This window comes from Eumetopias jubatus, unplaced genomic scaffold, assembly GCF_037043125.1.
Source record: "Eumetopias jubatus isolate StellerSeaLion01/CBP00866 unplaced genomic scaffold, mEumJub1_p1.0 scaffold_6, whole genome shotgun sequence".
NCBI lineage: Eukaryota > Metazoa > Chordata > Mammalia > Carnivora > Otariidae > Eumetopias > Eumetopias jubatus.
This window is the reverse complement of record NW_028274812.1, coordinates 138129981-138271974: the sequence shown is the minus strand read 5'-3', so window position 1 is coordinate 138271974 and position 141994 is coordinate 138129981. Positions and strand designations below refer to the sequence as shown.

At 41.4% G+C, this 141994-nt stretch overlaps 1 protein-coding gene and 2 pseudogenes across 1 annotated transcript; 1 reads left to right on the top strand and 2 right to left on the bottom strand.

The window, feature by feature from the left end:
- The first annotated feature begins 3443 nt into the window (after positions 1-3443).
- On the top strand, positions 3444-4296 carry LOC114212511 (small ribosomal subunit protein uS2B pseudogene; annotated as a pseudogene).
- A 19257-nt stretch (positions 4297-23553) lies between these two features.
- Positions 23554-131366, bottom strand: CAP2 (cyclase associated actin cytoskeleton regulatory protein 2). The gene is made up of 12 exons (XM_028107335.2): positions 131246-131366; positions 127215-127315; positions 102816-102893; positions 59624-59767; positions 59203-59288; positions 56532-56637; positions 35595-35784; positions 34445-34620; positions 33224-33347; positions 33041-33123; positions 26614-26754; positions 23554-23637 (listed from the first exon to the last, which is right to left on the bottom strand). The coding sequence occupies exons 1-12, from the start codon at positions 131364-131366 to the stop codon at positions 23554-23556; spliced, it is 1434 nt and encodes a 477-aa protein (XP_027963136.1).
- A 5917-nt stretch (positions 131367-137283) lies between these two features.
- LOC114212550 (AN1-type zinc finger protein 6 pseudogene) lies at positions 137284-138063 on the bottom strand (annotated as a pseudogene).
- Between the last annotated feature and the right edge of the window lie 3931 nt (positions 138064-141994).

The following is a 141994-nucleotide window of genomic DNA, read 5'->3' as shown; positions in this document are numbered from 1 at the left end:
ATAGTGTCCAAAGAGAACTAGAATTTGAAAATGAGATTTTTTAAGTCCAAAAGAAATTTAGAGAAAGAAATGATTTTACAGAAATGACGGACACTGAAGATTGGCAAAGAAGATCCGATGTATGGGTAAAGAAGCCCTGATAAAGAACACCAAAGCCAGTTAACAGAACAAATACAACACATGCTAATTTAAGAGAACTTTTCCTGAAATACAAATATATTTTTGTATTTGTATATTCACATATGTACCATAATATATATTCCTATGTATATTCACATATATTTTTAAAACCCAACATTGAAAGAGCATACCGTGAAAACAGTGAATAACAAAGGTGTATCCTAGTAAAAATTACTAAGACTTTACATTTTGGTCATTTAGGCCAATGGTTTTTTTTTTTTTTTTTTTAAAGATTTTATTTATTTGACAGAACAAGCAGGGGGAGCGGCAGGCAGAGGGAGAGGGAGACACAGGCTCCCCACTGAGCAGGGAACCTGACTTGGGGCTTGATCCCACAATCCTGGGATCAGGACCTGAGCCGAAGGCAGGCACTGAACCAACTGAGCCACCCAGGCGCCCCTAGGCCATCACTTAAGAGAGAAAGAAAACTGGATTATCATAGGACTTCAACATCAACACTTCACACAAGAAGACAATGGTGAAGCATTTAAAACACTCAAAGAAAGAAAATGAGAACCAAGGACTTTGTATCCAACAAAACTGACTTTCAAGTATAAAAACAGTCAATAAAAACAGACAATGACAGAGGATGGTGATGAGCATTCAATCTTTAATTACATGTAGCACTAAGACTGAATGAGGGCGTGTTTCAGTCAGGGTGCAGTCAAGCGACAGAAACCACAGAGTAATTTGAACGGAGAACATTTGCTCTAAAGCATTGTTAATGGGATTGGAGTGAAATGAAGTTGGCGAGTAAGAGGCAAAGAGAACCACCACGTAGGAGCAGTAGATCTGGGGAGCAACCACCACTCCCAGCACTGAAACTGAGTGGCCAAGGAAGAGCTCCTCACCCCCACGCCCACCCTGGGGCTGAGGTCTGGACCTTGTTGGAGAGGACATGACTGTGGCTCACTGCTGGACCCAAGTTCACTGAAGTGTGGCCTCAGTGGGACTTGTTAGAAATCCTCTCTGTCTCGAGTGTGTGAGGAAGCTGTCCACAGGGTTACTTATCTCAGGTGCCCTATCTCAGAATTCACTGCAAAGTATCCAGAGAAACTGCTCACAGGCAGGTGCTTGCCTGCAGCTCGCCACTCTGAAGCCATCCAAGAAAGGGTGGGGTGGGGGAAGTGGCCTGGGCCGTTGCTGCGTGTTTGCTGGCCACCGGGCAGTACTATGAGGAGCCGTGCCCTCCGCAGGAGTCCAAGGGAGTAAGCACACGAAAACCAAGAAAGGAAGCCTCTTCCTCCCCACCATGGCCCTCCAGTGCCCTCTACTAACCAGACCTAACATCTGATCAACTGGCATGGAAGAAGTATTTACAGAGTTCAGCTCCGTTATTGCAGAGTAAGCGAAGATTTGGGAGCCAAGAGTCCATAAACAGACATCTAATATGGGGCTAAAAGAGAGTATCATCTGAGATGGATTTATATTCTGAAATACTGATATAAAATTACTGTAAAACTGGAGGGGAGTATGGAGAGAACATAGGCAAAAAAATTTAAACTTTTCAGTATGATGGTGGTAATTTTTGTATTTTGAGGATGTGTGTAATGTTGCATAAAATGGGTAATTATCATTAGTATAAACTTACCTGTCTGGTTTTCTGTTTTTCTTTTCTTTTTTTTTTTTTTCAGTAACAGTCATTGTCCTTATCACCTGGACTATGGTCTTGAAATACCATGTCCCACTAAAAGAAACAAGGGCTTCTTGGATGGATGATTCTAGATCTGGGACAGGAAATGCATAGAATGAACATGATGTATCTTGTCATACTAGAGAGCAGAGGAGCTATTAAAGTCTTCTAGGGTCATGTCCAGGGGACCTAGAAGCCAACTTCAAGTGGCTCCCTTTGGCCAAAGATGAGGTAATTTGAATTTCAGTAAGGGTAATGATTAGAATGAACTGTAACACATTAAATATATTTAAATACATAAATTCATAATAATATATAGTCATACCAAAGGGATTAAACTGGAATCTGATCAAGTGTTTGGATCTCCCAATTTGTAGGAAACAAAAGACAAAAAAGCACGTTGAAACACACGGTTGGTATCCAATCTGCAGAATCCAGGCAGAGGAACCTTACAAGTCAAACCGCTGAGTTCGTCAATAGATACATTGTAGGAAAAAGAAAGGAATGGGGAGAACCATTAGATTAAAGGAGACTTAAAAGGTACCCAATTAAAGAAAAGAGCAAGACTAAATTATAATGTCTAGGGGGATACACGTAAAGAAATACCAAAAAAGTGATCAAAGTCAAGGTAGTGATTACTTTTGGGAGAGGGAGGGGCTCATGATTGGGAGACAGCCTTCTGGTGTGGCTAACAAAATTCTGTTTCTTGATTTGGGAAGTGATTACAAGGATGCTCCCCTTCTAATAAACCATCGCACGGTTAAAGAAATTGACAGAAATGGAATTTTTTTCATTCACACCTAAAGGGTATATATAGGGATATACTTCAGCAAGAAGGAAATGTAGCTCAGAAACAAGGAGGGCAATGTGAAAAAGAAATGGCTTTAAGAAAATTCGATCCTTGCATGGGTCTAATTGCTCAGTTAAATGAGATTGAGAAAAATCCTCTTAAGCACAGAGAACTGACTCCATGTACTCATCTCTTTTCCAGAACACCTATTGAAATGAAACAAAGGAATACATTTATAAACCTACAAGGTGGATGTAGTTTTGCAAGATAGAAGGTCACTGACTTAAGGAGGAGAGGCTTGGAACTGGAGGTGTAAGGTACTCTGCATAGTGGAAATGAAGCACAGTGCTGACAGGAAGATTAAATAAAAGTCTTTATCAGTGACTCCTCATTCCCAATTTTCCCCTCAGCCCAGTTTTTTGAAATTCCCATCAGCTAAACCTATGTCTCCCAAGATATTGGAGTATTCTTTTGAGAAATTAGATGGTCCCAGAGAAAGCCTCTATGTTGCCATTCACGGGTCCAAGAACAAAAAGTTTGGTTTGCCAACTTCTTATCACTTTACCCCGAAACCTACCGGTAGATAGAAATAAGAGTAGAAGTTTAGGGAAAGAGCTTTCCGAAACAAAAGTAAAATCTATTAATATGTTAGAGTTGTGGAGAATAAAATTGATGAACATTTGACAATTAAAAAAATCCAGTTGGATAGGTATAAAACCAAACATTTTAAAAAAGAAAGGCCATCTTTAATACCAGGAAAAGCAAGCCTTTCCTTGCTACCCAGAACGAGGTCCATGTGGTGTTGTTCTGAGTTCCTGTCATAGCTTAAAAACTTTTACAATGTTTGGAGCCCTTGCTGTCCTACAAAAGAAGGAGATGTCCTCAAATTCCTTGTGGCAGTACAACTTGGGTGGCACCAACCTTGACTTCCAAGTGGAACAGTACATCTACAGAAGGAAAAGTGATAGCTACATCATAAATCTGAAGAGAACAAGACTGAAGCTTCTGCTGGCAGCTCCGGCCATGGTTTCCATTGACAACCCGGCTGATGTCATGTCCATCCTCTAGGAATCCTGGCCAGCGAGCTGGGTTGAAGTGTGCTGCTATCACGGGAGCCACTCCTGTCGCTGGCCGCTTCACTCCTGGGACCCTCACCAGCTAGATCTGGGTCACTTTCTGGGAGTCACTCCTTCTGGCGGATACTGATCCCAGGGCTGACCACCAGCCTCTCAGAGAAACGTCTTCCGATAACCTGTCTACATTGCTCCATGAAACAGACTCTTTTCTGCGCTGTGTGTACATTGTCATCCCTTGCACCAACAAGGAGCTCCCTCAGCGGGTCTGATGTGGTTGCTGGCTCTGGAAGTTCCGTGCATACACGGAACATATCCTGTGAACTCTCATGGGAGATCATGCCTCATCTCTACTTCTACAGAGATCCTGAAGAGATTGAGAAGAGCTTGAAAATCACACTGCGGCCAGGGAGGAATTCCAGCATAAGTGGACTGCTGCAGGTCCCAAGTTTACTGCCACTCCACTGGAGGTCAGAGGCCGGTCTGCAGGTGAGCAGGGGCCCTCTGTGCCTACCCAACTGTTCCCTCTGGAACCCTTGAGCACTCAGCCTGCCGGGCAAGACTGGTCTGCGGCTCCCACTGTCCACACTACCAAAGGGGTAGGAATGGCCACTGAGTAGTCTAAGGCTGTTCTACGGACTTTTAAGCAGGAAATGGAAATAAGGGTGATGGAAATGAACAGTTAAAAAAAATACCAGGAAAAAAAAGGCTCCCCCCCCCCCCGCAAACCAAAGCTTCAAGAAAGGAAAGGAAACATAGTCATAATTGCAACTTGGCTCATCATTGAATAATATTTACAAGAGTCATAGTAATATCAATACTATTGTTTTAGCCAAAATTGTGACGTATTGCTTTGAGAGGATGGGAAATAGAGGAGGTAGGGGAAGGCATAAGATAGCTGAATGCTGATCTCCTATATGAAGGAGTCAACAGACACCTAAATGACATGACCTCTAAAGCTGAGATAAAAAGAAATTGAAGTAAACATATTATTTAGAAATACGGAAGCAAATATCAGATGACACAGCTGAAAGAATTGAAAGTGCTCAGGGTCACCTTCATGGAAATTAAATGAAGGCTCCCCTTTTTCAAGACACATAAACCTGTTAGGAAGTTAATGTAATATTCTGATTTTGTAAAAGCAAAAACAAAAAACACTGCTACCAGCAAGAAAAGAAACAATATCTGTGTTGTGAATACACCTGCTAGGTGATGCAGTGCACACCCTACACTCCATTGAGCTTGCTTCCAGGGAGCAGGGTGGGGTGCCCAGAGTGGGGAAAGGTGGGGCAGAGTGTTGCCATTTTTCTTCTACTGTTTGATTTAAAATAACAAAAAAACAAAAAACTATTACTCTGATGGCAAGGAAGGAAAGAAGGAAGGATGGAAGAGAAAAGCAAAAAGAAAGAGGGTGGGGGACTGACTTCATGGCTGAATAGAGGAGGTTCAGATAATGTCCCCAGGATCTGGCTCTGTGTCAGCAATGCAAGCTCTGCTGTTAGAATAAAAAAGAAAAAAAAAAAAAAAAAAGGCTCCAGCCTTCACATGCCATATTTCTAGTCTTGAGCAGGTGCACACTTTCTATGGGTGAAAAGTTGTGTGCTAATAAAAGATGTGTGCGCATCAGTTAAGGGCCAGGAGAGTCAGTGAAAGAAGACAACAAGAGTGGGAAAGAACTTTTATAGAATCAAATAGGAGTAGAAGGTTAAAAAGAAAATGTTTAAAATATAGCAGAAAAGTCAAGGAAAACAGAGATGGAGAAAAGAGCAGAGAATTGAAGAGGACATCGCTGACTTTGAAAGAACCGTACCATGGAACAGTGGAAGCCGAAGCAATCTATTGCAATAATTTACAAAGTCTGGTTCCTGGACCAGAAATAGCAGCATTACCTGGGAACATGCTAGAAATGCAAATTCTTGGGTCACACATTAGACCTTCGGCGTCAGAGACTCTGGACCTGAGGGTCTACCAATCTGTATTTTAATAAGACTTCCAAATGATTCTGAAGGATGCTAAAGTTTGTTGGCAGTGTATAATCGCTAGGTGATTGATACTGGAAAAGACTATCTCCTTTCCCCGTACAGAACATGTATTTGGAAAGCTCAGCAAAATCTGCAATAGCTGGAGGCATAGACTTGTGTACATTGAGTGTTCCGGGGGCCATTTTATTTCTTCTGTAGTTGGTATGAAATGTTTTGGATTTCAGAATCAGACTAGAAAATTTTACTTTAAACACATTTGATATTTTTAGTTGATGTAAGTAATAAGATTGCAGAAAGCTGGCTTTATCTTTATCTGATCCTTCCTCTGGCCTCTGAAGTTTGGGAGGAGAGCTGGTGTTTGGGTGTGTGTGTGGCAAGAACACTTGACATGAGATCTATTCTCTTACCAGAATTTTTTAAAATAATTTTATTTATTTATTTGACACAGAGAGACGGTGAGAGAGGGAACACAAGCAGGGAGAGCGGGAGAGGGAGAGGGAGAAGCAGGCTCCCTGCAGAGTGGGGAGCCCGACGTGGGGCTCGATCCCAGGACCCCGGGATCATGACCTGAGCCAAAGGCAGATGCTTAACAACTGAGCCACCCAGGCGCCCCTCTCTTAACAGATTTTTAAGTGTACAGTACACTATTGTTACCCGTGGATACTATATTGTACAGCAGATCTCTCGAACTATGCATCTTGTACAACAAACTTTATATCCATGAGTTTTTGGTTTTTACTACCAAGGATCCTTTTCCCCTTTGAGCAACAGCGTCCTACTTATGTTGGAAAACTGCCCCACCCCCATTCTTTCGATTCTTGTGGGAATGGGACTCTCGAGCATCATTCTCCCAACCTGCCCCCTCCTCCTCACAGTTGGGCCAGTTGGGTTTTTGTCTCAGTAGAACTTGAATCTTGAATGGTGACTGCAAGTGGTTGGGTACCCATCAGTCGAAACAGACTGTCTGTGACCTGGTTCCTAATCACTTTAGAGTCCTGCTCACCTTTCCTTTTGATTCTGTGAGTCACCCATTATTCTTCTAATACTTTTTTTTTTCCTTGTTAGCCAGAGTCAGATTCTTTGGATTATAACCCCAAAATAATAACCATCACAGGATAATATTCACAAAACTCTGTATCAATTGAGCCACACAAAATAGACCCATTTTTCAGTATTCAGCATTTCACTGGAGAACTATACCTCCTCCCATTCTTAATTTGTGGTTCTGATGAGACTGACTATGGCCCTCTGGCCCTACACATGAGAGTATCCCCTAGCCACAGGATCAGGGATAGAGTCGTCTCTGGGATTTTGCCGTCTGAAAGGAGGTGCCAGTGGTTCACTAGACTGCCAGCGCATGCAATGATGGTGTGACCCTGAAGCTTTTGGTGGCCATTTTTGATACCATGTGAATGACTTTGCCCGAAATTGAAACCAATGTAGAGAAAAGTGGAACTGAGAGATGGAGAAACAAAGACAATACTCTTCTGACCTGTTTCTCTCTTGGATTTAGTGATGTCTGAAACCATCTCCTTGAATTTTAGAGTTGCTTGAGCTAGTAAGTCCTTTCCTTTGTTTCTGTTACAACCAAAAGAATCCTAAAACAGGGTAGGATTCCAACGTTCTTCACATTTCCTTTTTTGTCCTGGTCAGTGAACTAAATAGCTTATAAGTTCTTTCCTGCAGCATTTTCCATGAGGAGAAGGAAGGTTGATCACTGTTTATAGTTTTTTACAAGTATTCACTTTCAACAAACTTCCTTAGACCTGGGTCATAAAATATTTAAGTGGTACCATCTGATGTTGCTCTTGAAAGCATTTCTCCTCATTGATTACAAACCGGTGCCCAGGTCAGAGACCAATGATGTTGATGCTCTTTCTTGGTGGGTGACGCTTAGTCACCTGGGCATTCTACTCCTCTTTATCTTGTGGTCTGGGTATGGTCATTTCAGGAGTACTGTGCACCAGTGGGTCTCAATTCTGGCTGCACGCTATAATCTCTGAGGAGCCTTTAAAAACCACCATGTCAGGTCCCACCCCTAAAGATTCTAATATAATGGGTCTTGATTAGGGTCTAGCCATCCATGTTTTCTAAAAACTCCCAAGGCATTTCTGCTGTGCAACTAGATTTGAAAGAGTCACTGACACATACACTGCATCCCTAGTTTGGCCTAGCTGGTTCTAATTTAAAAGGTGTTGGTGATTCTGTTCTCCCTGGGTTCCTCAAGTGAGTATGTAGATTTTCTCCACCTCCTCTAGCCAGAAGTTCATTTCTATACCCATTGTCCTCAACAACGGGATTGGGTCCCAAGAAACCCAGCATAAGTGGGGAAAAAACATTTAATACATATAATCTACAGAACATCATACTCAGCCTAGCCTACCTTAAACGTGCTCAGGATTACCCTGCAGTTGGGCAAAATCATTTAGCACAAAGCCTGTTTGATAATAAAGTGTTGAAGATCTCATGTAATTGAACACTGTACTGAAAATGAAAACAGAATGGCTATCTGGGATAGAGTGGTTGGTTGTCAGTCTGTTGGTGGTTCATCCTTGGGATCTTGGGGCTGGCCAGGAGCTGCCGCTGCACTGCATCATGGGAGAGGATCACACCACACATTGCTAGCCCCAGAAAGATCCAAATTCAAAATTCAAAGTATGGTTTCTAATGAATGCCTATCACTTTTGCACCATCATAAAGTCAAAAATTGTTAAGGCACACCATTGTAAGTCAGGGATTGTTTATAGTCCTTTCCTGAGCATTTTAAGTTTGGATACTATGCCAGGTACTAGGAATACAAAGGTGAATTAAGTCCAGTCATTGTAGTTGAGGAGCTACAGTGTAGATGGGAGAAATTGGTAGGTAAATAAGTACTAGGCAAAAAAAAAAAAAAAAAAAAAAGCCTAAGGAAGGAGTGGCCAGTTCTACTTGCCAGGAGACCGAGGTGTGACTCAGAAAGGGTTATATATAGAAGGTGACTTTGAGCCGAGCTAAGTCTTGAAAATATTTATTATAAGAACCACTAAGGAAGGCTATTCCAGGGAGAGGGTGCAACATGAACAAAGTTCATGGAAATAGCTAAGCTGGTATTTATGGTCAGGGATGGACTGAGTAGAGATAAATCTGGAAAAGTAGGGAGGGGCCAGATTAGGAAGGGCTTTTGTCCCTTACAAGAGAGTTTGGGACCTTATCTGGTGGACAGCAAAAGCTATTGAAGGAGATAAACTCAGTCATATTTGTTTTTTTAGAAACATCTCTCCAGTAGCCATGTGGGAGGTGGGTTGGGATGGTGTGAGATTGAAGGCAGGGACTCCAGGTGGGAGACTGTCTTTTAGATAAGATGGAGAGAGCCTCAGCCAGGACAGCAGCAGGGGGATGTAAAGGAGAGAAGGCATTTGAGTGACATTAAGGAAGGCCAGCTTGTGGAATTTGGTGACTGCATGGGTTTGGGGAGAGTGAGAGAAGCAGCACAGTCTCTGGCTTGGATGCCTGAGTGAGTGGAAATGAAACAAGGCAGAAGGAAGCACAAGATGGTGAAAGGCGGGACCCATAAGATGCCCGTGGGATGTCCAAGGGGTACTGGCTGTTGATTATAGTTTGTCTGTAAAGACACAGATTGTGGAGTCCTAAGCATGCAGGTGGTCCTTCAAGTGATGAGTAGATAGAAAACTCTGAAATGACAAGAAAAGAAAGCCAAGAACAGAGGCCAGGATAATAAGAAGGAAAAAAAAAAAAGACAGAAAAAATAGGGGTGGGAAGGAAAGTAGCGTTGAGCAGGAGAGACTTCCCATGAGAAGGGAGCTATACCTGGAGTTGAAGCCATAAAGAAACCAAGGAGAATGAAAATGGTGGTGGACTACCCTGCCTCTTTCACCCTCCTTTGGTAATAGCACCCCAATCTCCTCTTCCTGAGGACCCCTCTCCCAACGTGTGCAGCTGAGGCGGGGCTGTCTGGGCCTTCTGCTGGTGGGGTAGGCCTGTCACCCAAGCTCAGCCAATTGGGTGCTCCCACCTGGGACTTGGAAACAGAAACCAAGTGACCAGGGATAGTATACATTTCATATCAGCGTCAATCCCTGATAAGACCATATATTATATAGAAGTGCTATATACACTTCTTCCTTTAATTTTAGAGGCTGTGATAGCCTTCCAATAAATTTTTTTGGAAAGATTTTGACGTAATCTCTACACCCAACATGGGGCTCAAACCTACAACCCCGAGATCAAGAGTCGCACACTCTACCGACTGAGCCAGCCAGGTGACCTCCCACTAAATTCTTCTTAAGTGTAGGTTAGCAAGTGCCGGTTTATGATCTTTCTAACTAAAGAGCCTTAACTGGATTTGGCCAGTAGGAGGTCACTGAGGGTTTGCTGGAATAGTTTTGTGGGGTGAAAGGTGAAAGGTTGATTGAAGAGAGAAGGTAAGGAAATAGAGATCAGTGCATTCTTCAAGGGGTTTTAGAAGAGACCGTAGTATTAGGACAGTAGCTAATTACTTTTGCTATGTCTGAATCCATGTTTTGCTAGGACAACAGAAAAGAGAGTTCTTGCAAACTGAGCAGCCACGAATCTTATTTTAGTAGTGATTTCTTTCATTTTTAGTGAGATTTAGTTTATCAACATATTTCACCTGTGCATACTCATTGTACATGACAGAGTCACCCCATGATGGGCAAATTGTTCTTTGAAATGTCTACTTCAGAATAAAGGTTTGTCTGATTTGATAGAGGGGTCGAAAACAATTTGAAAACAATAAAGAACTACCACCAAAGTTTTCTTCCAGGAAGATGTGCAGTGCACCAAGTAAAAGATTACATTTAAAAATAATTTGATTTTGGGGGCACGTAGGTGGCTCAGTCGGTAAAGTGTCTGACTCTTGATTTTTGGCTCAGGTCATGATTGAGATAGTGAGATCGAGCCCCGGGTCTGGTTCTGTGCTGGGCCTGGTTGTGGGGCCTGCTTAGGATTCTCGTTCTCCATCTCCCTCTGCCCCTCCCTCCTTAAAATAATAATAATAATAGTAATAATTTTATTTTGGTACTAAATTTTAGAAATACACAAAATAAGGCATCTTTTTTCTCTAGCCAGACTTGGAGTGAATATGATGCTTTTCTGCCCTCCAGTGGTTGTTAAAAGCATTGAGAAATGTATCATCTGCTTTTAAATATTTTATAAGGATATATTTTCTTTATAACAGAATTTTTGATTTTAGGAATTCAAAGCGATTTATAAATGCATCAGCATTCACAAGAGGTACATGTTCTTAAAAACAGGCAGAACTCATAAAGCAACCCAAGCCTCATATAATGTAAACTGACTTTAGGCAACCAGTAGGTGGAGGAATTTCCAAAGCTAAAAACTCTACCACGCTATCCAAACCGAACTCCAGAACCTGAGGATCTTAAAAATAATCGATCCAGTCTTCATTTGATCCCAACGGAAACAAGGACTGTCGACTAGCTCCAGGTTATATGTACATATACACACAGTGCCCCCGAAATGCCTGAAAGGAAGGACTGTTTTAGGGTTAGAATTATATTTCACTTGGAAATATGAGAATTGGGGGTGAAATAAAAGCTTTTAAGGTATGGATAGCATGAGATAAAAAGCTGAAAATAAGTAGCTGTGTGAAGAAAGTGACATCGGGAGGAAAGAAGCCAACAAAAAAGTGCCCCAGCCACATGTCAGAGCAGTGTGGTGCCCAGAAAGGTCAAGGTGGGAGGCTGAGTGTGGCTCCCACCCCATCAGCATTGCAACGCTCTTATGAACGACAGAGGACAAATATTTATGAAGTGTTGGTACAAAGGGATGTGAAAACATCCATTTGCCTCTGCTTGCTGCGCTTCTATTTATTAGCAGTGGAAGCAAACGATCCAGGGAAAATCCACAGAGGCTCTTGGGCAGCCAGCTCTATTTAGTTGCCCTTTTATGCTCAACTCACAGTCTTCCCTTAGAGTTTCTTCCTTGGTCATGTCACCACTCCTTCCAGATTTCTCCCTAAACTCGCTCCAGGACTTGAGCCAACTAGCCTAGAGCCCCTTTCTCCCTCCTCATTATCATTTACTTTACATGATTTTCCCCCATTGTGCTATCCTTATCATTAAGTAGGGCTCCGCTGCCAGACTGTGAACTGAAACTTCACCCCAACTTCATCCAGGTCCCACTCTGTTCTTGGCCTACTCACTCTTGGAGTCAAAAGAATGAAAAATTCCACAATTCTGGTTGCTTCCCCATTTTCTCTTTTGTGTATAGAGTATTGTTGACTTGTACAGTCTTTTCTGAATTTAATATCCTGGCTCACTTTATTCTCACCAGGATAACTTATCCTTTATTTATTTATTTAAGATTTTGTTTATGGGGGAGGGGCAGAGAGAGAGGGATAAGCAGACTGCCTGCTGAGCAGGGAACCTGACTCGAGACTCGATCCCAGGACCCTGAAATCATGACCTGAGCCGAAGTCACAAGTCAGATGCTTAACCAACTGAGTCACCCAGGCACCCCACTTATCCTCTTTTTATACAATAAGCTTCCCCCTCCACCTCCAATCAATTTTGTGTACTTAAATAGGCCATGTCATGTTTTTGCCTATCAGACTGGGAAAAATTACAAAGATTGATGGTACCCAGGGCTGATGAGGTATGGAGAAATAGGTTCACTCGTGCATGGTTGGAGGGAGTGTGAGTTTGCACAACTTTTTTGAAGGATGTTTTGGGAGGATCCACCAACATTCAGAATGTCTGAGTTTTGGACTCATTAATTCCCCTTTTAGGAATCTGCTTTTCAGAAATAGGAGCACTAGATATAAAGTTACAAGGCAAGCATATTCCCTGTAAGATTATTTGTAAAAGTAAAACAATGAAAATAAATGAGATAGCCATCAAAAATTAAAAGCTAGAAATCAGAATGGTAGTGTAATTTGTCAATAAATTCAATAACTGATTTTTTGAAGAAAATACAGTAAAATTCTGGCAATGTTAATTAAGAAAAAAAGAAACTATAGCTTTAGAACATTAAGGAAGAACAACATATAATTGAAAACACTGAAACAATAAAAAAACCTCAATATGACGTTTAGTTTCATTCCAAATAATCCAAATGGATTTTTTAAAAGATTTTATTTATTTGAGAGAAAGGGAACAGGGAGAGAGCATAGCAGAAGGGGCAGAGGGAGAGGGAGAAGCAGACTCCCTGCTCAGCAGGGAGCTGACCCCAGGACCCTGGGATCATGACCTGAGCCCAAGGCAGACGCTTAGCTGACTGAGCCACCCAGGCACCCCTCCAATAGATTATTTTTTAGAAAAAAAAAGTTGCTAAAATTGACAACACAAAAACCTAAAGATATTTATAACTGAAGAAATTAAAAAATCAAAGAACTAACAGCTAATCTTTCAATCATTTTTAAATTCTAGTTTTCTAGCCTCATGGTTTTGAGCTCAGAAGCAATGCCTGTGTATTTTTTGCATTTTGGAGTTTGACACTAATTTTGAATTACTGAATGATCAATTTTTAAAAAAATTTTATTATGTTAATCAATTTTTCAATATTTCGTTAGGTACTGGAAAAATAATATAATTGGCACTTTCTAGCTAATCTGCAAAAGTCAGAATATTCCTTCTTTGCCTACCTCTCATCTATTTTTAATTGCAAAAGTGAAATATGCTTGTTATAATGAATCAAACCACAAAGAAATATATATTTTTTAAAAGATTTTATTTATTTATTTGACAGAGAGAGACACAGCGAGAGAGGGAACACAGCAGGGGGAGAGGCAGAGGGAGAAGCAGGCTTCCCGCCGAGCAGGGAGCCTGACGTGAGGCTCAATCCCAGGACCCTGGGATCATGACCTAAGCCGAAGGCAGACGCTTAACGACTGAGCCACCTTTGCACCCCAAAGGATTGTCACACTGTCTATATAGATCTTTCTACATTGTCTTCTACTTTTTCAAATGTAAAAAATATTTTCATTGTTATAGTTCTTTAATATTTGCTTTATTAATTTATTTCTCCACTATTCCTTTAATATTCTTTGTTTCCTTTTCCTAACTTTTTGCCAGAATGCTAATCACTCTATAATCTTTCATAAGCAGTGCTTCTGTTGTCACTAATTTGTTACTGCAGTATTGCTTTCTTCTTTGATTCAAGAATTATTTAGATTAAACGTTTTCAGTGATTAGACTACCTTGCTAAATCTTTTCTTTGGCATTTCAGCTTTACTACCTTGCCTTCAAATACTATGGCCCATATAATATTTACTTTTTAGGCTCTTAAATTTTCGTTTTACCCTAATAAAGGCTTAAGTCCGCAAGACTGGAAAAACAAGTATTTCCTCTATTTTTAGAGTTCTAAAGATCTTTTAAATCAATCTCATTAATAATATAGTTTAGATTTTTTTTATATCTGAGTCATAGTTATTTTGCCTTTTCAATCTGTCCAAGACAGAAATACATATTAGAGCCCACTGCTTTTATATTTTTAAAAAACTCATCTTTTTGCATTTTTAACAGTTATTGCTGAACACATTTTCATGAAAAACAGTTCCACACTGTGGCAGGCAGAACTCCTAAGAATGTTTCCAAAACCCCCACCCCTTGGTGTACATACTGGGTGTAATTTCTCCCCTTGAGTTGAGAGAGATCTGTGAATATGATCTATTACTCCCATGATTAGGTGAAGGGATTTTGCAGATATTATTAACGTACCTAATCAGTCAACTTTAAATTAATCAAAAGGTCGATTATCCTGAGTGGGCCTGACCAAATCAGGTGAGCCCTTTAAAAGAGAGTTTAAAGGTCAGATATGGAAGCTGTTGAGAGAATTGGAGAGGGATCCTCACCCTGGCCTTGAAGAGGGAAACAGCCCTGTTGGAACCACCTATGGAAGGGGCCCTGGGGCAAGGACTTGAGGGCGGTTTCTGGAAGCTAAGAGGGATCCCCAGCCAATGTCCAGCAAGGGAACAGAGACTTCAGTCCTACAGCTTCAAGGAATGGAATCCTGCTAAGAATCTGAATGAGCTTAGAAGAGGTCCTCAAGCCTTGGATGAGCTGTAGATGAGAATACAGCTCTATGGCATCTTGATGTGATTTCAGTTTTGTTAGACCCTGACCAGAGCCCTTACCACGACATGGTCAGACTTCTGACTGCAGAATCTGTGGGACAGTGGTTCAGTCTGAGGTAATGTGCTATGCAGCAATAGAAAATGAATACAACCACAGAAAGACTACCGAGAATTGTATTTTCTTTTTTTTTTTTTTTAATTTATTTTTAGGGGGTTGGGGGGAGGGGCAGAGGAAGAGGGAGAGAGAGAATCCACAAGCAGACTCCCCGCTGAGTGGGGAGCCCTGCGTTGGGGCTCGATCTCACTACCCTGAGATCACGACCTGAGCTGAAATCAAGAGTCAAGTGTCAGGCGCTTAATTAACTGACAAGCACTTAGGTGCCCCTGAGAGTTGTATTTTCAGTGTCAATTCTGTCCATCATTATAAAGTAACCTTTAATTTTTGCTTAATATATTTACTTTGAATTTTCTTATAAAGGGTTAGTATTGTGGCTCCTGCTTTCTTGTTTGCATTCATTTAATTTCCCTTTACCCATCCTTTTAGTTCTCACATTTTGAGATGCTTTTTTAAATTAAAAAAAATTTTTTTAAAAGATTTTATTTATTTGAGAGGCCATGAGAGAGAGAACATGAGCAGGGGAAGGGACAGAGGGAGACAGACTCCCCGCCGAGCAGGGAGCCCGATGTGGGGCTAGATCCCAGGACCCTGGGGCCACGACCTGAGCTGAAGGCAGATACTTAACCGACTGAGCCACCCAGGTGCCCCGAGATGCTTTGTTTTAGATGTGGCTTTTAAAAACTGTGTGTATATTTGTTGAATCAAGTTTCTGTATTCTCGTGCTGTAATGTATCACATTTATGCCTATTTCTGTGATATCTTTGGTTTTAGGTTTCATCTTGCTCTGTTCTATTTCATTCTTTTATTTTCTGTACTTCGGCATATGATTTTTTTTTCTCCTGTTTTAGAAAGCATGCATTTATTTTTTAATAATTTTTTTAGCAATTAAAAAGTAAATTTAAACTTTTCTTAAAGAATCTATATTTTTCCTCAAGGTAGGGACTGTGACGTTTGCCCCTTGTATCCTCAGTATCAATCACATAGAAGTGTTTAAAAAAATGTTTAATTTGCTGAATTGAAATCACTAGATTCTAAGCAATTGTGCTGGCTAAATAGCTTTTACCCCTTTTTTCAAATAAGCACTTAAAACTATTTGATTTTTCCCTTTGGATTATATTTTTTCATGTTGATTATGAAACATTTTCTTCTTTCGTGTGCTCTTTTGAAACAGAAACCTGTAATCCGTAGCAGACAAAAAGAAATTGATAAAGCAAATGTGTTTTAAAATTGTGTTTTAAAAATTATTTGGTGGTCAGGGGCTCCTGGCTGGTTCAGTCAGTGGACCATGTATGTGACTCTTCATCTCAGGGTCGTGAGTTCAAGCCCCATGTTAGGTGCAGAGATTACTTAAAAATAAAATCTTAAAAAAAATTATTGAGTCTTTAATAACAGAATTATGGGAATTTAAATAATCAAATGCATATAATGCTTATTATGAAAAATTCAAACAATAAAGAAGAATAGAAGGAGAAAAGGTCCTTCCCTCCAACCCCATACTCCAGAGATAGCCACTGTTGCCATTTTGGTATCTTTCCCTATTTTTCTTGATGCTATAATGATGATAATATTAACTAATACTTATATAACCTTTATTATGGCTACATAAATATTAATTTAATCCTCATAACAGTCTCGTGAGTAAATACTGTTATCATCATCTCTATATTAAGGATGAACAAACTGAAGTACAGAGAAGTTAAGTGATTTTTTTTCCCAAATCATGCAGCCTGTGGTAAAATTATGATCCGTGTTTTAACCACTATACTAAATGATTTCCTGTCAAATATGTATTTATATACCTCTCTATAGAAACAAAACATAGTTCTTTTAATGAACGTACATTTTATTTTATTTTTAAAAAATTTAAAAGTGATTTTTCATTGTTTTAGCTGGGCTGTCAAAAGATTTTTTGGGGGACGCCTGGGTGGCTCAGTTGGTTAAGCGACTGCCTTCGGCTCAGGTCATGATCCTGGAGTCCCGGGATCGAGTCCCGCATCGGACTCCCTGCTCGGCGGGGAGTCTGCTTCTCCCTCTGGCCCTCTTCCCTCTCGTGCTCTCTGTCTCTCATTCTCTCTCTCTCTCAAATAAATAAATAAAATCTTTAAAAAAAAAAAAGTCAAAAGATTTTTTGGGTAACCTTTGTTTTGTTATTTAATTTTTTTTACCTGAAGTATAATTAACATACAGTGTTATATTAGTTTCAGGTGTACAACATAATGATTCAGCACTTCTGTACATTGCTCAGTGCTTGCTGTAATGGATGTAGTCACTATTTGTCACCAAACAACCTTATTACAATACTATTGACTGTATTCTCTAGGCTGTGCTTTTCATCTCTGTGACTTATTTTATAACATTTAATAAAAATGTTCTTATAATCTGTTTTTCTGAGATATGCTCACTGTACTTAATGTGCACATCTTTCCAAATTATTTGAAGGTATTTCTGGTGATTGAACCAGTAAATCAAAGGGTTCATTAGGTGGCATATTAGTTTTGGTAGGCAAACTTTTGTGACAAATAAAAATCATAGTTAAGCACAATATAAACATTTCTTTTTTTAAATGATTGGCAAGAATTATTTTATTCCTTAATTCACCATATATATTTGTATATACACTTAAAATTTTAATTCCGGTATAGTTTACATAGTGTTATATTAGTTTCAGGTGAACAGTATTAGTGATTCAACACTTCTATGCATTACTCAGTGCTCATCATGGTTAAGTGCACTCCTTAATCCCCATCACCTGTTTCACCCGTCCCCCCCCACCCCCACCTACCTCCCCTCGGGTAACATCAGTTTGTTCTCTATAGTTAAGAGTCTGTTTTTTGGTTTGTCTCTGTTTGCTTGTTTGTTTTGTTTCTTAAATTCCACATGTGAATGAAATCATATGGTATTTATTTTTCTCTGACTGATTTCGTTTAGCATTATACACTCTAGATCCATCCATGTTGTTGCAAATGGCAAGAGTTCATTCTTTTTTATGGCTGATTAAATATTCCATTGTGTATATATACCACATCTTCTTTATCCATTCATCTTTCAGTGGATACTTGGGCTGAAATTTATTTCTCATTTAAGTACCTGAAACAGGTTTGGGTAGGTGAGTGGCTGAATTCCATGTTGTGACTCAGGGACACAACTTTCTAACTTGTTATTTTTGCATATTCAGGGTATATTATCATCTGCATTATTGAGGCTGGTTGCTGTGCCCAGGATCTGACTGGTGGAAAGGAAAGGGAACATGGAGAAAACATGCTGTCTTAAAAAACAGAGTTCTGAAGTGGGATTTACATTACTCAAACCATTCCTTCAAGGAGAACCTAATCACATGACCATTGGACTGCAAAGGAGGCTGGGAAATGTAGTCTACTAATGAAAGAATAGATTTTGGTGGGCAGCTAGGGACTCTGTCACAGGCAGTTTTGTTGTATATTTAATCATGTCTGAAAAAAATGTTAACACTTGATCTCAGTTTAAAAGAATGACATGTCATTAAAGGTGTCACCAGTGTTTGTCAAATGGGCATGCCTCAGTTTAGTAGCCGATCCCAAACGGAAGCCAGATCTGACTCCCATGCCAAAGTTTCTTCTAATTAGTGTAAGACTTACTTTACTATCTTGAAAAGTTAATGAAATATGAGCTTTTTCTTCCTTGGAAGATAAGCCCTATTGGAAATATGCCTATCTGGTGAGATGTTGAAGAGAGACTTATTTCTGAAAAGTCTAGAATATGGAATTAATTTAATTTGATAAAATAGTTGTATAGCCATTTGGTGGAAGCAGCATGCAGAATGTAGACCATATTGCTGGTGTAGTTATTTTAGATGCTAACAAATGAGAGAACATTTTGATGACTCTCTAGAGAACTAGGTTTTCGTTGCTAATGATGGGACATCACTCCCTCAATTCCCCATCCACTGAATGGGCTTACATTAAAATATTCCTGTTTCTTCTTCAGATACTGGCATATCAGCACTGATTGAATATATATAGGGAAGTTTTGACCACTTATTTAGTGAATGTGGACAGATAATTTGGATAACAGGTTTTTAAATACAGTTTTTTTCAATAGACTTATACAATTAATTGTGCTTTGCTTCAATTTGATAAATATAAAATTTCTGTTTCAATTTATCATTGCAGTCAGAGCTAAAGAAGTAAGATCCGTAATAGTGGAGGAAAATTCCTGGTTATTCCATCCAACTTTTCTCTATCCTAGGATATGGAGAATACATGTAACTTACAACTCCTATAAATACCATATTGCCATAAATTTAGGTCCTTTTCCTGAAAATACATATACATGGCTCTTATAAAATATTTCTGTAGATCTCTGTACGTCTTTCAGTAATGCTACAGGACTGTGTCTCTAAATGTCCATAAAGGATCATAGATTTTATCGTACTTGATTGCAGAAGGCAGTCACTTCCCCGGAACTAGCAGGCTGCACCTGCGTAACTGGGATTTTTCCTCCATGGCTTTTAAACTGAAGAAGAATGCCTGAAGCAGGGGGTGTCATAATATTGGCTCCCTGCAGGGCAGGCTGCTGGGGGACATGTGTCATTGGCTCAACCCTGCTGGGAGGTGTGTACCATTCATTATGTATAAACATGACTATCTATACCCCACAGGGACAATGAGCACGGGGGAAAAAAAAAGTTCCTAAACAAATCTCACTTTCCCAAATAAATCTGCAAAACTGTTACATTCATGGGAAGGCTTTCCGTGATAAGTTTATTGACTTAGGAGTTGAAGAAATGAGGCCACACAGTTATTGTTAAAAAATAACAAAAAATACCTTTTAAATGCACACCTTCTGATGCGTTTCCAAGTTGAATTATTGATAGCATGGGAAATTAACTGAATTTGAATGGAAAAAATCTTTGCGATATTGGCAAATGGGGAGCGAGAGGGAGAGAGCATCCAAAGCCGACTCCAGCACTGAACGCAGAGCCCAACGTGGGGCTCAGTCCCACCACCGCGTGATCATGACCTGAGCTGAAACCAAGAGTAGGATGCTCAACCGACTGAGCTTCCCAGACGCCCCTGGGCAAAAATCATTTTTTAAATATAAAGTGATAGATTGTACTAGAGGGAAACATGAAAGTAATTCTCCACTGATAGGCAAATGCTACCCGTTGTTAGTTGCATATTCTCTGCCAAGGCACTAAACAAACAGTAGAAGAACTGAAACCATTTGGAGAAATCTGGATGGATTATCACTGGTTAATTTGAGCTGCCTTACTTTTCACTTGAAGCACAGATATAAGCTGCATCATATACAGAAACATTGCAGTGGCTAAACTAGCCAAAGAAGTCTGTGAATGCTATGAAATCAACATGTCTCAGTTGAAACAATTAAAGTCCTTAAGTTGTATCTGTATCTGAAATGGTACAGAAAGTGCCAATGGTTTAAAAATAATTGTTTTGAAATGAACATGTTTAATGAAAGTCATTCTTGGAATATGAAACTTAGAAATGCTTCCTAAAGATTTCATGTCAGAGGCAATGGAAAAGACCCATATCCAACTGCGTACTCTTCATTTCCAACTAAATGTCACAAAGATATCCTGAATTAAACATGTTTAAGACTAAACCATGGTTCCTTCCAGATCTGGTTCTCTTTCAGCAGTTCCCATCAAGGGAAATGTCTGGTTGTAGCTCTATGATGACAATTGACTGCAGCTAGAAAGGCAGATGAGGAAAATACGGATATGTATGGCAAATGTGTATTCATTTTTGATATGTGGAATGCAATTGGGACAGGCAGGTAGAAATACTCTCTGGGCAAGTGGGAGTTAAGACTCCGGGGAGATGGATTCAGGCTGGGGATGTGGATCTGGCAGTCATCTACATAAGAGTGATAGATGAAGTTAAGGGAGACGAATGAGCATTTGACAGGGGGAGAAAAAGAAGGGAGAGGAGCCAGAGGAGTTTACTGTGCATCACAAGATCAAATGGAGTTTAACAGGGAAACGGCAGTGTCCACAATCTCAGTGGATGAGGAATGACAGAAAGCCACTGGATTTATGTCCTTTGAGCGTTTCAGAAACATTATACTACAATTATAGTAGTTATAAAAAGGGGTGGTGTGTGTGTGTGTGTGTGTGTTCTAGTCCTTGCTTTACCTCTAATTGGTTGCTTTATGCAAGTTGCTAAATCACTAGACTTCAGCTGTCTTTAAAATGAAGGGATTCTTTAGATAAACTCATGTAGACTTTAAGAAGTTGAAGTAAACATTTTCAATGAACGAAAAAATAAATGAATAAAACTGTATATATTTCCTATCAGTTCTAGAAAGAATTTCTGTAGAAAAGTGGTTAGTACACATCCTTCACTTTAAGACATCTTGTTGTCAAAGGAAAACTATCAGTAACAGATTATTTAGTGGAAGCTGTATTATCAAGGAAAGGGTTTTCAAAACAACAAATTCTGGATTATTTTATCATTTGATCCTACAAAGTGATACTTTGTAAGACTGCAAAGCAGAGAGATACAGGAGACCCTTGGCACTCAGTGTTCTGACACTTAGTTTTGTTTTGATTTTTAGTGAATGTATATGACATGCAATTCTGCTCATATGGATTTCTTACCCCTTTGACAATATTTTTTAGGTCATAGCATTGGTAACTTTGGAATTTCATAATGTGCAAGAAGGACAGCATATTGCAAATGCAGCATTGTCTGGGTACTCATTTCCCTATACATTGCCAAAGTTGGGTTTTTCCCCCACTTTTTCAACAAATTCATAAAACCAGTAGGTGACTTAAGGCCCCAGGGCTGATAAAATAATTGAACAAGTCCAGATTTTCAATATCTGCGGTGAAGCATTTTGAAAATCTGGTGCAAGCCCAAGGCCAGTCGACAGAGTCTAAGAATTTTGAGTGAACTTTTTCAATATAAAATTATTACTATTTAATGGGTATGTAGTATGTCCTTTTTAGAGTCTTTTCTTCCCACTTACAATTTTTTCTTCCAGAAGTTTATTTACAAATTTATTATAAAAGTTATTTTTATTTATATTATACATGTAAATACATAGTGTATGTATTATTGTATCCTATTAACAACTAAATTTATTTTCTGGGATATTTACATTAATGAAGATCTATGAGGGGCTTTTCTCAGTGAAGAGGACTTGAATTATGCAACTGAATTCTAGAATTTTCTGACTGACAGTCATACCAACTGCAAATGGCTTTATCTGATATCTGTCTTGAAGAAGCTATTCTTCGGGGAAGCTGATGGCATGCTGGATACATTCTCCAAACTAACCAGGAGGACTCAGCTGTCTTTCCTGAATGTAACATATCTGATATATGATCAAGGGGCAAATCAAAGCAGAAAAAAAATAATTTTAACAACCAGTATTTAAACAATTAAAATTCTAATTGAAATAATTCTTTATTTCAGAATAAGTTTACAGTTGAAAAAAAAGATATTACTAAAGCCACATTATTCATATGAACAAAACTTTTATAGCAAAACCTTGGTACATAAGCATTAGTAATTTGAATACTATATGGATATAGAAGGTATTTAAAAAACGGAAATGACGTATTCCAAAGGCTATAGTAGGCACAATATATATGCTTGTATTGGGTCTGCAAGCATTATACTAGAATTCATTATATGTGATCCAAGAAGCTGCAGATTTTTCAGCACTATGTACTGAAAAGATACAAAGGAATATCATAGTTTCTCTTACGTTGAAAAAGCATGTACTCTTCAATACTACAAAATAGGAGCAGCAAGTCAAACCAACAAACAATTCTTCAGGTTTTGGAAGAAGTATTACAGCTATGGCTTTTTAACGTTCATTTTTTTTGGGAAACTGGTTAGAAGTCTGGCAAGTGAGAAAGAAAAGTCTATAATACAACATTAATGACAATTTACAAGGCGTCTGATATTCAGCAGGTTCAAAATTGGGAAACAAAAAATTGAGCTTGATCTTTGAGCAAAATTGCGAGGTACTACATACATCTGCTTCCTCCCACCAATCTTTTGGCATAAAAATCTTTCTGTAGAGAAGTAAAAGTTTTCCATGTGACATGGCAGAAGAATGTTTTAAGATAAATCATTAGAATCTACTTGTAGTTTTTAGTAACTGTAAAGAATACAAGTCTTCTAAGGACCAAGTAACTGGATATCGTCCTTAGGATGGAATTTTCTTATGTTTTGTAAAAAATGGGTTGAAATATGTATTCATGCTGACAATGTATCCGTGCTGATAAATGTGAACATTTGGTAAAAATGAGAAAAAAAAATGTTAGATTTTTCAGAGCATAACTACTACTACATCACATAGAAATTGCCTAAAGGTAAAAATGTACATCTGAGATTCTCAGAGGTTTTATTTTCCAACTAGCAATTAAACATAAGTGTCAAATTGAATCATGCAGTATTTTTACCTATCAGCTACCGTGTTAATGATATTAGGGGGACAGAATACTATTTTTACCCCCCTTTAAATGTGTAATGCTCACAAGTCATCATGTGGAACTCAAATCACACACAAAGGCAAATCATGAAGACACGTTAAATACTTCAAAATGCCCACGAAGGCATGCCAGAAATGATGCTGTTTCTAGAACACAGAATTGTTGGAGGTCAAAACTAAAGCTGTACGTGTTACTGCCACTTCTAGGTGTTTAATGCTGCTTTTTTTTTTTTTTTTTTTGATGGATTCAGGTCAGGGGGTTTGGTCTCTCTGGAGGTTAGCCCATAATTTCTGCAGGTTCAGTGACCAACTTGGATCCATCCCAGGCTGTCTTGAACTGTTCTGGAACAGGAAATTCTCTCTGGAAAAATGCAGAAGAAGAGTTACTTAAACAGACGGAAGGCTGATCAGTGTCATGGTAGAGAAAGACATTTTATGGAACCCAAACCTGTGTTGTGGAGAGGTCTTCTGGGTCCTGTGGGGACTTGCATGATTGTGCGTAGGTTCTGTAACTATCTGCTAGCATCATCAATAAAACTAGAACCTGCTAAGAACCAGGCAGTCTTCTAAGTACTAGATATATGTGGACTCCGTTAGTCTACAGCCCGAGGAGCTGGGTGTTCTTGAGATGCCATCTACAGGACGCAGGTCTGAGAGGTCGAACAGATGGCTGAAGATGGTACTGCTGTAAGCAGGGCAGCCAGACTTCAAGCCAGACAGCCTCTCTACCCACTCTCCGCCACATGCAAACCTGCACAGGATCACCCGGGGAGCCTTTTAAAATGCAGGTTCTGATTCCGTAGATCTGGGGAAGAGAATGACGATCTGCATTTCCAACAAGTTCCGAGGAGACACTGAGGTTGCGGATCCCTAGTCACACCGAGTAGAAAGGCTTTATCCCCGGCGTTCTCTGTATACTCTTCGATGAGCTACGAAGATGTGCTTTGGGTCATATATCAATGTGTTAACTTGCATCCTGTCACCTACTCCTCCCATTGTGAAATACACACGCGTGCACCATATAGGGAGAGAGAGGGAGGGGGTTGTCAGTGGGGGGGGGAGGGCAGGGGGACGGAGCCAAAATAAAAGTAGTTTGGAATCTCTCCTTTTCCCCAGAAAGTGATTCTGCAGTTATTTCAGAAAAGGCTCGACAAGGAAGGGGAGAGGCAGTCCGCTTTGGCCCTGGCTTCTGTGCCCTCCCGGGACGTTGTGTGCACACAGCACGGCTGGAACGCCACGTGTCTGATAAGCCGGTGCCTCCGCTCCTCCATCAATGAGATACCATCTTTCAGTGGACCCCACACACGAGTACATATCTTCTTAGATGTGGGATCCACCTGCCTCTTCTGGAAGTAAACAAGGCTTGGTGCTTGCTCTCAAGTACCAGGCCAGGTAGAGAATGCTCCAGAGTGAAGGTATGTCTTTGACAGTTAACCGTACTCTGCATAGCTGTTCCACATCCTTTTTGGGGGGAGTAAAGTGATAGTCATATGATGACATTCTTCTCTGGGTAACGGACTTCCTTCAGGATGAATCATCCCCACCATCCATTCCCAGATTACAGTGTCCTTGGTGGGACCTTTGCCTGCTCCCTACTACCTCTCACTAGAAAATGTACTAAGAGGACCATGGAATGAGGGCACAAGATAACCTGCCAATAGGGGGAAGGCTCCTTCTTCAGCACAAAAGCTCAGGTTCTGACCTATACTCACGCCTTCGGTCAGTGGATCTCAAGCTTGGCTCCACAGTGGAATCACCTGAGAAGCTTTGACAAGTACAGATGCCCGGGACCACGCCCAGGGAAGCTAGCTGAATTAGTCTGGAACGCTGATCCAGACCCACTGCTTTTCTTAGCTGATCCAGCTCCCCTGCAGCTGAGCCTTCTGCTGGACCAGTTGCAAAGGCCAGGGACCCCCCTCATTTTTGGCTCTCCGGCTGGAAGCTGTTCTGTATCAGCTTTAGCTCCTCATTTGCTTTAGGTAGAGAACGCGAGAGGGCTCTTCTCAAGCTCGGGGTTAGCTAGCCAAAAAGCTAGCAGTCCGGTGCTGGCAGACTTTTGTTTTTCAGCCTTACATGAAGGATTCTAGGCTACGTCCTGTAGCACGTGGCTGGGCGGTGCTGAAGAATTTACTGACAGGCGAGAGAACATTCGAGCACGGTTGCTGTCTGCCTGAGGACAGGGCTGGTGACTGGCCCACAGGCTGATGGGGCGCCTTCGAGGTTACTTCTCCCATCCTTCCCTGGTTCACTGCCCCCTTGCACAGTTAGAATCAGAGGGAATCATCTCTGGATTTATCTGTACTTCCAAGAAGCGACAACGAGTAGGAAGCAGCAAGTTGCTTCCAAAGAGCCACAGCTGCAAGTCCGCCACAGCGCGCGATGCAGAAAATGTATTCATTTGGACTTCCTTTGCAACATGTGAGGATACCTGCATGCTTCTCTTAGAAGCTGCTTTGTTGGGATGCCTGGGTGGCTCAGCCGTTACGCGTTTGCCTTTGGCTCAGGTCATGATCCCAGGGTCCTGGGATCAAGCCCCGCATCGGGCTCCCTGCTCAGCGGGAAGCCTGCTTCTCCCTCTGCCACTCCCCCTGCTTGTGTTCCCTCTCCTGCTGTCTCTGTCAAATAAATAAAATCTTAAAAAAAAAAAAAAGAAGCTGCTTTGTTAGGGGAGAGGAGGCATAGAAAACAAATGGTGGCCGAATCACTTTGGGTGTCTCGGAAGGGCTGGATGAGCTGACAGCATCGGCATCACCCGAGATGCCTATTAAAATACAGATTTCCCGGACCCCGCCCAAAGCCTCCCGAATCCAACCTCCAGGTGCAGACTCTGGGAGCTGGCATTTTCCTGGAGCTTCTGGGCGGATCCTCCTGCTGAGTTTGAGAACCCCTGACGGAAGTATACCTACAGAAACAGGTCCATTGAGAACCCCTGACGGAAGTATACCTACAGAAACAGGTCCACTTAGCATCACCCCCACTGCCTCCCACTTTTCCCCCCAAAGCATTTCTTCCTCCTGTTTGCCTCCACTACAGCAAAGGACAATATTTAGCCCTAAATACCATGAACTCAGATGCATGAGGCACTGTTTGATAAAAGCTAGCCCCTGAAGGTAAATTATTAGTAAACGGCCCAGAGAATCACCCTTCGAGGAATGCGCACAGCCAAGAAACCACTAGAGGAGGAGCAAGGTGCAAGGCAACTCTCTGATTTCCTCTCCTGCCTGTGAATTATTCCGCAAATGAAGCTCCTAGGTCGGGAGTTAATGAATCAGTCTCGTCGAATGTTACGAAGGCAGGCTCAAGAAAAATTCTTTACCAGCTTTTAAAAGGTACTTACATAATCACCATCCTGAGGAATAAGGACATTCATTTCAGATGATTTGGCACTCACAATCTCACAGTCCAGCGCATCTTCACTGAGGTATATGTGACAGCCTTCTGTCTTATTAATGGAAATTGTTGGCACTTTCCCCATTACCTGAAATAGACAAAAGAACAGCCTGGCACCCACATAAATAAAAATGACGATGTCCTCGAATAAAGCACCATCCATGGGCTTCCCCGAGCTTTAGGAAGAGCTGGGTCAGGCTGGTTAGCAGCAACGTCTGCAGGCTGAACCGGTGGGTGTCATTCGGGGACAGAATGAAAGGACCACACAAAGGGATTCTCAAGCCTCAGGGTCTCTTTTCCTGAGACCAAATAAAGGGATTAATGTGAAAACAGCAGCTAAGTGTTCAGAAAAAGTCTCACAACCCTCTAGTGGATTTGAAACATAGATTTGATTTCACGGATAAAAGTAACAAGACGCATTTGCTTTTATTTGCTTAAAACTTTAGTTCTGACAAGTCTGTGAATCTTGGGTTAAAACAAATGCTAATATTGTCATTTCAGAGTAAATACATTATTCTGTAATTGAGTAGATTTTTTTCTTGCACCTAAATAAGAAACACTACAATTCTTTTCACATATATCTTTTGCTAGATAACAATCTCACTGGCTGAATGGGAAGCTTGAGTAAGACAATGAGTGTCTAGGTATTTTGAAATGTATTAATTCCAGGAGCCAAGAGTGGGGACTTGGTTCAGGCTACTCACTGCATGAATAGGACCATACACAAGAGGAGGTGATTCTTTATATTGTTTACAAATATCTAAGTGCTATAAAAATTCTGCTCAGTTTCAAATTTCTCTTTTAACAGGTTTCAGACATTCCCCCTAGCCCCCAAATCTCTATAGGGGCAGACTGTTCCCCCAATGACCATATTACAACTCTATGATTTTCATTCTTGTGATGGTAATTGAAGTGATAAAGACATCTCCTCTTTCACCCTGAAGAAAAGGTTGGATTGCAAACCCAAGGGGCAACTCCCTTTGATGGTGCAGACGATGTAAAGAATTCCTTAGGGGGAGTCTAGCCAGGTCACCACACTTCTCTGTTTTCTCCTCTCTCCATAGAAACTGGACACTGAGTTAGAAATGAGCCCCAGTGCCAAAAAAAAAAAAAAAAAAAGCATAAGTAGTTCAAGGTCAGGTAAGCACAGGGCTTTGCCATAAATACCCTACAATAGTAATAATACATATATCTATATTTCAAGAATGTGTCAGCAGTAATGTTTTGGTAATTTCTAGATTTGTTTATCTTAGAGTGATGAAGAACATCTACGTGCTACCCAGCACGGTACAGGGAGTGAGGCAAGACAGGAGAAAGGGTAAACTGTCAGTGGATCCTTGGTGATTTGTTTGTGAGGCAGAATGGGCACACATGAGGCAAGTGCATGACGCTAATAGTTTACTTATATTTATATATTGCTGTTATATTAAAAACGCTTCAATACCCCACATATCTGAAAGTCTGAATAAACAACAGTAGACCTTAAAACATTACCCCGATGTGGTAAGAATGGGTCCTTTTCCACAGCGTTTTGGTCAACGCTACATTAGGCTCGATTGTCTACGCGCTCTTTTCCCCTGGTGGTCTGGGACTGCGTTGAGAACAGAGATGGTTTCTTATCAAGGGAACTGGGCCAAAGAGTACCTCCTCTACTGAGTGACAGGTGATGTGTGACCTTGCCCAAGCCAGTGCTCTAGCATTTAATACATTTCTGGATTAGTTAGGTTTTTCATAAATTTGTTTCTCTAAAAGTTTTTTTAGGGGCGCCTGGGTGGCTCAGTCAGTTAACTGTCTGCCTTCTTGGCTCAGGTCATGATCCCAGGGTCCTGGGCTCCCTGCTCAGTGGGGAGCTTGCTTCTCCCTCTCCCTCTGCAGCTCCCCCTGCTTGTGCTCTCTCTGTGTGTGTCAAATAAATAAATCTTTTAGAAAAAATTTTTTAAGAGATTTTATTTTTAAGTAATCTCTACACCCACAACCCCGAGATCAAGAGTCGCACACTCCACTGACAGCCAGACAGGCGCCCCTATTTCTCTATAACAATTTAAAAAATTTCCATGTTATATTTAGGTCTCTTCTCTCCCTCATAATGTGTATACTTTTTGAGGGTAGTTTGTCAAAAACAGAATTACTGGCCAAATAATATGAACTTTGGTGCATGCCCCTTTTTTCCTTTCAATCTTTTTTTTTTTAAGTAATTGAGGTAAAATCTGCAAACATAAAATTCACCTTTTTTTCCTTAAAGATTTTATTTATTTGAGAGAGCGAGCAAGCAAATAGGAGCAGGGGGCAGGGCGAGGGGGTAGGGGGAGAGGCAGAGGCGGAAGCAGACTCCCCGCTGAGCAGGGAGCCTGACCATGAGGAGGGGCTCCATCCCAGGCCCCTGGGATCATGACCTGAGCCGAAGGCAGACGCTTAACCAACTGAGCCACCCAGGCGCCCCTGAAATTCACTTGTTCTGAGTGCACAATTTAATGATATTTAGTAGCTTTACAGAACTGTGCAGCTATCACTTCAGTTCTAGAATATTTCCATCACTCCCCAGATGGCCCTTTTGAGACAATGTATTAAATATTTTAAATAGGTTATGACCTTCACTTGGTTTGAACATCCAAAAGCTTGAAAAGTATTCAGTAAAAGGTCTCATCTCTGAACCCTGCTGTCAAGTTTCTATCCCTCTTGGACAGATAACCACGGTATATCCTTCCAAATTATTTTTAGAACGCATGCCATATCCTTAAAAAAATTAGGATGTATTTCAAACATAGAAACACAGAAAATATAACAAATATGTAAACATATATATGTCACACAGCTTTATCAGAGTTTAACATTTTGGCTTAGTGGCCCGTTTTTTTTTAGGACTATAATTTTACAGCATAGTTGAAGTCCTCTCTGTACCATCCAGCAGCTTATTCACTCTCTTCTCCCTCCCTGGATGAAACCACTCTTCTGAATTTTGTGCTGACCATTCACACCAGGACTATCCCTGAGTCGGGTGACCTGGAGCCCTCATAAGTGTATTTCCTTCTTTTTAAGTTTTTATTTAAATCGCAGTTAGTTAACATAGAGTGCGGTATTAGTTTCAAGTCCTCACAAGTATACTTAACGTGTGTATTGTTTTGCATGTTTTCAATCTTTATATAAAGGGACACATTTTCTAATGCCTGCCATTCTGTCATTTGTCTTCATTGCTCAATGCTCCTTTTGAGATCTACCTATTTTTATTCATATAACTACAGTCATTTTTATACATAAAACTATTTTATTTATTTCTTTTTTAGAGAGAGAATGTGCAAGTGAGGGGTGGGAGGGGTGGAGGGAGAGGGAGAATCTTAAGCATGCTCCACACCCAGCGTGGAGCCTGACACCGATGCGGAGCTTAATCTCACGACCCAAAGATCGTGACCTGAGCCCAAACCAAGAGTTGGACGCTTAACCAACTGAGCCACCCAGGTGCCCCTCTTTCTAAATCACTTTTAAAAATGGTTACATGGTAACTATTTCTGTGTAGAATTCAGAAGTTTAAAATTTTTAAGTAGACATATCTTTTTGGATAATTTCTATTACTTCTCAATTTAGAATTATGTCTCCCTCCAGAAATTTGATGAATATTTAAAAGTTTTCTTCTACTTTTCTATAGCTTCATGTTTTATACTTAATTCAATTGGTTTTTAATTTTGAACATGATGTATTTTCACTGAAAAATGCTAACTCCTGGGGCACCTGGGGGGCTCAGTCGGTTAAGCATCCAGCTCTTGATTTCAGCTCAGGTCATGAACTCAGGGTCTTGAGATCAAGCCATTGGGCTCCGAGCTCAGCAGGGAGTCTGCTTGAGATTTTCTCCTTCCTTCTCTCTCTGCCCCTCCCCCTGCTCCTGCATGCACTCATTCTCTCCCTCACTCTTTCAAATAAATAAATAAATCTTTAAAAAAATGCAAACTCCTTATAGATGGTTTCATCACTGCTACCCAATCCCATTTCTGTAAGAATAAAAGGAAGCTTGGAATAAACTCTCTAACATTAAGAGGGGGTGTATTAGATTAGATTATTTCCAGGATATTTTTCACCTGGCTAAATATGTGTTCTCACCTCAGTCATAGTATATTATTTCTGTAACTTTGGGTGGGGGGGTTGGTTAAAAATAATGTGAAGAGGGAGAAAGCCTGGATCTTTAAGTAGGAACCTCCACTAACCAAAAGAGTTCTTCAGAAATTGTGGCCTCATTATTAGGTTTATATGAGCCATATTTCTCCTTGAGGAATTGGACTTCTGATGATGAGTGACTTCCTTAAAATTTTCACTCATAATACTCTGGGAGAGGCAACATTATTCAATAAATGGAGAAATGTGGCTGTCAGAAACACTAAATTGGGCAGTGGTATTACAGAATACAAGCTTCATGAGGGCAAGGGTTTTTGTCTCATTTGCTTACTGATATTTGCAGAGCTGGGAACAGTACCCGGCATATCAGATGTGTTCAGTAAACATCTGGCAAAGGAATGATCGAGTGCGTGCTCTATGCTATGACTCACATTTTAGAACCTAAAGTAAGATCCGAGGCTGGTCGTGTTTCCCGTTTACATGGTGAAGACAACAATATAGTAACTGCCTGGGAGGAGTTGCTTGGCTGCTCTCTCTTAATGTGGTTCTCTATCCAGGAATGGAATTTGTGAAGCGGTGGCAGAATGGTTCAGGGGAAAGGGATTTACACAGATGCACTGCAGAGAAAATACGAAACTGGAACGTGGAAGAGATACACGTACCCACAGAGCCTATGTGGCAAGAATATTTGGAATCTGGACTGTGGAGGACTTATAATCCCCCCAGCTAACCTTGGTTTCAGGGCAGGGACCTCAGAGTCAGAGGTGAAGCCAACCGCCCAAGTGTGTGCAGTGGTTGAGGACCGAGCCGGGGCTCGTGCCCAGGGCTTGGGTGCCCAGTGCAGGGCTCTTCATGTTAACCGGACACACACAAAACCAATGTCTTAAATAGCAGTGAGTGAAATGTAAAATGTCCATTTGGATGTACTCTAATTAAAAGTGACAGCAGGAAAAAGCCCAGTAAAACAGGAGAGAAAGATCTATAAAACCAGAATCCAGGGGTGCCTGGGTGACTCAGTCGGTTAAGCAGCTGCCTTCGGCTCAGGTCATGATTCCAGGGTCCTGGGATCGAGCCCCCACATCCGGCTCCCTGCTCCACGGGAAGCCTGATTCTCCCTCTCCCTCTGCCTGCCACTCTGCCTACTTGTGCTATCTCTCTGTCAAATAAATAAATAAAATCTTAAAAAAAAAAAAAACCCCACCAGAATCCAATGTTAAACATGATCAGGAAACATGGGATCATAAGGGGTTAATTAAAAATATGAAGAAAGGAGTGCCTGGCTGACTCAGTGGGTAGAGCATGTGACTCTGGATCTTGGGGTTGTGAGTTTGAGTCCCACATTGGGTATAGAGATTACTTAGAAGAAATCTTAAAACAACAACAACAACAACAAAACAACAATATGAAGAGAGTGTAATCAAAGGTGGAAGTTGTAACTGGCCAAGGCAGGAGGTCCTTTAGCTTTTGGCATATTGTAAAATCCAATTGGGTTAAATCAAAATTAACTAAAAGAGTGCATGTTTTTTCCTAGTTTGCAAATTCAATTCCAATCCTACTTTCCAGGTTGTTGGTCTGATTATCTCACTGACTTCAGAAACTCTACCTCCTCCTTACGCAGAACCAGTGCTCCCTGAACAAAGAAAATTTTCTTCAGGATGGTGCTGTTAGGTTGGGAGAATCTCTTAGTATCTGTGTTCATTCATTAGTTGATGCCTCCCAATCACCACCTCACCAAACATTTATTGGAGACCGACTGCGTGTAGGTGCTGTGCCAGTTTCTGGGGCTGTAAAGACTAATTATGTGCCCCTGAAACACGCATGGTAAACGGCGATTGCAGTGCCAGATAGGATGTGTTATAAGAGATTGAAAAGGAAGAATTAACACCATCCAAGAGAGGAGTGATGACAGAGCTGTGTCTGAAGGAAAGGGAAGAGCAGTTCTCCAGGTGAACATGGCCGGCCCCGTGCAGGCAGCTGGGTGGTCTGAGAAAAGCTGCAAAGTGGGCAGAGGGCATGACTGAAAAGGCCACTTATATGGGGGCACCTGGGTGGCTCAGTCGGTTGAGTGTCTGACTCTTGGTTTCGGCTCAGGTTGTGATCTCAGGGTCATGAGAAAGAGCCCCGCGTTGGGCTCATGCTTAGCAGAGAGTCTGCTTAAGATTCTCTCTCCCTGCCCCTCCCCCAACTCGCTTGCAAGTAAATAAATAAAATCTTTAGGAAGAAAGAAGGAAAGAGAGAAAGAAAGAAACAAAGAAAAAGAAAAGGCCCCTTACTTGCATTTGAATATCCTTGGAATTGATCACTTCCACAATGCCTACCACGTTGTCAAACACGAGGCCAAACTTCTTACAGTTGTCTAGGAAAAACAAAACAAAGCAAGGCTCCATTAAACACACATAGCATGTTTATGCAAAGCAACTGGTCATAGTAACCACAGGGCCCCGGTTCTGCCGTACCGATTGTAATGGAATTGATTTTTCCTTTCATCCGTAGAGTGGACTTGTTGCATTTGAAAATGTAAGCCACTTGTTTCAGTTCCGTCTCTGAAATCACCAGGTCATTCCTGTCCTCTTGGTACTCCTAAAATGAAAACACATGCAAATACTGAATCTCAGGATGTACAGGTGGGTGGAGTCCATCGCAGGCTGAAATTACGACGGGGTTCAACGTTCAATACAGCTTTTCAATATGTTCTTTCCAAACCACCTTTTTTTACAGACCAAACCCCAGGTCTTCCTCTATTATTGAAATGATGGAACTGGATGGAGCCACTGCCTGGAAGGGGGTCAGGGTCCATTTGCAAACAGTCAAATATCAGGCACCCAGGCTGGTGGGTGCATATGGGAGCTTTCCGTTAATTAAGTCTGTCTGCTGAATCTGGACTTAACGCTGCAGCATCAAATACGAGTTGGGCAAGTAGGCTGGTGACAGCGGTGGTGTAAGTCCACGTGTACTGTCAGCCCAAGACAACCTTTCCGGGGACTTTGGTCCGCCACCTTTGGGGAAGCTCTGGACTGGCAGGAGGCACCAGCTTTCATGCACATTTGAAGGGTGTTTGTTTTGTTCACACAAAGGCTGCAAGTGCTGGGTGGTGTGGCAGGTTACGTTAGTGCCTCTGTCAGTGTGAGAGAACATCCTACAACCAGAACGGGGCACAGATTAAAAGTTTATGGAGAGAGTGGTCAAGTAGAGACAGCAAGTAGAAAGGTAGATGCTGGAGCTGAGGTGGGGGGAAACGGGGAGAGGTTATCTGAGGGGCACAGGGTTCCAGTTTTACAAGATGGAAAAGTTCTCTGGATGGATGGGCTGATGGCCACACAGCAGTGTGAATGCACTTCATGTCCACAGGTCATTACATACACTTAGATGTGAAGGTGGCAAATGTTATTATGTGCTGTGATTTTACCACAATTTAAAAAAAATAATTTTAAAACGTTGAGGAAAATGATGCATGAGCAATAAGTGAAAAACAACAACAACAAAAAGTTGACGGAAGCATTCAGAAATGCCCTGGCTTCTACTCTAGCCAGTGGCTTGTGCCTTTGTCACTTCACTCAGAAACCCAGAAGACCTAGGTAAAAGGTTTAGCCTTCGTAACCCTTCGACCTTAGTCAACGGTTTAGCAACGGCCTTTCACTGGAGTGTGTCGGGAATAAAGGTTAAAGGGCTTCACTCACTATTCTCCATTTCTTTCCTTCCAACTCGAACACAGGAGCATGCTTCTGAGGAGGATGAGACTGGGGAGCCTTGGGGCCTGGAGTGTAGCTTTTGGTAGGAGATGGAGTTTGTCCTCCTTGAGCCCGGAGGCTGGGATTCTTGTATGTTTTCTGGTCATCTGTGACGTGCCGGAGCCCTGGGAAGGTAACACACAGCCACGTGTCTTTGTATTTTATGCAAAGGGAAATGTCCCTAACTTCTTAGATCAATGTGATGTAAACAGCACAAGAAATTTTGATAATTAATCTCTTAAGGTTAATAATAGGCAGAGCCTGAAACCTTATAAATTTAGTGTTAATTAGAAGCACTGTAAACATTTTTTAAGCTGGAGGAAACTCTTCTTTAAGGAGATAAGATGATGGATAAAAATTCTACAAAAAGCAAAGCACCTGGCCAAAAAGGATCACATGATTTACTTCTTTTCTCATGGCTAAATCATTCCCCAGGCATAGCTTACAAGGACATGGCATCCCAGCAAGTATATGTCAGAGTATGGAATCGACTTTAGGGTTATGAATCCATTCCCTTACTTTGCAGATAAGGGAACAGCCCAGCCAGTTGGAGCCAGAGAAAAATTTAGAATTTGGGGCTCTTAGCTCCTAACCCAGTGCACAAGGACAACTATACAATAACTCCTATTACCTGTCTAAAGCACAAATGCATTTTCATCAACCTTATTGTTTAGAACGCATGTACATCCTGATATATTTTAAATGTTGCATGATTTAAAGAAAAAAACTGTTCTTGGTGAGGACAAAAGTACTTCAGTGATATAATTATTTGGCAAGCCTGTATACTGCTTGAGGACAGAGGTACAATTGTTTGTCATTTTATTTCACTCAATCTGAATGCCTTGGTTGTAGATGGTGCTGGAGTGGTGATGCAATGCAGTGGTCCACTTAGAACCCAGAGTCTCTGAGTTCTTCTTGCTGGTCCACGCAACAGCCCACTGAGCCCATCCGCCTCGAGATGAATAACATTGTGGCTTCTACTTTCCCAACAGCAGCTCCCCGTGTGTTGGGGATGGGGATGGAATGACACACTGTGGACTCTGGGGTATCTGTGTGCCTGGAGCCAGAGGGAGACAGCATCAAGGTCCAGTTTTCTCACCTTTCGTAATTCCTTCTCCTTGGTTAAGTTGGGCAAATAGAGCAGAGCGTGAAGGGGAGGACTCCTCTCTTTTGCCTTCATTCTCAAAGAGTGGAGGTGGCCCGGGGGGAGGGGGAGGAGGAGGGGGTGGAAGAAGGCCAGGCCCCGGGGAGAGGACAGACAATGCTGATGCAGTTGATGCTACTGGACCCTGTGGGAGAGAGAAGATGGAAAGCATTGCCTTCAGACTGATGCCCTCACTGAGAGTTGGAATTTTGCTAATGTCACTCAGAACCTGTTACCAATGAGGAAGTGGGGTTCAACACTCATAGCAGGCACTGAGGGGGCACACCTGTGCCCCACGGGTCTGTTTGGGAGGACTGGGACCAAGGTGGGGATCCACGCTGGGAGTGGAGCAGGACTGAGCTGTACAGCCCTGTTGGTGGAAACTGGGTTCACTGCCGACTCAGAGGCAAACAAAGCCACATTCACAGGGTTGTGTCCAAAGCTCAGGACGTGAATCAAACTGGCCTTGGCCAGTTGAGAATCATAAGAAAAATGTAGTCCAACTGATAAGAGGATTCGACTTTTTGGGCCACTGGGAATTGCAACCACCAATGAGAGAGAGAGATTAGTGGAAGAATAATGGTTATTAGGTGTTTTTGAACCTTTTTGGAGCAGCTCAAGAAAGAGATACAGAAACTATTTCTCTGGAACTCATTTTTTAATGCCTCAAACTGACCTCCAAGCAAGGGCCTTGTATGACCTGGATGCCCATCAAATCTGAAGGTGATCAGGGTCCAGGACCCATCTGATGGCTTCGTTCATCTAATGCTGATAGTGACCTCACTAAAACCTGAATTCTTTCTTTTTTTTTTTAAAGATTTTTTTATTTATTCGTTCGAGACACAGAGATACAGAGAGAGAGAGAGAACATGAGCAAGGGGAGAAGCAGAGGGAGGGGGAAAAGTAGGCTCCCCGCTGAGCAGGGAGCCCGACGGTGGGGCTCGATCCCAGGACCCTGGGATCATGACCTGAACTGAAGGCAGACGCTTAACCATCTGAGCCACCCAGGCGCCCCGAACCTGAATTCTTCCTGATCAAGATCTATGCTTACTCTTATTTTTGCTGCTATGTGAAATTCAAATTTTTGTAAAAAAAGACTTTATTTTAGAGAGAGAGAGCATGAGCAGAGGGAGGAGCAGAAGGAGATAATCTCCAGCAGACTCCCTGATGAGCGTGGAGCCCAACGACACAGGGCTTGATCCCATGACCCTGAGATCACCACCTGAGCCAAAACCAAGAGTTGGATGCTTAACCAACTGAGCCTCCCAGGCGCCCCATGAAATTCAAATATTGTTTTCAGCATGAAGGTCTAACAAATTTACATGACAGTAAAAGGTGCTAGACAATAGAGGAAATTTGTTTTAAGGTTTTGAGAGTCCCCCCCCCCCAGAACTTAAAACTAGTAGGCTAGAAGCACACATATGCCACAAACTTGGGTTTACGCTATTTTACTTTAAAACCTGAAGCAGAACTGTATACCTATGATAAAGAATTATAAGTTAGATCAATTAAAAAATAGGAAAATTAGGGGCACCTGGATGGCTCAGTCAGTTAAGTGTCTGACTTAAAAAAATTTTTTTTTAAAGATTTATTTATTGGGGCACCTGGGTGGCTCAGTTGTTAAGCGTCTGCCTTCGGTTCAGGTCATGATCTCAGGGTCGTGAGATCAAGCCCCACGTCAGGCGCCACACTCAGCGGGGAGTCTGCTTGAAGATTCCCTCTCCCTCTCCCTCTGTCCCTCCTCCTGCTTGCACTCTCCCTCTCTCTCAAATAAATAAATCTTTAAAAAATAAGAAAATTTAAAAAATTGAGAGTGATGGAAATGTGGTTTAGGCTCATATATTTCCAATACCAAATACAAAATGTAAAACATATAAGTGCTAAATATTAATGAAGACAACATATTCTTAATTGTCATAAACAATTCAGTGTTCCAAAGTGTCAATATTGGGGAGTTTTAATCTGCAGTAGTTTCCAGTTGAAATAAAAAAAATGCTACTTTCAAAGTACTTATATAATCCTTATTAAGTGTAAAATTACTCTAAAAATAAGATTCTTGGGGTGCCTGGGTGGCTCAGTCATTAAGCATCTGCCTTCAGCTCAGGTCATGATCCCAGGGTCCTGGGATTGAGCCCCGCATCGAGCCTCCCTCTCCCGCTCCCCCTGCTTGTGTTCTCTCTCTCTCTCACTGTGTCTCAAATAAATAAAATTTTAAAAAGATAAAAAAATAAAAATAAGATTCTTCTCTTATTCAGAATGCATGTCTTAAAAATTAAGTAGGCTGGAGGTCTTGTCTCCTGAAGCTGTAATTTGTGATGTTTTCTTGTTCCTAAGGAAGACCAGCCTAACTCCATCAGGATCCTTGGGTCAAGCAGAGATTCACTGCCAATTCCTGAGACTGGCCAATTTTTTTTTTTTTTTTTTAAGTATCTTAAATGTTTACTGTTATGTTGCTGGGGTGAAATTTAAGAATTTGCTCTGACTCATAAATAGCATATAATCTAAGCTTTGCACATCAAACATTGTTCTGGTGCTCAGTTCCAGATGCTGAGAGCCCCCAAATATTACCTTTACCCATAAGCACATAACTTATACAGTGAGTAAAAGGCCAGACCCCCTCCTCACATCTGAAACACTGCAGCTCCCTAGTCCTCCTATTTTGTGGAAAGGAGAGGAGATATATCTCTGTCTTCTCTATCTTAGAATGATTTGGATGGTGCCTTGCTTTCAGAATTCAGAGTCTCTTTCCAAGAGCCATTAAGGGACACTGAAACCAATAAGCCCCACATTCAACTTTTTGGAACTTCGATACCTTCAGACGGCTGACCTGGGAACACCAAACAAAGGATTTACAACAACGGTTGAATATAAAAGACAAAAACGAAGAGAACTCAGGACCAGCTGAAACTCTCCACTGATTCTCTGTAGCTTCCTTCTCATTCCTGCAGCAGCCCCCTAGGCTCTGGTTTCCAAGGGGACTTAACAGTGAGCGTTGAGCGCTTTACTGCAGACAGCGTCTTCAAAAGCAAACGTGTTAGCCATTCCCTTGACAGGACTCTGGGGGCTGCCCCTTGTAGTGCAACCTGTCTTTGCCTCTTCCTCCTCCCGCCGGATATCACAGCACATGGTACCAGAACCTTCTGCATTCTCCCGAGGGCCAGCCACACCCACTGGAATCACAACCCAGCACTAATCTTCGGGCATCCCAGTAGAAAAAGAGAGGGAAGATGGTCAGGGAAGGGAAGGGAGCTAAGAATTCTGGAAAGTCTAGTGTGTGCCAAGTGCTGGTTGTTTCCATTCATTTAACAGATATTTAATGCTCAGGATAGGACAGGCTCTATGCCAGGTGCTCCTAAACCTGTGTGAACATTAGAATCATTCGGGGATCCGTTAGAAATTCGAAAGCCCAGCCCTCATCCCAGAAATGCGCTCTGGGGAGGTGAGACACGGGCATCTGTAGTGTTTGAAGCTCCCGAGGTGATTCCAACAGGCAGACAAGTTTGGGAAGAATCGTTCCAGGCTATGTGCTGAGGTTAATCTTAGTCCTCATAATAATGTTACTAGGACTGTCTTGAAATCTCTCTTTGACAGAAAACAAAGCAGGAAATGAGAAAGACTGACCCAATAGTAAATGGCCCATAAATGGCAGAGACAGAATTCAAGCACATATCTGCTTGATTCTAAAGCCTTCTTCAGCGAAATCCTGTATATTATATTCAGGATTAAAAAAAAAAAAGTCACTAGTGTAATTAAAGACCAGAGATATAGGCTACCTCAACACATGCAGTGTATTGCTCTTGGGCCTTTGGCTTGAATATACATGACAGAAGTATGGGGAGGGGTGTCATAACTGGCTTAATTTTTATCTCCACTATGCCCCAGTGGCTGATCGAGCTCCGGCAGCCAACTCTGGAACCAGGACTCCTATATCCTATGGAGACACAGGAAGTCTTGGGTGTTGAAACTCACATCTCAGCATCAAGTCATTCTTGGTGCAGGTTTGCTGTGACTCTATGCCCTTGGTTCTAGAAACTGGCTTCTTGACTTATTAATCTTTCCTGAGTACCTACTGGTTCCAGTAATAGGGAATTTGCACCCAAATCTTGGTTCCTTGCCTAGTGTCCAAGTTTTTCTGGGATGGGGACCTGAGATTCTTCTGGGAACTGGAGATTCAAGGACATTGCCTCTTGGTGTGATTTCCTTTTAGAGATAATGCACCAGTTTGTCTAGACTGAATGAGAAGTAATGGATCAGATCAGGGCCTGTGGCCATTGTCACCTGTTGACTGATGCTCTACATCCTCCTGTCACTGGGATGGAGGCCCTGTGGGAAGCTGAGCACAGAGGAGGAAGGAGCACAGGAAGGGGGTATAGTTCACACAGTGACCTGAGTCACTGCAGAGATAGAGCAGGATGGCTCCCTCATGGGCAAACTTGCCTGGAGGTGCCGAGAATGAGCGCTGCAAAGAGCCTCTGGACCAACAGTACCTGCTGCAGACCCTGAGAGGGTCCTGGGAGAGTCACAGGGGGCAGCATTGAATTAGCCTGCAGATGGCATTCATTTCTCAGAATAGAGGTATGGGGTCAGATGTGCACATGCAGATTGAGATAAAGACATTTAGGGGCACCTGGGTGGCTCAGTCGGCTAAGTGTCTGACTTTTTTTTTTTTTAAAGATTTTCTTTATTTATTTGAGAGAGAGAGAGAGAGAACAGAGGGAGAGGGAGAAATAGGCTCCCCGCTGAGCAGGGAGCCTGCCGTGGGACTCGATCCCAGGACCCCTGAGATCATGACTTGAGCAGAAGGCAGACGCTTAACAGACTGAGCCACCCAGGCATCCCAAGCATCTGATTCTTGATTTTGGCTCAGGTCATGACTTTGGGGTCATGAGATTGAGCCCCAGGTTGGGCTCTGTGCTCCGTGTTCATGGGGAGTTTGGTTGAGATTCTCTCTCTCCCTCTCTCTCTGCTCCTCCCCCAACTTGCTCACTCTCTCTCTAAAACAAATAAATAAAATCTTTTAAAAAAATACTACTTTGATATGTTGATGAAACAAGTCTCAAATATCTTAGAGCCCCAGACTGGAAACAGTTGAAAAACACCTTTTACTAAAGTCATTGTTAACAATGACTTGCAACTTAAAAAAAAAAAAGAAAAGCAGCATATTTATAATTTTAAATGGCCATATTCAAGGTGCAAAAGTTCGCCTATGTTGCAGCAAGAGCACAGTACAAAACCTAGAAATGCTGCTTTTGAGCGCTATTAAGATTAATTTTGAGAGCAGTTGTTTGATTATATACTTTTTTGGGGGGGTGGATAAAGACTTAAAAACATCTGCCAATCTCTTCCTCTAAATTAATTTCAACTGTCCTGGGGACAGCCGCCTCCTCTGATTTTAAATATACGAACTATAAAATAATGAAACCATTGTATGAGGCATGTGGAAAGCTTGTAATGTTTCAGTTATATATGCTACATATATAACATGTAATACAGTTATGTACTAATATGCTTTGGAAGTTTTTTCATTAAATGTTACTTACTAATCATTTTATTACTTTATTAATTACTAATTACTAATCATTTTATTACTTTGGAATTTAGATTTTATTCTGAAGAAGAAACTACTTCTGGTTCTTAAATGAAACCTCCTCATCGTTTTGCTGGTGGCAGTTGCAGATGTAATTAACAACCCACTTCTGTCCCCAACGGCAGATACCATTGTCATAGTTATCCAGTTAGTTAGGGTATAGTCTAGCTTTGGAGCTAAATAATTTACAAAAAAAGACTCCATTCCGATTATCCGTTTTGCTGAATTTGTAGAAAGTGGGTCTAATGGGGTACTTTTAGACAGAGGTTTTATATCTTTGTGAAAAATTAGGCAAAAAGTGAAACATAGCTGCTTAAGTAAAACAGAACAAAACAAAAACATCATCTCTGTCTCTCGGCTGTAAGTTTTCCATCTAAGATTTTTCTGCTTAATAATTAATTTGTTTGGGGATGCCTGGGTGGCTCAGTCAGTTAAGCGTCTGCCTTCGGCTCAGGTGATGATTCCGGGGTCCTGGGATCAGCCCCGCATCGGGCTCCCTGCCAGGTGGGCGTCTGCTTCTCCTTCTCCCTCTGCCCCTCCCCCTACTCATGTTTTCTCTCTCTCTCAAATAAATAAACAAAATCTTTAAAAATAAGTAAATTAAATAATCAGTTTGTTTGGAAATTTTCTACTTTTACGTTTTAAATTCTAAGATTTTTCCAAAGCCAACAATAAGGGTAGCAGATGATTTGGTCTCAATAGAACCTAACTCTTTAACAGAGATAGATTGGGAAAGTGAATTACGATGAGTAGGCTCATCTGTCAGTCCATTCAGCAAACCTTTAGCAAGTGCCTCCTTGCAAGGAACTGGGTATACGGTGAAGAAATCAGCATGCATCCTGTTTGTTAAGAAGCTCGTAATCTAGCAGGGGTGTCACATGCACAGATAAGTGATCACAGATGCAGCTTGATATGTGCCAACTGGGGCGTAGAAGGCACAAAGGAAGGCATGACCAGCTCTCCTCAGGAGAGTGGGGTTAGGGGAGCCAGAGAAGGGCTTTTGTGGTCTACGCCTGGGCTGCACCATCCAAAGGGTGTGGAGGACAGGGTCCTATAAAGAGAGACACTGAGGGAGAAATGTACATGCAGATAACATTAAGGTGGATAACATCTACCTCTAAGAATAGGTCAGCCAACCTATATCTTGGCCTGTGTTTTTACCAGTTTTTAAGAAAGCAGAGACCAGGGGCGCCTGGGTGGCTCAGTCGTTAGGCGTCTGCCTTCAGCTCAGGTCATAATCCCAGGGTCCTGGGATCGAGCCCCGCCTTGCACTCCCTGTTCCGCGGGAAGCCTGCTTCTCCCTCTCCCACTCCCCCTGCTTGTGTTCCCTCTCTTGCTGTGTCTCTCTCTGTCAAATAAAGAAATAAAATCTTTAAAAAAAAGAAAGAGAAAAGCAGAGACCAAGAAAATAAAAAATATCATGCAACAGACTCTTGGAACCAGTGGATTGTGTCCCATACAACACAGTTTTTTTACAATGCTTCCTCTATGAAACTAGCTTAGTGATAATAATAATTTGAGCCACCTGTCTGACCAAATATTTGTGAAGATCACAGATAAAGCTACAAAATGAAACATCTGCCATGCAGTGGTACTATTTATGCCCCCCCACCGAGCCCAGCCATCCTTCCCTTATGGTCACCACCCCAGCTCCCCTCCACACACACACACAGATAGCTGCCTTCTGATCTTGGTCAGATTCTTTCTCTAGCTGCCCACCTTGGAGCCAACCTGACCCATCCATCTGGCTTACAGTTAATGACCTCTAGGTAGCAGTGACAATGTCCATGTACCTAATTACACACTTCAGAAGCAGTTTAAAAATTGCAAAGCCATTTTATTTTTTTATAGACTTATTTTTTATTTATTTGAGAGAGAGAGTGAGAGAGAGAGAGCACAAGAGGGGGTAGGGTCAGAGGGAGGAGCAGACTCGCTGCTGAGCAGGGAGCCCAATGTAGGACTCGATCCTGGGACTCCGGGATCATGACCTGAGCCGAAGGCAGTCGCTTAACCAACTGAGCCACCCAGGCGCCCCTGTAAAGCCATTTTAATTGCAAATACGCTTACATTAACATGGTACAGTTGCAGGAATTCACAGTTGTTTTACAACTGAAATTTTTGGTCAAATGCTGTCTATTAATTTATCCAATATGGCACCTAAAATTCGAAGGCGATGGGGTGCCTGGGTGGCTCAGTCAGTTAAGCGTCTGACTTCCGCTCAGGTCATGTCGGGGTTCTGGGATGGAGCCCCGTGTTGGGCTCCCTGCTCAGGGCGGAGTCTGTTTCTCCCTCTGCCCCTCCCCCCACTTCAGCCCTCGCTCTCTCTCTCTCTCTCTCTAAAATAAATAAAATCTTTAAAAATAAAATAAAATATGAGGCTGATAAGCCACTCATATACTACAATAGGAGGGAGGGGTTAAATGAAGGAACTACCAGTTTCAGAACTAAGGACTTTCTACACATATGACCAACTGTTCTCGTTGCAAAAAAATACTTCACAAATTCATGATTTAGGGTTTGTTTATATTTTAGAATCAAAACTAATTTATTTCTATTTTTTGCAAGATGTACTTTGATCAAGAACGTAGTGAAATTGATACATTTCCAAATTGGTCAATTTCTATAAGTGCTTGTGAATTTTACTTTCATATTTATATCACGCTTTTATTGGCAGACAACTATAATCAAGAAAAAAGATTGCACATAAACTAACAGATGATCATCCTGTACAACATAAGTAGAAGCCAAAGGGATTTATGACTTTCGCCTCTATTTTCTTATTTTTATCACTTCCTATAATTTTGAGACTTCTTCTGCCAATGAAAACAAAGTTTCTGGGGGCCCTTCCAAGAAAACAGTTAAAAATACTGCAATGAAGTGCTGTATAATATTTTAAGCATATGTTTATTAATAATTTTTAAAAAGTCAATTTAGGGACTATTTCCTATGTCATCTTTGGTAACAGAACACTACTTGAATTTTAGGTTTGAAATACAAAGATGGTCCCACGATTATGAAGGAAATGTGGGGCCCGTTTTGATCACTTTTCTTCAGAGGCAAGATTCCAAACACCCTCATCTCAAGAAACACAAGAAGAAGGGTCATGAAAACACACCTCCTGGTTTCGTCAGTGACCTCTGATGGTTTCCCATCTTGCCCATCCTTCCAACCTCACATGATCTCTTGTCATTCATTTTTGACCTGGAGGGATGTGAGTTACGGCAGTAGATGAAGAAGAAATAGAACAACAAAGTCCCTTCAGAGAAGGAATAACAGCCTTAAGTTGGAACACAGCCTGGGAATAACATGCACAGTCTGTATTAGTTTGCGGAAACCGGTAACTTACGGTTTTTATGCCTGTTGTTCTCCTAACTTTTATGTCCGGATGTGGCCCTTCAAAAAACCTAGGTGACGATATCTGTTTTACACGTGCCAAGTAGAAATGCTTGGTGAAAGCAGACCAAGCCTTCAGAGCAGCAGAATCTAGAAGAATCTATTGAGCACAATCTAATTTGTTCAAGTGATCCAGCTATTTTGCATAAATTGTCTTGGTAAGTAGCCTTAATTATTAGTTTGCCCTTGCTTTGCTACTGCTATCTGGAACAAATCTGGGATTTCCAGATTGTCTTTTCTTCTTGTTTGCCAGCACTGGCAGCTTGAAAATATAATTTCTCATAAAAAAAAAAGGAAGATAAATTTTCCATGGGAAAATTTTCCAGAGTTAAAGATAGCAGAGTATACCCATCAAAGAGGCAAACTATAGATAGCCAATTGTTATAGGAAGACCAAGAGTGACATGTGGCTTGAATTATCTGGCCCACTACTTCATTTGGCCAGAAAATCCTAGGTCTGAACTATCACCGAATTAAAGGGCTTGCTTTTCTTTCAGATGTTAGGGTCTTAACGAAATGATTGTATTTCTTAAATTAGCCATACTCTGTAAAGGACAGAGGTGGGGGAGGGGGGAGGGAAATAAGAGCTGTTACAGAGATGATTTACATTTGGCTCTATGTTATATAATTTACTTAAAGAGTTAAAAAAAAAAAAAAAGCATCAGCATCTCCTGAGCTTTATAGTTGAAACACACGAAGAGTAACTTTTGTCTCAACTGCAGGCTCCAAAATTCACAGGGAAGTTTAATTGGTGCTCAGTCTGGGAAAGGGTCTGTGTGGAGCTCAGCGTGCATCAGGGATGCAACCCAGACCAGCGGACTGCGGTCTGGGCGGGGCCCTGTTCTACATTTGCTACATTCCATGCAGGGTCTGTCTTACCTACAGAACACAGCCTGCACCTTCCTCCCTTTCCTTCTTAAGAAACCCTTCTGGCTTCATCTAATATTAGCATGCATTTACTGAATTTATACCAGCTGGGAATTAGTGGTGAGCAGGTGGCCAGGGACAGGTGCAGGGGAGGCGTTTGAGACCAATATTCTGCTGCCCGTAATAAAATGCATTGTCCATTTCTGTTACCACCCTCGGAGAGAAGAAGTAAAGAGATATTATTTATGGGGCTCTTGAACAGGGAACACAGTCTGTAGCTAATGGAATAACATGCTGGGAATTTCATCCCAGCGAAGAACTATGATTACAAATTAATGTGTTCAATGTAGCAAATGCCATTGGGCATGGTGTTTAAGGTCCCGTACCAGTCCCAGCTGCAGATTCCAGGCAGAATGGGGGAAAGAGCCCTGCTTTCACGAGCTCCTAGCCCCGGAAGAGAGAAGACACTTCTGTGTTCGTAGACAGCAGGCTCTCGGCTCTCAGCCTTTGTGTCTTTGCTCAGGCTGTGCCTTTGTTTGGAAGACTCTTTTCCAATTCACAATCTGGAAAACCCTTGTCTATCCTTCAAGGCTCAACTCAAACGTCTCTTCCTTTTTGCAGGTTTTCTCTCCCAAGCGCAGATTTCCTGTTTCTCTATTGTAAGGACCCGTTAGGACCCCCCTTATTAGAATTCTTTCATGTTATACTGTAGTTATCTGTCTGTGCATTCAGATCTGGTCATGAGCCTGAGCACTGAAGAGCCACTCATTCTTCATCTTCATGTCCCCAGTAATGTGGCCCAGTGCCTGAAACATGGTAGGTGCTTCATAAATATTTACTGAAGTGAATAAGTAAACGCTTTATAAGGTAGGAAGTGCTAAGCATCATAAAAGAAGCACAAATTTTCAGGGGTGCTATGGAGGTTCTGTGGGGGGAAAGGGAACTTGCAGCTTGGGGCAGGGCATGGAAACAAGCAGAGGAGATGGGAGAGGTTCTTGGGGAGAAGGACATTTGAAATAGACTTTGAAGGCTGGGTGGATTGGATTTGGCACAAGGAAGCAAGAGGAAGAGGGTTCCAGAAGCAGGGGACACGAGCATTGTCAATACAACAGATAATTGCAACTGAAGTGTTAGCATCATGCAAGAACTTACAGATCCATGTGAGTAATGTCTTTCCAGGCATTACCTTCCTTTTTTTCTTTTTAAGATTTTATTTATTTATTTTAGAAATAGCGAGCGAGCGAGCGAGTGAGCCAGGAGGAGGAGCAGAGGGGGAGGGAATGAGAATCTGAAGCAGATTCCAGCTCAGCGAGGAGCCAGACCTGGGGCTTGATCCCCCCACTGCGAGATCATGACCTGAGCCAGAACCAAGAGTCGGACGCTTAACCCCTTGAATCACTCAAGTGCCCCTCTCGGCATTACCTTCTGATGTGACACATTTGTTTAATCAAACTACCACTGCTCAAAACTATCTTGTAAGATTGCCTTCAGATCTATTTACAAAAACATACAAACCAAGTAATCACTCATGCCTCTATACTCTGTTCCTTTTGATTGAAAATAGTATTACTTGAATTAATCCCTCTCCAAAGAAGGTCTCAATGGCTTTTGGCCATTTGAAAAGGTAAAATTCACTTTTTTTTTTAAGATTTTATTTATTTATTTGAGAGAGAGAATGAGAGATAGAGAGCATGAGAGGGAAGAGGGTCAGAGGGAGAAGCAGACTCCCCGCCGAGCAGGGAGCCCGATGTGGGACTCGATCCCGGGACTCCAGGATCATGACCTGAGCCGAAGGCAGTCGCTTAACCAACTGAGCCACCCAGGCGTCCCAGGTAAAATTCACTTTTAAGGAAGGAGGATTTGCTACCATTTAATACCCTAAAAAGGATGGGCCGAAGGTAGGCTTTATCTGCCCTTGACCTTTCTCACTGGGGGCAGGAAGGATAGGGAGATGGACAAAGCCATTCAACCAGGGCAATGATTAATGGGGTGCCTGGTCTCCGGAAGCGGGCAAGACCCCCGGGAACGATGAGTGCTGAGCTTAGACCCAGAGGCGTGGCCCCTCGGTGATGAGTGAGAACCCAGGGGTGCCCAGCATGGCTCAGCTCTGGGCTCAACTGACAGCTGAGCTCACTCAATGTCTCCTCCTGTTCAGGCACCCGGCTCCGTTCTGGGGAGCACCTCTGCCTGCACACCTAAACCACCCCCTTCTGATTTTCCTAAGAGGAGCTGGAGGAGAGGGTAGAGAACAGGACACTGCCAGTTACACAGCTGTCTCCAACGTTACACACGAAAGAATTGTTTTTTTAAAGATTTGATCTATTTATTTGAGAGAGAGAGAGAGCACATGGGAGGGGGGAGGGTCAGAGAGAGAAGCAAACTTCCTGCTGAGCAGGGAGCCTGATGCGGGACTCGACCCCAGGATCATGACCTGAGCCGAAGGCAGTCGATTAACCAACAGAGCCACCCAGGCGCCCAGGAAGAGAAAAATTTTAAAACTCTAAAAAATTCATATATTTTTATCAACCACCAATAAAACTCACATATTTTTGAGATAATAAACATAGCTTTAATTATAAAATGCTTACTTCAAGTGTCGTAGCACAGCTAACTCTAAGCTACTGTGTATGAAATTGTATTTATTTACTTATTTTATTTTTATTTAAGTAGGCTCCACACCCAGTGTGGAGACCAATATGGGGTTTGAACTCACGACCCCAACATCAAGACCTGAGCTGAGATCAAGAGTTGGGCACTCAACTGACTGAGCCCCCCAGGCGCCCCTGTAGATACTTATTTTTGACCTACACTTACTCTACTGAAGATATAGCTCAAGTACCAATAAAATCCCCAAATAATCCCCAAGCTCCCAAAGGCAGAAACTGAAGCTATAAGCAATAACTCATCAAATCAGACAACTGGTCGATAAATGATCAAGAGATCATTACACAAAGTCATACTCCTTTCTTCTATAAAACTGCATCTACCTCCAACCCTCCAGAAGCTACTCTCTAGAGATCACTAATTCACTGAAGCATTCTTTACAATAGCCAAGATATGGAAGCAACATGAACATCCACGGGTAGAGAATGGATGAGGAAGGTGTGGTACACACACACACAAAGGAATATTACTGAACCATAAAAAAAAATGAGAGCTTACCTTTTGTGACAATACGGATGGACCTAGACGGTATTAAACTAAGTGAAGTAAGTCAGATAGAGAAAGAGAAATGCCATATGATTTCACTTACACGTGGAATCCAAAAAACAAAACAAACGAACAAACCAAACAGCAGAAACAGACTCATAAATACAGAGAACAAAAAATAAATCAAATCAAATCAATAAATAAATGCAGAGAACAAACTGATGGGTGCGGGCGTGAGATGAGCAGAACAAGTGAAGGGGACTAGGAGGTACAGGCTTCCAGTTATAAAACAAGTAAGCCTCGGGAATGAAAAGCACAGCGTGGGGAACATGGTCAATAATGTAACTCTGTGTGGTGGCAGATGGTCGCTAGACATGGCGGTGATCACACCGTAATGTACGTAAACGCTGAATCATCACTGTGTGAACTCAACAGAGCACTGTGTGTCAACTACCCTTCAATAAAATAACAAAATAAAAGCCACCAATAAGGAGCATCATGGCAGCTTTTTCCCAGTCCTCACTCTTCCCACGTTGTCACAGCGGAGAACGGCAGCTACCCATTCTTCTTCGAGTTTGGAGACCCTGGACTGTCTGGTTTTGTCCTCCTCCTTTCTTCTTTGTCTCCTTGACTGATTGACTCCATTCCCCAGACAACGTTGCTCCCCAAGGTTTTTTCCTCCATCATGTCCTCTTTTTTTTTTTTTGGTCTCTGCATCCATTTAACTATGGTCCCTAGGCCTCCCCCTTGGTGACTTCACCTGCCTGCTACCCGCCTCCATGCAGAGTGTCTCACCTGCCCTGCAAAGACAGCACGGTGAAGGCTCCTGTCAAGGTTGTCTTGCTCCTCTACTAGCCCCTGCTGTGGATTTCCCTGTCTGTACTGATGTTGCTAGGATTCTCCCAGATTTCCAGACTGGAAACTTGGTGTTTAGGTTTGAGCTCTCTCTCTCACTCTCCCCTTTGTCCTCAACTTGGTGTCCACTCCATCTCTTTCTTTGCATTTCCGCCCCCACCCTCCAGGTCACATAGTAATTGCTGTAGCCCCAGCCATCCATGAAAGCCTCCTAGCATGGATCAGGGCCTCTAATCTCCTCTCTTTCCCATCTATCTTGCTATCTTGCACAACTCCTAAACCACCATCTATGGTGTGCTTGCTTTTTGCTCAAAAACCTATGGTGAAGGAAAAAACCCTACATACCACATATGGACCCATCTTGTTAGGGTAACATACAGACAGATTTCACCATCTGGCCCCAATCTGCCTTTCTGGCCTCAACTCTTGCCATGTTCAGCTCTGCAAAATTCACAACTTTTCTCTCAAAGTATTTTGTTCATGTCCTATGGGTATGCGCTGCATTCCCTGCTAAGAACTGCCCTTTCCTTTACTATCTATCTAGGGCCCTGTGAACTCTTATTCATCCTTCAAGACCCAAATCAAACGTCAGCCCCTCTGTCGCCCATTCCTCCCACCCAGGAAGTCTAATTAGCAAGGTTTAGTTTCCAACAGAGCCTTGTATTATTATTTATTTTCGCATCATAATTAGAACCTGCCGCTTGATGGCAGAGCCTGTAGCATAAGCAGAATGCCTGGTGTGTGCCTTGTACCTGGTAGGTAGCCAGTACACGGCTATTAAGTAAATGAATTACTAAATAAATGAAAGAGTAAAAATTAAACCTCTCCCCTGAGTCTCCCTCAAGTTGGACTCCTTGGATCCAGCTCGAATATACTAGAGCAGTGTTTTTCAAACCTTAACATGCACGTAAGTCACCTGGGGAAATCTTGTTAAAATGCAGGTTCTGATTCAGGAGGTCTGGGGGTGGGGCCTGGATTCTGCATTTCAAACAGGTTCCCAGATCGCTGCTGGTCCAGGAACCACAGTGCACTGCAGGATTGCATGCTCCCCCCGTGTTCTCTGCGAGCACAGAGCTTTGTGTTTACTTCTAGCATGATAACCATTGTATCAGGCTGTATTTGTTTGTCTGTCCTTTAGCAAGAATGTGTTTCAGTGGACAGGAACCATGTCGACTGTGTCTTATATCCATTTCTGCATGCTCGGCACCTTGCCCAGAACCTGGTGCTTGGTAGGTGCTTAAGCTATGTTTGTTTAATTACTAGTTTCTTTCAGGCTGTTCAAAGCCAATTCCAAGCTTACTTCATTATCTGTGCATTTGGAACGACTTTGTTAGTCAATGATACTCTTCACGCGCTCTGAGCAGTCTGGATCTTTTCCATAGGAGAACAAAAGTAATTGGTTACCCAAAGCCCCAAAAGGGAGCTAAAACCCCAAGAGCAATTAAGTCGACTGAACACAGCTGTGGTCAGGTAGACTGGAGCGAGCCATTCTCCATGGCCCGTAGCCCCGTGGAAGAGATCAAGGAGCTTTGTGATCCAGACAAGCGACACACCATCTAAGGCTCTACTGAGTCACTCGGATCAATAAACCTAAGGCACAGGTTTGGTACAAGCTCTAAATGAAAATTCTGATATAAAAGATTGAGAACAGTTTCCTCCTATAAAAATCAAGAGGGAGCCAGAGAGGCCAGAAGACAGGAAAACTTACAAGACATACATATTTAATGACACACGACAGGGCCTACATTATTTATAAGTCAGAATGCCCTCTGGCTGAGTTTTAATTTGCTCACAGCAAACTGTTACAACTTGTGTTTTGTTAACGGACATTTGGCCTTTACGCTGAGGAAGAGGCTGAAGAGAAAGATCGGGCCCCAGAAAAGGGAGGGAGGGTAAAATGTTTTGCTTTGAGAAAAATAAAACCCCACCGCGTCTATCACTGTAATACTCCCAACTACTTGCGTTTTTCTAGAGGTTCGATGCCTGAGAACTGGGGTACAGCGTAGATGTGTTTTAAATGCACAATCCTAACAGAAGGAGTCACGTCCCCGTTACATAAGACTTCATGCACGGTCGTTTACGTGTACTTTTATCCCTGTCTACAACTCATGATACCCTAGCGATTCCCAAAGCCAGAGGAACTCAGGAAGACATATGAAAGGACAGAAAGACGTCAACGTATTTAATACCAGAAAGCTAAGAAGACAAACATTTTAACCGATCTATGGAATCCTTTTCATGACCCTTTTCTGGCCAGAGCCACACGGAACGCAATAATAGTCTGAATGTCAATCTGGCCAATTCATGGAAAAAAAAAATCCGTTATTCTGGTAAATTTCAGTGTAAAGATGAGACCTGGGCCATTCAGCTCTTGTTATCTGATCTGCAGGAACTGCCAACAATATTACAGATCTGACCAACTGCAAGGGATGACAAATAACAGTGTCTCGCCTGGGCTCCTGCCAAAAGGCCGATTTATTCGACAAAGTGCGTTTGAAACGCAGCGCTGAGGAAACCGTGTAAATTAATATTGTAAAAGGGTCGCCAATAATTAAACTGAAAACTGCAAGTTGCTTCTGGCGCAGAGTCCTCCTGGACCTCCATCCTGGTGAAGGAAAGCTTACAGAAACGAGAAGATTTTGTTTCCCACAGTAAGCGTAACAGGAAGTGCTCCAGAGATGACCCACAGCTGCTGCCCCCCACTTGCCTGCACACTTGCGCACAGACCCCCACTCCAGTCTCAGGCCCGAAGAATCACCAGCCTCCAAGTCGACATTTCGCCCTGACAACTGAAGGGAGCGACAGTTGCCTGGCACAGCTGCGGTCTTGGGGCGAATGTCAGGAGGTGTGAGTTGGCAAATCCAGTCCCAACTGTGAACTCAGGGGGAGTGATCACTTCTGGGGGCGGTGGGCTCTGGGGAGCCCAGAGCCTCGCGCAGCCTGCTGCTGGGCCCCCAAAGCCCCAGAGGGCTCAAATCTCAACATCCAATTTGAAAATGGAGAAAACGTAAGGGTTACTCAAAATACTTGAGATGTTAAGTCACCATAAGCTTTTTGACTGTGTCCCTTAAGATGGAATGTGTTTCTTCAACCTTCTGAGCATTGCGGTATCTGTGAACGCCAACATCACATCTTGCTACATTCTCTTGGATCCTTATCATCTTATAAGTACATTCTGTTTGCATGGTTGTGATCAGTGGGCAAAGCCATGAAGTTATTCCTATTTATTTTTTCTTCCCAAGGCCATCTGATCAGAGCATTCTAACAGTCCGTGCAAGAATGCTGTGATTCTGAACGATTATCGTTCATTTTGCTGCTAGGTTGACAGACCATAGTAAGTGAAATCAGTTTGATTTATGCTATGGAGTATGTTTTGGAATCTTTTAAATAGTTTTTAGTCATTTAGATTTAAAATTAAAAACTATGGTTTTTTGTTTGTTTTGTTTTTTAAGATTTTATTTATTTATTTGTCAGAGAGAGAGAGAGAGAGAGAGAGCACAAGCAGGGGGAGGGGCAGAGGCAGAGGGAGAAGCAGGCTCCTTAGCAAGCAAGGAGCCCGACGCGGGATTCGATCCCAGCACCCTGGAATCAGGACCTGAGCCGAAGGCAGACACTTAACTGACTGAGCCACCCAGGCATCCCAAAATCTTTGGTTTTTATAATATACTTTGAAATATATATATATATTTTACCCCAAACCTTAGAAGAAGAGGACCAAAATATTAGGAAATATATTTCTATACATACGTCTTAAAGCTTGTAAAAGATTTTGCACATAGGATGTTCCCTGAACCAACACTTTCTTACCATAATCCTTCCTCACTTTTAATATCTGGCCAAAACTTTACCATCAAAGAAGTGAAGTAGGTGCTCTGCTTTATAACAATTACCATTTCATTTATTTATTTATTTATTTATTTATTTATTTATTTATTTATTTTTGAGGGAGAGAAAGAGCACCTGTGTGCATACATGAGCAGAAAGTGGGGAGGGGCAGAAGGAAAGGTAGAAGAATCTTAAGCAGGCTTCACACCTAGCGCAGAGCCCGACATGGGGCTCGATCTCATGACCCTGAGATCACAACCTGAGCCAAAATCAAGAGTTGGATGCTTAGCTGACTGAGCCACCCAGGTGCCCCTGCAATTACCATTTTAAATCGAATTCTCCCACAGCATAACATGTGCTTAGTACGTAATAGCTGCCATTACTATTACGGTAATCTACGATGCCCAATGCCTGCTCCAAGGATTATATTGTATATAAAATATATACACACTTATATAAATATAACATTTATGTTTTATAACAAGTTTCGAAAAATGTACCATGTGTCAGGTCATGAAATCAGTTTAGCAGGTCTCAGCCAGAATTTTATAAAACATGAAATAAAATAGAAAAAAATATTTGAATGCATTTCATATAGAGACAGAAGTGTTCTTGTAAAACTTATTTTAGTATTGTGAACAGGGTGGTTGTGGGGGGTGTGTGTGTATATGTGTGAACTGTATTTCTCATCATTAGTTGCTTTTTAAAGTTTGAAAGCCATTGTTACAAGGCTTATATTTCTAATGAAAATAATGAAAACCTAAGTATTCACTCTAGAATAAAGGAAAACAACTATGTTTATTTTTCTATAATTAATATTTGATTCTTTTTTTTAGAGGGGGGAGGGGCAGGAGAGAGGGAGAATTTTAAGCAGGCTCCACGTCCAGCATGGAGCTGAAACGAGGCTCCATCTCATGACCCTGAGATCATGACATGAGCCAAAATCAAGAGGCAGATGCTCAACCGAATGAGCCACCCAGGTGCCCCTAATATTTGATTCTTATCTTATATGTTCAAAACACCATTAACTCAGCTTCGTACATTGTGGTAAAAGGTATTGAAACCATTTAAAAGTAATTTTCTTTTCCGTGGGTGTTGTTAGAAAATTAATGGACTAGCTTTTATCGACATGATTATTTCTCACAAATGGGTTCTCTTTTCTTTTCCATTTATCTACCATGAATATAATAATAAGACATCCAAGGACTCTTGCTTGTTGGCTTACTACTCTCTGGTGATGACCTAGTTCCGTGGCAAACACGTGACAATTCCCCTTTATGACAAACTGATCTATAACAAGACAGCATCTCATTGGACGTGTATGAAAAGTAATTCCAATCCATCCACCCAAACACCCACCCGCATCCTTATACAACTTTCCATATTAAAACACTTCAAGCGTTTATGAACTCTTCTCAAAAATCATAATATTGTAGGCAGAAGAAAAATAATGAACTTAGTTGTTGTACTTTGCAACTGTGCATTTTTGCTTATGGAGAAAATAGGAAAAGTAGAAAATAAGAGGAAGTATTAGTCTATGGGGGTCAATGTTAACGTTTGTACAAGGGTTGGCGAGCAAAGGCAGAAGTCCCACACTCCTTTGAAAAGTCACAAACTTGGCATTGGTATTAAGCTGACCTCACCAACATCAATGTTCTGGATGAGAGTTAGGGCCGGGAGCATGGCCACCGGGAGAATGAGAGTTCTATCCCTAAACAGAATTCACAAATTCGCCACTTTCTTTTCTCAATATTAACACCAGTTGGACCATCCACTTTGACCATTTAAAGGCAACATTCATTTCTAATGGAAGGAAGTTTCCATGGGAAGCCTTTCTATAACAAGTGCAGAGACTTAAGAGGGCAAGGAAGAGTTTAAGAGTCCCCTACCTCACAATTTTTTTTTAAGATTATATTTATTTTAGAGGGAGAGAGAATGTGTGTGTGCGTGAGAGCAGGGTAAAGGGGCAGAGGGAAAGGGGAGAGAGAATCTCACGTAGACTGCCCTGAGTGCAGCACCCCACCTGGGGCTCGATCTCATGACCCTGAGATCATGACCTGAGTCGAAATCAAGAGTGAGATGCTTAACTGACTGAATCGCCCAGGCTCCCCTCCCTACCTCACAGTTCAGTTCAAACCATTTATTGAGTACTTGCTCTGTGCCAGGTACTGTGTTAGGGGCTGGAGACAGAGATGAGTTTCCAGTTGAGTGGGAGAGCCTCCAAAACACACACATACAAATGACAATCGTATGAGCTGAGGGCTGTGACTGAGCTACATTCAAGATACAAGGAAGCAGAGAGGAGAAACATCCGTTCCAGGGAAGGTCATACGGCATGACCTATGTTTGGGACATTGCAGAAAGGGCTAAACCATCTGAGATCTGCAAACTTTGAAACGACAACAATCTGATTTGGTTTGACCTAAGCACTGCATGTGTTCAGGATTCCACAAGCAGTTTGGCAGTGCTGGGAAGCAGTGAGAGACGGGAAGAGAGGACGGACCAGGCTGAAGACAAGGGCAGGGCAAAGGTCACGGTCAACATTCAAAGGCTGGGATCCTATCCTACAACTAAGATGCTATTCAAAGCACTAGGATTGCCCGAGTATTCAAAAATATTATTGGAGAAATCTTGAATGCCAAAAGAGAAATTTAAAACATTTAAAAAGACATTTTTATTAGGAATTCTCTCTCCTTAAAATTGTAACTATTTTCAAACCTTCCCATTTCCTTTAATTTTTATCACAGTTTCTTAATATATATGCCATCTTAGTGCTCAAAACCTTTTGCACTCTATCACATTGGCTGGTAAATCATTTCCCATGTAGACATCATATATGTTAGATTTTAAATATTTATTTACTTAAGTAATCTCTACACCCAACACAGGGCTTAAACTCATGATCCTAAGGTCAAGAGTCACAAACTCTCCCGACTAAGCCAGCCAGGTGCCCCTCATATATGTTACTTTTAACAGCTGAAGAATGTTTCGCTGGGTTCTTACCATGGACAACTTAACCATTTTCTTTCTGCATGTCCTATAGGCAGTCTCCAGATTGCTCCATGACAAATGACACTTGCATAAACAGTTTCTACATACCTATTTTATCTTACGCTTTCCTTGAGGTAAATTCTAAAGTGTGACGTTTCTAGGCTACCAGGAATGAATATTTCTATGGCCTTTCTTTACCTGGGTGGCAAAAGGCTTGGTACTTACGGTTTTGCTCCAAGTAAGGCCTGTGGTGTGGTGTTCCTTGATGTATGCTTGCAGCTCACTCCAAATGCTCAAATATGACTTCACCCAATCCACATGGCGTAAATCGCTTTGTTATAAAAAAGGGTGGAAGAGAGTAGAGTTAGGATCTAAAATAAACTTTAAAAAAGATTGGTGGGAACATGGGAATCCAGTAACTAAGGCTCTGGATGACCCTGGACCAATTGTCTTTCCAATTCTGAAAAGGACCCTGACAGGCTGGTGACCCAGGTCTCTACTGAGAGGAGTCAAATGCCCCCCCTGCGCTCCAGGCGTGGGGCAGAGAGGACCCCGGGGAGTGGACCAGCAATTCAGGCCATGCGTCCTCACGTGATCTCTCACGGGGAGATGAACGTGGAGGGAGACCATTTCTTTCTGCACCGCTTCTAATGCAAAATGAAAAACAATGTGCTTTCAGAAAGGAGAATTGGTATTGGAAAAAAAAAGTCTTCTGGCTTGCTTTTTAATAATCTGATTGAATTATCTGGCCAAGAGAGTCATGAAATTGGGAGAAGTTTAGGGTGGTAAGGAGGGTGCTGTTGCAAGGAGATTTCCTACAAACAGGGAACACCCAGTCCCTAATGCAACACAGAGTTGTAGCACTGGGCACAAGTGCTCAACCAAACGCCTGTTTCCCGAACACAGGATGACTGAACTCTTTGAGGGCAGCTCAGCACTGTGGCTGTTTTTTTGTTTTGTTTTAATATAATAGTTTTTCTGAGATACAATTCACATCCCATACAATTCACCCATTTAAAGTGTATAATCCAATAGATTAGGTCAACAGAGTCATACAACCATCACCAGTCAATTTTGTAAGAGTACATCACCCCAAAAAAGAAATCTCATATCCATTAGCAGTTACCCCACATTTCCCCCATACTTCCCCAGCTCCGGGCAATTGCTAAGCTATTTTCTGTCTCTATGGATCTGCCTATTCTAGAATTTCATATAAATGGAATCATACAATATGTGGGGTTTTTTTTTTTTGTATCTGACTTCTTTCACTTAGGATGTTTTCAAGGTTCATCCATGCTGCTCTTGTATCAATACTTCATTTTCTTTTTTTTTTTTAAAGATTTTATTTATTTATTTGAGAGAGAGAATGAGAGAGAAAGAGCACATGAGTTGGGGAGGGTCAGAGGGAGAAGCAGACTCCCCGCTGAGCAGGGAGCCCGATGTGGGACTCGATCCCGGGACTCCAGGATCATGACCTGAGCCGAAGGCAGTTGCTCAACCAACTGAGCCACCCAGGCGCCCAATACTTCATTTTCTTAATGGCTGAATAACATACCATTGTATGGATATACATTTTATCTATCTATTGCAGTTGACGAACATTTGGGTTGTTTCCACTTTTTGGCTATTGTAAATAATGCTGCAACAAACATTTGTGTACAAGCTTTTGTGTGAACATGTTTCATTTCTTTTGGAAATATATCTAGGAGTAGAATTGCTGAGTCTGTCTGTTTATTGCAGTAAAAAATATCGGTACATATTTCTTAAACTGAGTGGTGGATACAGGGAGTATTTTTTCTGTTGTGATTGTATCTTCCATATATTTTATAAATATTCTTTCATATCTACTCAATGTTTATTAAAATGAAAAATAACCTAAAAGTGAAAGTTATGCAAATTTTGAATTGTAATATTGGTCAGTGACCTGGTCCTCAAGTTTCTCCAGTTGAACAGCCTAGGCCAGCGAGTGAGATGCAGGAGCCCCTGCATTTGCCAGCTGATGAACACTTCTGCTTCTGCCACCCAAGAGCTCAGAGGGGGATCCACTCTTGAGCCCGGCTCAATACTCCTATATCCATCGTCTCTTGTGCCCAGGGAATGGAACTTTATTGCTTTTATTTTTGTCTCATTTCTTCTCTGAGTGACTAGATATCAGCCACATCACATTTAGCTAGTTGTTTATAGGGCCAGCCGTGACATTATGTATCAGAGGGGAAGAAAGCCCATGACATCCCTTGAGTAGTTTAGACACACTTATGGCATGTCTACATTCGATCCCATTTTCAATTCCAACACCAGTTTAAAGTGTCTCTAGGATCTATTATTTGTACCGTAGAATGCGATGCCTTTTTAATCTGGTTCTTCAGCTTGGTTTGGAGTCATCTATGCTGCTCTTTTTATAGATGTGTCTCTCTTGTCCACCCCAATTGTATTTTGTCTTAACGCACTCATGGTTTCCCTCTCAGTGGCCTGGTTAATTGTCACATCTCATTTCTGTTGCTCATTTACACTTCATTTCCCGATTTCTCCTTTCTTCTCTCTGCTCACCCACCAACTCTGTCTTGGGCAGCATAAAGAGTTGTGACCCTCTAGGGCGGGGCCATCACGAACCATCACAGAGCTCTCTGGCTGTTGTGGGAATACGTATGGGGGGACACGGATTCAAGTAGGGAGTTTATCATCACAAGAGAACTGAGGCAGATTTCCTAATGCACATACATTATCTGGATAACAGACCTCACTTCCCACTTTGCTTTAGCTGCAAAGGTGGGATATTTCCTTAACATTTACCGTAAACTCGCCTTTGAGAGGAATCAGGGGTTGAACTACATGAAGCTTTGGGACAAATGTCTAACAAGCAAGCAACTGAAAATTTGGCTAATAAAGGAATACGTACCTGTGTTTGTAGTCTTTTAGGACCCTGTTAGTGTAAAAGGTAGCGGCATCGTTCATCTCCTTGACATAAGGACCGGGTTTGGGGGACTGAGAGCAGGGCCATCACCCAAGCATAGAAGGAAAAAAAATAGGATAAGAAAGAGAATGCCTTCAAGATGAAGAAAAGCCATGGAAATATTAAGTGAAAGCTGGAGGCAAACATTTTGCTCTGTAAAGGGGCGGGCGTGAGACATTTCCACATCTCAGAACACAAAGCACTGAACCATAAACAGGGTAAGAAAGATCTGGAGCATTCACCTTGAGAGGAATTCCTCGCAGTGTCATAGACAGAGGAAAGAGCCCGAAAGTAGCTAGAAGTTCTCCCAAACACTCCAAAAAGGGGACAAGGTGCCGGGATGCCATTCCACGCAGACAGGACTCACCACAGCTATCCAGCCGAGGGCAGGGATGCTTTCGCTGACAGCCGAGAGATGATTGAACATTTTACTCCCCCGGTTTCTCTCTCGGAAAGTCTGGATTTCCTGAATCTTCTCTGATATTGGTTTCAGAAGCACAGCCACGTCATTCTGCAAGCAAACATTGAGCACTGTGACTAAGGGCAGAATAGAAGCTCGGGCCGCTATCCAGGTTGGCCTCCGCGGGAGTGCTCGGGACCTGTCATCTGTCAGGGGCTTCCAGAATAAGACGGATTGTTGTTGTTGTTATGGTAATACTGTATTTTCATTCTCGGAAGGACAAAAATTGTACATATTTTTAACATTATTAAAACTGTCCTCTGGAGACATGGACAAAACCCAGCCATATGAAATAGCCCCTGTTTTAGAGAGTCCTGCATGGACCACAGGGACACTGAGTGTGGTCAGTTATATTTCCAAATGGAATACACAGATCACACGCTGGAAGGACACAGGCCTAAAATCAGGGTGGGTGAGAGGTTAGTCAAAAGCTATCTTCTTGGGGCGCCTGGGTGGCTCAGTCGTTAAGCGTCTGCCTTCGGCTCAGGTCATGGTCCCAGGGTCCTGGGATCGAGCCCCGCATCGGGCTCCCTGCTCCGCGGGAAGCCTGCTTCTCCCTCTCCCACTCCCCCTGCTTGTGTTCCTGCTCTCGCTGTGTCTCTCTCTGTCAAATAAATAAATAAAATCTTAAAAAAAAAAAAGGCATCTTCTTGTTCCTGTGGGAACTGATGTGAGGGAGGGTCTTCGGTTTGACCACAGTTCCCCTAATCCATGGGAAAAAGTGGAAATGTTCCATGGAGGCTCTTTTTAAGAAAATGTGATTGCTTATAATATTTACAGTCACCTGAGTCTGGTTTGGCTTTCTACATTGTACCCTGTGAACTTGGCCAACGACCACTGGGTAGCCTAGCTTCTGATTAATTAAATCAACAACTAACTTCCTTAGTCATATGAAAAATGACTTTCAAAATTATGTGAGCTGAGTTACGAAGTATCACAGAGACAGGTGCCTGGACCACCTCTCCATCCATCCCTTTAGCGATGTCTACTTTCTTTGGTTTTGAAGTAGATACAAGGTTACCTGATTTTTTTTTTTTGTTTTTTGTTTTTGTTTTTGTTTTGGTTAAATGTGCTCCAAAGAACTAGAAACAGTTTGTACTTCAGCTTTGTAAAAGTAGTTGAAGACGTTTTGGCAATATTTTATGGAATCTCGTTTGCAGGAAGAAAAATGGAAAAGCCCTTAGAACTCCTTCATTTCTTTAACTTCAGAGTAAAGGTTCTCAACTTTGGCCACACATTGAAATTACCTGGGAGCTTTGAAAAACAGAAGCCTGGGTCCCAGTCCCAGAGACTGTGATTTAACTGGTCTGGAGGAGGCCTGGGGTTGGGGGAGGGTGGGCAATGCTCCCCAGGTACAGATTTTAATCACTGCTATAGTGGTGGCGTAGGACCCCAAAGGACAGTTGTTTCTGCCAGGGACAGCTGACCATTAGGGAAGAAACTGCATTCAGCTACAGCAATTTCCAGACCTCACTTCTCCTTCTTGACCCCTTTATAACCCTTCCCCTACAAGAAAAGCACGTCAGGGCTTTGGAATTAGAATGACATCAGTTCAAATCTCAGCTCTGCCACTTACTACCTATGTGACCTCGAGCAAATTCCTTAATCTGAGCCTTGGTCTCCTCATCTGTAAGTCAGAGATAATAATACCTATAGCCCATAGCTACAGGAGATAGAGCATTTTAAGCCTCTGTCACAGGGGAGGTACACAATAAGTGGACGTGATTATTATTACTATTATGCAATTACCTTAGACTGGAGGCAAAAGGGCGGTCCTCTGTAATATGTAATACTCAAATAATGTCTGTGCATTTAAGATAAGAGAAGCTCCAAAGAAACATCCACCTAGGCTAACAGGATGTTAAGGTTATAGAAGTCCAAACTGGGTTGGTTCAGCTTTTGACCGACCCATTTGAGTAGGTCACAATCAGTGTTTCCAAAAGTAACTGAAAGAGGGCATTCACACGTATTTCACGTGGGTGCGTGATTCGTGAATAATTTGTTTCATTTACGCGGCCCATGTATGCATGCGTGTGTATTGGTGTGTGTGCATTTGTGTACTGAACTACATAGTACAATGTATTTCTCATTATGAATCTCAGTCTAAAAGTTTGAGAAGCATGGATCGAATCCAATTCTCCCACCTCACATAACTAGGAGACAAGATTAGCTAGCAAGCATTAGTTGAGCTGGAGCTAGAACCCAGGGCTTCTAAGAAGCCCCGAGACAGTTCTCTGCATTGGGTGCTCAAAAAAATACAGTTAGCTCCCCACACACAGGTTTCCTCTCTGCCAGCAAGACTAGAGAAAGGTATTGTGAAGACATTAAGGGCTCAGGTCTGGAATGAGACTACCTGGGTTCAAGTCCTTGCTGGCCAGTGGACTAAGCCCTAGGCCTTTCCACACACTACCAAACGTGTCTACGATCCCATGATCTCATCTGCAAAATAGTGTTGAGAATGGTCCCTACTTCACAAGGTTGTTAGGAGTAAATGAGAGGACACGTCTGCACTTGGTACAGAGTCAGGTATGTTGGGGTGCTCAGCAAACGGGGGGTGATCTCAAGGTATCTGTCAGTGAAGCCTCTGATTGACCAGATTCACTGCCCAGCTCCTTCTTATCACTTATATGCAAACACAGGGAGAGAGATTTCCTAGTTGGGATATGCAAATGGATAGAGGTGCGTTTTTGTCTGGAAGAAACAAAAGAATTCTAGGCAAAGAGAGCAAGGTGCTCTCAAAGTTCTCAGGGGACTTTTTAATTCTTCCATACTGAAGGAGGAGAAAAACAAAAAAGTTGCTGCAGAAGCTAGCCAGGTCTTGTGGAAAATTCAGGAATACCTCTCCACCTTCTCCTCTTAGAATTAATCCAAAGAAAAGGTCTTATAGATTTGGCAAGGAGACCCTGACTCAGGGTTGTTGTGGGCTGAACTGTGTCCTTCACAAATTCAGGTGTTTAAGTCCTAACCCCTGGTACTTCAGGACATGCTTCTATTTGGAGGTAAGGTCTTAAAAGAGGTAATTAAGCTAAAATGAGCTCACTAGGGTGGACCCCCAACCCAAAAGGACACAGACGTGTAGGAGGGAAGATCATGTGAAGACACAGGGAGATGCCCGCCTTCTGTAAGCTGAGGAGAGAGGCTTCAGAAGAAATCAACCGCCATCTTGATTTCAGACTTCCAGCCTCCAGAACTGGGAGAAAGTAAATTTCTATTGTTTAAGCCACCTAGTCTGTGGTACTTCATTCTGTCAGCTCTAGCAAACTAGTATAAGGGTGTAATGGCTTTACAGGAGGGGCAAACAAGCACCTCTGAACACTCAACAGCAAACAGATCTCTAAATAAAACAACCCTCCCCTCCCCAAACATTCCCTGCCCAAACACAATTCTTCCATGTTTGTTTCTTAATGTCTGCCAAAAGTCAGGTTTAAATGTTCTCCTTGGAATTTCCACTTTTTATTTATTTATTACAGCATTTTTTAAAATTAAGTAAACACTACCCCACAACATGGGGCTCCAACTCACGACCTCAAGATCAAGAGTTGCACACTCTACTGAGTGAGCCAGTCAGGTGCCCCTGGAATTTCACTCTGAGAAGGGAAACATTTCCCTCTTCAAGGGATTCTTTTTAGTCCAAATTCAAAACCCAGCTAGAGGTGTGTTGTAGGTACTTCCAGAAGACAGCTGATTTTTATTTATGGCAAAACTACTAAAAAGCATCCTGATTTTGTCCAACAATTCGCTAAACTGTAATATTCTTGCTCCAATGACATTTTGAGAAAGGCCAGAATATCTGAATTGTTGGTGATATCTGGCCTATTGCCCCAAGGCGGAAAATAACCAGAAACATTGTATTTACAATGTTAGATTGATTTATTAAGGCCATCTTCATTTATCTCCAACTTCCCAAGAACAAACTTTAAGGTCTGAGGAGACAGGGTATTCTGGAAGATATTTTATATGGGTTATCTGATGAAAGCATCATAAAGATTGAGAAAGTTTTCTTTTGCCTTAGTTTGGCAATTGCACGAAGAAATGTCCTCATTAAAAAGAAAAAAAAAGAAAAGAAAAGAAAAAGAAAAAGCCAGGCTCAGAGATCTAAGTACAACGGCTATTTGCATAACCTTAATAAACAGTATAGCTTTTATTCTGTGCCAGCAGATTTCTCCTGTACTTCAAACTAGGCTTACATTCTCCAGCTCATCCTGAACTTTCACAGCTGGAATCAAACACAGAGAGAACATTCGGGTGATGGTGTGATTTCTGTCAAGACTGAGGGCGTCGGGATGTCAGAGAAAAGGCAAATGTGAGAGGCGATTAGAGGTATTGCCACCTGTTTGAGTATTGAGCCTGTATTAGGCGTACTCGATAAATACAGGTTGAAAGGCCGATGTCAATCAAGGGCTTTCCACTCATAGAAGGAGATACATTTACCAGGCGTGCTGGTTTTGTTTTGTTTTGTTTTTTGTTTTTTTTTTAATGGATGTCCTGGTGATGGCTCCTCAAAAACATCTAGCAATTACTGTGCTTCAGATGGGCTAGTTTTACAAAGGTCTCATTCAGATTACTTTTTAAAAACTCATCACTCAAGTTTCTTTTATTCTGAGAGACCTGTCCCTGAAAGAAAACCATTTTGCAAGGCTCAAATGAAGAGTAACTGAAAAGTCTTGCCTGCCCTTCCCCTGGGTTCCGTGGGCTTCAGCAGAAGGAGAGAGTATTTCAGGACTCCCTGTCTTTATGACCCCAGTTTCTGCTTTAAAGTTGAAGAATTGAGACCCATTATCAGCTTCATCTCAGTTTAGCTCCAGAAATAATTGTTTTGCAGAAAGTAAAATTAAAGAGCTTTATCAGCAAGCTCTGTAGAAACTTTACCCAAAAAGGAAAACCAAATTTCCACTCATGCTATTTTGTAAGGGATGGAGCAAACCCTGGGACTTTGACCTCAAAATGTGTCACTGAGTGAAAGGAAATAAGCCTATTTCTGGAATCCAGGGTTTTTATGTGGTTCAACATCAGGTAGAGAATGGATCAATCCATCATTACTTCTTTTTAAATAATTTTTTTGGATTATAAAATTAATAAGACTATGAAACATTGGGAAAAAAACAGATGGGAAAACATAAGTGAATAATAAACATACTTAATTCCACTGCATGAAAAAAAACATGCTAAATGTTTATTCTTTTCTGGTAGATATGCTTATTAGAGATCTCTTCAAAAATAACAATAATTACTTTAAAAACAATGGCTATTAAGAACATAAAGAGGAGTCCTTGAATTCAAGCAGTTCAGTTAAAACAAGCAAGCACACAAACAAATAAAATCCCACCTATATATTCTTGGCAAGTACTGTGAAAATTCTATAATTTTAGAAAGAATGTTTTAAATGTAAATACTACAAAAGCATTACTATTACGACTCAGGCAAACTCAATAGCATCAAAGAGAAAATTGGATTTTAACTATTTGAATCCCACTTACATTTAAATTCAAGAAAACTCACATCAAACAGTAATTCTCAGCCAACCATACTGCCAAGTATCAATCATTATTACTTTGGCTAATGTGTTTTTGTGCAAAGTTCTATGAGGTGACTCCACTTTGGTGCATGAGTGTACATGTGTATGACTTATAGCCCAGAAGATATATATAGAAAGGTATATATCAAAGAGTTAACAAAAATTTTTTGTTTAATTTTATTGGCTTATTCATATATTCTACATTTTCCAATCTGTACCTGCATTTCTTTTGTGATGAAGGGAGAAGTTTTAAAACATCTTAACCAGTTTTGTAACATTTGGTTTTAGAAAAAAATTTTAATAGGTACTATTAAATTTACATATATCAAAAAATGTTAAGCCTCTTCCTTGCTATCAGGAAAGCAGCTTCAGGGAAACATTATCAGAAATTATCAGAAGGAATTATGCAGATGAAGAGTAGGCAAAAGTTATCCAAATCAGGAACAGTATTTGCTTCTAAAAATATATTATTTGGGCATGTGCTAATAAATGAAGCAATTGTTTTCACCATTTTAAGTTAGGAGCAAATATTTTTTCTCAGAAACATTAACTCGAGTTAACCTGCTTTGGTGCAGTTGTAGACATTTCCCTAGGCCAGCTCCCCTTCGTGTTCCTCTTACATAAAATTTTTCCACTGTTCAGAAACGTTTTGGAGGTTTGAGAATATGCCTTGTGGAAAGACTTTTAGAAACACTTTACATTTGAGACAATTTGTAAATTTAAAACATTTGCAAAACTGTCACAGAAGTCAATCTCAATAAACAAAACTCACCGAGCCCTGCAAATGTACATGATACCATGTTAGTTGTCATCATGACAAGTTCCTTGGAAAATATTTGTATATGTTTGTAAGGATTTACATTCCACACATATATCTCATTTTAGGGTTCGCCTAAACTCTCTTTAAAAATACACTTAAGAATCCCAAAGGCTTTTGCTTATATTTCTTAAAAATCATTTTTAAAAAGTAAAACCATGAAGACTTGGTCTCCTTGGGGGAATGAATTTTTTTTTTTTAAGATTTTATTTATTTATTTGACAGGGAGAGACACAGCAAGAGAGGGAACACAAGCAGGGGGAGTGGGAGAGGGAGAAGCAGGCTTCCCGCGGAGCAGGGAGCCCGATGCGGGGCTCGATTCCAGGACCGTGAGATCATGACCTGAGCCGAAGGCAGATGCTTAACGACTGAGCCACCCAGGTGCCCCATGGAGGGGGGCGGCGGATGAATTGTTTTGGAGAGTTGCATTGTCCTGATACCTAAGAGAGAAGCTTCCAACATGCAAAAACTCCTACTTAAATTTTTAATGTAAATCTTTCAACAACCCATTATACTCGTCAGAACTTTTTTTTTTCAGTAATTTTTTTAAAAACAAACCATTTCAGACATACATAATAGCACAGACACTAACAGGCATCCATGTATATGAAACATAACTTAATATTGCATAGGGGAGCACCTGGGTGGCTCAGTCAGTTAAGCGTCTGCCTTCGGCTCGGGTCATGATCCCAGGGTCCTGGGATCGAGCCCTACGTTGGGCTCCCTGCTCAGCAGGGAATTTGCTTCTCCCTCTCCCCCTGCCCCTGCTCTTGCTCTCTCTCTCTCTCAATCAAATAAATAAATAAATAAAAATTAATGATAAATAAATAAAATCTTTAAAAAAATATTGCACTGAGGTCCAGGATCATCATTATACTAATCCTTTACATGACATTTGCTGGGAAACAGCTGAAAATGCAGAGGCCTGGAGCCCGGGACAAACTATTTAGACCGAACCTCAGGGAAGGCACGGAAGCTTGATGTCAAACTGTTCTATTTTTCTCATAAAGGTAGAACAGTGCACTTGCAGTTGCAAATTGCGCATTTTTAAAATTGAGGCATAATCTACATATAAATTATATTAGTTTCAGGTGTATAACAATGATACTTGTGTATATTGCTAAATAATCACCATAACTCTGATTCATAACCCTCACCATATATAGTTACAAGATATTTTTCTTGTGATGAGAGATTTTAAGATTTACTCTCCTAGCAACATTCAAATATGCAATGCAGTATTATTAACTATAGTCACCATGCTCTATGTTACATTCCCGGGACTTACTTATTTTAGAGCTGGAAGTTTGTATCTTTTAATCCCCTTCCCCCGGTTTGCTCCCCTCCTCCCCTTCCCACTGACAACTCCCAATGTGTCCTCTCTATGAGCTTAGTGTTTTGGTTTTGTGTTGTTTTTTTTTTTTTTGATTCTACATATAAGTGAGATCATATGGTATTTGTCTCTCCCTGATTTATTTCACTTAGCATATGCCTTCAAGGTCCACTCATGTTGTCACAAACGGCAAAATTTCATTCTTGTTTATGACTAAGTAATATTCCATTGTATATATATTCCCATTCGTTCATCCATCCTGATTGACACTCAGGCTGTTTCAAAGTCTTGACTATTGCAAATAATGCTGCAATGAACACGGGGGTGCAGATATCCCTTCATTTTAGTGTTTTCGTTTCTTTTGGAAAAATACCCAGCAGTGGGATTGCTGGGTCATATGGTAGTTCTATTTTTAATTTTTTGAGGAACCTCCATACTGTTCAGTGGCTACACCAATTTACATTCCCACAAATTGGGCATTTTTTATTAGAATTTTTTTTAAGATTTTATTTATCTATTTGACAGAGAGAGAGAGCACAAGCAGAGGCAAAGGCAGGCAGAGGGAGAAGCAGACTCCTCGCTGAGCAGGGAGCCCGATGCAGGGCTCGATCCCAGGACCCTGGCATCATGACCTGTGCGGAAGGCAGACGCTTAATGACTGAGCCACCCAGGCGCCCCCAAATTGGGCATTTTTAATGTAAAGTCTTTTCTCCCAAAGCATTCAGCAAATCACAGGCTAATGAGCTTTCTCCAAAGTCATTTTTTTACTGTTCAGATAATAATACAAATACAAATAAGAGTTTACACTGCTATTACCAATATATTTTAAGTTAAATATTTTAACACTCAAAGCCTTATTTAGGATTTCAGGGCTCCTGACACTGACGGATGGATACTTTGTCAATCCTCACTTAACAATTTTTTTCTTTGCCACTGTTCATGGGGGTGAGCTTAGCTCTCCATCACCTCTAGTTTTTTTGTGCTGCAGTTGAGTGAAGGAGTCCTCACTCCTCACTTTAAAACCTACAATTTATTCATCAGAACAAGAACACAGTTCTGCTGACATGATACGCGGGCCACAATTTTTGTTAAGCTCTCAATGTCCGACACATCTCAGAAGAGGAGGTCTGTGATACAAAAAGTGGACTTCAGTGGAAATCTCACTGTTTACACAACGACCCCCAACAGCTTGTGTCCTTATAATACCTTATATCCTGAATCCCGCTGCAACAGTGGGAGTCAGAAGATGGAAGCAACAACAAAAAACCAAGCAAAAACCCCTTTAACATTAACTGTTCCCTCAGGTTGAGATTTATTGTTTTCATTATAGTTGTTTTGATAGGTATTCTTTCTTTCACTGGTAGTGCAAAAAAAGATCAGTCCAGTCAGAGAAAACACATCTTTGGCATTCACGCATGGGTGTGCGGGCTAACAAACGAACGTGGGCTACCCAGGAAGCTCTAGTGTATCCCTCCTGTTAGATCGGATTTGACAAAATGGGTTCCTCGAAAATGCTGGGTTCATGGCAGGGACATGGGCTTAGCTGGATTATTTGAGATCCAGAAAGAAAGCAGTGAGTCAATAATGGGCGATGAGAAATAAAGACATACTAAATTATGGCAGACAGAAACCAGAAAAAAAAATTAAGTTGAAAAGCAACAACCTCAGCTGGTTATCCACAGCAAGCATGAGAGAGTAGACTGGGTGGCTGAGAAGGATCTCATCTTGCAATTTGTTATGTTTTCAGCTTATTTTATGGGCCCAGCTGAGAAGATATCAACTCTTAGCCTATCTGGGGAGGTATCACCTGGCTTCTGACAGTGATGAATTTTATAATCACCTATAATTTTACTTTACAGGATACTGAACATTAGAGCTGAACAGCAGATCTCATTTTGTGCTTTACTTAAATACACAGAGACTTCACGAAAAATTTCCAGGGGTATAAATTGGAGAAAATTGCCAAAACTGTTCCAATTCACCAGCTTTATAAAATCTAAAATATACAGTGATCAGAAATTAGTTCTTTGAAATGCAAAAAGCAAAAACATAAAAACCACACACATACAATACTGTACTGCCATTAACTTGTTTCTCTACCAGCACTTGTTGAGCACTGACTGTATGTCAAACACCACAGAGTCACCACTGTGGCTACTTTGTAACGATAAATCTGTTTTAAAAAAATCTTTATTTATTTTTTTTTTAAAGATTTTACTTATTTGGCAGAGAGAGAGCACAAGCACAAGCAGGAGGAGTGGCAGGCAGAGGGAGAGGGAGAAGCAGGCTCCCTGCTGAGCTGGGAGCCAGAGGCTGGGCTCCATCCCAGGACCCCCGGATCATGATCTGAGCAGAAGGCAGATGCTTAACCTACTGAGCCACCCAGGCGTCCCCTAAATCTCAGTTTAAACTACCAAGCTCCATGTGAAAAATGCCAGCCCAGTCGACAGCATCTACTGGGTCACTGTCTTCCCCTGGATAAGTGGCCCATGGTCGAAGGACGGCCAGATCTTCCTGAGATTCATTTATGAAGAACGTTGCTAAGATGACATAAATCTATAGTTTCCATTTCAAACTCCGGAGATGCGAAGAATTTCAACAACTACCCTGTAAGTCTTAAGACAACCCACAGGGTAGGTGAACCATTACTGTATCAAGCTACTGATGCTTAGCTCCAATCATTCTTTTTTTTTTTTTAAAGATGCTATTTATTTATTTATTTATTTATTTTGACAGAGAGAGAGAGACAAGAAACCTGCTTTTTAAGTTTAGCGCAGTCTCCATAAGATTCCACTGTCTGCTTTTATCAAGAATAATGCTTCCCACTGGGCATCCAACTGAACACCAGCCCCAGTTTGGTGAACAGCTCTGCACAAATAGTGCATTCTGGTCAATGGAAGTTGGGAGAATTCTGCACATGGTATCTCCCTTTTGGCGAGTCAGGATTCACCTCCGTATACTAACGGAGGTACTAAAGAAATCTATATAGCTTTGTTTAACCTGATGTTTCTAAAGCTTTTTTTTGGCCCACGGAAAATTTTCTCTCCCCCATTGCTCACTTTTCTAGGGATCTGATATTGTGTGGGACAGAACGTGGGAAATCCTGCTCCAGGAAGTCTGGGTGGGCGGCTTCCGGGACTCCCAGAAGTCTGTGGGGCTGCTCACTGGGTATCCATGGTCCCCCTCCTTTCCAGTCAGCCTTGCTCATTACCATGGAAACACTTCCAAGGGCATTTAATGGAGGTGAAAAAGCCCCTTCTCCTTCTCCCCCTTCAGCGCGCGCGCGCGCACACACACACACACACACACACACACACACTCACACACACACACACACTCACACACAGTCTTCAGGAGCTATAATAATCTCAGGGAGGGCTGTTGACGCAGCCCGCCCCCTCTGCACCCAGATTCTATCTTCTACTGCCGTCCCCTCCGTCAGTCTTTTTTTGACCAGCCCCGCGCCCGCTTCTAATCACTCCTCACCATTTGCAGTTCCAGTCTCATTCCTCTCCCTTCTCCTCATCTTTGTTTTCTCTTCCTTCTCTCGCACACCAAACTGTGGTGTGGAAAGGCAGACTATTTAGAAACAACAACATCCTTTTCCTTCTGCAGAGCAAACTGATGGCTAATGACATTTGCCTCTTGTCTTCAGGTCTTGAGCTGTCTTTTCTCCCTGTGCTGCCCCATGGCCATGGGATGCTTCTTGGTACCCAGGATGGATTTCTGGCTACTTCCAGGTCCAGAAAATTCCCGGAGCTTTTCTTTTTTAGAAACCTTAAATTTTTTTATTGTTGTGTTACTCACCATACATCATTAGTTTTTGATGTAGTGTTCCATGATTCATCGTTTGTGCATAACACCCAGTGCTCCATGCAGGACGTGCCCTCTTTAATACCCATCACCGGGCTAACCCATCCCTCCACCCCCCTCCCCTCTAGAACCCTGTTTTTCAGAGTCCCATCATCTCTCATGGTTCGTCTCCCCCTCCGATTTCCCCCCCTTCATTCTTCCCCTCCTGTTATCTTCTTCTTTTTTTTTTTCTTAACATATATTGCATTATTTGTTTCAGAGGTACAGATCTGTGATTCAACAGTCTCGCACAATTCACAGCGCTCACCATAGCACATACCCTCCCCAATGTCTGTCACCCAGCCACCCCGTCCCTCCCACCCCCCACCACTCCAGCAACACTCAGTTTGTTTCCTGAGATTAAGAATTCCTCATATCGGTGAGGTCATATGATACATGTCTTTCTCTGATTGACTTATTTCACTCAGCATAACACCCTCCAGTTCCAACCAGGTCGTTGCAAATGGCAAGACCTCATTCCTTTTGATGGCCGCGTAATATTCCATTGTATCTATATACCACATCTTCTTTATCCATTCATCTGTCGATGGACATCTTGGCTCTTTCCACAGTTTGGCTCTTGTGGACATTGCTGCTATACCGGAGCTTTTCTTGATCTAAGGTTTCCTTATGCTGCAGATCTCATGGGTTGGGTCTTACCCATGCTTGTAGATTGCTGTGCCTGGCTTTTCACACTGACCCTTAAGGGGAAGTGTGGCTAACTGTGTGATGCTAGCATAAAGCTATATAACCAGATCAGCTTTCTATGAGGTATGTGCAGGAAGACCATTCTTTTATCTTTGACTCAGTTATTAGATATAAAGCCCGCAGCTCTTGACTAGGTAGTAAAATGGAGATGATTGTATTCGTTATACCTCTAGAGAGAGTCCTCTTGTTACCTGTTTGTTTCTTCATTTATTCAACAAATGTATACGGAGTGTCATCTATGTGCCAGGGCTGGGCAGAGGTGCTGGGGTGGGGCAGTAGACAATACAGACAATTTACAGCAACAAACAATACGGGGACTCTTCTGTCCCTGTCATCTTTTGTTCAGATGGAGTGGGGAAAGGATTGGCTCACACACTTTTGGAGGCTGACAAGTCCCAATATCTGCAGGGTGAGTTGGCAAGCCAGAGACCCAGGAGGACTAATGGCAGAGTTCCAGTCTGAAGGCCAGCAGGCTTGAGACACAGGAAGAGCTGATGTTAAGTTAGAGTCCACAGGCAGAACAAAGCTGATGTCCCAGTTTGAAGGCAGTCAGACAGGGGAATTCTCCCTTACTCAGGGGAGGGTCAGGCTTTTTGTACCATTCAAGCCTTCAACTCATCGGATGGGGCCCACCCACACTGGGGTGCTTTATTCAACCTACTGATTTAAATGTTAATCTCATCCAAAAGCACCCTCACAGAAACAGCTAGAATAATGTTTGACCAAATATCTGGGCACCCCACGGCCTAGCGAAGCTGACATATAAAATTAACCATGACAAGAGGAGACAGACAACAGTAAACTCTGCAGGGGGCAAATAAACTCTGTGGGAAGCAGATTTCTGATTAACGATGATTGGAGAAAGTATCAATAAGAACAAGGAATACTAAATGGCTAAATTATATAGTATGTTAGGTATTAAAAGCCACTGGGAAAAAAACTGGAGTCGAGTCAGGGGGATCAGAAATACACATGAAGATGGGTTTCAATCTAAAATAGGATGGCCAGGGGCACCTGGGTGGCTCAGTAGTTAAGTGGCTGCCTTTGGCTCAGGTCATGATCTAAGGGTCCTGGGATCGGAGCCCCATGTCGGGGGCGGGGTGGTCCCTGCTCAACGGGGAGTCTGCTTCTCCCTCTGCCCTCCCCGCCCTGCTTGTGCTCTCTCTCTCTCAAATAAATAAATAAAATCTTTAAAAAATTTTAAAAGAAAATAAAATAGGATGACCAGAGTCGGCCTTTTTTTTTTTTTTAAGATTTTATTTATTTATTTGAGAGAGAGAGAATGAGAGACAGCACGAGCGGGAAGAGGGTCAGAGGGAGAAGCAGACTCCCTGCTGAGCAGGGAGCCCTGATGTGGGCCTCGATCCCAGGACTCCGGGATCATGATCCGAGCCGAAGGCAGACGCTTAACCGACTGAGCCACCCGAGTCGGTCTTATGAGGAAGGTGACATTTGAATAAATACTTGGAGGAGGCATTAGCCAGGGGGCTGTCTGGGGGAAGCAGATAAAACTGTTGCAAGAGGAAACCACCACTGCAGGGGTCCCGAGGCTGGACTGTGTGTCCAGGGTTCAAGGAACGGCCAGCAGACCAGTGGAGCTAGAGTGAGTGGGAGAAGAGGTTGGGGCAAGAGGTGGAAGAGGAAATGGTGGAGAGCAGGGGAGCAGATCACACAGGCTTTTGAAAGGACTCTGGCTTCTATCCTGAATGAAATGGAAATCACCACAGAGTTTTGAGCAGAGGGATGACATGATGTGATTTTCTTTTCTAAGAATCACTGGCCACTGTGCTTAGACTAGATGGGGGGAGGGGGAGGACAGGGGCAGGGAGATCATATTTGAGGCTTTGCAATCATTTGGATGAGAGATGGAAGCAGCTGGGGCCAGAGTGACTGTAGGGGAGACTGTGAGAACTAGATTCTGGACTGGATGTGGGCTACCCGAGCACAGAAGGAGTCAAGAATAACTCCTTGGTTTTTGACCTGAGCAACCAGGATGGTGTTGCGGTTCCTTGAGAAGCAGACATTGAAGAAGGCAAAGATTTTAGAAGGAAGACCAGGAGTTCAAATTTGACACACTGTTTAGTCTACCCTTAACCATGCTTTCCCCGGGGCCACAATTCACTGATATTGTCTGCAAAGTGGCTCTTTATGTCCTTAACTCCCCTCCCTGCTCCCAAGCTGGATCCCTTTCTGCTTTCCACTCTTCAGCTTCCCTTTACTTGGGAGCATGTCCTTCCATCTCAAGTCAGTGCAACACAGGGTATAACTGTGTTGCTCCTCAGATACAAGGATGGTGTCCTTGGCTCACAATCAGCAGGAGGTGAGCTCCGTGCCATTTCTCTCCTGGTGATGGCTTGTGCTGAGTCATCCACTCAGGCCAGCAGCAAATGTTTGTGAGACAATTAGCCTGGATAATGGGTACACTCTGTGGTTGGTGGTAAAATTATTTCTATTAATTTCCCAGGTCAGTTCCTCATTATATCCTGAAACTAGCTGGCCCACAGAGAGATCAAACTTTTGGACTTGGCTGCATCTGTACCATATTTTAACCAATCAAAGTAATGGATGGGGACATACTGTTTAATATGGTTGATTTGGGGCAGACCCAATCATGTTGTATGAGTGTGTGCTGGGGATCTAGCTTGCTTTTTTTCTTTTTTAAGATTTTATTTTTAAGTAATCTCTACACTCAACATGAGGCTCGATCTCACAACCCTGAGGTCAACAGGTGCACCCTCTACCAAGTGAGCCAGCCACGTGCCCTTGGCTTGCATGTTTATGCTACAGTGCTTGTCACATAACAGATATATGAATGAATAAACAAATTAATGTTGAAGTAATAAATAAAAACGAACCTTCTGAGAAGTGAGATGTGATCTGGACAGTAGAAATAAACTTATCTACCTAAGATGGCAATAGTTTGTCCTGTTTTGATATGTGTATTTTTTAATTCATAAGTGAACAAAATTATCAGATATCTTCTTTTATGTCTTCTTCCTCTGTTTTCCTTCATAAGCTTTTTCTTGCATGTTATCCGTCTTGACCTCATCAAGCTTTTTTGTTCCCATTATCCATTAAAATATTTCTCAAGCCCCTACTATGTGCCGGTTATAATCCTAGCTATTTGGAATACATTAGTGAGAAAAGAAAGACTTCCTCTAGGTTTATAGGTGGTAAACTGACCATAAAAAATACACATAATAAACATATCATACTATGAAAAAAAGGAGTAGAGCAGAAAAAAAGGATGGGGGTGGTGCTGGGGAGTTTTATTAATGTAAAAAAGACTCAGGTGAGGATATCTGGCTGATTGAAATATTTGAGTATCTGGTTAATTCTGTTTGTTCCAGTCAGTTGGTCACACGCTAGCTGCTGATCAGAGTGGAATATGGAATACCAATGAGGAGAAAACAGGAATTGGAAAGGGATAAAAGTTGCTCCCCGCCGCCCCCCCCACCGCCCCCAACTGGGTAACCTAAATTCAGCTGCTCATAAGCTACACTCATAAGCTACAGTTCACTTTCAACTCCAGACACTCTTGACCTTGGCATACGGTACAGGATAACATGCTTGCTGCCGATGAGCGTTACAGAATAGAATGTGCCAGTTGCAGTTTCATTTGCTTGACCACCTTGGTGCATTACCAATCTTCATTATTTTCATTATTTAAGTACATTTTGTCAGCTCTGGGTCCTTCCGACTTCCAGTCCATAGCATTACTTTATTAAATTAAATATACTCAGGGGTTCTTTTTTGGCGACCCCCAAAATACAAAATTAAAATGTGAATACATGTACCCTACCACTGGGCAACATCATAAGACATTGGTAAATTTACGGAGAAGGAAAACATACAACCATTTCCCATGGTTGGTTTTAGGAGATTTCTCTGAATGGCTAAGATGTACCTTTCCAGCATCACACATTCCCATTGCAAAGTACAAAATGCAATTCCTACAAAGGAAAGGTTGCAAATGAAAGGTCGAAAGGTCAACCTCTTTCTTTCCTTCCAGCACATTCAATGCTCCTTCTAGAATAAAGATAGGGACAGGCTGAAGCCAAAAGCAGCTGAGCTAGGCAGCCAATGAGATTTGTTCCTCATCAGCAGGCCATGTTAGGAACCCCACAAAAGTCTGTATAAGACCTTTGGTGGTGAACATCACCTGGGGATCAGTTTCAGGGGGAGGGAGGACATGAATTATTGATTGCCTACTATCAATCAGGCACTGTACTTTGTATTCTATATCTCATTTAAACACCACAAAACCTTGGAAAAGTTGGCATTATTATTCCTATTTTATGAATGAGGGAATAAGGTCAATAAATACTTAACGACTTGCTCACAGTCATCTGGCTAGAACTGGGGTTTGAACCCAGATATATATGCTTCTCAAAGCTTATGTCCTTGGGCACAATGAACAAAGCTTTGGCTTTGGAGCTGAACACATCTGGCATTAACTGCCCTCTGTGTGCCCCAGAATCCTTCTAGGAAAGGATTCACACCAGTTGGCATTAACTGCCCTCTGTGTGCCCCAGAATCCTTCTAGGAAAGGAGAAAGTAAGACTCATCTGTGAGGTTCTGGTGATAACCAAATAAGATAATGTGTGTATAACGTCTGACACATCACAGAAGCCTCAAAATGGGAGCTGCTGCCTTTTTCATAGTTACCGAACATTTTACTGACCTCAGATACTGAAGAAACAGTATGTCATTGATAGCCAAACAAAATAGTATGGCTCAGTTAAACATCAGAATTGGTAAAAGAACTGAGAGTGTAATGCCTACGATATGCAGTCAGGAGGACAAGCTTATGGCAAAGGCCCCCCTGGATGGGGTCTTCTCTTCTTGAGCCTCCTACGCGACTGACTCACGTGCTCCTGGTACCTACTCCATAGGCTGGAGCACAAATGGGGCTCCCTGACAATCTCTGGAGCACGGAGGAACAGTCGTTGGGAGAGGCTGCCCAAGCTCAATGCCAGGCGTAACCATATCACCTCTCATGTGTTGACACCACGCTGGACTCTGAGAACTTACTGCTGTTGCCTATTGCAGTCAGTACTGATTAGTAGTTACTGTATTGCTGATTCTCTTTAAAGACAGTTTCTCTCGTGGCCATCAGTTTTATAAATTTTGGATTTAATATCATTTCTAGACTTTCTGGCACAAGTGTTTTCCTGTGTTTGCAGGAGTGGGCCAGAGGCAAAGGACGTATGTCAGCCTCTAGTGGTAGAAGGCCCCGTTTGCTACAGACCCATCGGACAATGGAGTTCCCACACGCTGTGGGCACCAGAGTCAGTCTCGGACTCCGCCCCTTATTAACCTAGTCGCCTCACAGAACAGATGTGAAGCAACAGGTGCTCCATATTCGTTAATCCCCTTCCTCCCTACACTTCTGGAAGGTATAATTTTTTTTTAATTTTTTTATTGTTATGTTAATCACCATATATTACATCATTAGTTTTTGGTGCAGTGTTCCATGATTCATTGTGGAAGGTATAAATTGAGACCAACTGCATTAACTCAGAGTGCAAACTCCAATGACGAACACAGACTACTATTTAGTGAGATGCCACCGTGTGACTGACACTATGGTTTCTACCTTGATAGATGCACATTCTTGTAATGACTTTGAAATGAAGTAGTAGTATCCCATTTTTCAGCAGACAAAACTGAGATTTAAGCACACTTAATATTTTATCTCTGAAGTTACTGTTGGCCTGTGTTATGAATGATTTTTTTTAAAAAAAGGGAATGAAATTCATTGGACAACTACCAATAATTGTCTCAATGACCACATTCCCACCACCAGGCCGTTAACAGATGGTAAGATGGTCCCCCGAATGCAGTTCCAACGCCATGAGATGTGGTTCATGGAGGGGTTGGGGAGGAGCTGGTCTGAGGTAGGTGGGGGCAGGGAGGACAATCCAGAGGGGCCATGTTTGCTTGTTCTTTAAGAATGAGAAGAAATGTGAGGGGTAAAGGCATTCTAAAGGCTGGGAGAACAGCAGGCAAAAAAAAAAAAAAGGGCAACCCCCAAAACCCAAAAAAACAAAACACGGAGGCATAAAAAAAGTCACAGCATGCAGGAAACAACACATTTTCGTGGATGGCATGGAACACGAATCCTGTGGGGGAGTTCTGGGTGATGAGGCTGCCTAGCCAGACAAGGAAGGATCTGCTCCCGGGGACCCCCCACATGTGGTGCTGAGGAACGTGGATTTTAGTGGGGAGCCCTGGGAGGATTTTAAGCAGGTCGGTGCCCCAATAACCAAGCTGGCAGAGAGGAGAGATTCAGAGCAAGGCGCAGGGGCAGGGGCAGAACCAAAGCAGAGGCAGCAAGGCCAGTCGAGGGTGCTTACAAGGTATTGATAAGGGACTGAGGAGGGCAGTGGCTGGGGTGACTGGGAGAAGGGGACGAATCTGAGAGCAATGTCGGACAAGGATGGATTCTGTTTCTTTTCTGTTGTGTCTTGAGCACCCGGGACATAGTAGGCACTCAATAATTGAGCGTTGAGTTGATGAATGAGGTGAAAATAAGAAGTGAGGCCAGAGGGAGACATGGAGGAGGATTCCAAGGCTCCCTTTTGGGGGATGCTATTTAAAACTGCAACTGCCTCCTGCTGATCAAATCAAGGGAAACTGCTGGATGCGATGAGCAGAACAGACATGGCACCCTCCACCCACAGCAGCTCATCCTGCAAGCCAGAGGTGACCATGACAATATGGCACACAAGGAATTCCAGACATCCTGGGCTTTCCGCAGGACTCGGAATGAGAATTCAAGGCCATCTCGCCTGAATCTTAAGGGGCAGAGTGACTTCAGCTGGCCTCTGGGTTATGGTCAAGAGTTAATAAGAGAAAACATTTTTAGATCCCTAGCCTTTCCTGATCCCATGTGATAGAATTTGAGATCGTTTTTTAAAAAAGATTTTATTTATTTATTTGAAAGGGAGAGCAAGAGCACGAGGTGGGGGGAGGGGGGAGGGGAAGGGGCAGAGGGAGAGGGAGAAGCAGACTCCCTGCTGAGCAGGGAGCCTGACATGGGGCTTGATTCCAGGACCCTGAGATCATGACCAGAGCCGAAGGCAGACGCTTAACCAACTAAACCACCCAGGCGCTCCCTCAATTTGGGATCTTTTCTAAGTAGTCCTACGGTTGTTTTTATGATATCCTTGGCCATGCATGAATATTATGTTATTTACTTCGATTTCTCACCTGAAGATATTTAAATTATAAACACTCACAAATTCCTAGAGTTTTACTTCCTATTATTTTGTAGGATTTTTTTCTTTTCTTTCTTTCTTTTTTTTGCTTCTTAGAACATGTTTGGCCACAAATATGGGACATTGTTGTAATACGAGGAATGTTTAGGTTCTCAGAACTGGTATGCCCCATTTATGCTCCTTCACTCTTTGAGCAGTGTGGCACCATGGATGGTGGGAAGATGCACAGCTCACCCTCCCCCATTCCTTCTTCCCTTCTCCTTCCTCATCCTCAGAAGCCCCTGCACTATATGGGGGCCCAGCAGAACCTGTCATGGAGGTGGAGTTTGAAGGCTACTTCAATAGAAGGTTCTACGAGTCTCTGGGTCCTGACAATGAAGGGAAAGAGCATTTGAATCAGGGAACAGGAGGTAAGACTGGGGAGACATGGCTGCCATTTAGGTTTTCCTTCCAAAATACATATACTTTTTGGAAAAGTGTGACTTTATTAATAATTATTAACCCCTTGGGGTGCCTGGGTGGTTCAGTCGGTTAAGCGTCTGACTCTTGATTTCAGCTCAGGTTATGATCTCAGGGTCGTGAGATCGAGTCCTGCATCGGGTTCCGGGCTCAGCAAGGAGTCTGCTTGGGATTCTCTCTCTCTCTCTCCCTCTCATATAAATAAATACATTTTCCTGCCCCTCCCCACTCTCTCTCAAATAAATAAATAAAATATTAAAAAAAATAATTATTAACCCTTGAGTTATCAATTAGCCCTTTTTCAGGGTCAGTGCAAATCAACCAAGAGCAATAAAGGAGTTGATAAGAAGAGGAAAAGTGGACGGGAGCGGGGAGCTTGCATGGCAGGAAAAGGGTGTTGATGATGGGAGCTGAGAGGGTGAGACCCACACTCACTGTTCCCACTGCACCCTGGGGCTAGCCCTGGGCCGGGTTCTCAGCACTAGCTCCCTTGCCGTCTTGGGCCAGAGCGTCACTGGCTATCAAGACTGGCAGGGGAAGGCTGATGGCCCTGGTAACCAGAAGCGTGCGCCTGAGGCTGGTAAAAGCCTCATCGATCACTGTAGGTCTCTGGCAAGTTCTGTGATAGAACATCTGTGAGGTTTGGTGTCTCCATCTGTGAATGGAGTGTAACATTACTATGCATGTGCTCTGGTGTGACATTATGCAAACTAAGAGGTGATACAGGAATTTTGAGATCCTTGAATTAAAAGGTTCCTTATAAATAGTCACACAGCATGCCAGCAGTATTTATGCTGTTTATATTAGGACTGGGGGAGAGGAATCCCTCAGGACTGGGAAATCTGTTTACTATTTCTGTTTGCCATTCTACTTCTCTCCAATTCTCTCCCTGCTGAACTCTCCCACTTCACAAAACACCTGTACGCTCATGGCAAGCAGAGATATGGGACGATGGCATTTGGTCTTGCATTTTGGACTCATTTAGAAGAATCTTCACACTAGAAAATCAGAAAGAATGATTTTCAAAGGCAGTGAAAGAAAACTATCTTTGGTTAAGAACAGTTTGTGTCCTGGGGCGCCTGGGTGGTTCAGTCGGTTAGGAGTCCAACTCTTGATCTCAGCTCAGGTCTTGATCTCAGGGTCGTGAGTTCAAGCCCCGAGTTGGGCTCCACCCTGGGCATGGACCCCACTTAAAAACAACACAAAACAAAACAACCCAAAAAACAAAAAAACAAAGAAACAAAAGAAGAACAGTTTGTGACCAGAGAAGCAATGGGGATGTGGTTCCCGAGACAATGACCTAATCCTTCTTCACCTGTAACAGGGACAACTCCAGGGACCTACAGGCAGCTGTGGGGTGGTCTCAAAACCATTTTGTGGGCGCCTGGGTGGCTCACATGGTTAAGCGTCTGCCTTCGGCTCAGGTCATGATCCCAGGGTCCTGGGATCGAGTCCCGCATCGGGCTCCCTGCTCCTTGGGAGCCTGCTTCTCCCTCTGCCCCTCTCTCTCTCTCTGTCTCTCATGAATAAATCAAAAAAATCTTAAAAAAAAAAAACCATTTTGTCTACTGAGTTTTCTGACTCAAGACAATTCTACGATGCTGTCCCAGTCAGATCTCCTGGTCAGGCACCTGTGTGTTGCCCATAAAGCTACTGCCACGTGTGACTGACACTCACAACACACCCTCAGCCCCATATGTATTCTGTTCGATTTTTCCATTGGTAAAACACCTGGGAACATGTTAGATCCAGATGAAAAGCAAGGTGTTTACAAACTAGTAAAGAAATATGATATTTATCCTGTCAGCTGAAATGGGCCTGACAGATGTATTTTTGGTCAAAATGAAAATTGTGAGCCGGATCACATTACCCCTGGCAATGCTGCCAGATGCACAGCGTGTGTCTGACAAAGAGGCAGCCCGTGGTCATTTGAGCCAGGCTGCGGGTTCCAACAATTCAGGACGAGGGAGCTCATTACAAGGGCTTGCCTGAGAGGGAGGCCCCACCCAGGGGTCGAAGGCACAGGAGCAGACTCTTGAAAGTGGTACAGAAAGGATTCGCTTCTATCTTTCCCTGCCCACAAACATCTTCACCGTCAGGGCAGAGTTCTGGGAAGAAAACAAATGCAGTCATCCTCTTGGATCTGGGTTTGCAAAAATGGTTCTCGTCTTGGACTAGCAGGCTAGACATGTCCCCAGGGACATAAACACGGAAACGGGTCAGTTCTTCCCACCAGGCTCTCTGGGACTTCTTTTCCCGCTGGACTTATACAACTCCAAATAGGAGTAACCTGTATGTGTCCAGAGGGCACAGTGGGGACATAGAGAAGAAAACCCAGAGGGCTATATTCTGGGGCAAGCTCCTGTGGTTCTTCTCAGGGTCCCCTTGTCTGTAGTTTATAAGCTCGGTCCACTTTTACTGATCAATGAGCTGGTGGTTCCTGACATGAAACCAGTATTATTGGCAGTACAGGGAAAGATCTCTGACCTGCTGGTAGGGCTGGCCTTCCTCAGGGCTTTGCGCTCTAGTGGCAGGAGCTGGGCATGTGACAAGGGCTGTATCAAGGGGTCCCAGGGCTCCACGCAGGCTTGAATTTCCATCCTTCCATGCCTTCCCTTTATGGAGTATTTGGTTCTTTCGCACAGGGGCCTAAGCCCAACCATGTCCATTGTAATAATGACTCCCAAACTGGATCCTTATCACTGCCTTATCTGCACTCTGCAGAGCTAGTCTATGGTGGGCTGTGTCTCCCTGGGGTGTGGCCACTTGCGCACCAGGGAGGGCTCTCCTCCACGTTTACAAGTGTCCCATGTATACACATGACATCTTAGGAGTCACAAAGATTCTTATAGAACTGCCCAGAAAAATTCGAAAGGAAACCATGGAGGGGGAAAAAAAAAATTAAAGAGCTGCTTATTATGTACCTGGACCCTCTCGAGAAGGCATTTGGGGATTACCATCCCCCCACCCCAATAAAATGATTTGAAATAGAGAGACATGACACAACCACCACAATTTAATGAGCTTCATAAATAATAAGTCAAACAGATAAAATTCACCAATTAGCAGCCTGAATCCTATGTAACAGTTTTGTAATTTAAAGGGGAGTGAGCAAAACTCCAGGGACCTGAGGCTATCCACCTAAACATGTGTGAGTGAGCCAATGACAACAGCTTCCAAAGAGAGGCAGAAGACACAGTTATCACTACGGAGGAATCAGGAGTGATATGAAGCTCGGCAAAACTTGCAAATATCACAAATGAATACAAACACCAAGAGGAGGATTGGAGCAGCCCCGATGGTTAGTGTTGCCGTCTGACATGCCGGAACAACTGGCCCAAATTACGGCTGTATCGCACAGATAGTAACATGGGAACAGGCCCTACAAACCTAGTGCTGACCACTGAATTATGTCTCCCCTAAATTCAGATGTTGAGGTCCTAGCCACAAGTACCTCAGAATGCGACCATATCTGGAAACAGGGGTGTTGCAGATGTAATTGGTTCAGATGAGGTCATACTGGAATAGGGCGGGCTCCTAATCCTTTATGACTGTTGTCCTTCTGAAAAGGGGAACTCCGGATAAGGAGACACACATCCTGGGAGAATGCCAGGTGAACATGAAGACATCAAGGTGATGTGTCGACAAGCTAAGGAATGCCAGATCGCCGGCATATCACCGGAGCCAGGAGAGAGGTCTGGCAAAGATCCTTCCCTAACACCTTCAGAAAGGGCACGGCTCTGCCGACATCTTGATTTTGGACTTCTAGGCTCCAGGACTGTGAGACAATAAATTTCTGCTGTTTAGGCCACTCAGCCTGTGGTACTTTGTTATGGCCGCCCTAGCAGACTCATACACCTAGCAAACAGAAGAGAGAATCTCAAGCTTTGAAGAACAGGCACACAGTGGAGTCAGGAGAGGATTGTAATGAGCACAAAATTAGGAACAGAGATAACAGAAAATTTCCTGACTGGAAACAGACCTTTGGCATAGATATTACGAGAACCCAGACAAATGTACTCAGCAGTGAGTGACTTGCTGTGCCCAAATTTCCCTTCACAGGCTTGTCTATCACTTAAAAAATATGTGAAGACAGAGGCAAAGTATTAAAGTGGCCACAAATAAGGGAAGTTGGTGCTTAACACTGTAAGGATAACAAGCAATTCGATTTCCCTCCTTAGATTTTGGAGGAGAATAGGCCTGGGTGGAGAGACTATGACAAAGCCAAGAAAAAAATACTTGACCAGGGTCACCTTGCTCTTTGAGGGCAGAGGAGAATATTTTAAGATTTAGTGGACTTGAGACAATTGGCCAACTAAAAATAGAAACAGTGGGTCACAAAGACTCATACCCATTATGTCACTGCAGGGGATAATTAAGGCTAGACAGAGATTTAAAGATCTCTTTGAGAAACAAATGAATTAGAGTATTAAGCAAGGATTAATTAATAATCCTTTCACAATAATGAAAACAGCTGGTAAGTTAGCAAATAAATCCTTGGAACTATCAGGTATTAGCAGAACCTCAAAAGGATCTCAGATAATAACTACAAAGTAGGAGGGAACAAAAAGACTCCTTCTGGTTCCTAAAAGGGAATCAAAGTTTACTTAGTTAATAGTAGAAATAAATAGAAGCAATTAAAGTGGTTCTTCTGAAATGTATTAATGTTAAAATGTTAACAAACAGACCACTTAAGGTTAGCCTTTGGCCTAGCTCAAAAAGACACCGAGAGTTTAAAATCCACGACAGAAAATGAAGCAATGAAAAGAGAAGGCAGCAAATGACCACAATAAAAGACAAAGTGACTTGGGCTTAAGGATACATAATGTCTCAAAGATAAATATGAACAGCCTGAACCTGCTTATTAAAACAAAAAAGTAGCTGATGAGATCAAAAAATAAAATCCAACAATCTGTTGTTGAAAAGAAATATATTTAGCATCAAGTCATTTTGATCAATGGGGTGGGGGAGAATGGTCTGAGATTTCACCCACTTAACCACAAGAGCAGAGATACTCTGGGCTTTTCCATTTGTTAGATGCAATTTCACACACTTGAATCCTGCTTATCTTGCAAGACTGGGTCCCAGGGTCCCATTCTCCATGACCTCGTCTCCAACTTCCCCAAGCCCTAGGCAGTGCTCAAGTCTGCTACCGAGGGACCCCATCAGCTTAGCCTTGGTTATAGTGCACCACATTTAGACTGATCTTTGGCTCTCATGAGACCTTGAGCTCCTAGACAAAGAGACCCTTGGTGTCTCTAAGCAGAGTTAGTCAAATGATGGACTATGATATCTCGATCAAAATGAAAACATAAATGGATTAGAAAGAGAAATATGGACATTTTGGGCCTCTCATTGCTTTAACACAGACATGAAAGTATACTGTTGTCGAGAACTTTGGTTGCCCAGCATGGTGGGGGTATTAGATTTGTTCGGGGAAGGGGAATGGGGGGTGGGAGGGGACTCAGATGCTGAAACAGTAAATTGCAAAGGGCCCTGAATATAGTTCTATGGGATTGACTGCAATCTATGGGATTGACTGCAGGATTCCAGATTAGTTTCTTTCCTGTTTGTTGACTTTGTTTCATCACAGTGCCTACGATGAGAGAGTGGGGCACAGAGAGAGTACTCAGCAGAGTCCATTCTTATAGCATTTGTCAGTGAGCAATGGACATTTCTCTCTTCTTCTCCTGTCCTTTATTCACAATTGTTTAAAGAGCAAGCTTGGAATACATTTATATTAAAAAATTTAAAACCCTCCTCTCTGCACCGCCCCCCCAACCACCATCTTTTCTTCCTCTCTGCACTAGGGCAATGGGAATGGAGCAAAGGTTTCAGATCCCATAGACTCTTCTGGTCAGGGTATTGTCGGGGCTCAGAGATTGGTTAGATGTGGGGGCTGAAGGAAAAGGAGGGGAGTCCAAAGGACTTAGGAATTTCTAGTTCAAATGACAGGTGGTTCGTGGTTTCAGCATTTGAGAGAAAGAACTGGGGTTGGGGGACAGTTTGGCTGAAGTGTGTGTATGTGGTTCTGGACAAGGTGCATTTGAGGTCCACGTGCAGCATCCAGACCTGGGGTTAAGGAGTAAGGGCCCGAGTCTGGAGATGCACAGTTGGCACCATTACCACAAGGGTGACTGGTATACCACCACGGAAACTGACGCTATTGACCAGGGAGAGAGTGGGCTTGAGAAAATCCTCTTCTGATGATAAAAAATGAAATCTTGAGGGAATATATGCAATTCAGGGGTAGAGTTTGAAAGAGAAGTCAGAAAATTAAACAAAGTAGACAACTTACAAAGAACAGAGTTTCATTTGCAAGGGAAAATACTTTGAGGAGGGTGATGGTCAGTGATGAAATTTCCTCAAGGAGGTTGAATGGAATGAAGACAATCAAGAAGATACCAGGGCACTGGGAAAGTCTTTTTTTTTGTAAAATGATAAGGAGAGAAGACAGAGGACAGGAGGCTGAAGAGTGACAGGGAAGTGAGGACATGAAATCAGGGAGGACAGAGTTCTTAAGCCGTTTGGCGGTGAAGGGAAGGAAAGAGATGGTTTAGGTGGTCAAGGATTTTGGCAGGCTTTTTTTGTTTGTTTGTTTTAAAGGAAAAAGCATCCCGATTTGATTTGTAGACCAAACAGAAGGAGCCAGTAGGGAGAAGAAGAGGGGAATGAATGATTAGATAAGGTTCCAGAGAAATTAGGAGGTGGTCATACAAATGGGGTACTTATGATGTTACCATCATCAAAAAGAGAATTCTGAATAAAAGTGAAGGGTTGCTATAGGATTACCACAGACACAACCTACCTAACATAGTAAATGTTTATGTCCCAAGCAACATAAAAAAATATACGTAAGAGAAGTGGGGGAAAAAGCAAGAAGAAATGAATGAATGGGTAATTGTGTAACAAACTTTATTCAGCACATGCCTGGACAAAGAATAGAGACAAAATCAAAACTTACAAAAGTTGAGGAAAAACTAACAGACCTACGAAACAACCTAAATGACAGAATTAAAAATATTTTCTTTTCACTAAAAGCAGATCTCTCCCCACCACTTATTAAATAAGGGAGACAAAGTCACTTTTAATAAACGTATACCTACTGAATCCTATTCAAGTAATACCATACAACTAGAAAAATTTTTCTTAGCAATAATATCAATAAAGAAGCAAGCCACAGCCCAACCTGTCCCCTTACATTTCTTTTATTTTAATTTCTTTTATTTTTTTCTGTCCCTTACGTTTCTTCTAGAACCTGACTCCTTAAATCTTTTTTTTTGTCCCAATTCTTCAGGATTTCTCCCCAAGCTTGGCTGAGGGCATTGGGAGGTGTTTGCTCTTTATAAAAGCTGATCTGTTTGATGGTCTTCTCTATTCAATCTTCTTTTAAAAAGTAAATTATGTTTTACATATCTGAGCTCAAATCTCTTAGAGAATCAAAAAAGGAAGATACAGATCATAAGAATTTATGATTAACCAAAAGTAACTCAAAAATAGAATGTCTAATCAAATCATGTCATATATAATTACTGAATACAGAACGTCTACTACAATGACAAATACATGGATTAGGGTCATAAGAGAAAATGTGAATATTTAGTTATGTTATATACCAAGAGCAGAAAAAGTACTTTGACACAGAACTGAGGAGAATGTGAAATAATGTAAGAGCTTAGAGCATGGTGTTCATTACATTATCTCCTTTAGAATTTTTTCAATTTAAATTTTTTTTTAACAAAACCAAAAATCAGGGACAAAATGGAACAGTGGCCATCCTCTTTGAAGAGACAAGAAAATTGGCAGGTTGTAGAAAATGTCAGCAAAAGTACTCTTTTTAAAAATGAGACAAATCTATCTCCAGGTCCCATCGACAGTAAAATAAATGTTCCACTTAGAAAAACCAAACAAGATTAAAACCACATAAAGCATCTCAGAGCAATTAAACAGCTCACTGGTGAAATCTGTAGTGATATCTCCCGGGGAGATCATATAAGCCAGTTATCTTGATGTTCAGGTGGGAAGAATAAAATTTAATTAGCATTTAAAGAAAAAAAAAAAAAGAACCAAAAAAACCAAACCCAAGAGAGATTGGGATGATACATTCATGCTCAGAATTGGAAAATTTTGGCTTTCCACTTCTTTTGCTCTCATTGAAGGATACCAGACAAGTGATCTTCCTGTGCCTTATTCCTTATCTACATGGGAATAAGTGTATTTGTTCATAACCAATCCATAGCCAGGGATAATTACACTAAGGCCTTTCATGATGGTCTTGTTGAGTGTGAATCTCCTTTTTGCTAGAAAACACTCATTCCATAAATATGGAAAGAAGAATCTCCTCTTCCAGAAATTCTCCTACTGTAAAAAGTGATTGGGGTTGACTTTCTATGTACTTTTTCCACAAACACAAAGATAAGAGGAGGCTCTCAGAGACTGATTTAATGGGGGAACGTTTTAATCATCCTGAATATCCGGGTCCGGTTGGTTTTAACATGGTTTACTCACCCTGTTTCTTATTGAGCACCTATTATGGACACAGGGCACAGGCTGGGCAGTCACTGCTCAGAACCACTGGAGAATCAGACTCTACTACCTTAGTCCCTCCCTGGGACTAAGCGATTACTCACTACCTACATCAACAGTCAGATGGATTCGGTGCCAGGGACAACATAAGTACACAAAGACTCAATCAGTGTAGGGAAAACCACAAGGTGTGGGGTAACCTGACTCAAAATAAAGACATTAAAAACAAGTCAAAGGAAGTTAAAGTCTTTTGATGACATGTTGGAACAGCCCCATATCTCACAGTTCCACCCCTGCACCCCTGCCTTCTTATTGAGTAACACCTACGCTTTCCTTTCCCCCCACCTTGGAGGCTACAGATGGGGGACAAAGACACAAAGAAGAAAATGAGAGCCAAGTGGTTCAGAGGAGTCATGGGCTAAAATGTTCTAAGGTGTACAGCTACATGCTTGGCTCCCTCCCTGGCTTCTAACTGATCAACCATAGGGATATGGTTGTCTTTCTCTACCCTCTTTCTTCATGTCCCCCCCATTGCTCTTCTCTGACTCCTTTCCCCCCTTAAGTCTTTTTTTTTAGAATTTAAAAAAAGATTTTATTTATTTATTTATTTATTTATTTATTTATTTGGAGAGCATGAGCAGAGGGAGAAGCAGACTCCCCACTGAGCAGGGAGCCCGATGTGGGACTCGATCCCAGGACCTTGCGATCATGACCTGAGCCGAAGGCAGAGCTTAACCGACGAGTCACCCAGGTACCCACCCCACCCCTCTTAAATCTGGGAGATGGAAGAACAAAGAAAAGTTGACTGAGAACCAGAGGAAAAGAACTGTCCCAAATGAACTTCTTGGTAAGGTCTCTGAAGGCTGTGATTCTTTGGTTGCTATTTTTGAAAAGGATGCTTCAATCTTAAGTATCATCCTAGAGGATTACAGGTTTCTGAATGTCTCTGTCCAGGCCAGAGAAATGCTGTCAAGAGAGGGAAAGAAAAGGCAAGGGCTTTCACTTTCCCACAAAAAGTATTTTAAAGACATGGATTATTCAGCATATCTCTACCAAAAAAAAAAAAAAAGACCCTCCAAATTCTATAAAGTCAAGTAAAATCATTAGTGATGAGTATCTACTATAGGCCGCCATCAGTTTCAGGTAGGTAAGTTATGATATGGACTTTTTCATGAGCTGTCTATGCAGTTAGAATTCATTAGGGACTTGTAATTAAAGTGAGCAGTATATTTATGACCACTTGACAGGACTTGGAGCCAGATTTTCCCATTTTAAATAATTCTAACGTTTTAGTTGTATCTTCGCTTTTATGATGTACAGTTTGTCCTGTCTTTGCTTTATTTGCTGTCAAGTTGGTAAAATACGAAGTTGCAAATGATATCCCTGTTCCTATGGGAAAACAGAATCCAATTTATGACTTTCCAAGAGGAATCCTGTACACAGTCAACCATAGGCTATCCAGCCAAAGAAAATCATGGGACTCCTGTTGTTCGAATCACTTAAATCCAATTTGTGTGACGTGCGGCCCATTATTCTGTAGAGAGAATCCATCGGGGCAGAGATGGGATAAAGCCGAAAGTTCTTCTGCACTGCAGCCTCTGGTTCCAAATGCATCATGACCAGCTTCAGAAGGCTGACAGTGGACACTCACGACAATTTCACAGTCTCAAGAAATTGTCTTGAGTTTTTCACAATTACATGAAAACTCTGCACAGGGAAGAAGCCATCTAATTGGAACATTATTCAACAGCATTTAAATATCAGGCCAGCTGGATCTCCACAGCCCATGTGAATTTAATCAGCTCATGCTTCCCAGAACCTATACTGTAGAATCATTGAATGCCTGAGCTACATCTGTCACCCAAATCTGGTTGTGATCATTTCTTGTCATTAAATGCTCCATGCAACCCAGAAGTGGACCATTCTGTGGTAGGCCTCAAAGGTACTCATTTTGTGAAAGGGCCCATAAAAGAAATGGTATCTTTGAAATAAAATGCCTTACTAACACCGTATCACCTGTTCTTCCTCTAACTTACCTTCCCCAAATTCCCATTAGGAATACTTTTTTTCCAAGGCTAAGTCTACATGGTTGACCCATGACGGATATTTTACCAGTTATAACCCTTCAGTGATATCTCAATCCCCACCAAGTAGACCTCCAAATACCGAGCTCTTTTTGGGGTAAAGAACAGATGTATCACTAAATAAAAGTGTCATTTCACTCTGGTCCCTCTTGGACCACTGCAATCCTTTAATCAAGCTTTTAGTTCCCAAACCAAAAGTGATCAGGAGCCTGAGCCTCCCTTCTGAGCAAACTTGACAGCAAAACAATACAGTTAGGACCACACTGCGTCCTAAAAGCCAAGACAGATCAACTCTAAAGATCCTTGAAGCTCTTAGAGTCTTGTTGAGGGGATGGAAAATATGCATAAAAAATAGCAAGGGAGGGCGCCAGGGTGGCTCAGTCCTTTAAGCGTCTGCCTTTGGCTCAGGTCATGATCTCAGGGTCTTAGGATCGAGTCCCGCGGAGAAGGGAGCCTGCTTCTCCCTCTGCCCCACCCCCTCTCTTTCATGAATACATAAATAACATCTTAAAAAAAAAACAACAGAGGAATGTTTCTGGATAATACGTAAACAAGTTCCCTGTGCTTTGACAGAAATTACTCTACAGGCATGCAGGAAGTTCAAAGCTATGAAGAGATCATCAGAAGGCACGGTTAGTATGTTTCCTAATAGAGGAGAGTGGGCAGGAAAGCTGGAATGGTGGTTGCGGCCGGAACAGGAGTGTGGTAACAGCTAAGACCAGATTGAAGGACAGACTGCAGCACCCATACCGTGGTTTTCCCAAAGTATATTTTCATAGACATGAGTTAGTGATAGACATAGAAATGCCAAATGCGAGCAGGAATCCAGTAAATGTTGGGTTAAAAAAAAAAAAGCCCAAAGAAATAAAAATTAAAGAGGGCTGGAGTACGGAAGGTGAACATGCCCTAGTGAAGACCTGACACAACTATCCACAGGCCAATTTATCTAATAAGTGATTCCAGACATGAAAACACGAGGTCTCACAACAGCCAGTCTGCCAAAACCTGACAAGAACATTTTTTTCACGTTGAATTTGTAAAAAGAAATAATCATCAAAGAAGTACATTCTTTTTTTTAAAGATTTTATTTATTTGAGAGAGCGAGCATGAGCATGAGTGGGGGGAAGGGCAAAGGCAGAGGGAGAAGCAGATCCCCCGCTGAGCAGGGACTCCCCCCGCCCCGACTTGGGGCTCGATCCCAGGACCCTGAGATCATGACCTGAGCCGAAGGCAGACGCTTAACAGACTGAGCCACCCAGGCGGCCGCAGAAGAAGTACATTCTCTAGGTGTTTGCCACTGGAAATCCAAGTATTAAGCTGCAGTGGGGGAAACAATGTGGGAAAGATAAGGAAAAAAGCCTGTGTGTGTTTTCTTCTCTCCAAGTCTGGGAAATGTATCTCCTTCAAAATAAACTGCCATTCATAAGATGCTCTCTTGCTCAAGTTAGGAGAGGGGCTAGAGGATGTAAATTGGTGAATTTTTAGCCTATATTATTCCAGCGGGGTTGGCTTGCTCATGTTCAAACTTTATGTTTTACTACCTCGGGAAGGCACCGGGCATTTCAACTAGGGTGGGCGGTAACCTGTCTTCTAAGGACAACTCCATCAACTTTATTCTGGATTATTGGTAGTGTTAGTACTTAGGGAAGTGCATGCATTTTCAATTAAGTGCTAACTGTAGAAATTAAAAGTACTGCGCAGTAAGCTTAAATCTAGCTCTCTCGCTCATCGGTGCACATAAACACTGATATCAAATGATGGTTTTGTCATGTGATCCGTCCCCCAGCACATACAAATATAGAACATGACCATAAAAAGTAACGGCCCATGCCCTCTGCTAAGTAATTTATGACGGCGCATCCAGACTGGAATGTCAGCTGCAGTTACCTTCTCCCTGTCTGCTCTGTCCACACAGACAACCGGGGACATGTTGACAGAAGCAGGGGTCCTGCAAAGAGGGCCCCAGCTGAGGCTCCTGAACCCGTGAGCAATGGCAAATCTATAGGCCGAGACATGCGTGTCTTTTTAGAAGATCTGTTGAATGACTCAACCACTTCTTTTTTAAATTAATTTCTGATTCAAGTCCTTTAAGAAAAGTCTGCGACCTTTCTGATTTTTTTTTTCCCCAGCAGATTTATGGTGTCTAGCAACCAAATATTTAGCTTTACGATGGAGAATGGTAAATAGTCAGGAACTATTTTATTAAAGCTGCAAAGTGATCCCAACACTTGACGGAACGGAGAATGAAACATTTCCCTGGCCATATACAGAGTTCTGGCCTTGATGGAGAATTTGCCTTCAAGGCAGTCTGGAATGGAACAAACTTCATATGAAATAGTTGATAAAACAAAGGACGTTATCCTTCTTTATTAACCTTTACCCCTCAGATAATCCCCCAAATCCCCTGTGTGTGATAACCACCTCACTTCCTTTGGGCAGCCATTCATTATCTAATTCATGTCTTACACAAAGAGAGATGAGCTAATGTGCCTTATCAGATTAAAAAAAAAAGTCACCATGAGTGATGTCCAACAGAACAGGATCTTAGCAAATCCTTTCTGCCTCCAGAGTCCTGCGTTTCTAAATACCTTTAAAGCTACTAACCCATGGTCACAGCTCACAGGCCCATTCACAGCTTTATGTTGCTAAAACAAACAGTCTGGGCAGAAGAATGACAGAATTACTCTCCTTTCTGATTAACCTCCTCTCTGCATCCTGATAAACTAATGATTAGCTTTCCTGTTGGCATTCAGCACTGACTGGGTAGCTTCAGGCTGTCAAGTCAAGCAGACCCTGATGATATCACACAAACCTCTTCTCCTTCCCTCTCTGGTGCTTTATTTTTCGTGAACCAGCATCTATATCCAGCCTTCACATGCGCTAGCTGGGCAGCCGGGGCGGGGGGTGGGGGGGCGGTGTAATTACCAGGGTAATTTTCTTGCCATGGAAAGGCTCATACGGAAAGCAAAGGCTTCTTTTTGCCCCCACTTCTCCACCTACAACATGAAATACAACTCAGAAAGCTGCTGGTTACAAGAAAGCAATGCCAAGGGGACCAGTAAGTAATCGAGTTTTACCTGATCTTCATAGACTGTACTTGAGCACAGGTTTTAGTTGGACTTTAGTCTATACTCTTCTCCAGAAATTAAAACCATATATTGCCTTTGGTTGCCTTTGAGTTGGTAGTGAAGAGACAACCGGTCCATTTAGCAACATCAGTAAAAGCAGAAACATATGCATATTTATGAAATGTGAATATAGAGTTAATTTGGAAAAGGCTGTACAGTGAGCCTCTGGTTAGATTCTAAAGTTCTCCTCTGCTCAGGTCATGGGGAGATACCACTACTGAGTATGATACAAAGGATAGAAACTTTTTATCTTTTATTTCTCTTCTGGGTTTTTTTTTTTTTTTTCTATTTTCAAGGTAAATGTAGAATTGCATATTTAAAAGTCCATTTGAAATACTTGTTTGGCACATACTAACAGCGGTTACTCAGCAGAATATTTTCTTGATATCTTGATTTCTCAATGTCCTCAGGGGGAAAAAAACTTTACAGTAATATTTTAAAGCAAGCATTCATTTTATATTAGGACCAGAATTACTTTATTGCATTATGTTATCTGTCACATGCTCCCTAACAATAGAACTTAGCAGCACTAATCATGGCCAAATCTCTCAAGAAAATCCAGCAACTTCGATTGAGCAACATGGTGACATTTTCTGGGCATGGACTTGGAGAACACTTGAGAGCTTGGCTTTGCTCACTCGTTTGCTTTTCTTTTACAATTTCCAGACCTGCCACCAGAACCACCTAATTCACCCAAGGCATGCTCTGAGATCAAAGTCACATAACTGTTTTGCTTGGCATTTTAAGATATTGGACCATGATTTGACACCTTGTAGTTAGGGTAAAACACTACAGAGGCAAAAGGGATGAAATCATTCTAATTAAAAAAAAAAAACCTTAAGATATTTGTACACATGTATCTATCTATATCTGTATCTCTCTCTATATATCCAGACACAATAAAAACAAATTCAGCTGTTGGATTTGAAGGTTTTCTTGTCCTTCTCTGGATGGTTACTGGGGGATTAATTTGGAAAAATCCAAATGGCTATTTAGAAAGACAATATTTTTCCACTGAGCTAGACCTCATGTTAGCCAAACCAAGTTACCCATGCTGGCAGATTGGCTAGATGCCCACCAAACCTGTGAATTCTTCCTTCCTGGCATACAGGCTGATGACATTTCCCAGCATCCCTTGCAGCTAGGAATGGCCACGGAACTGAATGAAGGTGGAGGTGACATATGCCACTTCCAGGCCTGGCCCATCAAACTTTCCTGGGAATGATCCAGCCTTCTCATTCCCAATTCAATGGCTGAGGACCTATAGGAGGTGGGACCACAAGATAAAAGAAACCTGGATCCCTGAATGACCGTGTAGAAGACTGTCAGCCAAAACCACCAGAGCAGACCTTACGTGAGCAAGAAAAAAATGTCCACTATGGTATGCCTCTGAAATCTGGGGACTATTTCCTAAAGCAGTTGGATTCCCTTGACTAACACCGAATTCTTCTACTCAGTCACCTGACACTCCCATGCTTTTTCTCATTTAATCCTCACAATACCTCTCTGAAAGAGGAATGATTATCCCCATTTTATTTTTTATTTTTTTAAGTAGGCTCCACACCCAACATGGGTCTCGAACTCACGACCCCAAGACCAAGAGTTGCATGTTCTACCGAACAGCCAGCCAGATGCCCCTCCCATTTTAGAGAGAAGGAAACATGGGCTGAGTTTAACTGTGTCTTCCCTCAAGTAGGCAACTTAACATGTTGGTTTGGTTAGAATGGCTGGGTATAAATGTAATGTGGGCTTTACCAGATTAGTTTGCTGGTGGTACTCAGGAAAAGAGAGTAGATTCTCCAATTTAAGGAGATGCTGATGAATTTATTTTTCTTACATTTGGATTTGCATTGCTAATGAATAGATCCAAGTCCAAAGTTTCTACTCCTGATGACCCTCACAAATTAATATGTTTTATAAAAGTCTCAAATATATTTATGCTCACTAGCAATCTGGATCTGTCATGCACCAATTAATTATCTAAAGTCCTACGGTTATTGCACTAAGCTTTCTTGCTTAGTTTAAGATGAAGAGGATATTAATAAATTAGAATACTGCTCCATGCATTAGAAAATCCGTTAAGGGAGGGGCACCTGGGTGGCTCAGTCGGTTAAGTGCCTTCGGCTCAGGTCATGATCTCAGGGTCCTGGGATCAAGCCCCGAGTCAGGCTCCCTGCTCAGCAAAGAGTCTGTTTCTCCCTCTACCACTGCCCCTCCCCCTGCTCATGCTCACTCACTCTGTCTCTCTCTCTCTCTCAAATAAATAAATAAAATCTTAAAAAAAAAAAAAGAAAATCCATTAAATGAGTGCTTTGAGCAGAGCACTGGGTGGGGGCATGCATATTCACTCATAGAGGGAGGTATGGCCAAAGGAGTCTCTTATCTCCCTTCCCTTCTAATTTTCAGACTGTATAAACAATGAAAGGACAAACAATCTGTTCTAGATTCCTGCTCTATACACAAGAAGGTACTATTTCCTTTCCAAGTCCAAATAGAGATAGAAAAGAAGAGCAATGAGAAGAAACTCTCTCTTGCACTTCTGGAAGCATAAAAAACCCAGACTTCATAGTCTTTTCAAAAGAATAAAATCCACAGTGGCAGTCAATGACCATAAATCATCTTCTCTGACATTGGAAACAGGGTTAATTATTTTTCTCCATGTACTGATGCACATTAATTCCATTTGAACACACACACACACACACACGCGCACACACACACATACACACACACACCATTTCATTGTCAGGTCTTGGTAGCATGAGAAATGTTGGAGAAAATAAGTATATGTGGGAGGGAACAAGAATGCCTACTGTAGTTACCCACAGCAGCTGCAGTTCACCATACTGCTGCTTCCCATCTGCTCCTGCAAGTTAACCAGGGCTAGAGGTGGTGGGCCTGGGAGGGAAACCTCCTGGGAACTCTGTGGTGATAGCCTTCCTTGGGGGTGATTGATGCCCATACATGGCTTCAGAGGCACTGGTCTACTGGAGATTACATTTTTCAGCTCAAGGCAGAGTTTTGGGGTCACTCCGGCTGGAGATGATTAAAGATCATGTTTCACATCTCTCCCAGGTGATGTGCGATGTTTCAATGCCAAAAAAACACGTCTCCTAATTCAAGTGAACATCTTCTAAGGTTTTATTTTGACATGCATCTCCTATAAATGACTGTGCAGAGTGGCTCTTCTTGCATGTGGTGGCTGTGAAAAGGACTTTGCATGGTAAGGGAACAGGCGCACATCTAGGTCTGGTGGCCAGGTCATTAATGTGTCACTGAACTTCATTTTTCACGCTTGTGAGTTAGAAATAACATATTTTCCCTATAACCACCTGTTGTAAAAATAAATGAGTAGTTGAGGGTGCCAGGTTCCCTTGAACAATTCTGCACGTACAGAATGGGGGCCTGGCTATTTTCCACGTGAGACTCCTTCCCTCAATTGGGAAAAGGCAGGCTTGATAAACTGTCACTAAAATTCCTAGACAACAATACTCTAAGGACTAGGCCAGTCTTCTGTCTAAAGATTATTTTTATAAATTACAACAAGAGGAGGGAAGAAAAGCATGAGATGTTCTGCCCATGTTTTATTACTTGTTCTGTATCATGAATGTTGGAATATATCAACGAGAGGAAGGCTTTCAAAGTGCAAAATGTGATGACTCATTACATTAGTCCATCATGAAATCGGTCTTATGGATCAAGAAAATGGACTAGAAGAAAAATATCAGAATGCAGTGCATCTGGTAAAACAACTGTTGTTTTGTGAAACTGGTGGTGAAATAAAATATACTTTTTCTATGGATCATGGTTGAAAATTTTGAAAGCCCTTATGTTAGAGAATGTAAGAAACATGTCTCTCAGTCCAAAGTAAGAGAGGAAATTTGAAAATGGATGTCATCATTATCAATCAGGGCTGCAGACACACCTCTTATTCTGCTTTTCCCAAGAGAGATGGAGGGGTGAGGGTAGAGGGGTAGGAGTACAGACAGGGAAGAGAAAGCAAATGGCAGGGAGGCTTCATGCTTTGGTCTGTGGCTCATGGCCTTATTAAAAAACCCAATTAATTAAAGTCTGGCAAGGAGAAGGGAATGAAGGCAATCTGTATTAGTTTTCTATTGCTGCATAACAAATTACCACAAACTCAGTGGCTTAAAACAACATCCGTTTATCACCTTACAGTGTTTATCGGTCAGAAATCTGGGCAAGGCCAAGCCAAGCTCTCTGCTCAGAGTCTCGGGGCTGAATTGAGGTGTCAGCAGTGTCCCATCTGGAGCTTGGGCTCCGGGCTCATGTGATGGTTGTTGGGATTTAGTTCCTTGTGGTTGTAGGACTGAGGTCCCTGTCCTATTGTTGGCTGTCGGCAGGGGTCCCTGTCAGTGTCTAGAGGTTCTGACAACTTAGTAGCTCAGGTCTTCGGAGCCAGCAAGAGAATCTCTCTCCAGCCACCACGAGTCTTACATGACAGAACAATCACAGGAGTGATACCCCATCACCCTGCTCATAACCTAATCAAAGGAATGCACGCATCCACATCTTCACAGGTGCCACCTATACTCAAGGGGAGGGGATTATACTGGGTGTGTCCACTAGGCGGTGGGAATCTTAGAGTCATCTTGGAATTTTGCATATGGCAGTTATAATCCACCTAAAGCAACAACCATCAAGCATCTTGAACAGCCTAAAAGATATGTGCAAGTGCCTTTTCTAAACTGGTGTGTCAGCCTTCTGCAGGACATAAATACATGTCCCTCTTCAAAAAGCCTCCCTGGTCAATTAAGTTTGGGAAAATGTGGGTTTCATAACATTCAACATATTTCTTTACTGAATAGAGTATGGGATTTCCCCAAACATATTTAGCCCAGAAATTTTTTTTTTGAGTTTGTGCTAACGAAACTCACATTATTAATATTAATATTCCTGTAATACGAATATTATATCAGAAACAGTTGAATGATTGCTCTTGTATTGTCATTTTATTTCCTCTGTGATGACTTTCCCCATCACCTTTGTCTATGAGATCTCTTCTTCTCTGGATTTTGGTAACACTAATGGTTTACCTTACTTGATTGGCAGTTTGCTGATAATGACTTATAATAAAATACTTTTACTTTCTGACAGTCACCCCCTACTAAATGTAGTCTCTTTGAAGGCTGGTACTCCGGCTTCAAGCCATCGTGTAGAGCACTGGAGACAGCTGTGCAGTATGAAGCATGGTGGCTGAGATTTCTGGGGACAGGGGTTATATGGGGGGGGGCAACTCGTCAGCTTAAGGACTAATGAGCAAACCAGTTACCCTCTCTCTGTACCTCTCCTGGCTCACCTTTAAATCAAAAGTATTACAAGAGATGATTTCTAAGATCTCTTCCCACCCAATAATCAAGCTCTGCCCCATCTCATGGGTGTCTTTATGGTGCCTGGCCCATGGTATGCACGTGGTAAATATTTGTTGACTGAATACTTTCAAGCTTGCATTGTTGTGGGTTCCTGTATTTTATCAATGCTGTTCTCTGTTGTAGGAGGTGGCTAGCTTCCAGCTGCGCAGGGTGCTCACCTCTAATTTGGGCACCTACCTCATACAACCCCCAGGCTACAACTGACCAGTAATGTTGCTCTCACCTTGCCTTTTGCTTCTGCAGTGTAAGTGCGGCCTCTTCACATGGGATAGAAGGCACCCCTCTGGGAGGTCCACCTGCCCTAAAAGATCTTCCTTCCCAATGCCTGAAACTCCTATTAAAGATTCATTCTCTACCTTTTTCTCCCGGAGCCCTATTACTAACTCCAAGGAAATAAATACAGGAGTCCTGATTTAGTAACTCACCCAGTAGAAAGTAAGCCACCTTGTAGTAGCCATGCAGTGGCGGCAAAACGTAAACCACTGCTGTTGTGAGTCACTAGGATTTTGGAGATGTCCGTTAACTACAGCATAACCCTGCTTGCTTTGAAACAGAAATGTCAGGAGGAAAGAACAGGAGTTTGATATTTGACTACTACAGGATTTTGTGCTTGTGAGGATGTTAGGTGGTGTTGTCTAAATCCTTGCTACTCACAGTTTGGCAACAGATGACCAGCATCACCATTACCCAGGAGCTGGCTAGAGATACAGACTCTTAGATCCTACCCCAGATCTACTGAACCAGACTCTGCCCTTTCACAAGATCTCCAGGTGATTCCAAGGAAGATTAAAGTTTGAGAATCAGTGACCTAGAGACAACTGGAAATGAGAACCTGAAGCATCTAAAATAAATTTGAGCTAGAGGTGTAACTGAGTGCAATCCACATTCCACAGGTTTCTCAAGTGTGGTCCCTGGACCAGGAGCATCACCGTCACATGGGAACTTTTTAAGAAATGCAGATGCTTGAGACTCAGTCAAGAGCTACTGAATCAGAAACTATCAAAGGGGCCCCGAAATCTGTGTTTTAACAACCCTGGATATGATTCTCATACACAACAAAGTTTGGGAGCTACTGCCACAAACCAGTGAATTGAAATTATAGGAGTTATTATTCTCCTGAAAGAAGGAAGAGAGGAAGATGTGGATGGTTATAATATCGTTCCTATGAGAAATACCACCTGTTTCATGGCGATTTCCTTTACGCTGCATTTTCTAGAATGCACATGGGGAAAATCATGGCTTGGCTGAGGACTATTTTCACCACTGTGCTGATGACCTCTCCAATCTGCTTTTCTATCTAGTGAAAGTACTAGGACGGTGCTGTGGGTAAAGATGCAGGGGACAGAAAGGGAGGCAGACATCCAAAAATGGCTTTGCATTGTGCCAACCTGAGCCTGCTGGGGTTTACTGCGCTTGGAGCACTGTGGTGAGTGCTATAGAAAACACTTCCTGGGTACGAGTCCCCCTTTTATCAAGAATGCGGGAGGGTAAGAAGGGGGAACTGCAGCGGCTACACCCAAGAATCTGCACAGTTACATGCTAAGCCACACGTGTCCCAAACTGCAGCTCATTTTGGGATGCCATGGTTCCACTCTATTCATTTGTGTGCTCACTTGTCCTAATTCACCCAATATTTAATGAGTGACTTTTATGTGCAAGGCCCGCAAGGCCAATGGAGAGGTCTCTTGTGTTTAAAAAAGGGATTGAGAGGGGCACCAGCCAGGAAGGTCATGGTTCTTCCCTCCATCTAAGACTCCCAGGGAGGCACTGAAGTCGCTTCTCCCACTTTAATCACAGAAAAGCTGGGCTAAGGCTGTATCTAGAATGCATCGCACTGTGATTTTCCAGTTTCACTTGTCTCTTTTGCCAAGCAGGGGGTGAGGGGGCTGCGTGGGAAAGCAGGGATTGAGAAGGCCAAGGAGGAAAATGCATCCAGAGCAGAACACACAATCTCTCCGCCCTTACCAAGCTGCCTGCCTGGGCTGGGTGCTGACTCCCCATTTCACACGAGGGAAGTGGTAATCCGTGGCAGCTCTGGCTGCACGTTTGAATTACCTGATAAACCCACAAAACTCTCAAGGCCAAGACCACTCCTCTGACCAATTAAACCAGACCCTCCCGAAGTGAGATCCATGAGCTGGTACTTAAAAAAAAAAAATGTTCTGGGTGATTCCACTGCACAACACCTGTTCTAGGGTCTCAGGTCTTGCCCCTTTATGGAGCTGAGCTTCCTCCCCTGAAAGTCAAAGTCTTAGCTTCTCAGGATTTTCCACAAAACTTTATCAATTTCAGGAGTTTGTTTTAGAATTTAAAGGGAGCTATTAAATTTAAGCTATTATATTATAATGAATACCCAATTATCTTTTTTAATTAATTTTTTTTCCAAAGAAGATGTACGAATTTATCACCTATCACCAGCATAGCATGACACTTCCCACATTCTTAACATATGACATTGTCAGACTTTTCTGCGTTTGCAATCCCGCTAAGAATGCTGTGGCACTTCACTGGGGCTTATATTAATTTTCTATTACTGTGCAAGAAATTACCACAAATGTAGTGGCTTCATAACAACACAAGTATATTATTTTCTGGTTCTGAAAGACAGAAGTCCAAAATGGGTCTCAAATCAAGGGGTCAGCAAGGCTGCATTCCTCTGAGGGGTTCTCAGGTGAATTTGTTTCTTTGCATTTTCTAGCTTCTACAGGCGGCCTCATTTCTCGCCTTGTGGTCCCTTCCTCCACCTCCAAAGCCAGCAGCATGACGTCAGATTTCCCTCTGACTCTTCTGCTTGTTCTCTTCCACGTATAAGGATCCTTACAATTACCTAAGGCCCACTCCAATAATCCAGGATAATCTCCCCGTCTCAAGGTCAGCTGATGAGCAAACGTAATCGCTCTTTTGCATTGTAAATCAACATAATTGCAATTTCTGGGGACTCCAATTATCTCTTAGATAGTTTGTCACCAAACTTCAGATGCAGAATACTTAGTCAAAAGAACAATTCTCCTTTTTTTCTTATTTAACAATGTATGCTGGTCGTAGATCTACTTTTTATGAATAATTTCGTTCACTACACAATCAGCATGGTCAAAATATTGTTATTATGGAGCCTTGGTAGAGAGTTTGATGTTGTTATTTACATGATACAATGTCTGTAGTTTGGGCCGGGTGGGAAGTTTATAATGGCCTGGGGAATGGTAAGGACCCCTGCCAACCACCACTTTGCTCTTAACATCCATTATTATGTTTATGTTAAAGTTTACTCTGGGCCTTATGTGGAAATGTGATGGTAGGTTAAACGTTGTTAGAAAACTGCACTGACTCTCTCTAAATGATCCACATACACAATACATTTAAGAAACACTGACTTAGCTTATCCATGCTAACTACAAAATAGGAGCTAATCAAATTCATACATGCAATTTATAGATGATGATAGATGTGAATAAGTTTTGATAACAAAATAGCATAAAATGTGAACTAAAAGTTAATAGTAAATGCTTCTTTGGTTATAAAATGGTTGCGAGACTAGTAAAAAGAACAGGCTACATTCTCTTTTATGGCTAATATTCCATGGTGTGTACACTAGATAGATACATGTGTGTATCGTCTATCCATCCATCCATCCATCCATCCAGTTATCTCTCTGATCACATCTTCTTTATCATGGTGACAGAGGGTAACTACACTTAATTGTGGTGAGCACTGCGTAATGTATAGAATTGTCGATTCACTATGTCACACGCCTGAAACTAATATAACATTGTATATGTCAACTATACTTCAATAAAAGAAAAAGAATAGGCTGCAGATGACATAAATAAATTGACCTTTTAAACAGGTGATGTCCACTGTTACAGTATGAATTTGACCATTATAAAATGATGAAGCAAAAGAAATGTTCCATACCATGTCCTGGATAAGAGATAGACGTACGTGCTATATATCTCATTTCGGGGATGACTCTCAGAGTGAATGGTTCTGCTGCTTCCTTGTTGTCTGTCTTACAAGTATTGCCCATTGTCTAGGCAGCCCCGCCTCTCAAAATACACTCTCACCTCTTGGGGTTGTTGGTACTGAGAAGCCATCAGAAGGAAAGTCCGCTGAGCCTGGAAAGCGCTATGCACCATCTCCGCCTGGGAACCAAGAGGAAGAGGGAAGTTCAGATGTTTGAGCTTCAGAACAAAGGGTGACCATATGATCCAGCAATTCCATCCCTAGATATGAACCCCAAATTGAAAACATATGTCCACACAAAGCCTTGCTAATCGATGTTCGCAGCAGCATTATTCATGATAGTCAAGATGTAGAGACAACCAGAATGTTCATTAAGGGATGAATGGATAAACAAAATGTGACATATCAATACAATGGGATATTAGTCGGCATTAAAAAGAGACGAAGTGCTGATATATGCCAGAATGTGGGTGACCCTTGGAAACATGCTGAGTGAAGGAAGCCGGTCAAAAAAGACCACATGTGTATGATTCCATTGATATGAAATGTCCAGAATAAGCAAATCTACAGAGACAGAAAGGACACTCGTGGTTGCCTGGGGCTGGTGGGAGAGAGGAATGGAGTATGAGGTTTCTTTTGGGGGTGATGCTGGAATCAGATAATGCTGGTGCTTTCACAACTTGGGGAATCTACTAAAAACCACCGAATTGCTCATGTTAAAAGAGTGAATGTTATTCTGTGGGAATGACATCTCAATAAAGCTGTTAAAAAATGTCTGAGCCCCAAATGCAATTGTTTTCAAAGGGTATTTCTCCTGTCCTTGTTCGCAGCGTGCCCAAACCTCTTCTATGCCTTCTAGTGGAAAGAACGTTGTCCTTTAAGTTGTCCCCATAAACATATGCTCCCTGTGAGCCAGTGGCTTCTACAACTATTCATTAAGACAGATCTAGAGATTTCAGCGCTGAACTCCCCCACCCCCAGAAAGGAGTCATGCAGGAGGGAATGTTTCAAATACATGGAATCATATTTTATCTCCTTACCCTCTACTTACTCTTCACTATTAATTCTTTACTTTTTCAAATTTAAAAAATTACAGAAGAGTACCAGGAAGAAAATAATTCCAAATTTTTGGAATTACCATGCACAAATGACCATTTTGGCACACTTTTTCTATTTCTTAAGAAAGTTCATTCACACAGCTGTTTTCATAAGACAAAGCATAATGATTTAGAATAATTTTTAAATGCAGAAAGTTACAAATATTAAGGTTTAAAAAAATGCCTCACAATCTAGAAATAATCTTTGTTAACAATAGATGAACATCACTGCACCACCTTTTAAGATATATATGCACAGAGACTTCTAAAAGATTGGACCATACCCGAGGTACTATTTTTTAAAATAAAAAGTATTCATTTTAATTATGGTTGAATAGTAAAGATGAAAGAGAAGGAATAGGTAAACTTAAAAGTTTCTGCACTACAATAATTATTATGTTCTAAATGATCATTCCAAGGTAAACATATGTATATGTATATAAAATATTAAGAGATTGGAATAATTATGTATTTGCATTTTAAATTACATTGTCTCATTTTAGACAAATTTACTGGCAAAGATGAGAATATAAGTACATTCCTACGTTTTTGCCTATCTCTGATGCCCTCTCTTCCATATTTTTTAGTTATTATTTTTAATTTGCTCAATTAATAGTTCATATGCTAGCTGTAGCATGAATCCACAGACTTCAGGATAGGTTCTACATTTAAACACACCTCGTGGTTTTTACCAGTCATTTTACCATGATTTCTCCATTTCTGGATTATTCTGATTTTTTTAATTGGCCAAACCTCATTATCAATTCTTTTCTTCAAAGAGATCTCAAAGTCGCTTTTAGTTCTTCAGGTTTGGAACGTCTCCCTGTTGTCTTTCTATTTTATAGTATCTGGGCTGAATATAACTTCCTTGGGTAATGTTCTTCATCCATTTTCACATAACATGGCACTAATGTGCCGAAAGAAATCTGAAGCCAGCTGGGTTTTTTTTTCTCTCTTGCAGAAAATTGGCTTTTTCTAGTTTGACACCTGAAGAATTATTTCTTTATCCTTGGGGTTTAACAGCTTAACCATGATATGTTTGGGTTTTGAGCATTCTATATTATATCTGCTGGAGTAGGTTTGGTTCTTCATTCATTTCTAGGAAAGTTTTCTTGTATCTTTCAAGATACCGCTGTTCCATTTGTTAGAATCTCTATTCAGGGACTCTAATTATTATCTTCAGATCATGTAATATTTGAATGTCTTCATATCTTTTAGATTCTCTCTCTGCCTTCAATTTGTCTTTCATCTGTATTTACTGTGATCATATGAATACTGTTCTCTATTGTGAGTTAACAGATTTTCAACAGGATCTCTTATGTTCATTCACCCAATTTATATATCATTTCTGTATGAATGTCGTTTTTGTTCTTGATTTGTTAGACCTTCGATTTCTTTTGCATTTCACTCTTATTGTTTTATCACCTTGTCTTTAAGCTCTTTAAAAATACATTTATACTCATTAATTCTGAGAGTGTAAGTTATACTCTTACTAAGCCATTGTGATGAATCTGTTTCTGTTCCTTGTGTTTCATTTTCTTTGAGTATGAGCCCATGCCTTACCTTCACATGCAATGTTCCTTTCTGATGGACTACTTCTAGCTGTCATGAAGGTGATTCCATGAGTCCTTTGCTATCATATTGCAGGTTGGTTTATCTTCCCTTTCAATCAAGGGTTTGTGCTCTATCAAACTCTTTAAGGGCATAATGGAATGGGACAGGAGAGGGACGGCTCAGTGAGGTGATGTCCAGTTTTTGAGAATTTGGGTTCTACTCAATCTTCTGGGAATATCTTGAATATCCTAAACCATGATTTGCTCCACATCTTAGCTGTTGTAAATAATGCTGTGATGAACATGGGGTGACTACGTCTTTTTGAATTATTGTCTTCATTTCCTCTGGATAGATACCTAGATGTGAAATTACTGGATCCTATGACAGTTCTATTTTTAATTTTTTGAGGAACTGCCATACTGTTTCCCACAGTGGCTGCAACAATTTACATTCCCATCAACAGTGCACAAGGGTTCCCTTTATATCCACATCCTTGGCAACACCTGTCAAATCTTGTTTTTTTGGATAATAGCCATTCTGACAGGTGTGAGGTGATATCTGGTGGTTTTGATTTGCATTTTACTCATGGCTAGTAATGTTGAGCATCTTTTCATATGCCTGTTGGCCATGTGTATTTCTTTGGAAAATGACTGTTCAAGACCTCACCCATTTTTAAATCAGACTGTTTGTTTTTTTGATATTAGGTTGCATGAGTTCTTTATATATTTTGGGTTATTAACTCCTTGTTCGATATATCATTTGTGAAAATCTTCTCCCATTCAGTAGGTTGCTTCTCATTTTATTGATGGTTTCCTTCACTGTGCAAACCTTTTTAGTTTGCTATAGTCCCACTTATTTATTTTTGCTTTTGTTGTCCGTCCCTGAGGAGATAAATCCAAAAACATATTGCTACCACTGATGTCAAAGAGTTTACCACCTTTGTTTTCTTCTAGGAGTTTTATGGCATCAGGTCTTACATTTAGGTCTTTAATCCATTTTGAGTTTATTTTTGTGTAGAGTGTGAGGAAGTGGTCCACTTTCATTCTTTTGCATGTAGCTGTCCAGTTTTTGCAGCGCCATTTATTGAAGAGACTGTCTTTTCCCTATGGTATGTTCTTGCCTCCTTTGTCATAGATTAACTGACCATATAAGTGTGGGTTTATTTCTGGGCTCCCCATTCTTTTCCATTGATCTATGTGTCTGGTTTTGTGTCAGTACCATCCTGTTTTGACGATGACAGCTTTGTGATATAGTTTGAAATCTGGGGCTGTGATACCTCCATTCCTCTTCTTCTTTTTCCACATTGGTTATTCAAGGTCTTTTGTGGTTCCATATAAATTTTAGAATTATTTGTTCTAGTTCTGTGAAAAATGTCATTGGTATTCTGATAGAGATTGCGTTGAATCTGTAGATTGCGTGAGGTAGTATGGATATTTTAACAATATTAATTCTTCCAGTCCATGAGAAGAGTATAGCTTTCCATTTATTCATGTCATCTTCAATTTCTTTCATCAATGTCTGATAGTTTTCAGAGTACAGGTATTTCACCTCCTTGGTTAAATTTATTCCTAGATATTTTATTCTTTTTGGTGCAGTCACAAATGGAATTATTTTCTTAATTTCTCTTTCTGCTACAGCATTATTAATATATAGAAATGCAACAGATTTCTGTATATAGATTTTGTGTCCTGCAAATTTACTGAATTCATTTATTAGTTCTAATAGTTTTTTGGTGTAGTCTTTAGAGTTTTCTGTATAGTATCACATCATCTCCAAATACTGACAGTTTTACTTCTTCCTTTCTAATTTGGATGCCTTTTATTTCTTTTTCTTGCCTAATTGCTGTGGCTAGGATTTCTAATACTATGTTGAATAAAAGTGACTAAAGTGAGGGGAAAGTGACTAGTTTTTGTCATTCCACTTCATTAACATGTTCTGACATTTGACAAATTTTCCAAAATTTTTACTGAAGTGAGCACCTTAATCTTGTTTCTAATTTTTCTTGTTGTATCTCATTCAAGGATTTTTTTTTTTTTCAACTGAGAAAAAAAGCTTCAGGTCAAACCAAGATCCTTAGACCATTTCAATTTAAAACAACAAATTCAATCATCAACATAATAAAATGTCTCATGAATATTTAAATTAGGGTATATTTTCCATTTGGAGTATACCATCTCCTCTTTTATTTGTCCTGGAACTCTGATTGCTGGGATTATGTGCTCAAAATCTCAAATTTTGGATGTTCTTTAAGGAGGAACAAAGAATTTTCAATATTTACTCTCCTGGAGGCCATTATGACCTTATGAATGTAAAGTTCTGAGCTGTGCGAATGTTCATCCATATATCAAAATGTGTATTTTCAGTGGTTCAGTAGGACTTCTATCAGTCTCTAATGACCACAATTCCAAAAAGAAAACTATGAAATACAACTTTCCACAGCCTGGATATAAATAAAATAATTGCACTTCTCCTGGCCACAATAATATAGAGGTACTGTCCTCATCTATGACAAGCTTTGCAGAGTTGACTGAATTATAGTTGCTGTGGAACAGTAATTTAGGATTATCTGACCTCCGTAGTTAAAACTGTTAGCTCTGAGGGGTATTGACAATATTTTTGTAGTTATCCTAAGACGAACACTATCAGTAGCTTTTTTTACTTTCCCTAGAAAGAATATTTAGTCTGGTGCTAGTAGAGTAATTTTCTGGTGGTCTGATTAGCACAGTGGCCAGTTTCATTAATTAGAGTCCTTCCCCAAACAGGCTTTCACTCAACAAGAGGGGTGGAGGTTGGAGCAGAGAATGGCTCAAAACCTAGATACCTGCTTCAACTATCCCTTTCACTTCGCTTATGTAGAGAAATCTACAGAATCTACAAAATCTTCAGAAAGATTTAGAACTCTGGGCCTAATTAGCAGACTGTAAACCACATTCACATTTAACCTCATTGGTCCATGTTTCAAAGGATTTTCATTCCATACTTGAGATATTCTGATCCACCTGCCTCTACAGGAAAGTTCTGTGAGTCCCCTCAACCAGACAGCATCCTATTTAGGAGCAATTTTACTAAACCTGCTGAGTTCTGATAACTTGAAAGGGAGAATTTGGCTCACTCAGGCAGTTCAAAACATTGTGAAAGAAAAAGCCAAACGTAGGGATTTTCAGTAACAACAAATAATTGAGGGTTTTTGCTGAGTTTGTCCATCACAAGTGTGCAGGGCTCAGAGAGCCTCAGTGACCTTTGTGGGTGTATATGTGCATCTATCTACCCACAAGCACGTGTGTGCAGAGCGGAAAAGGAGACTTTGGTAAGAGTCAAGACTACACATTTTATTTAAACTTGATCAATTATCACTTAGGTAACAGGGATTCTTGCATAGATGGAATGGTGGACCACCTTGTTTTGTGCTCCTAGGGGACAGAGTAGGAGAATGAATTTTTGTAATCAGTTTAAAGCAAACCTCAGGACTAGCAGACACTAGCAAATATGACTTATTTCCATCTAATCCCTTCAGGAGAGAGCTGGCTCCCAGGGGAAGCCCAAATGATCTCTAAATACTCATCAAATCTTTGCATTGTTTCACTGGGAATGCTACAGGCAAAGTACTATGTGGATGAAAAAAATGAACAGGTAGGAGACATGGAGGAGGTGAAAAAGTACCCAGCCAGGGTACCTGTAATGAAGGGATTTCCAGATCTTCTGAAACAGTATCATTCTTCTTCTTGAGACCCAGACAGTGAAGGGAAGGGGGTCCTCCTCTTCTAAGGTCAGGGGACTGGGCATCTGCTCTTTGGGTGCAACATGTTGGCTTTGAGGTCATGGTCAATATCATCCCTATATTCCTCCCTAATTCATCTGCCAATGCCCTATATTTTACAATTAGAGATACTGTATTTTTAGATTTTATTCCTTAGGGGCCTCTAATCAGGGTCCTCTAACTCTAAAGAAGTTCCTTGAGTTTCAGCCAACAAATACGTAAAGAGGGACCTGAGAGATGAAAGAAAGACAAGAAAATGGGCTGATGAAAAGAGATGCTAGGATGACGAAGACAAATATCACCACTTCACGATTTTGCTTAAAACAAATTGAAGATGTCTAATTTTGTAAAAACGAACATAGGCACCAACTCTATAAAGTCAGATTATGAAAGGCATCTGGGTGGACATATTAAGAACCATAACGAAGGTGTACACCAGTGATTCTCAACCTTAAGTGTGCATTATATTCACCTGGATGGTTTGTTAAAACAGATTGTTGAGCCCTGTACCCCAAGTTTCAGATTCAGTAGGTTTGAGTGAGCCCGAGAATACATGTGTAACACAAGAAGAAACAGATAATTTGAATAGGCCTATATCTGTCAAAGAATTTCAATTAATAACCGTTTAAAAATAGAAACCACCAGGCCCAGTGGGTTCATTGGTGAATTCTACCAAACAAGTAAGGAAGAAATTATATCAATTTTCCACAGCCTCTCTCAAATGACCAAAGCAGAGGGAGTACTTCCTAAATCATTCTGAGGCCAGTACAACCCTAGTACCATTAATTTTTTAAAATTTATTTATTTATTTTAGAGAGAATGCATGCGCAAGTAGGGGGAGGGGCAGAGGGAGAGAATCTTCAAGCAGACCCCCACTGAGCATGAAGCCTGACACGGGGGTGGATCTCACTACCCTGAGATCACGACCTGAGCCTAAACCAAGAGTCAGACACTTAACTGACTGAGCCACCCAGGTGCCCCACATTAATTGATTTTTGAATATTGAACCAGCCTTGCATACCTGGGAAAAATTCCACTTGACCATGGTGTATAATTCTTTCTATACTTTTTTGGATTTGATTTGTTAATATTTTTTGAGGATTTCAGCACTTATGTTCATCAGAGATACTGGTCTGTAGTTTTCTCTTCTTATAATACCTTTTATCATTATGCAATGCCCTTCTTTATCCCTGGTAACTTTCCTCACCTGGAAGTCTGCTCTGTCTGAAATTAATACAAGTACTCTTGCTTTCTTCTGATTAATGTTAGCATGGTATATTTTCTGCATCCATTTATTTTTAATCTGTATGTGTCTTTATATTTAAAATGGCTTTCTTGCAGACAACATGTAGTTCGTTGGGTTGTGTTTTTTGATCCACTCTGACAATCTCTCTCTTTTAATTGGTGCATTTAGACCATTGACATTCAAAGTGATTATTGCTATAGATGGATTAATATCTACCATATTCATTCCTGTTTTCCATTTGTTCCTATTTTTGTCTTCTACTCTTTTTTCTGCCTTCTGTGGTTTTAACTGAGCATTTTAGATGATTCCACTTTTTCTCTTTTCTTAGCATATCAGTTATACATTTTTTTCCTTTTTAAGTGGTTGTCCAAGAGTTTGCAATATACAACTAATCCAGTCCACTTACAAATAGCATTATACCACTTCACAGTAGCATAAATTCCTTATAATAACAAAATAATCTTAATCTCTTCATCTTGTCCTGAGTATCACTGCTGTCATTCATTTCATTTATGGATATATATGCGTATATACGATATATACATAAGCATACATAATTTAATACACTGTTTCTATTATTATTTTGAACAAATTGTTACATTAGATCAATCAAGCATATGAAAAATAAGTTTTTATTTTACCTTCATTTATTCCTTGTTTGAGGTTCCTCTTTATATAGATACAAGTTTCTGAGCTAATTATATTATATTATATTCCTTTTCTCTGAAGAATTTGTTTTAACATTTCCTGCAAGGCAAGTCTACTGGCAACAAGTACCCTCAATTTTTGTCTGAGAAAGTACTTCTTCACTTTTGAAGGATAATTTTTCAGGATACAAAATTCTAGGTTGGTAGGTTTTTTTCTCTTAACACTTTAAATATTTCCCTCTACTCTCTTCTTGCTTGCATGGTTTCTGAGGAAAGGGCAGATGTATCTCTTATCTTTGTTCCTCTATAGAAAATGTGTTTTCTTTTGGCTTCTTACAGGATTATTTCATTATTTTTGATTTTCTATAATTTGAGAATGATATGCTGGGGTGTAGTTTTTTGGGTATTGATCTTACTTGGTCTTCTTTAAGCTTCCTGGATCTGTGCTTTGGTTTCTGATATTAATTTGGGGGAAATTCTCAGTTATCATTGTTTCAAATATTTCTTCTATTCCTTTCTCTCTTTAGTCTCCTTCTAGTATTCCCATTATACATATGTTACACCTTTTGTAGTTCTCCCAAAGTCCTTGGATATTCTGTTCTGTTTTGTTTGGTCTTTGTGCTCTTTGTTTTTTGAAGATTCTACCGATATATCTTTTAGCTCAGAGATTCCTTCCTCAGTGGTGTGCAGTCTACTAATAAGACCATCAAAGCCATTCTTTGCTTCTGTTACAGTATTTTTTAATCTTTAGAATTTCTTTTTGGTTCCTTCTTAGGATTTTTGTCTCTCTGTTTATTGTCCATCTGTTTCTGCATGCTGTCTACTTTTTCCATTATTGTCCTTCACAAATTAATCATAGTTATTTTAAATTCCCAACTTGGTAATTCTAACATCACTACTATGTTTGGTTCTGATGTTTGCTTTGTCTCTTCAAATTCTGTTTTTTGTCTTTTGGTATGCCAATTAATTTATGTATGTATATATATATAATACATATATTAATAGCCACATATGATGTACTGAAAGAAATTGCTGTAAATAGGACTTTAGTAATGTAGTGGTGAGGTAAGATGAGGAAGTGTGCTTTAACCCTACAATTAGGTGTCAGTCTTTCAGTGAGCCTATGCCCCTGGACTGTGAACTTCACAAGGGTCTCTCACTTTTTTTTTCCTTTCTCCTTGGATGGGACAGGGTGGCTACAGTGAGCTGGACTTTATTTCTCTTCCCTGTGTGGAAGACTAGAGCCAGCTGGAGTTGAGGATTTCTCTTTCCGAGGTCAGTAGGGCTCTGATAATACCCTACCAGGTTATGCTCTGATTAACTAGTTTCCACTGAGGACAGGCCTTGTTAAGAACAGAGTGCTCTGGCTAATTTCAAAATGCTTACTTTCCCCCTCCTCTTGCCAGAAGTCTGCGGGGACTTTTCTTCCATATTTACTATGGGAACCTCGTTGAAATGCTATGGGTATATCTCCCAATGTTGTGGGGGACTCCAATAACTGGGTCTTCCTGGAGTTCTTAACTCTCAGAGTTGTCTGCACTGAGCTTGCAACAATCCATCAATTACAGTTCAGGTTGTTTTCCTACCCGAGCACTGGTTCCCATGGCAGTTTCACTCCTGAGTCTTTTCTCCACTAAGCTGGAATTCTGTGTATCACCTGTTTCTCTGATCCTGGGGACAGCAGTATGCCCTGTGTCCTCCCTTCTCTTATAGATCCAAAAAGAGTTGCTGGTCTTTTAATCTGCTCAGCTTTTTACTTGTTGTTAGGATGGTGTGGTGACTTCTAAGCTCCTTACACATGGAACCAGAAACTAAAAGTCCCTCTTCCACCTTTTTTAAAGCAAAATTTATTCTGTTTAAATTTTCAGATATTTTTGAACTTCCAGCCCGTCCTCATCCTCTTGGTGACAGAGCACCTTCTCACCACCTACTATATTGATATTTACATGGGATTGCATATCAGATTTTTGTGGGACTTATGAACACAGAGGTGTTATGAACACCTACTTGGGAAGGGCTTGGGGACAGTTATCTGGTGGAAAGGGTGGTAGAACAATGATGATGGGGGTGGTCACTAAGAGACTATGATAAAAACTCTACTTGGATTGTTTCTGTTTGTTAAAATAGCTAAATTTTATGCTTTTATCCTCATTACATGAGATTTTATTCTTTGTGCTTATCATTGTTATTTTTATCATATTTATCTTGGGGTGCTTGGAGGTGCTTATGGTGATTACTGAGGCAGGGAACTAAAGCAACACTCAAACTGCCCCTTTATGTCATCACAGCCAAGAATAAAGCATACAAGGATGGGATGTTTCTTCATTAGGACTTCTTTAGTTCCCATGGACCTTTGGTTATTCTGCATGATAAGTTTGGGGAACAGCCTTGTCTCTTCCCAATGTGCCGTTAGGAAAAGGCATCAAGCAAGCCAGCTGAGTTGCCATTAATAAGGAAACATGTACATCTGTGTTTGTTAAAAATTGTTCCGAGGGCAAATCTGTTTGGCTAATGATGTAGTCTAAAGCTAAAAATAAGAACTGAGAAATCAGATTGACTATTTGTTGTTGAACCTCAAATTGCCACAGTGACACAGGAGAAGAGCCAAGCTTTGGCCCCATCATTTCACTCAACAACCTAATGTCTCACCTGGACTACCTGTGCACGTCAGTGCCTGGCATGTGTCATTTGTCCTTATACATATGGCCGTCACAGATTACGGTGTTGATTCCAACTTACCAAGGAGAAAACAGGACTTTGAACAAAGTTCTTATGAAATAAATATGCCATGATATCGATGGCAGTTATCTCTGAGTAGTGAAATTATGATTGGCTTTTGTTCTCTTCTTCATACATTTGTTGTCAAATTTTTCTTCATCAAACATTAAAATTTTATTATCAGGAAAAATATGCAAAAGGTATAACTGAATAAAGCAGAAATTTATTATTGAATGTCACAATCAAAATGTATTTTCTGAGTACCTAGTAGGTGCCTGGGTGCTACCAAGTTTAAATCAGGGAAACGGGTCGTGAATACGGGGAATGGTTAATGAACGTGAGTGGTAAGTGTTAAGGTGCTAGTTGTATAGAACAGGCAACAAACATCCAGTCCTGAAAGGAATGAATTGTTGATATCACCCACCCACGACCGAAAAGGTAAGCTTGACAACATTTGGTTAGCTTGACAACACACAAGAAACATTCTCATTAAAAGGGAATGTATTCTTTTTTGAAGAAAAAATTTCTTTCTCTCTAGAACTCAAGAAGCACACTGCTTTGAACCCACTCATTTCTAGCTATCATTCCCATTCCCTTTAATGTGGCTCTCTGGCCGTTCAAGACAACAGGGCTCCCTAAGGCCTATGACTCAGCCACAGCTGCTTTTTTCAAGTATCCAGTGTGCACGCAGTAAAATGGAGTGTAAATTTACAGTCTGACTAGGGGAAGGAAGCAGTAATGTCACACTCCACTTATTTAAAAATATGTTGGCAATGCTCCATTAAATCATAAAGACAAGTTAATTTAAAGACTGGCCCACTCAAATACCAAACAAGTTCAGTCAATTTCAGGCTCTGCCTTTGTCAAAGTATATATCAAAAGGGCAATAATTTTATATTAGATAATTGTTATAAATTAGTATTTTTACTGCCCTTACAGTTGACTATTTTTCCCCCCAATAATCCCACTTTCATTGGCAGAGAAAGGAGGAATGCTTATTGAATAGAGCTAAATAGTTTTGCAGTCTGGAAAGCAAAGATGAGTAGGTAGATTAAGAATGTCAGTGTTAGACTACCAGGCACAGTTTATAAAAAAAGTAATCATTCAGGCACTGATAATAAAAGAAGTTTATTCTTCATTAATAGGATTGTTGCCTTGGCAACTTCCAACTCACATAAGTATTTACATAAACCACAGTGCACAGTTCTGACACTAGGGAACAGCTCCAACGTGTCCCTTCTTACATTCATGCCTGAAATCTTTTATTATATGGTTCAGCTGCATTAGTGGTCTCAGTTAAAGTGACTCAACACCCAACCCCACCCAAAACACGTCATACATCCAGTCCCAAAGAGGGAATTTGAATAAATTACTTGGTGCGTCAAATAATATGTAAAAGAACTGAAGATGGTTTTCTTTCGCAAAAAAGGATGATTTATATGGGGAAGAATAGCTTTGCTTTTAACACCCTACACATCCAGCAGAGGGCAAAGCATTTTTAAAGAGTCAATATCATGAATATTAATATGCATTCAAATCATACCTTATTTCCCTAAAATTCTTATTTTCCTAGTTCATAATCATCACAAAATTGCATAAGCACTTCAAGACACCATGAGAGTATGAATCAGTACTATGTGTGTGTGGGGGGGTGCGGGGGAGAGGGAGAAAGGGCAAGAGGAACATGAAGTATTAGGCAGTGCTTGCCATTGACCCAGTACTTCCAACTGTAGGAATTTTCTTTCAGAAAATAATTGTACAATAATAAAGTGATGTTTGTACAAGGATATCCACTGAAATTTTGTTTCTAATGGGGAAAAATTGAAAACAAGTCAAATGTTACTACCTTTTTAAATGATGATAAATGACACTAGATGCCCAGCCTTACAGGGATGGGACCAGCACAGGCATGCTCCCTCTTAGGGTCACACCCGAGGGCCTTACTTGGGTCACCTTAGTCCAGGCCCTGCATTCTTGTATGTACATTATTTCACCTAAGTACAATTTTGGTTGTTTATATCAATTATGGTGTAGCCATACAATGAAATACTACACAGTCATTAAAAATGATAATGTAAACTCCAACGTACTGGCATAGAAAGAGGTCCAGAACATGTGGTCTAAATTAAACAAGCAGTGTACAAAAATAGAATGTGCAGAAGACTTTGCAAAATCTCTAATATAAAAACAATCACTGTAGTTTAAAAAAAACAACAAAAACTCTTCCAATAATCCACTGTTGCAGTTTATATTAAAAAAAGGCCAAAGATTTGAAAGAAAAACATTCAGTATTTCTCAAGGCATGGGAATAGGGAAAAAAAGAAAAAAAAAACATTGTATGTTTAAATCCATTTGCTTTTCTGACAGGTATGAATATTGTTCCAAGTTTGTATTCTGCACAAAACCATTCTCCTAAATTAACTTTATTTTCAAATTCAATCATTGTGTAGCTAAAAAATACTTGGCAGATTGGCCCTTCTCCAAATTTTCTAATTTGTTTTTCTAACACTTAAGGAATCTAATGCATTTTACCAACATGTTTAAACCAAATCTTTTGACTTAGTAAGCCAGAACTGAAGTTAATGAACCTTGGGTTTACACAAGTAAAGGGCAGTTGGTTGCTCTAAGATCACTCCAAAAAATTAGGGACAACAAGGTTATCCTTATTCTAGAATGCACTGTGACACTAAGCATTGTCCTCTCGTGTTATGTAAGCCATATTCTTATTCAACTTCCATGCATGTATATATGCCTCGTGTCTCCAAGTAGGTGATATGCTCTTGAAGACGAGGCCAGTGGGTACTTACATAAATGGGTCTTTATTACAACAGAAGCTCAATGACTACTGCTTAATAATGAATGACTTAAATTATTGGAGAGTGGTGTGGTGCAGTGTAGAGATCATGAACTTTAGATCTTCAGATAGGCCTGAGATAGAATCCAACTCTATCCTTTCCTAGATGCATGGCCTTTAGCAAGTTACCCAATCTTTCTCCAATGTTGTCCATCTTAAATGGTTCTCCTACTGACCAAGGAATGTTTGTCAGTTGCTGTGCAAAGTGCCCCGCACCTAACAGGCTCTCAACGAATGCTAGTTCTCTTTCCCCTTCTTTACATTGCCTCTTTCAAATATGGAAAATGAAAATAAGGCAGGGAAATAAGATTGATCTCTAGCAACTACAAAATTTAGCTAAGAACCAGATTAGGTTCATTCATCAACCATATCTAGCCAACATCATTCCATCTAGACTGAACTCTTACTATGAACACTCAACCGGTAAAAGGTCTTTGATTGACACCTGTTCCCCAACTCCCCATGGATTCCCAGGCACCCTGGACTCTTGACCACAGGGTGCCCTGCCCCCCAGTGCTCAGGATAGGTGGCGCCACCTGGTGCCTGCATTTTCTCTTCATTTGTCTTTTGTTGATAAGTGAACTCTCTTTCAGGCAAAACCCTGATTCCAAGATTTTTTTCTTCTCCTGTCAAATATTCCTTTTCCCCTCTTTTGATGATAACAGTAACACAGACATGATGCAAGAAGTTCAAAAGACATGTTTAGGAAGTAAAAGTTTTCAGTAAGTCCACGCCCCCCACCCCCAATGACCATTGTCAGCAATTCAATGAGTATCTTTTCAGACTTTATTTTTTATTTTAATTTTTTTAAAGATTTATTTATTTATTTTGAGAGAGTGAGAATGAGAGAGAGAGAGAGAGTACATGAGAGCGGGGAGGGTTAGAGGGAGAAGCAGGCCCCTAGCCGAGCAGGGAGCCCGATGCGGGACTCGATCCCGGGACTCCGGGATCATGACCTGAGCCGAAGGCAGTTGCTTAACCAACTGAGCCACCCAGGTGCCCCCAGACTTTATTTTTAATAATGCAAATCATTCTTAATGTGTATACCACCTCTTTATTCTCCCTTCAATTTCTGCTCAGTTATCCTCAGAAAATTTTTTTTCCTGCCTTTACAACTACTAACTATTTTGCAGTTCATGTTACTGTTTTCCTACTTCATTTAACTAAAAACACAGTGAAAGAATTTTTTTTCTAGCATTTTGCATTACATAAGTGCCGCTCAAAAAACATTTGGTTAAAGGTTTTTCTTTTTAATTTCTCATCTGTCACAGACTGATACTTTTGTAAAATAATAAAAGAGCCTTACCAGAAAAATGAAATGAAAAGCCCAAGTACAAGTCCTAGTTTTTTAAATTACCAGATTTAGTAGACTTAAAATTACTCTGTGGGATTGTTAGCAAAGTTTTCAAATCTTACAATTTCTGTCCTTTCTCACAGCAGACCTTAGCAAAAAGACTGTAGATCTCAGTGGTCTGTGTATTGCACGTGGAAGAATATTCTTCTGTGTCTTTGCATAGGAATTGCCTTATATTTGCTTTGCTTATATCAGGTCTATGGGCAAATGTCTTCCAAGTTTCTAAGAACTAATTTACAAGTGAACTTTGGGGTGAGAGTCCCCGTTTCTAAGTTTGGGATGGTCAGTATTTCGATACATTGAGACAATCTATTCAATTTTTTACTTTTCATCCAGGTGTTTAAAATTATAAAAAGACAGCTAAAGACTCTTGGAACCCGGGAGAGTTGATTATTGGAAATACACTATGAAGTCCCATACAAAAATTTAATGTCCCAACTGGCCCCTTCAGACTCCACAAAGTTATTTCTCACCTGATCACTATCATTTTGAATGTTCATGATCAAAGGGGAAAGTAACATGCCAAAACCCAATCCAAACAAAGAAAACAAACAAAATTCTATTGATTTTTAAAATCTGGGCTTCAGTTTAAAATACTTATAGTGAAGTTCACAAAAATATCTTGTCTCAGATAGAGCTTGTGGGATTTTTATTGGCAGTAACTATAAGTCACTACATTGATGGATTTTCACATCCTTATAAATTCTCATTTAGACCTTATACCTGTCAGAATGGCTAAAATAAAAAAGACAAGAAATAACAAGTGTTGGCCGGGATATGGAGAGAAGGGGAACCCTTGTGTGCTGCTGGTGGGAATGTAAATTGGTGCAGCCACTTGGGAAAAGAGTATGGAAGTTCTTCAAAAAATTAAAAATAGAAATACTATACGCTCCAATAATTCCACCACCGGGTATTTACCCAAAGAAAACAAAAGCACTAATTCAAAAAGATACATGCACCCCTATGTTTATTGCAGCATTTACAATAAATAGCTAAGATATGGAAGCAACCTGTGTCTACTGATAGGTGAATGGAGAAAAAGGGTACATGCACACAGGAATATTACACAGCCATAAAAAAAGGATGAGACATTTGTGATGTGGATGGACCTAGAAGATATTATGCTAAATGAAATAAGTCAGACTGAGAAAGACAAACACCTTATGAGTTCACTCACATGTGGAATTCAAAAAGCAAAACAAATGAATAAACAAACAAAATGCAGAAGCAGACAATACAGAGAACAAAGTGATTGTTGCCAGAAGGAAGGACAATGAAGGGATAGGCGACATGGGTGAAGGGGAGAGGGAGATACAGGCTTCCAGTTACGGAGTGACTAAGTCACAGGAATAAAAACACAACACAGGGAAGACAGTCCCTGATATTACAAGGTATCAGGACAGATGGGAGCTACACTGTGGTGAGCATAATGTAACCAGTAGAGATGCTGAATCACTAGGCTGCACACCTGAAACTAGTGTAACATGTGTCAACTATCCTCAAATAAATTTGAAAAAAATTCTCATTTAGGAGCGCCTGGGTGGCTCAGTCATTAAGCATCTGTCTTCGGCTCAGGTCATGATCCCAGGGTACCGGGATTGAGCCCCACGTTGGGCTCCCTGCTCCGCGGGAAGCCTTCTTCTCCCTCTCCCACTCCCCCTGCTTGTGTTCCTGCTCTCGCTGTGTCTCTCTCTGTCAAATAAATAAAAAGATCTTTAAAAACAATTCTCATTTAGCTTTTCTGAATGAGAATGAAGAGAATGAGGGAGGTATTAGATAAATTGTCAGGTCTATGAGAAATTCAGGATGTGAGCATGTGTGTGTGTGAGATACACAAAAATCTACAGTCTATGTTTCTCCATATGTCACTTGCTAATTCATGATTTTAACCTTGGCCTTGATATCTTTTCAACTGTTGGTCTAGGATATTGTTTAATCTAAACTTTCAGCCATGGTATGGTCATCCATGCACTGGTTCAATAATTCATTAATGATTTGATTCGTTCACTCAAACATTCATTTTCATTCATCCATTTAGCAAGCACTGATTAGCCATTCACTATGGGAAGGGTGCTAGACGCTGAGAGGGTCAGAGGAAAGCAGCATACTTCTGGAACCTTGTAATAAACCCCAGCACCGAGTGAGCCCCAAATTATGGGTAAACCATACTACCTTTTCTGTATATTAATCAGTTTTAACAAAATTGACTAACTGAAAGTCAAGTATCAATATTCCAAGTGCCTTAGGAAAGTGTTTTCCTGGGGCGCCTGGCTGGCTCAGTCAATGGAGCACGTGACTCCTGATCTTGGGTTATGAGTTTGAGCCCCACGTTGGGTATAGAGATTACTTAAGAATAAAATCTATAAAAAAAAAAAAGAAAAAAGAAATGTTTTCTGAAAGGGAAAAGATTTCTATTGCAAACACATATGAGTGATAAGTGATTATTTTTTTGAAGAATAATGGAAATATAATATTGTATTAATTTCAAGTGTACAACACAGTGATTTGATATCTATATACAAGAGGAAATGATCACTGCAATAAATTAGTTACTATCTGTCACCATATGAAGTTGGGAGGATGTTACTGGCTGTATTCCCTATGTTGTACATTACAACCCCATGTCTTATTTATTTTCTAATTGAAAGTTTGTACCTCTTAATCTCCTTCACCCAGTCTGCCCCCCTCCCCAGGCCTGTCCCCTCTGGCAACGTTCTCTGCATTTATGCGTCTGTTTCTCTTCTGTTTGGTTTGTTTTGTCTTTTAATATTTTATATATATATGCATCTTCTTTAATGAACAATAAATTATTCATTGAGTACCCTGTTTTCTTTTATATCACTAAAACATCTTATACTTGATACGTTAAAAAGAGTTGGTTTGTAATATGTTATAAAACGTATAAACTCCCATATTTTTAAACTTTCATTGGTAAACCACAACCTAAATACTAAATATACTAAGAGATAATAATCTAAATACTATTCCTAAAGGTGAGAAAGCATATTTTGTACTTGCCTTCCATACACTAACAAATCTGCAAACATACTTCCTGCAATCTGAGGGAGTCTTGGGCCTGACATCCCATATATTTGCCCGAGGCTGTTTTTGTCTTATACGTCACTAATACAGCGGGACGAGGAATTCTCAGGCACATAGTGGATAGGCGTGTGCGCGCGTGCGTGTGTGTGTGCGCGCGCGCACGTGTGCTTTGTGGGGATGGGTGCATGGATGGAAATAACAAGATAATCTAAATGAAATCAGGCCATTCCTTCTACACAAAGTATTAATTTTCAGATGCTGAAGCAGCCTCTGGTGCGGACAATTAAGTGATCCTGAAGTCTAGAGAGAAAACAAACAACAAATATTTCAAATATTGGCGTAGTTTTAGGAAGAAGGAAGGGCAGGGGAAAGAGAAGGCTGAAGACAAGGACATGTATTTCACGGCACTGGGAACCATCATTCATTGGTGACATGCCAAGCAATCCTCTGAGGGAGCACTGCCCAGGAGACAAATGACTGGAGAGAAGCTGCTGGTCACCCTCAGGAACTCTGGACATGGCCTGAGCTGCGGATTCTTGCTAGGTTTCTACGCAGAGCAATGCTCTTCGTGTGAGACTCAGTCATCTACTTTGTTCCCAGGTGCAGTTGGCGGGGGACACAGCTCCAGTTGGTGGGGGACATGGCTCCCCCCAGCCACAGCAGGCCTGGGCACGCTCAGAATGCATCCCAGCATTTCATGTGGTTTGTACTAGCCAACACAGATAACCAGCACTACCATTCCATAGTTCTTCAAGAAGGAAAAAAAAAAAGCATTCAGGCAAAAGTTTGGTAAAAGTAAATTTACTGTTTACCGTCTGGGAAGAAAAAAAAAGGGCAGAAAAAAATCTTAACCTGCAAGATTCATGGCACCTAATTCATTGCTTCAACAAAACCTTTTGGTGACAGTTTATTTTTGGCGAGATCCTGCGGGGTTAGCAATGCCTGGTGACCCTTCAAGAGATGTTTGGATTCTAAGACCAGTTTCTCACCAGCCGGTCCCCAAAGCTCCAAATGCGCCATGAAACGAGAATGTGCAAGGAAAGAGACAGGGGTTATATGCTCTAAACACAAATGCCCTTAAGTTCAAAAGGGGTCCCGCGGAGGCCCCACTAAGGCTAGCGACCTCGCAGGAATGGGCCGTGCGTTAGAGCATGGGCTGGGTCGCAAAGTATGTGTCCACTGCTGAGAACAAAAATTCTTCACATACTTGGGAAGAAATGATGACAGAGACTGATCTGCAGCCTTCTGGAATTCTGCAAATTTGATGCCAACAGCACAGTGCGTGAGGACCAGGCCGAGACAAGGCTGGTGTGATGGGGCAGAAGCCAAGACCTGCAAAGGACACCGTACATCTGTTCTGGAGGCCACCATCCTCCCCGTCACCTCACTCAGCGCAGCTCTGAGGAGACACCTAAAGCACATGAGCAGTGGTGATGCTCCACCCTCTCCTCAGCCCTTGTCTGAGCCAGCTGTCCGACTTACCTTTCCTCACACTGTGAAAATCGGGTAGGGGGAGTGGGAACCGCTATGGAGTGCAGAGGCTGGGAGGAAGGTGGCAGTCAGGGCCACTTGCTTCTCACTAGGGACCCATTTCCCCAAGAAGGTGATGGGGGACACAGCTGCCTAGAGAGTCAAAGGCAGGTGTCTCCCCACCCCAAGGATCGCAACTGGAGAGACCAGATTCCCCGCTCTGCACCAAGTCATGGCTCATCACTCAACCTATCACCGAGGTCAGCTAACCTCTCTAGCGTGTGGCAGGAGGGAGGGAAGAAGGATGGAAGGGTGGGAGGGAGAGAGGGAGAAAGAAAAAGAGAAGAGATGTGTATCAGAAGGGATGATTTTAACGTATCTCCTTCTCTAGTAATTCTGACAATCGTAACTGGCTAAGCCAGTAAGAAAGAAAAGCCCCATCTCAAAGTCTGTATGAAATCTAGGGTCAGAATTCTTTCTACAAGTCATTCTTTGGATCTCTGCCATTTGGAGAACGTGAAAGACATACAGATCCTTTGGGTTTGAAATTGTTTAGTCACCATAAAAATATATGTTTCAAATGAAGCAATCAGCAGGAAACTAGAAGTTAATGGGAGAAACAACTTGGCTGAAGGTGAGTGGGAAAGTGAGAGACATCTGGGTAGAATGGGGTGTTTGTTGAGTCAACCCAAAACCTGTGCTTTTGATTTTTTTTTTTTTTTTTTGGTGAGGGCAGGAGGGTTCCTATACAGACCCAGGGTATAAGGATTTAAAATGCAAAAAAAAAAAAAAAATTTTTTTTTAAGTAGGCTCCATGCCCAGCGTGGAGCCCAACATGGGGCTTGAATTCAGGACCCTGAGATCAGGACCTGAGCTTGAGACCAAGAGACAGATGTTTAACCTACTGAGCCACAGAGGCCCCCCAAAATGATCACTTCTTAAGTGAGTACGAATTAAGGAAGAAAAGGCACAACTAAGGAAGAAAAATAAATATGCACACATTTTGTGTTACTTATTCCAAGGAAAGAGTTATTATTTTCAGAGAAAAGGCCCAATAAAGGAATAAGTGACAACCTATAAGACCAAGAAGGACAGATTCATGGAGGCCTCAAGGTCTCTTTAAGTGAAGGAGTCTGAGTGTCTTCTATAGCATAGTAAAGCAGGATATTTTAGCTTTAGTGTTATGTGCATCCTTTCCCTGACATGTGTCCTTCTGCTTGTTTCGGATGTTGAGACTGACTGAAGAACTTTCCCTGGTCTCTGGCAAGCTCAGTTTGGAAACTGACTAGCCCCTCCCTCATGTTCTAATGTTGCCACAACAGGTGTGACTCGACCCACCGGCTTGAGAAAGGGAAGGCCCCAGGGAGTGAGGTCGTCCATTCTCTTTACTGAGGAGGGTAAGGGATGAGCTCAAGGTTATGCTGTGAAAAGTAGAGCCAGCTCTAAGACCCAGATAAAAACTGCTAGTCCTAGTCAGTCACTCTTTGAACTCGTGATTCAACCAGCCTGGCATAAAATGAACACACATTTTGTAGATGATTTACATCAATGACAAAGACTAGACACATCCAGAGCAGTGATTGTGACCCAAGAGTGCAGCTACCGTAACCGTAATTGTCTAAAAATGTTCAGGGAGGCAGGGGAGGCAAGGTCCTAACACTGTGCAGTGCAAGTTAATCACACGATGCTTAAGTGTGTTATACTTCTTAATTGAATTTTATTGCCTTTTTGTTCAAATTATGGTTCTTTCACTTTTATGAAACGATGAATAAAAGAGTGTTTCTTTCTTATCCATTTTAATCAAGGGCAGAAAATAAATGTTCCAGACTTCTAGAGACATTTTTAAAATGTAAATTCTATAAATCTCCAAAAAGGGCTTGCATCAAGAGGAGCTATGTGATTTGTAGCTGTTTCGTGACTGTCAAATCGTTTAGAACTAGCCCGAGGTTGGGTCCATAGACCATGAATAACAGGACAGCTTTGTAAGAAACAATCACATTAGTCCAGTTAAGGATAAATGATGTCTGACCAAGGGTTTGGTATTACGGATGACCCTTTCCTTTGACATTGAAAACTACATTTAATCTAAACCTCTATTATAAAATTATGCACTGTCGATTCCGTCTTAAAAGGGGTGCAAGCTGCATCAGTGTTCCTGGGTTGAAGAGTAGTTTAAATAAGCCCTTGGGTTTATGTTGCATTCAAGAAGGCTTTACAAGATCTAATCTTTTCTAACCTGTTATGCTCTTTGGTTCAGCAGAGCTTCCTAATTGTAGCTATTAGTCCCCCTTTTTTGTGGTCTGTTCTGTCAATAGACTATTGAGTGATCAGTAAATTAAGCCCAACCAGCAGCCAACACATGGAAGCAGACGTTAAATCATAGCTCGGCTGCCCTTATTCATTATCAGTATCTGTGAAATAGCTGTTAAACACAGGGCTAGGATTTAACATGACGCACATTTGTGTCATTCTCAAATTTCCATACTGTACAATCAGGTATGTGAGGATTTTTTTTTTTTCCAGGCAACAGGTGTGTTCTTGGAACAAAATTCAACCCCCACTTCCGGCTTATGTGGGAGGCAGCAGCTGCAAGCTTAATGTCAATGACACATGGTTCTATAAGAGAGAAAAAATAAACCACTTGCTCAATGTATTAAAATCATGGGCAGATGGACAATAGCTGCCGGTCTGTACTCCCTTTGTGTTGTAGAATCAGAGTCTAAACTTGTGGATGACAAGCTTGCTTGCTTGCTTGCTTGCTTCCTTCCTTTCTTTTCTCTCTCTCTTTCTTTTTTCTTCCCTTCTTTCTCTCCTTACCTTCCTTCTTTCACTTTTTAAAAACCCACTAGTGAAAAATATAAATTTCTTTAAGCATTTTGCATCTGTTATTGAGCATAGTCCTTCAACTGAGTCATACTATTTTCAGGCTGATGAGTGGAGAAAAGAAAAAACAATATAAATGAAGCTACACTTTATTTATAACTTGCTTTGTTCTGAAAAGAATTGAAAGGAACTGTTTACTATGGAATTTGAAGAGACTTACTTAGTATGCAAACTCTACATGTTTTTTTAATGCAAAATTAAGTATATCTATTTATAGGCCTCTTTATTCTCTAGTAAAACACTTCTCTACATAGTTCGGTGAGATAGTACTAATGAGAGTTATAACGTGCTCTGTACCTCAGAAACACAATGTCAATGTTAACAAATAGTAACAATAATGAGGGGTGCCTGGGTGGTGCAGTTGGTTAAGTGGCTGACTCTTGATTTTGGCTCAGGTCATGATCTCAGGGTTGTGGGATCGAGCCCCATGTCGGGCTCTATGCTCAGTGCAGAGTCAGCTTCGGATTCTCCCTCCCCCTCTGCCTCTGCCCCTCCCGCTCATGCTCTCCCAGTTTCAAACAGACAAACAAACAAACAAACAAATAAATAAGATCTTAAAAAATAGTAACAAACAAACAAGATCTTAAGAAAATAGTGGCAATAATGATCCAATTGTAATAGTGTTCAAGACGGTAAATGTTTGTCAATCACTCAATTATCTCTTTTAGTGTATCGGCAGCCAATAGTCCATTCTATGTGTTGGTTTTCAGGTACCGTCATGCCTCAGAACAGAAGAAGCTCAGCCACTATCTTTACTGCGTACAAGGTTTCTTATGAACAAACACATTAAAGCTCAAGGGCAGATCAGAGCAATTAGTGAGCTCTATGACACATTTCAAGTGAACCCGTCTTATTACACAGACTTTTCCAGAACTTATGTACATCAGAGCTTCCCCTCTTTTGCCAATGGGCACTTCAATAGGTATATTTAATAAAAATGGAGGTCATGAGGAGAATCTTCATTTTTCTCAGATGTGATGAACAAATGTATTGCAAATGTGATTAGATAAGCACCTATTAATTACAATCCTGGAAACTCTGGTATAATCCGAGTCACCAGATTGCATGGAAGACTGGTGTTGGGTGTTGTATGTAATGTCTAATTGGGGGACAAGTAAGAGAGAGTCCCTTTTTATGTTTTTTTTTTCCTTTTACCGCAAACCACAGCTTTATTCAAGAATCAGATTTTCTGTGAATCTACACTGAAAATGGTTTTGCCATTGCTGAGAAATCCATAAGCAGATGGATGTGGAATTTAATCCTCTGTGAGAAACAAAGGCAAATATAAAAGAAGAACCTGGTGATAAATTTCTTTTAGGTTTCTAATTGGTTTGGTTATAATATTGGATTTTCACTAAATGCATGCAAATAATGATTACTCTCAAGGATGATGCTAAACATTTTTAAATGTAAAAAAAAAATGTCTAAAACTGGGGGGATGGCCTAGATATCATTAAAGGTCTTTTCCAATCCAAAGATTTTCAAATTCTTTGGTTTTGCTTTTCCTCGGGCTGCACTTTTTCATTGTGGTAAAACATACATAATACAAAATTTTCCATCTTAACCATTTTTAAGCATACAGTTCAGTAACATTAAGTATATTCATGTTGTTGTGCAACAGATCTCCAGAACTTTTTCTGGACTTTAGTTTTCATTGTTAAACTAAAACTCTGGTACCCATTAAACAAGTTCCCATTTCTCTCTTCCCCCAGCCCCAAGGAGCCACCATTCTCTACTTTCTGCACCTCAGCCATTTTACATTCCCACCAGCAGTGCACAAGGGTCCCCATCTCCCCATATCCTCGCCCGCCTCTGTCATTTTGGTTTTTTTAATAGTAGTCATCTTCTCCACAGAGAACAAGAGAAGGAAGTACTCACGTGAGTCTCCACATCACCAGCAAGGACCCTGCTCTTCTTTAAAAACTCAGCCACGATGCTGTTCATCAGCTTATCAAAGGCTTCCACCGAGGGTGCCACACCTTTAGAAGAAGCACATATTGTCAGTTCCCGAGAGTTTAATGAAAAGCTGGTATTGCTTTGCTGTAGGAACTATGGAAGCTTAATATCACTCATGCTGTTCTCATTCTTTTCACCAGGGCATTCATGCACTCAGTCAGTATTTATGAAACACTTCTCAACGGCTCAAGAAAACAATGCTTTGCTCTTTTTCATCCACTTGAGTAAGCACTTTCACCTACATATTAATTTCTGCCCCAAACTCATGAGGGAAGTAGCATCACAATTTTACTGATGAAGAAATGGAGATGCAATCAGAGCACGTGACTTGACCAAAGCTATAGGTCAAATAAGTGGCAGATCCGGGAGCTGACACAAGCCTTATTGATTCAAGCCCGATGTACTTTCTACTACACCGACCTGCTATACGACCTTGCAAACGGTTACCAAGATTACCCAGGAAATTAAAAGGCAATAACAAACTCTGGGCAAGTAGGAAAAGAACACTGGTGTCACACATTCTGTTCTGCCCTGTCCTCACTTTCCGGGGGGAAGGAAGTGGAGTTGGGAGGCATGAAAAGCACTGCTGAGCTAGTCTCACATTAAGTTTTGATCTGACAACTTACTGTCAAAACCCAAGTGACATCAACCTGGCATGTTCTGCCTCTCTTTTCCTGCCTTTGAACTAACAAAAACTGTGTCTTAATCCCAGATTTCAGGCCCTTAATATTGAGAAACTCAGCCTTACAGACAATTAAAATCCAAACCAGGGGCCCCTGGGTGCCTCAGTCAGTTAAGCATCTGACTTTAGCTCAGGTCATGATCCTACGGTCCTGGGATGGAGCCCCGCGTTGGGTCCTCTGCTCAGTGGGGAACCTGCTTCTGCCTCCCCCCCACCCCTCTCCTCGCTCATGCTCTCTCTCTCTCTTTCTCATAAATAAATAAAATCTTAAAAAAAAAATCCAAACCAAAACCTAGGATTCCCTTCTCATACTGTACTGAAGTATCCATGCTCATAAACCTGTTAGGATAAAGCTTCCTTGCTTTCCCAGAGGCCCATTTCCACAGGCCCAGAGCATGATGGAAACAGTTTTTGACAGCACTGTGCACCTGCAGTCTAACTTATAAGCAGGCTACTGAAGCTGAGTTACCTCAATGTTCAAAATACAGTACATACCAACTTCTGCACATAAAAGGGGAGAAAGCCCAAAGATTCCTTATAGATCCATTTGGAAGCAGATAAACCCATTTGTTGCTGGGAGAAACACCTCAGGGGTCTCTGCTACGTGTTTAAAGTGGGAGAGTTTTAGAAATGTGACAAAGCACTCTCCATAGCAGAAGGAATGGTGATAAAAGGGAATATTTTCCAATTTCCTTTCATCACTCAGCTCTGCTCACACCTCCTCTGGGCAGCCTTTAACGATCTGTCTTTCTCCCCAATCTGCACCTTGTGAGCATCCCCTAATCAAAGCATTTGTGGCCATGAATAGCAATGCATGGAGACCAAAGATCCTGGCGGATTCTGACTGTATATAATTCATCTTAGATTTCCTTGCACATAACATAGTACTTGTCACTTGGCGGGCATGCAAAAATACTTCTTTCTTTTTTTTTTTCTTAAAGGTTTTATTTATTTATTTGACAGAGAGATAGAGAGAGAGCACAAGGAGGCAGAGTGGCAGGCAGAGGGAGAGGGAGAAGCAGGCTCTCCACTGAGCAGGGAGCCGGACGTGGGGCTCGATCCCAGGACCCCAGAATCACGACCTGAGCAGAAGGCAGTCGCTTAACTGACTGAGCCACCCAGGTGCCCCGCATAAATACTTCTTAAACTGTTGAGCCAAACTCACCTGATTGTCAGGGGGGGAAAGAAAGAAAACACATCGTAAAACCCAACACAACCCCAGTCTCATAAGAAGGCAGTCTTCTGATCTGTGCATATTACAGATTTGTAATGGATGGGGTTCCATCTAAAAGTTTCTTTTTACCGTAACATTTTTTTTGAACTCTAGTTATAACATCACTGAAATAATGATGTTTATGTTTAAAGTAAGAGGTTATCCTCAAGGATTTGTTAAAAATAGAATTCAGAAGATCATCAAAGCTCACTAAATTAAGAAGAAATGAAAGCGACGCTGTTTAGGATTAGCAAACTGTTTTAAGGATGGGTATCATTCAAATATTTTGCTAATTATCCTGCTTACCAGTGATCCTACTTCATTTCAAGTAGGATAATAAATTGCTGGCTAAGTTGTTTTGAAAGACTGTACTTTAATAAATGGTTTAGAATGATTTGCTATATTAGAAAATACCCATTTAAATACATAAGTAATTTAATTATATACCTTCCAATTTTGTTTAGCTTGTTAATTTTCCCCCAAAATTATTTTTTAACAAAGAAAATGCAAAGTGCAGTCTAGTACCTCTTTAAGTCAAGTGAGGTTCAAATTATTGAGGGATTTTTTTTTCCTCCTTCATTCAACAATACTACACAGTCTCCTGAGAGGTGGATTTTAACTTTATTTTATGTATTCACAGGCTTTATATTTGTGGTCAGCAATCGTAAAGAAATGTCTTGATCACTGATGTCGAAGACATAAGGAAACCAAGGTACGGAAGCGAACATGAAAATATTTTCTTATAAATGAGGTTGACTGAATCTCATCTACCAACTATATAGTTAACAAAAAGAGGCTTAAAATGAAATCACAGATGTGTCTCAGTTGATGTGGAAGAAACTTACAGGCCCCTGGCAGCCTCCCTTTAAACAACACCCCCTTTCAATTCATTCAAAGCATTTTAATTTTCATTATGTTCCGGGGGGAAAAAAACCAGCCTGTACATTTGTGCTCACACAGTAATTTTTGTCCCAAGGCATGCAATACAAGGCACAGCTCCAAATATGCTTGAAATTCTAGACGCACCAATGTGGATCTTGCCTGGTGAGAGCATTTTTTTTTTGAAGCCCCCATTCCCCAAGGCTTTTCCCAGCCCCCAAAGCCTGATAGGATTCAAAATGGGTCAGATAAGGAGGAAATGTACTTGACACAAGAATAGAGTTGCCAGATGAAATGCAGAGCCCCCAGTTACATTTGAATTTCAAATAAACAATGAATAATTTTTAGGATAAGTGTGTACCATGCAGTATATCCCATGCAGTATTTGGAACACACTTATGCCAAAAAAAAAAAAAAAAAGGTAGTTCATCTGAAATTCAAATGTAACTGGGTGTCCTGTATTTTTATTTTGCTAAATCTACAACCTCAGACAAGAAGGAGCTGGAAAAATTACTGTCGATAACTTAGAGAGTTTGCCACAGATGGTATCCTTATAGTTAACTTCTTATGTTATGTAGTTAACTTTTTATGTTTGATCGTATAATATTTTAAAATCATTTTTTTCCAAATGTGGCATTAGCATATAATGTTAAAGGCACATTTGATTAGAAATAGGCAAGGTAAAACAGCGCAATGTAATCATGTTACTTGAAACCAATGTTTGGCTTTACCTCAGACTCCTTTCCTTCCCAACTGTAGTTCTTAAATTTAAGGACATGTTCTCTTTAAAATTAAAATCTACAGAATGATAATTCCTTCCTATTTACATCATAATTGAGAACGTTAATTTCTTTTTGATAATTACTCAGATAATATATTTATAGTCACTGTGGAATGCGGAACAACATTACACTAAACAAAATAATGACATTTGGCACATAGATTGTGCTCTTAATAGGCACAGATAACAGGTTAATTTTTGTGGATTGTGGGTTGAAACGTTTGTCCTTTCCCTTCTTCAGGGATGGCTTGCATCTGGTTAATGTCACGGTCACATATAAGGGAAGGGGTATGGAAGCTGAAGAAAGTCGACAAAAATATGTCTTGAGAACTAAGTGATGGGGACAACATTAAGTGACCTTCACAGAGACCAGTAATGACAACAGTTTGTGTCCCTACCTCCATTGACACCATTAATCTCCCCGCAGTCCCCAGGAGGCCGGTGGGACCCGGCAGACAGCAACTCCAGTCGGCCGACCACCCGCTCCAGTCTCTCCATCAGTCCCTGCATCTCTGCCATTCTAGAAAAACACAGGCGGAAAGGGGAGTCCGTGTGAATGTCAGGGAGGATTAGCAAGCTGACCCCAGTAAACCTAACAGGAGCAAGAAGGAAAATAAAAATTGCTTGGAATGGCTTTAATTACCCAGAGAGTGTTTCTACACAGCAGGAAAATACGTGAAATTCCAAAAAACATAAAACTTGGAACAAAAAAACCCCCCACAAAGTTTATTGATCTTATTTTCCATTCAATTCAATGGCATTTATAAGCCCCGTATGTAATACACAAGAAATTCACTCCCTACACCATTAACAAGTGTCTCCTCCGATGCTTCCTTGTGCTAAGATACAATCTATGTCTAGTATATACTTAAAATCCTGTGAACATATATCTCACAGTTAATATTGCCAACTTTTATCCTACTCAATGGTAGAAACACATTTTAACTATTTCTAATGATTGTTTCTGTGCAAGTATAACTCTCCAGGGGATATTAAACCCACTGATAATTGCTTATTTACTCAATTACCTTTAAACCAAACAGCCCAGCACAGAACGATGAGTTTATAAAACTGCATCATTTAGCAGGCAAATGGGTTTCTACCTCCAAGAGTCTTCTACTTATCACTACCTTTAGTGCTTCTGTTGCTGGATTATTTTAGATTATGATTATTCTGAATGGTGGAGATTTTAATTTAAAATATCAAAAATGTTTATTTCCTTTTGCTGCTGGTTATTTTTGGACAAATTTAGGTCTGGAGGTGGGGAGTGGTTTCTGGAGACAGGGAGCTTCAGTAACCCAGCAGTCTCAACTAGGATTAACTGGGTTTGACGCTGAGTAAGGGAATGGAGGATAAAAGTGGGGTTGGGTATCTATCCTTCCTGCTTCCATACACTCCTTCAAGAGCTACTCCGAGTGTACACAGGTAAGTACCTTAGAATTGCTGGCCTTATAATGAAATGTTATGAAGGCAACCCCTGAGGAATGGAACCCAATCTAATTTGGCCGGGTTCATGAGATCCAACGTAGAGGTACCATAGCTCCCACCGTACCAACCTATGACTGCTTTTGGCAAAATCAGGCTTCTGCCCCAGAGAGAGTAAAACGCGCCTCATCTTAATCAGTGTCTGTCATTCTCACTCTTGCAAACTTTCCAAGCGTCACCTTGAGCCAAAGAGGACTGGCATGCTCCCACATCAGAGACAGTGCTGCCCCAGAGGGTGGGTAAATATTATTGCCCTAAGACGTGTAATATTTCTTATTTCTGCAAAGAACCAGGTAATGCATTTTTTTTTTGCATTTTGTATTTCACTAGTTTTGAGCTTAAACATAATGACTTGCCACTGCCGTTTTTAAAAGCAAGGTTATACTTATCAAAACACATGGATCGCTCTGTAATTCTGCATCCAAATGTCAGATGGTCATCAGATACAGATGGGGGAGTTCACTGTCTATTTTGGAAAGTCATCTCCTCTGAAACTACCAGCACCTACTCTTTCAAAATATGGGGCAGTATTCTCTGCACGGCTGAAACCAGCATCTAATCCCAAGGGGATTCAAAATTAGAAGTTTCTCATCTATTCTTTTCCTCTTAATGTCAGAGCTTTTGCTTCTACTGCAATTGAAAAAAAAGGAAGAAGAAATTTAATTGAATCCTTTACGTAATTTTGCAAGGGAACTGGGTATCCAGTAGGTGGGTGAAGGCCATTTGAGAGATGATAAAAGCCCCTCAAATCTTTTAATAGTTGTCCATCTGTTCACAGTTATCTATGTTCCCTGTTATTCAACTTGCCAAATGTTACTGCCATAGACCTAGCCCAAACTAGGAAAAAAATGTGTTTGCTTTGTTAGCAAGCTCCCGATGCCCCAACAGAGAGGCACCAACCACCTCCAGAGGCTCACAACGCTGTTTCAGAGGGCCTGTTACATTTCACACTTAGGACGACTGTCCCCAACCGTGGCTTAATCAGCCTCCTTGACAAGACTCAAACTCACACTATCTAATAGCGCTCCATATGTTGAGAGACAACAGGAGTTAGTCCACAAACTGCAGGGCTGGGCTGATTGGTATGGAATGCAGTTTAAAAGCGAATCAGATGTCACTTGGTGTAAAATCACCACGGACTGGAGTCTTGTCACAGCCTCTTAAGAGATCAAAATACAGCTCATGCAAGGAAGCTGGAAAGATGCCTCTGGGTTTAAAATTTTAGAACAGTTTCTAAGAGAAACAGAAGAACATATAAATGAAAGAATGCACCAGGATCTCAGAAATAGACATGATAGCGTTTCCAGGGAGAATGATGGGGCCCAAGATGGCTGTACCCTCTTCTCTCAAAACACATGCACAGGCTTCTCCTCACATGTGCCCTCAGCAGCTTTCCTGGTTCTCAAGAATGAAGAAAGATCAGAACAGCAGATTCTCCAAATTCTTCCCAGGCAGTCCCATTCGCCTTGGTTTTTCAAAGTGGATTGAGCCAAGTTTTCATGAAGAGGTAGGAGCCAGTAATTAAGAATTAGGCTGAGGAAAGGGATAGGGCAGGGGGTGGAGACAGCAAGGTCGGGGTAAGGAAGGAGTCAGAGCCAGGCGGACGGGACAGATGCGCTTGGCCAGGAGGCCAACAGAAGAGGGGGATACAAGATGGCTGGACCTCAGATGTTCTAAAAATCAGATGAGGAGCAGAGAGAAGCCAGACACACAGCCAGATAATCAAGAGTCTAAGTCAAGGGTATCTGGGTGGCTCAATTACTTGCGTGTCTGACTCTTGGTTTCGGCTCAGGTCATGATCTCAGGGTTGTGAGATCAAACCCCAAGTCAGGCTCTGTGCTCAACAGGGAGTCTGCTTGGGATTCTCTCTCTCCCTCTGCCTTCTGCCCCCTCTAAAATAAATAAATTTAAAAAAAAGAGAGAGCCTAGGAGAGATGATGAGGCTCAAACTTGGCCCCCACTGTCTAGTCCTCCGAATCAGGCAGAAGCCAACCCCAAGATGAGGTCCCCTATAATCGCTGTCTTACAGCAGATAAACATAATCATCTGGCCGGGCGTTTGGGTGGGTGGAAAGGAAAAGGGGGAGGAACACAGAAGTCCATGACTTTCTCTTTTTAATGATCTGTTTTAGGAAATTACACTTGAGGTGAATCTTAATTCCTTGTTTTGTATTAATTTGGGAGTATTCTTTTTTGAGCTCCTTTATAAAAGGACATGTACCTCATCTTGTCATTTTTTTTTTCTCATTTGAATTCTCCCCTCCCTTTTCCCCTTTTAAAGTTTAACTTTTAAGCATGCACAGAATTCAAAGAGTCAACAGTTCTACAAGGCTTATTACAAAATCACAACAGTCCCCCGGCTGCCCCCTTCCATTTTTGTAGTGAGAATCAACTGATTTCCATTAGTTGAGCTAGTGCTTTCGGTAATTACCTCATCTGTATGCAACGTGCTTCTATCTTTACGGCTTGTTTTTCTTCCATTCTAGGCATTATCCACTGAGTTCCCACCGAAACCAAGAGGGTTCACATTCTGTTTGCCTAATCCTCACCACCATATGCGCCTATACTCTCTTTTGCCCTGGTACTGTTGTCACAATGTCTGTGTGACCAATCATCAGTGTCAACACAATTATGACTATTCACAGCTGAGTCATGATGTCTCTTAAGATCAGTCTCCCTTTTTTTGTTTGTTTGTTTGCACAACCTGTTTTCCCGAAGCCATGTGGTTCAGCTTCTCAGTTTTCTACGTACTTAAAAATTATTCACCTCTGAACACTTCTTCCAGTTGTGGAAGTCTCCTTTTGAGCGGGCTAAACACATCTGGAATGCCACTAGGTCTTTCTTCTCAGAGGTTATCTCTTCTGGAGAGTCACCGAGAGCACGAGAGCTCTGTAGGCCTACAGCACCTCTGTGACCAGAGATCTGTCTACACCTTCACCCCTGGGCCTTCTTCCCCTCCCTCTGATGTAGAATCACCTGCTTTGTGGATTCTGTAGCCTCCTCTTTCTTGGTGTACTTCTTTAACTGTCTTAATTTCAGAGCACTGTCTTCTGAAAAGGTACATGAAAGGACACTTTTTTTTGGAGAATGTGCAAGTCGGAAGATATCTTTATTTTGCCCTCACCCTTGTTTGGTGGTTTGGCTGAGTGTAGAAGTCCAGGCTGGAAGGCTTCCTCAGAATTTTCAAGGCACTGCTCCATCTTGTTCTAGCTTCCTAGGTTACTGTGGGCAGGTCCAAAGCCATTCTGATTCTCTGATTCTTCATCCTTTTGACATAACCTTTGTTTTCCCTTCTGGAGGAAGTTTCTGGGGTCTCTGTCCTCAGGGGTTTGTGATATACCTCATGGTTGATCAGATGTTTTTGTTTTTTAAGTAGGCTCCATGCCCAACACCGAGCCCAATGTGGGGCCTGAACTCACGACCCTGAGATCAAGACCTGAGCTGAAATCGAGTCGGATGCTTAACTGACTGAACCACCCAGATGCCCCTCAAATGTTTTCTTTAAAAATGATTTTCTTTTTTTTTTTTAAGATTTTATTTATTCATTTGAGAGAGAGAGAGAGTGCATAAGCAGGGAGAGAGGCAGACGGAGAAGGAGAAAAAGACTCCCCACTGAGCAGGGAGCCCGACATGGGGCTTGATCCCAGAACCCTGGGAACATGACCTGAGCTGAAGGCAGACACTTAACCATCTGAGCCACTCAGGCGCCCCTAAAAATGATTTTCAAGAGGTGTGGGAAAGATAAGAAAATGGGCATTGCATATTGTATCTCTGGGTAAGTTTAGAAACTACATTTTGGGTTTGTTTGTTTTTTTTTTCAAATAAAATAGTTAGGATTCTAAATATTTAAACAATTTAAACTCCTTTCACACCAATAGCACACATTTACAAATATTTCACACACTATAGTAAGAACATAGCCAGTGAGTATTCTCTCATATATTATCTTGAAAGGCTAAGGTGTTCTGGAGGCATTTTCCTAGGAGAAAAGATAGCTGTCATTATTTAAAAATTATTTTTGCCTCATTGGTCATTTTATAAAACCCATCCTTAAAGTACAGATATTCAGTTCCTAACACTAGTTTTACGTCCAATGTTCTGCCAATAGGCAATGACTACTTTAAAACAATAAGAGAGACAGCATTCCTATTCTTTCTCACAGTAGTTTCCAGAAAGGGAGAGTTCCCCACACTTGCAAACATTTATAAGGTCTCAATCATTCTGCCTCCCCTTTTTTATGGTTTTCCTTTTTATTTAATCAAAGACTGGTGGGTAAACATAAATACAGCACAATTACTTCAGATCATTCTTCATATTGTATACACACAGACCAATGAACGTAATCTGAAAGAAACCTGCAGTCGGCAATGAAATGCTTACAGCTTTTCCTTCCCTCGCTCAAAAAAAATTTAAAAACACACAAACTTAGAATCTCATCAGCACACACTCTCTTGTGACAAATGATTCAGACATAAATAGTGGGTGCAAAGAAACCATATGCTAACATATGTAGAACCTTTGTTAATGAAAACCCAGAAGCAGCCGTAAGGATGAAGATACATTCAGTGACTGGTAACTAGTTGTGCCCTGAGGGGCGCCATCGACAGAGATTGTGCTGCAGAGAAAAGCTATGTACACACACAGTGAGAAAATAAACTGCAAGATCAATGCATGCATGTTTAATACTGGAAAAATCACAGCCCTCCAAAATTTCTCCACATTTGTTATAAAAGCCCTCTGCACTCAACTAAAATTAAAATGATCTTAAAAGGATAATACTTGTAAAGTTTACTTAAGTCTTTTCAGCCACAGAAACTGCAATGGAAATAAATGTTCAGAGTCATTTTCAAAACAAAAACGAAAATCTATTCTTCCGATGACATGCATGATTAAAAGGTCTATGCAAGATACATTGCTCTACATTCCCAATGACTAGGAAAAAAAACCTCAAGTCAATTTTTAGTTTGCAGATGGTCAAAGGATTTTGTATTCCAGCAGGAGCTCAAATCTTCTGGATCTTTTCACCAACAACTACTGGATTTTCTTTTCTGATTTTCTCAGCAGCATCAGCTTTGTAATTGTAAGAGCAATTGTGTACATCTGAGTAACGGTGTACACCACAGTAAACATTTCCACACCGGCATTCAAACCCAGTAAGTCCCACTTTCTTCCTGCACATGAAACAGCGATTCTTTTTTTATTTTGGTTTTTCAAGAGACTTGCTTTGCTCTTCAGATGGCTGTTGTGCCGTATCTGATACTGAAGCTTGCAGGTCTTCTGTTTCTGGTACTGCTTTGTCCACAGAGGTACTGTCCACTTGGGAAGATGCTACAGATTCTGATAAAAGTGACTGATTTGATACAGGGCTTGGCCGCACAGATGCAGACGTGGTGTCTAGCGGTGACTGGGCATCCGGGACACTGTCGTCTGTGCACTGGACGGGTAAAGATTCAGACAGACTACCGACAAAAGCTGCAGGTGGGCTTATTCTACCATTACTACTATTCTGTCTTTGAAGATGTTCTTTCTAGCACACTGAACACATGCCATTTGTACGAGGGTTTCCATAAAATCCGCAGCCAGTGGAACAAAGCATAGGCACTTGGTTGTGATTAGTTTCTTGAGCCATGTTCCTCTGTTGCACACCTGGCGGCGGCCCTCCCTGCCCGCCGCACTGCCCGCCGCCGCCGGTTGCCGCCAGAGAGTGGGGGCAGGTGAGGCCGCCGAACCCCTGCTCGCTCCGGCCCAGCCGCCACCGCCGCCAGCCCTCCGTCCGCTGTTCCCCCCCCCCTTTTTTAAGTAGGCTCCATGCCCATCGTGGAGCCCAATGCGGAGCCCAAACCCACGACCCATAGATCAAGACTTGAGTTGAGACCAAGAGTCGGACGCTTAACCAGCAGAGCCACCCAGGTGCCCCCATTTCGTCCATTTTTAACCAGGGCTGTTTAGAGGGGCCCTGGTTTTGGAATCACTAGCTGAAGGTCTTGGGGAAGAACTTAGTTTTGTTATGCTTTAGTTACTACCTGTACGTAGGGTTGCTAGAAGCATGTGTAGAAAGGCATACAAAGGCTGTCACATGGTCGGTGACAAACGAGTTGGCTACTGTTATGAAGTCATCCATTTGTTTTGCTCTCAGTGGATACAGATCTACAAACTATATCAAGTCTTTGTGTATTTTAAATGCTGAGCGATCATCTAAAAACCTGGCCAACAGAGTTTTCAAGTCACTATGTTGTACACCTGAAACTAACTATACTTCAATAAAAATAAAAATAAATAAATAAGTAAAATAAAATAACATAATATACCATAAAAAAAAAAAAAACAACCTGGCCAATGGAAATGACTAGCTAAAAATTTCAGGTCATACCTTATAATTATACCCTTAAAATTTTTTTTTCAGTGTTTCATTTTCCTCTGTTCACACACTTATTCCACCAAAATTTTTGTTTTCTTTTAGAGGAGAGAAAAAGAGAGAGAGGGAGAGGGAGAGGGAGAGGGAGAGAGAATCTTAAGCAGGCTCCATACCTAGCTTGGAGCCCGATGTGGGGCTCGATCTCAACACCCTGAGATCATGATCTGAGCTGAAATCAAGAGTCGGACACTTAACTGACTGAATCACCCAGGTGCCCCTCCACCAAGATTTCTAAAAGAGGTTTTCTCAAGTCCATGTGTAAGGGTTACTATAAAATGAAAATTTCAGGAGCACCTGGGTGGCTCAGTCGGTTAAGCATCTGCCTTCGGCTCACGTCGTGATCCCAGTTGTCCTGGGATCGAGCCACGTGTCAGGGGTGGGGGGTGTGTGTGGGGGAATCCCTGTTCAGCAGGGAGTCTGCTTCTCCTTCTCCTTCTGCCTCTCCCCTGCTCCTGCTCTCTCTCAAATAAATCAATAGAAATCTTAAAATAAATAAATAAAATGAAAATTTGGTATAATTAGTAGTAATTAGTAGTTTTGTAGTCACATACATTCCCCCAAACATTTAAAAATTCAGAAATAATCAACAGATAGTGTATTAGTTTTAGGTGCACTGCATAACGATTTGATATATGTATAAGGTAGTCCTCCTTTATCCACCAGGGATACATTCCAAGACCTTCAGTGGAAGCCTGGAACCAGAGATAGTGCCAAACCTCATATACCAGGTGTTTTCTTTTATGTACATACCTATGGTAGAGTTTAATTTATATATGAAGCACAGTAAGAGATTAACAATAACTAATCATAAAATAGAGCAATTGTAACAATATACTGTACTGTAATAAAAGTTATGTAACTACGACCTTTCTCTCTCTCAAAACATCTTCCCATACTGTACCCACCCTCCCTCTTGTGATGACATGAGGTGATAAAAGGCCGATGTGACAAGATGAAGTGAGGTGAGTGATACAGGCGTCATGACAACAACATGAGGTTGCTATGGACCTTGTGGCATCAGAAAGAGGATTCCCCTGCTTTCCCACCACGACTGAGCGCAGGTAACCAAAACCACGGATGAAGGGTGACCACTGTGCTTTGCAAAATGATCCCCACAATAGGCTCAATGAACCCTCACCACACATGGTTATAAGTTTTTGTCTTGCGGTAAGAACTTTTGGGATCTCCTCTCTCAGCAACTTTCAAATATACAACACAGTATTATTAACTCCAGTCACCCTGCTGCACATATGACACCCCCAGAACTTATTTATCCTATAACTGGAGGCCTCTGCGCATTTTTATAATGACTTGTTTGCTTTTAAATAGTCCTCTGCTAAGAATACAAGCCCAATCTCTGTGGAATCACGTTTGGAAGACAACACTTCTTCATCCCTCATATTTTCTCATCCAAATCATCTTGTGCTCCATGGTAAGGGGTCCGGTAAGACCTAACTACTTCGTCTAACCAGTTATAAAAAGCAACGTTCATAGCTGCTTTGAAAACTGACACCCCAGGGTACAGAGTAAATGGTGATAAGCCCAGAATAAAAGCCTATGTGTCTGTGCTACATTCTCAGTACCTATAAGACACCCTGCTCAATTAAAACACTGTCTTGTACGATGTTTTCTGTTAGCACATGCACACCGTGCCTCCCAAGAGACGAGTCTGAGCCCTTCATGGGCTGAGGTTCCACCTTTTACTCTTCTTGTATTTCCTGCTGAGTCCTGCCTCTGGCCATGGACACAGAGAATTCTATAAATATTTTTTGATTGACTAATTAATAGGCTACCACTCACTGCTTTCCCCTTGCCTACCCACTCACTGGCATAATCCCAGATCAGGTGGCAAGCCAGATTTTCACAGGAGCAGATTCCATTTCGAAGAAGACACTGGGTTAGTTTTTCCCTCTGAAAACCACAGTGGCTTCCTCCCATGATTCACAAGGGCGCCCTTGTTCTCTGGAATGTGAACCTCACGTTTTCCACAGTTCCTTTTTTCTTCAGGACTTCAAGGTGTTTCAAACTCCACATTGTCCAAAGGGTTTTTGTAAATTCCGCACAGCAAGTTCGTAAAACAAGTAAGGGAGAACCCTACTGTGGTAATATTTTCGTGTTCACAATGGCTGGGTCTTCCAGGTTCTAGATTGCTGGTTGAGGTTCTCCTCACCAAGCCAAAGATGCAGAAATAATTGTGGTGAGCATTTCTCGTCAGACTCTATAAGGGAGACCCAGATCCAAGGGCTTCCAAAGATTATGAATCTAAGCTTAAAAAGAAGATAGATTTGAAGTGACAGGAGGTAGAAGACTTTCTAACATTTTCTCATGGTGAGACTGGGCTGCTGGCTTATATGGGAGCTCTCTCGAAACTGTAAAGTCACAATGGAGTACTTTCTCTATAAATCTGCCCAAATTAAAAAATATGTATTTGTTGAACTACCATTGTGAGTATAACCATTACCTTCTTTACTTTCTTCAGAAGCTACCAGTCACTCGGGGAAGGAATCGTGTGGTTCACCATCACTGATGGGGTAACAGTTATGTGTAGAAGAAAAAACCACGGTCTTCACTCCTTCATTCATTGATTGACTCATTGAATATGATGGTTTCATTTAGTCAGTTAGTTCCCACTATCTGCCAAACACAATGCGCATGGGTAGTAAATCAAGGGGGATTTAAATACATTTCTTGCCCAGCTGTCTTGGGACGGGGCTGGAAGTAGACCCTGCTCAGTCAAGCCAGGGAGTTGTTTTTCTAAGAAATATATTCATGTTGCCAAGGCGCCTGCCTTTATATCTTTTGCTTGCTCTCCTAGTGAGCATTTCTGGGGCTAGCTTCTCACCAAACAGCAAAAAAAAAAAAAAAAAAAAGCCATCATTTTCTTTTTATTGCAAAGAAGTTTCAAGAATCTCTGAATTTCAAACAGTAAAACCAGAATAGGAAAGATCAGAGAGTTACATAAATAAAAGAACACCTTAAATGTTTCACAAAACTGGAGAAAACACAAGATCCTGATTAGTCAATGGAACCCTCCAAAGCCTCTAATAAGATCCCAGTGCAGAGAAAAAAGGCAAACTGTCTTCAGCTGGACTTGGGAAAGGACCTCACCCCAGCCCTCTCCACCTCACCGGGTTCCTAAGACCCAGTCAAGAGACAAGTCATGCCATCCCAAACATGCCCCCTCCCCCTCCCTTAGACCACGGTTCTGCTGCTCCCACTGCCTTGGGGTCCTTCCCAGCACTGTTGCA

What these genes read in the sequence shown, in the direction of transcription:
- CAP2 (XM_028107335.2), bottom strand. Translation starts at nt 131,366, where the DNA reads ATGGCAGAGATGCAGGGACTGATGGAGAGACTGGAGCGGGTGGTCGGC. An exon ending in GATTAATGGTGTCAATGGAG is followed by an intron (nt 127,316 to 131,245) that starts GTAGGGACACAA and finishes CTTCTTCTAAAG; the next exon opens with GTGTGGCACCCTCGGTGGAA. An exon ending in CTGGTGATGTGGAGACTCAC is followed by an intron (nt 102,894 to 127,214) that starts GTGAGTACTTCC and finishes CTTGGTTCCCAG; the next exon opens with GCGGAGATGGTGCATAGCGC.